This window comes from Panicum hallii, chromosome 6, assembly GCF_002211085.1.
Source record: "Panicum hallii strain FIL2 chromosome 6, PHallii_v3.1, whole genome shotgun sequence".
NCBI lineage: Eukaryota > Viridiplantae > Streptophyta > Magnoliopsida > Poales > Poaceae > Panicum > Panicum hallii.
In genome coordinates this window covers 38,302,447-38,404,711 of record NC_038047.1, presented here as the reverse complement: position 1 = coordinate 38,404,711, position 102,265 = coordinate 38,302,447, and the positions used below count along the sequence as shown (strand labels likewise).

At 47.4% G+C, this 102,265-nt stretch overlaps 7 protein-coding genes across 20 annotated transcripts; 3 read left to right on the top strand and 4 right to left on the bottom strand.

Annotated features, from left to right (window-relative positions):
• Positions 1-27,523: 27,523 nt before the first annotated feature.
• Positions 27,524-29,517, bottom strand: LOC112897357 (zinc finger A20 and AN1 domain-containing stress-associated protein 12-like). Its single transcript, XM_025965642.1, has one exon. It carries the CDS (start codon positions 28,399-28,401, stop codon positions 27,709-27,711), a length of 693 nt encoding a protein of 230 aa, XP_025821427.1. The 5' UTR covers positions 28,402-29,517; the 3' UTR covers positions 27,524-27,708.
• A 2,607-nt stretch (positions 29,518-32,124) lies between these two features.
• On the bottom strand, positions 32,125-36,975 carry LOC112897031 (probable apyrase 6). 5 transcript variants are annotated; one of them, XM_025965204.1, is made up of 9 exons: positions 36,250-36,975; positions 35,892-36,004; positions 35,694-35,801; positions 35,454-35,508; positions 34,358-34,552; positions 33,226-33,323; positions 32,843-33,039; positions 32,689-32,775; positions 32,125-32,596 (listed from the first exon to the last, which is right to left on the bottom strand). In XM_025965204.1, the coding sequence occupies exons 1-9, from the start codon at positions 36,815-36,817 to the stop codon at positions 32,428-32,430; spliced, it is 1,590 nt and encodes a 529-aa protein (XP_025820989.1). In that variant the 5' UTR covers positions 36,818-36,975; the 3' UTR covers positions 32,125-32,427. The 5 variants fall into 5 exon arrangements, with proteins under 5 accessions (XP_025820989.1, XP_025820987.1, XP_025820988.1 ...); XM_025965202.1 differs by having other exon boundaries at positions 32,125-32,775; XM_025965203.1 differs by having other exon boundaries at positions 32,438-32,775; positions 34,358-34,549.
• A 6,246-nt stretch (positions 36,976-43,221) lies between these two features.
• On the top strand, positions 43,222-47,935 carry LOC112896388 (pentatricopeptide repeat-containing protein At3g47530). Of its 7 annotated transcripts, none has more exons than XM_025964339.1 (5): positions 43,222-45,456; positions 46,449-46,498; positions 47,164-47,271; positions 47,353-47,442; positions 47,572-47,935. In XM_025964339.1, exon 1 carries the CDS (start codon positions 43,252-43,254, stop codon positions 45,067-45,069), a length of 1,818 nt encoding a protein of 605 aa, XP_025820124.1. In that variant the 5' UTR covers positions 43,222-43,251; the 3' UTR covers positions 45,070-45,456; positions 46,449-46,498; positions 47,164-47,271; positions 47,353-47,442; positions 47,572-47,935. The 7 variants fall into 7 exon arrangements, with proteins under 7 accessions (XP_025820124.1, XP_025820122.1, XP_025820123.1 ...); XM_025964337.1 differs by having other exon boundaries at positions 47,353-47,474; XM_025964338.1 differs by having other exon boundaries at positions 47,164-47,442.
• A 1,547-nt stretch (positions 47,936-49,482) lies between these two features.
• On the top strand, positions 49,483-51,023 carry LOC112896237 (ribonuclease 1-like). The gene is made up of 2 exons (XM_025964157.1): positions 49,483-49,989; positions 50,490-51,023. Exons 1-2 carry the CDS (start codon positions 49,735-49,737, stop codon positions 50,913-50,915), a joined length of 681 nt encoding a protein of 226 aa, XP_025819942.1. The 5' UTR covers positions 49,483-49,734; the 3' UTR covers positions 50,916-51,023.
• Positions 51,024-52,466: 1,443 nt separating this feature from the next.
• LOC112897230 (malate dehydrogenase, chloroplastic) lies at positions 52,467-55,028 on the bottom strand. 3 transcript variants are annotated; one of them, XM_025965484.1, is made up of 2 exons: positions 54,822-55,028; positions 52,467-54,004 (listed from the first exon to the last, which is right to left on the bottom strand). In XM_025965484.1, the coding sequence occupies exon 2, from the start codon at positions 54,000-54,002 to the stop codon at positions 52,806-52,808; it is 1,197 nt and encodes a 398-aa protein (XP_025821269.1). In that variant the 5' UTR covers positions 54,003-54,004; positions 54,822-55,028; the 3' UTR covers positions 52,467-52,805. The 3 variants fall into 3 exon arrangements, with proteins under 3 accessions (XP_025821269.1, XP_025821268.1, XP_025821270.1); XM_025965483.1 differs by having other exon boundaries at positions 52,467-54,008; positions 54,822-55,025; XM_025965485.1 differs by lacking the exon at positions 54,822-55,028 and adding an exon at positions 54,707-54,789 and having other exon boundaries at positions 52,467-54,008.
• Positions 55,029-72,283: 17,255 nt separating this feature from the next.
• LOC112897418 (probable glucomannan 4-beta-mannosyltransferase 11) lies at positions 72,284-79,929 on the top strand. Of its 2 annotated transcripts, XM_025965709.1 has the most exons (9): positions 72,284-73,254; positions 73,401-73,499; positions 76,979-77,231; positions 77,342-77,452; positions 77,564-77,700; positions 77,798-77,911; positions 77,993-78,192; positions 78,287-78,559; positions 78,962-79,929. In XM_025965709.1, exons 1-9 carry the CDS (start codon positions 72,871-72,873, stop codon positions 79,125-79,127), a joined length of 1,737 nt encoding a protein of 578 aa, XP_025821494.1. In that variant the 5' UTR covers positions 72,284-72,870; the 3' UTR covers positions 79,128-79,929. The 2 variants fall into 2 exon arrangements, with proteins under 2 accessions (XP_025821494.1, XP_025821495.1); XM_025965710.1 differs by lacking the exons at positions 72,284-73,254; positions 73,401-73,499 and adding an exon at positions 75,786-76,174.
• A 12,875-nt stretch (positions 79,930-92,804) lies between these two features.
• On the bottom strand, positions 92,805-94,910 carry LOC112898521 (myb family transcription factor PHL8-like). The gene is made up of 4 exons (XM_025966862.1): positions 94,304-94,910; positions 94,133-94,209; positions 93,798-94,046; positions 92,805-93,712 (listed from the first exon to the last, which is right to left on the bottom strand). The coding sequence occupies exons 1-4, from the start codon at positions 94,425-94,427 to the stop codon at positions 93,311-93,313; spliced, it is 852 nt and encodes a 283-aa protein (XP_025822647.1). The 5' UTR covers positions 94,428-94,910; the 3' UTR covers positions 92,805-93,310.
• Between the last annotated feature and the right edge of the window lie 7,355 nt (positions 94,911-102,265).

The window sequence follows — 102,265 nt, the reverse complement described above, 5'->3', positions numbered from 1 at the left end:
CACCAAACAGCGCATCCAAGAGGAGAAGAATCTCATCACGGGTTCCAAGCAGGAGGCAGAAATCCTAACCACTGAACTGAAGACGGACTTGGCCCAGCTGAACAGCTTGAACAAACAGGTGGTGCCGGGGGCAGACGAAGAGGACGAAGCAGTGCTTGATGAGGTTGACCGCATCCGTCTTGATGCTATCGCCGCTATCGACGCCTTCCTTCTGCAGCCCTGTCCGAAATAAACTTTGTGTTTGTGTGGTAGACCTGTGGTGTTTTTATGTAGCGAATCTAAAGTCGATGGTGGCACATCGGCTGTTTGGTAACCTGTGACGCCTGATTACCATAAGCACAATTCTAGAGCCGGTGGCACCGCATCGGCTGTTCTGATCTGATCGGGTCGATCAATACTTGTTGTTCTTTCTTCGTCTCCTATACTTGGCTTACTGGTCGCATCGGCTCGTGGCCTGATGGGTATCATCGGCTTCATTGTTCATTAGCCCACATACTTGGGAAGTACCTCTTAAGGTGTTGGCCATTGACTGCTACTGGGAACTTAACGCCATCCAATTCTTCAAGCATGTACGCATTCCCTGGTAGGACCTGGTCGACCTTGTACGGCCCATGCCAATTTGGAGACCATTTGCCATAAGCCGCGTCTTTAGTTCCTAATGGCAATACTGCTTCCCAAACCAAATCTCCCACCTGAAACTCCTTCGGCTTGACCTTTTTATTATATGCACGGGCCACTTTAGCCTTATTTTCCTTGATTTTCTCTAGGGACCATAGTCTGAGTTCCGTGAGATCTTCCACATTGTCGCTCATCAGGGTAGCATACTCTTCAGCGGATAAATCATTCTGGAATTCTACACGCCTTGATCCGGCCGTAACCTCCCACGGCAACACGGCCTCCTGCCCGTAGACCAAGTGGTAAGGAGAAGTTTTTGTCGCTCCGTGACATGATATGCGGTACGCCCAAAGTGCTTCTGATAGGACCTCGTGCCAACGTCTAGGGTACTCATCAATCTTCCTTTTGATCAACTTGATAAGACTCTGGTTGGACGCTTCGGCCTGTCCATTTGCCTGAGCATAATATGGAGATGATCTAATCAGCTTGATTCCCATATCAGCAGCAAACTTCTTGAATTCTTCTGAAATGAAAACCGAGCCACCATCCGTTGTAATAGTCTGTGGAATTCCGAATCTGTGAATGACGTGCTCCTTGACAAACTGAATAACGTCCCTGGACGTCACTGACTTCATCGGAACCGCTTCCACCCATTTGGTAAAATAATCTGTGACAGCTAGGATGAACTGATGACCCTTGCTAGATGGGGGATTAATTTTGCCGATCATGTCCATACCCCAGCCTCTGAACGGCCATGGTTTAATGATGGGGTTCATAACGGACGCTGGTACCATCTGGATTTTTCCAAACCTCTGACATGCCTGACACCCTTTATAGTATTTAAAACAATCTTCAAGCATGGTGGGCCAGTAATATCCTGATCGCCTAATTAGCCATTTCATTTTGTGTGCCGATTGATGGGTCCCACACGTTCCTTCATGAACTTCATGCAGGAGCCGATTGGACTCCACTGGCCCCAAACACTTAAGCAGTAACCCCTCTAGGGTCCTGTAGAACATATCATCCCCTATGAGAACATACTTCATGGCTTTGTATCGTATCCTCTTGGGTGCCCCCCGAGCCGAATCCTTCAAGTAATTGAAGATATCGGCTCTCCAATCTCCCTGGTCCAGAAAGTATACCTGATGAACTGACCCATCGGCTTTGTACCCTGAAGCCAACTGTGCTAGATCATTGGCTTCGGCATTCCGAGCCCTGGGTATCCAATAAAAATTAATGTACCTGAATTGGGCTATCAGCTCCTGGCATTGGACCCACATTGGGAACAGCAGCTCGCTTTCGCACCTGTATTCTTCTGTAAGCTGGGAAACTACCAATTTTGAATCCCCAAAAACTTCCACTGCTTCAGCTCCGGCCTCTAAAAGCAATTCCATACCTTTTCGTACCGCCTCATACTCTGCAAGATTGTTGGTACAGGCGACAGGTAATCTGATCGAAAAAGAATACGTTGCCCCCCGAGGCGATACCAGTAAGACGCCGATGCCGCATCCATCCCCACAAACTGACCCATCGAAGTACATGGCCCAGGCTCGTATAGACAGTGCTGCGATATTGGTGTTAACCCTCTCGGCGATAAGATCCGCTAACGCCTGCCCTTTAACTGCTTTTGCAGGTTGATATCGGATATCAAATTCTGATAACGCGAACATCCACTTCCCCAATCGGCCTTTCAAAACAGGAGCCGATAACATATGTTTTATGACATCCGATTTGCAGATGACGACCACTTCAGCCGATAGCAGGATATGGCGAAGCTTGGTGCATGTAAAGAATAAACATAAACAAAGTTTTTCCATGTCGGGGTACCTTGTTTCCGCATCCAACAATCTTCTGCTGAGATAAAAGACCACCTTTTCTTTGCCATCATACAATTGTACCACCACTGAAGCAATAGAAGTGTTGCCCATTGATAGATATATATAAAACGGTCTATCCTGTTGTGGTGGCACCAGCACAGGCGGATTCGACAAATATTCTTTGATTTCTTCAAATGCCCGCTGTTGGTCTGCCCCCCAGCGGAACTCGTCAGTCGTTCTAGTCTTGACTAACTCCATAAAAGGCTCGATCCGTCCAGACAAATTAGAAATAAATCTCCTGACAAAGTTAATCTTACCAATGAGCTGCTGGAGCTCTTTCTTGGTGGTGGGTGGCACCATGGTGCGTACGGCTTCCTGACTTTTTAGGCCAATCTCTATCCCTCTTTCATGAACTAGAAATCCCAGGAACTGCCCAGCCGACACACCAAAAGCGCACTTCTTTGGGTTCATCCGGAGCCCGAACTTTCTAGTTCGTTCCAGAACCCGCCGCAGGTCGTCTAAATGTCCCTCGACCGATGCTGACTTTACCACAACGTCGTCGATATAAATTTCTACTAGATTACCGATCAGATCATGGAAAATATGGTTCATAGCCCGCTGATATGTAGCACCAGCATTCTTCAAGCCGAAAGTCATAACCACGTACTCGAACAAGCCCACTGCTCCAGGCACTCTGAACGCAGTTTTGTGTATATCTTCAGAGGCCATGAAGATTTGATTATATCCTGCATTACCATCCATAAAACTCAAAATCTTGTGGCCGGCGGCAGCGTTGATTAGTGTCTCTGCGATGGGCATCGGGTATTCGTCTTTTGGAGTGGCCCTATTAAGATCCCTGAAGTCCACGCACACCCTCCATCGGCCATCTTTCTTCTGTACGGGCACGATGCTCGAAATCCATTCGGCGTACCTGCAAGTCCTGATAAATCCGGCTTCTAGCATCTTTTCTATTTCTTTCTTCACCTCGACCAGAACTTCGGCTTTCATCTGTCGTGCTCGTTGCTGGAACGGTCGAAACCCACTCTTGAGGGGAAGCCGGTGCTCTACTATTTTCCTATCTAGTCCAGGCATCTCTGTGTAATCCCATGCGAAGCAATCGGCATATCCCTTTAGCAATGCTATCATCGGCTCTCGTAGTGCTGGGTGTAACTTCCTACTTATGAATGTTGGTCGTGGCTTATCCCCCGGACCGATGTCTATCTCCTCAAGTTCATCAGCCGATGTGAAACCATATCCTAACTTCCCTTCTTCTTCCATTAGATCAACATTGCAAATGGAGAAAGGACACAGCATAAAAAAACTCGGCCGATCGTTAAGATCGGCCGTTCCACACATCCCCTTACTTTCCAAGTTTTTGTAAGAAGAACAGGGCCGGCTGTTTATGCTGGCCATTTTATAACGCCTACGAAACACATTTATATTTACAACTTCGTTCCTTCGGGGCCGATTGCAAGAACCGGCCTTTATGACTCCGCTACCACATGTTGCCTCCTGTTCCTTTACTCTGTGAGGCCGGTGGATAAGACCAGCCTTACTCCGTTTTTTGTAGCTTCGATGCGATCACATCCTTCCAGGCTCATTCCTGAAATCGGCTCTTGATCTTCCGCATCCCAAATGCTCATGGCCGCATGTGAAATTTCGATCGAGTCGTCTGCCTGGACTACTTCCACCTCGTCTCCGTCCCATTGGATCAAACATTGATGCATCGTGGAAGGGATGCAACAGTTGGTGTGGATCCAATCCCTGCCAAGTAAAACATTGTAGGTGCTCTTGCTGTTGACGACGAAGAACGAGGTCGGGACAGTTTTGTTTCCGACGGTGAGATCCACACTAAGGACACCTTGGGCTTCTGAAGTCTGGCCGTTAAAATCACTTAGGGTGACATTGGTCTTGATCAAGTCTGCGGTGGATCGCCCCAAACGGCGCAGGACTGAATATGGCATAATGTTGACCGCCGCTCCCGTATCCACCAACATCTTATTTACAGGCTGACCGTTAATAAACCCCTTGTAAGCATCTAGGCCCTTAAGGTATGTTCGGTGATTAATACAACCATTATTGTGACTAATGAGTTTGTGCAGATTTATAGATCATTATGCTCATTTGGTTATATGTCAAAAGAGGCCCCTAATTTTCATTATTCAAAAAGGCGATCTCGGCATTCAACTCAATAATGTCAAGACTAAGGATCTTTCTAGTCCTAAGTGTCATAAGGTTGAGAAGGACACTTAGGTTAGTATAGGTTTATATTTTTGTAGTGATCGCACTATTAAGAGGGTTTAGGCTTAGTAACTTGAGCATGGACATGGTCTGTTGAAAATGGATGCACACAATGGTCACTCAGGTTTCTAGAAGCTCAAATAAGTGGTTCTCAACTTATATCTCAAAAATATTTGGATTTCATTCAAGACTCAAGTCAGAAAAGACAAAACCAGAAAAATCCTTATCACCGGATTAACCGACGCCTCAAGTTTCTATACGTCGGTTAAACGAGGTCAGCTGGTCTGGACAAGTCAATACACCGGTTAAACCGACGTTATTTGAAATTGGACGTCGGTGCAGTTGTACAGAGACTCGGTTTTCAGTTGATCATTGGACAAATAGACTCACCGGTTAAACCGACGCTATTTGAAATTTGACGTCGGTGCAGTGTCCAGTGACTTTGTATTTCTGTTGATCAATGGGATGATTACACTCACCGGTTAAACCGATGCAACGACGGTTAATCTTCCCAAACAGTAACGGCTAGTTTTTCAAAAGGGGAGTTTTACATTCACCGGTTAAACCGACGATGACTATTGGAGGGACGTCGGATTAACCGCGCTACGCAGTTTTTCTGGCAGCTTTTCTTCAACGGCTCTATTCGTGTGAGCTGCCTATATATACCCCTCCAATGGGTCATTCTACTACTCTTGACACCAGGCAACATCCAAACACTTATACTATAGTCAAGAGCCACCTTGAGCTTCAACATTTCATACACTTGTTCATTCAATCATTCAAGAAGCAAGATTAAGGACTTGAGTAGAGAGAAGCTTGTGTGCATCCATTCTTGGTGATTGGGTTCTTGCTCAGTGAAGGCCTTAGCTTGTTACTCTTGGTGATTGGCATCACCTAGGCGATCTTGGTGATCGAGGTGATTCTCGCGGAGCTTGCCAAGGATTGTGGAAGCCCGGAGAAGAGATTTGTACGTGGCTTGATCTCCACCACACCGGGATGGTGAACGGAGACTCTTAGTGAGCGCCCTCGTCTTGGTGACTTGGGAGGTGACAATACTCTTTGTGAGTGTCACAACGTGGATTAGGGGTGTGTGCCAACACATCGATACCACGGGAAAAAATCCGGTTGTCCCTTGTCCACTTTACTTATTTCAAGCATTATCTTTCATGCAATTTGTTCATGTGCTTGATTTAGGGATCACTAGTTAGCTCTACCTTGCTAGGCTTTATCTCTTTTCATTTAACTAGCTTGTGTAGGTTGTTTAGCTATCCGGTTGGTGAATTGGTGCCTTTCTAGTTTTGCATAGGTTAAGGTTGTTTTATCTTGTTTTAGAAATTGAAAAAGGCCCAATTCACCCCCCTCTTGGTCCATCGATCCTTTCAATTGGTATCAGAGCCTTGTTGCTCATTTGGATCATTAGGCTTCACCGCCTAGAGCTATGGCCAAGATGGGTGGTTCGCCGCCTCACTTCGAGGGCAAGAACTTTGCCTATTGGAAAGTTCGCATGGCCGCATACCTTGATGCGATTGCCCCCGAAGTGTGGTTGGCAACTAAAGTCGGATTCACCGGAGAGCCCACCCCCGACCAATTAAAATGGAATGCTAGAGCTAGAAATGCAATTTTCGAAGCTATTAGTGAGGAGGTCTTTGCTAGATTAATGGCATGGACCTAGCAAGTGATATTTGGAAGGAGCTCATTGAAATACATGAAGGTTCCACCAAAGTTCGTGAACAAAAATATCACTTGTTTAGAGCTAAGTATGATTCCTTCAAAATGCTAGCTCATGAAAATTGCAATGATATGTATTCTCGCTTGAATGTCATTGTCAAGGACATTAATGCACTTGAAATATCCAAAATTGACAGTGCATCCATCAACCGCAAGATCCCATGCTACTCCCGAAGACCAAGTATAACATCATCAATGCTATGCTTCAAAAGGAGGATCTCGCCGCAATGGAAGTTGGAGAACTTGTGGGCGAAATTCGCGCTCATGAAATGAGCATTCTTGGTATGACCGAAGAGCCAACATCAAGCAAGTCAATTGCTCTAAAGACCAAGACAAACAAATCCCGCAAGCTCAAGATGGTCAAACAAGACTCAAGCTCAAGCAATGAAGAAGATGATCACCATGAGAGCTCATCCGATGTTGAAGATGATGGAGAACTTGCTCTCATGATGAGAAAGTTCACACGCTTGAATGAGAAGATCAATAAGAAGGGCTTCAACTTTGACTCCAAGAAGGGAATGTTCCGGCCAATGGATGTCAAGAACAAGATTTGCTACAATTGTGGCGAAAAAGGACACATCCGTCCAAATTGCCCCAAGCCGGACAAAAGAAGCAAGGATAACAAGGGTAAGCATCGCCATGATTCAAGCGATGATGAAGAAGAGGAGAGGAAGAACAAAAACAAGAGATTTGGGAAGAAGAAGACCCATGACAAGAAGACCAAGCTCTTCCCAAAGAAGAAAGGGCACACCAAGAAAAGTTTCTTGGTGGAGAAACAAGAGTGGGTGACCGATGTCTCGTCAAGCGAAGACTCAAGTGATGAAGAAGACATTGTCACCATCGCCCTCACCAATGAAGAACCTTCTCTACCTCCGCCTCCTATGTGCCTCATGGCAAAAGGTAACACCAAGGTATGTGAGGTAGATAGTGAAGATGACAGTGATGAAGAGCTTGATCCTAATGAATTTACTAACCTCATCAATGAGTATACATCCGTCATCAAGAGGGAAAAGGGCAAAGTTAAAGTTCTTGAGAGCACTCATGCTAAGTTAGAGCTTGCCCACTCCGACTTACTTAGTAAGTTCAATGACTTGCTCAAAAAGCATAATGAGTCACTTGTACTTGCTAAGCAAGTTGAAGAGAGCCACAAAAAGCTCAAACAAGAGTATAGGGAGTTGGCTCACAAGTATCAACAACTTGAACTTGCTTATGAAGTAATTGATCCAAGTCTTGAGAAAGTTGTTCTTGAAAAGGTCAATGCTTCTACCTCATGTGATGACCTACTCATTGATGCATATGCCACTAATGTTGTGCCCAAGCTTGCCTCTTCTAGGGAAAAGGAATTGATGGATCAAGTGGCAAGCCTCAAGAGTAGTGTGGAGAAACTCTCAAGGGGAGAATATATCCACAAGGAGATTCTCTTCAACAATGCCCGTGACTATGGTAAGAGAGGTCTTGGTTCATTTCCGGAGCCAAACATGGCTACAACTCCTTCTCCGGAGATCAAGACAAGCTTCATCAAGGAAGTTGGTTCATATTGCCAACATTGCCAAGTCACCGGGCACCACACTAGGGAGTGCACTTTACCATCACGTCCTCTTCCTAAATTACCCAAGAATTACTCATCAATGTTTCAAGATAATCATTTTCTCTTGAGTAAAGTGAAGGGCAAGGTGAAGGCCAAGTTCATTGGCAAAATTGCTAAGGAGTCGAAGAAGAAGCTCCCCAAGCAACTTTGGGTCCCAAAAGCTCTTGTCACACATGTGCAAGGCCCAAAGCTTGTTTGGGTTCCGAAAACTCAAAAATAAATTCTCATGTGTGTAGGTGAACTACAAAGCCGGTGGAAAACATTGGGTACTTGATAGCGGTTGCTCTCAACATATGACCGGCAATGATAGCATGTTCACCTCACTTGAAGACCCCGGCGATCATGAACATGTCACCTATGGTGATAACTCAAAGGGGAAAGTCTTAGGTTTGGGTAGAATTGCAATTTCAAAAGATTTATCCATTTCGAATGTTTTGTTTGTAGAAGCACTTAGTTTTAACCTCATTTCTATTGCACAATTGTGTGATCTTGGACTAACGTGTGCCTTTGACAAGAATGGTGTTGTAGTGACTCATGAAAAAGACAAGTCATTGGTATTCACGGGGTTTAGGCATGGCAATATCTATTTGGTGGATTTCTCTTCAAAGCAAACAAGCACCATGACTTGCCTCTTCACCAAGTCGTCTCTTGGGTGGCTTTGGCATAGAAGAATTGCTCATATTGGCATGAGCAACCTCAAGAAAGCCCACAAGAGAGGGATGATCACCGGCATAAAGGACGTCATTTTTGACAAGAACAAGCTATGCAAAGCATGTCAAGCCGGGAAGCAAGTTGCAACTCATCATCCTATCAAGACGATGTTGTCTACCTCCAAGCCGCTCGAGCTACTACACATGGATCTCTTTGGTCCAACTTCATACAAAAGCATTGGTGGTAACCTCTATTGCCTAGTAATTGTTGATGATTTTTCACGTTACACTTGGGTCATGTTTCTAGGCGATAAGGGTGAAACTCCGGAAATCTTCAAGACATTTGCAAGAAAAGCTCAAAGGGAATATAATTCCCCAATCGTGAAGATTCGGAGTGACAACGGCACCGAGTTCAAAAATATGAAGATTGAAGAATGGTGCGATGAAGAAGGTGTCAAACATGAGTTTTCCGCCACCTACACGCCCCAACAAAATGGTGTGGTGGAAAGAAAGAACAAGACACTCATCACCCTAGCAAGAGCAATGTTGGATGATTATGGCACGTCCGAGAAGTTTTGGGCGGAAGCAATCAACACGGCGTGTCATGCATCCAACCGTGTGTATCCTCACCGACTCCTCAAGAAAACTCCATATGAGCTCATCACCGGGAAGAAACCAAATGTATCATACTTTCGGGTCTTTGGTTGCAAATGCTTCATTTATAAGAAGAAAAGGCTCGGTAAGTTTGAAAGTAGATGTGATGAAGGTTTCTTTCTTGGTTATGCATCAAACTCCAAAGCATATAGAGTATTCAATCAAACCTCCGGGTTAGTTGAAGAAACATGTGATGTGGAGTTTGATGAATCTAATGGCTCCCAAGAGGAGGTTGTTGGCTATGAGAATGTAGGGGATGAAGAGATTGAAGAAGCCTTGAAAAAGATGTCCATTGGGGATATCAAGCCGGAAGAAATGCATGAAGGCAATGATCAAGGGGGAGGACCTTCCTCATCTACACCAAGCACCTCCACGGCACCCCTAGTGGATGAAGATCAAGATAAAATTGATCCACTACCTCAAGAAAATGTGTCAACGCCAACACCCCAAGTCCAAGAACAAGAAGAGCAAAATGTTCCACCACAAGCACAAGTCACTCATGATCCACCCCAACAAGCATCCACGCAAATACCGCTAGTGAAGCATGGTCGCATCTCCAAGGATCATCCAATTGGTCAAATCATTGGTAGTCCTTCCAAAGGAGTAAGAACTCGTTCTAAGCATGCTTCATTTTGCGAACATCACTCGTTTGTTTCTTGTATTGAACCCACTAGCATAGAGGAAGCACTTGAGGACTCGGATTGGGTGATGGCCATGCAAGAAGAGTTGAACAATTTCACCCGCAATGAAGTTTGGGTCCTCAAAGCTCCTCCGAAAGACAAGAACATCATCGGCACAAAGTGGGTCTTTCGAAACAAGCAAGATGAACATGGGGTGGTGGTACGCAACAAAGCAAGACTTGTGGCAAAAGGGTTTTCTCAAGTCGAAGGTTTGGATTTCGGTGAAACTTTTGCTCCGGTCGCAAGACTTGAAGCTATCCGCATCCTTCTTGCTTACTCTTCACATCATAATATTAAGTTATATCAAATGGATGTGAAAAGTGCGTTCTTAAATGGCTTTATTAACGAACTTGTTTATGTTGAGCAACCTCCCGGGTTTGAAGATCCGAGGAATCCTAATCATGTTTATAGGTTGCACAAGGCACTCTATGGGCTCAAACAAGCTCCAAGGGCTTGGTATGAGAGGCTTCGTGACTTTCTAATCATGCAAGGGTTCAAGATCGGGAGGGTGGACACCACCTTGTTCACAAAAGACGTCAACGGGGATCTTTTCATTTGTCAAATTTATGTTGACGATATTATCTTTGGCTCAACTAATGATTTACTAAGCCATGAGTTTGCTACCATGATGTCTAGGGAATTCGAGATGTCCATGATTGGCGAATTGACCTTCTTCCTTGGTTTTCAAGTCAAACAAATGAAGGAAGGGACATTCATTTATCAAGAAAAATATACTAAAGATATCTTGAAGAAGTTCAAGATGGATGAATGTAAGCCAATCAAGACACCCATGGCAACCAATGGGCATCTCGACTTGGATGTGGACGGTAAACCGGTTGACCAATCCCTCTATCGCTCTATGATAGGATCTTTGCTTTACCTTACCGCATCTAGGCCCGATATAATGTTTAGTGTGTGCTTGTGTGCCCGTTTTCAAGCTAACCCTAAGGAATCACATCTTTCTGCTGTGAATAGGATCCTTCAGTATCTCAAGCACACTCCTAGCATAGGCTTGTGGTACCCCAAAGGCGCCAGTTTAGATCTCTTGGGATACTCGGATTCGGATTTTGCCGGAAGCCGTGTGGATCGCAAGAGTACCTCCGGGGGTTGCCACTTGCTTGGGCGTTCTCTAGTTTCTTGGTCGAGTAAGAAGCAAAATTCCGTGGCTTTGTCCACCGCGGAAGCGGAATATATAGCTGCCGGTGCATGTTGTGCCCAAATTCTATATATGAAGCAAACCCTTTTGGACTTTGGTGTGAAACTAGGAAGAATTCCACTCCTTTGTGACAATGAAAGTGCCGTAAAAATTGCCAAGAATCCGGTTCAACACTCTCGCACAAAGCACATTGATATTCGCCATCACTTCTTGCGTGATCACGAAGCCAAGGGGGACATTTCCCTTCAAGGTGTGAGATCCGAGGAGCAATTGGCGGATATTTTCACAAAACCTTTAGACGAGAGTACCTTTGTTAAGCTAAGAAATGAGCTAAATGTGTTAGATGCGGCAAACGTCATGTAAGTTGCCATGTCATATAGAAAAATGCATACATATAGGACACTTGTCTAACCATGGTAAGATAGTGATGAGCAAGGGTTTAGCTAGAGGTGGTGGTCCACTTGTTTTCCTCTAGGCTTGTAGAAAGGCTCATCATGATGAAGCTTTCCATGGGATCAAATTTGACAAGTAGATCTTGAATTCTCGTTATGCATTTCTTGTCATATAGTTGTGCATCTCATGTTTATCTTTCTTTCGCATGTGTTTGTAATTTGCATTATCATTGCATGCGTAAAGGTCACAAAGGAGATCACTTGATGAAAATGAGACTTGTTTTACGTGCAAGATCTTAATTCATGAGAAGTGAAAAGAGTAAAGTGTTAGGTGCGTTATTGCCTAGTGAGCAAGGTCATTGTGAGTTTGAAGCTTTCCTCCTTCAATATTCCTATGACATGGCTCATACATTTTAAATTGACACTTTGTCTCTCTTGCGACTTACCCTTGATTTTGAAAAGAAAAACTATTTAAGTTATTAAGCTATCCTATTTTGAGGGGTAAAGTCGCCTATGCAAGTCCATTAACTTGAGTTTGGTTGAATCTTATAAGTTCATTGGACTTAGCATAGAAAAGTGAGCTGAGAGAGGGTTTTTGGGTTCACCGGTTAAACCGACGCTCAATGGATCTATACCCATCGGTTTAACCGGCGTTACTAAGTGTCAGCCACAGCTCAGTCATTTCAGGCGTTCAACCGGCGTATACAAAATTTGCAGCATCGGATCAACCGATGAACAGAACACAATTTTAACCTGAAAATCAACTGTTATTTGCATCGTTCAACCGACGAGTTCATTTGTCAGATCATCGGTTCAACCGGCGTACAGATACAGATTTGGCAGTGTTTCTGGTAAACTACACCGACGCAATCAACCGGTGCTCAAAACCTAAGCGTCGGATCAACCGGCGATAAGAATTTCTGCCGGGTCCACATGTCATATTTCTCTCTTGCCGGCTCACGACCCATTTGCTCGCGCTTTCGTTTCCACTCGACCCCTCGCCTTCGTGCCGTCCGTGCGCCGCCGCCACTCGCCGTCCGTGCGCCGCCGCCGCTCGCCGTCCGCGCGCCGCCGCCGCTCGCCGTCCGTGCGCCGCCGCCTTCCCGCGCCCGCGCCCGCTCGCGTCCACGCACTGCACCGCCGCCCTCGCGCCGCCGCCGCTTGCACCCGCGCCGCTGCCTGCAGCTCGCGTGCGCCCACGCCGCCGCTGTCCGTCCGTGCCCGTGCCTTCACGCGCGCCCCCGCGCCGCCACTTCCGCACCATCGCCGTTCGCGCCATCCCAGCCGCGCCCGTTGTGCCGCCTGCATTGCAACCATCTCCACCGTGCCGCAGCCCACGTGCCTTGCACACGCACATTGCTTCGCTCTCGCGCATTCACTCTTTCACGCCGCGCACGCCACGTGTTCTGCAGTTTGTCCGAGCGTGCAGCGCCGGTTTCTTGTTTCCTTCTGTTGTGGAGATGGGTCGTGACAAGAGGAAGGGGAAGGAGATAGTGGTTGAGGAGCCCGCGCGCAAGCGGACTCGCGCAGCGAGAGAGGCCGAGAGGGCCGAGATGGTGGCTAAGGCCGCCGAGGAGCAGGCGTCTGGCCGTGCTCGTCCGTTCGAGATCAGGGACATGCCAGCCAGAGGTAGAGCCAGAGGCAGAGGCAGAGGGATGGGCAGAGTCCGAGGTGCCAGGGCCACCCGAGCCGTGACAGCAGCAGCAGCAGAGTCTGAGTCAGAGCAGTCAGTCTCAGCGGCAGAGTCCGAGTCAGAGTCAGCGACAGACCAGTCTGAGCAGTCTCAGGGGCAGGCTACACCTCAGTCACCAGCTCTACGACGTTCTGGCCGCACCCGGCAGACGTCCCCCACAGAGGAGACCTCACCTGCGACCGAGCGTCGCACCGGACCTAGGACGCGAGGAGGCCACCAGCCACAGGAGCCTCGCAGGTCCACAGCAGCAGCAGCAGCAGCTCGACGAGCCGAGGCCCTAGCGGCCGAGCGCGCAGTGTTCCGCATGGACACTGTCGTGCGTCTGGAGCCAGGTGTACTGCTCCAGAACTTGACCAAGGCCAATGCGGCGAAGGTCAAGAGGCTCAGGTGGAGTGTTCAGGAGGAGGAGTGGTTTCCCGTGACACGAGACAGCCGGGTCGATCGCAGATTCTGGACACTTCTTCAGGCCAGTTTCTACGAGACTTACCAGAGACGGGGCCACAGGATTTTCCCTCACAGGGTTCTTGACTGGGTTTCACTGAGGACAGCTGCAGGGGGAGCCGATGTCCGTGAGCACTTTGAGCACTTCAGAGGTCTGCCCAGGTTGCTCTCGATTGAGAGGAACAGATACATTGAGGACTGGGTCAGAGTTTTCTATGCCACTGCTTGGATAGCCCCAGAGCGCAGAGCTGTTCACTTCATGTTTGGGGGCAGGTGCTTGGTTTGTCCAGAGCGACACTCGCAGGGATTCTTGGAGTTGACTTGGTTGACGTCTCCCTGCACGAGATGGTATATGGAGATGCAGATCCTCCGCGCAGAGCCATGATTGGCGGAATAGCACCTTCTCACGAGGCTATCTCACAGTGCTTCCGCCAGCCCTTCCCGGCTTCCTACGCCCGTGTACCGAGCCTGCTGACCCCAGAGGCCTACGCTGTTCACATGGCACTCCGGAGGACTTTGCTCCCGAGGAGTGGCTACCCAGAGGGGTTCACAGGTCTGCAGCAGCTGCTTCTACTGCACATCCTCACTCACGAGCCGTTCGATATTGTTGATTTCATACTGGCAGAGATTGAGGATGTCATCACTGATGGGATGGGAGTCGTGCGTCAGTTCCCATATGCTCACTGGATCAGTTTCATTTGCTCCATGATAGTGCCAGCTGAGTCACCAGTCAGTGCCGTATACAGACAGGACGAGGTTCCCTGGTTCCCTGTCTACAGACCGACAGCACCCTCAGACAGGAGGCGAGGGAGACAGGCAGATCGTGCTGCCATGGCACGTTTGTCACCAGAGGTACAGGCCCGAGTGGCCCAGGAGGACGAGGCATTACTTGCTGCCGAGGCACAGCTTCCCGGAGGAGATGATGAGATTCATTGGTCAGACCTAGAGTCAGACTCCTCCGAGGATGAGGAGTACTTCCCTGCACCAGCACCAGCTAGTCATGATCATGAGGCAGGAGGTTCAGGAGAGCCAGCTCCAGTGACAGCTGCTGCTACTACAGTTTCAGAGTCTCAGGTGTCTCAGCCGTCTGAGCTCACCGCTCTTCTACAGCAGCTGGTCACTCAGCAGAGGGAGGACCGCCGGGCACAGGAGGAGGCCAGGAGAGCCCATGAGGCCCAGCTTGCACAGATCCAGAGGGAGGCCGCCCGAGAGCGTGCTGCTACGGAGGAGCGTTTCGTCGGCCTTATTGACAGAGTCTCACAGAGGACGGACGCTCAGTTCCAGCAGATGCAGCAGGGCATGATGGCGATGTTCGGGATGATTTCACAGTTGTATTCTCACACCGGACTCGCCCCTCAGCAGCCAGCACAGTCAGGCCTTCAGGGCGCCGGAGCACCAGCACTTGCAGTTACACCTGCTCCGGCCTCCACTGCTCCAGCTTCCTCCGCGACTCCAGAGATTATGTTCTCATTGTCAGCACTTCTCGGGTCTGCGAGTCGTCCTATCTTCTCTCCACTGCCTGCGACCTCACTCTTCCAGGAGTCACCCACAGCGGTGCAGTCAGTTGGCCTCCCCGCAGTACCACAGCCACTACCTTCAGGGGGAGGCGGAGAGGTGTCCTTAGCCCAGCAGTCGTCACAGCCGGCAGCTTCAGCACTCACCACTTCAGATGTTGACACATCTTCTGCTGAGCCGGCTACCACTTCCACGGACCCTCTCCCAGGCAGTGCCAGCACCAGGGCCTCGACGACTGCCTCGACGACAGCCACACCTCCCGTCAGCTCAGCACCAGCCGGTCCTTCAGACCAGCAGCTACCGGCAGTCACAGAGGATCCTCCGTCTGACGACGACGACGATGATGATGACCCGGATCGCTTCCTCGCCGTCCCGCGGCACCCGGATCAGTAGCCATCCTTTTTGGGCTTTGATGCCAAAGGGGGAGAGGGAGTGAGAGTCAGGGGGAGGGTAGCACTAGAGAGAGCTCGATCAGGACTTTGTTGTCTCTTATTGTATCATATATTGTCTTATATTTGGTTTTAGTTCATGGATATGTACATTTGTCACTTGAGCATGCTGAGCTTTTGAGACATATCTATGGATTTCGTTTGAGCCTTTGAGCTCTTTGGTTTCTTTCTTTCGAGTTTGCCTGTGTTTATTCTTGCCATATCCTTCTCGCTCTCTCGGTATTTATGTCTGTGTTGTCATCAATCACCAAAAAGGGGGAGATTGTAAGCATCTAGGCCCTTAAGGTATGTTTCGGTGATTAATGACAACCATTATTGTGACTAATGAGTTTGTGCAGCTTTATAGATCATTATTGCTCATTTGGTTATATGTCAAAAGAGGCCCCTAATTTTCTTTATTCAAAAAGGCGATCTCGGCATTCATCTCTATAATGTGTCAAGACTAAGGATCTTTCTAGTCCTAAGTGTCATAAGGTTGAGAAGGACACTTAGGTTAGTATAGGTTTTATAGTTTTTGTAGTGATCGCACTATTAAGAGGGGTTTAGGCTTAGTAACTTGAGCATGGACATGGTCTGTTGAAAATGGATGCACACAATGGTCACTCAGGTTTCTAGAAGCTCAAATAAGTGGTTCTCAACTTATATCTCAAAAATATTTGGATTTCATTCAAGACTCAAGTCAGAAAAGACAAAACCAGAAAAATCCTTATCACCGGATTAACCGACGCCTCAAGTTTTCTATACGTCGGTTAAACGAGGTCAGCTGGTCTGGACAAGTCAATACACCGGTTAAACCGACGTTATTTGAAATTGGACGTCGGTGCAGTTGTACAGAGACTCGGTTTTCAGTTGATCATTGGACAAATAGACTCACCGGTTAAACCGACGCTATTTGAAATTTGACGTCGGTGCAGTTGTCCAGTGACTTTGTATTTCTGTTGATCAATGGATGATTACACTCACCGGTTAAACCGATGCAACGACGGTTAATCTTCCCAAACAGTAACGGCTAGTTTTTCAAAAGGGGAGTTTTACATTCACCGGTTAAACCGACGATGACTATTGGAGGGACGTCGGATTAACCGGCGCTACGCAGTTTTTCTGGCAGCTTTTTCTCCAACGGCTCTATTCGTGTGAGCTGCCTATATATACCCCTCCAATGGGTCATTCTACTACTCTTGACACCAGGCAACATCCAAACACTTATACTATAGTCAAGAGCCACCTTGAGCTTCAACATTTCATACACTTGTTCATTCAATCATTCAAGAAGCAAGATTAAGGACTTGAGTAGAGAGAAGCTTGTGTGCATCCATTCTTGGTGATTGGGTTCTTGCTCAAGTGAAGGCCTTAGCTTGTTACTCTTGGTGATTGGCATCACCTAGGCGATCTTGGTGATCGAGGTGATTCTCGCGGAGCTTGCCAAGGATTGTGGAAGCCCGGAGAAGAGATTTGTACGTGGCTTGATCTCCACCACACCGGGATGGTGAACGGAGACTCTTAGTGAGCGCCCTCGTCTTGGTGACTTGGGAGGTGACAATACTCTTTGTGAGTGTCACAACGTGGATTAGGGGTGTGTGCCAACACATCGATACCACGGGAAAAAATCCGGTTGTCCCTTGTCCACTTTACTTATTTCAAGCATTATCTTTCATGCAATTTGTTCATGTGCTTGATTTAGGGATCACTAGTTAGCTCTACCTTGCTAGGCTTTATCTCTTTTCATCTTAACTAGCTTGTGTAGGTTGTTTAGCTATCCGGTTGGTGAATTGGTGCCTTTCTAGTTTTGCATAGGTTAAGGTTGTTTTATCTTGTTTTAGAAATTGAAAAAGGCCCAATTCACCCCCCTCTTGGTCCATCGATCCTTTCACCCCTTAAGATATAAAGCTTTCAGGTGTTTGTAATTCTTAGCTTGCGGCTTCTCGAATATCACTGGCCGAGGTCCCAAATCAAGTTGGGCCACCGACAGCTCCTCCTGGGGCCTCGCATGGAACTCTGCAGGAAGCACAAAAACCATGTGTGCATCAGCCGATACCTTCTTGTCGGCTTTCGTTGACTTGGGTCGCCATTTCTTCCTGGGCGGGCGCGACTCTTTTTCCTGCACATAGTGAACTTGTTCTGCCAAATCTGGTCGTGCCTTCCTTAAAGTCTCGATATACTTAGCTTCGGCCTCCTCCAAGCTACGCAGCCGTTGAACCCTGCGCTTCTGGGAACGACTAAGTCCATCGGGACACCAACGAGGACGATGATACCTGTCCTCTTCTTCATCTTCCTTTTGTGATGACCGAACCCGCGCTTGCCGGAGTGGGGCAGGTCCTATCCGCTGAAAAACCGAATACCTTGCTTCTGGTCTCCTTGGTCCACACTTTGGGCAATCCTTGATTGTAGGCAATCGGCTCATACCTGAATCCCAACAGTACCTGAAGAACGGGCAGTGCCAATGATCGCGGGCTTCTTCGTGCTTCCTCAAACGCTTCCCGGTCCGGCGCTCATACTCCTCTTCCTCAGATTCCCGATGGAGGCGCTGCTGGTACTGGTACTCGTACTTCCTGAGAAGATCAGAAGAAGTTGGCCGTTGGTTCCTTACGTACCTTACTTGCCTTTCTGTAATATATTCACCCTTTTCATTTTGGGGCCGATTGCTCGAATCAGCCTCTCCATCTTCGATCTGGCGGCGTGATGCCACCCCCGCCATGTTGATGCCCAGTGCGAAATTGAGTTGTCGCCTTGCCGTCCGATCGTTGCTTTCCACCATATTGACACCAGGGAACGGCTGAGTGTCGACTTTCATAGCGGTCTGTCCCAAGATCAATCGGCCCTGCTCAATAGCCGATTGGATCTGCCGACGAAGCTCCTTACAATCGCTTGTGCTGTGGGTGAAGGAATCATGCCATTTGCAATATGATCTTCCTTTCAAATCTTGCGCCGTAGGGGGTTTGTAACCTTCTGGGAATTTCAACTGTTTTTCTTTCAGCAATAAATCAAAAATTTGTTCCACTTTACTTACATCGAAATCAAACCCCTTTGCCGGTCCTGTTTGCTTTACCCACTTGCATGATACGGGATTCGCACCACGAGCCCATTCCGCAACCGATACTTCCGCTTCTTCCTCGGAGTCATCGGCTTCTTCAGTGTCAGCTAGCGCTACTTGACGCTTGAACTTTTCCTGGTACAGCTCAGGGTGACGCTGCTCGTACATCGTCAACTTCTGGACCAGATGTGCCAGCGAAGTAAATTCCAATTGAAAAGCCAGATCTCGAATCGGCTTCAACAACCCTAGAGATGCCAGTTCCACAGCTTCCTTTTCTGGGATCCGTGTTGAATAACACCTATTTTTCATCTCCCTGAAGCGTCGAACGAATTCCGCCACAGTTTCTCCACGCTTCTGTCGCATTTGGGCCAGATCGGCAATCCCTGCGTCTGCGGCTTCTGAGTGATACTGAATATGAAATTGTTCTTCCAATTGTTTCCATGTACGGATGGAGTCAGGACCCAATGACGTATACCACCCGAAGGCCGATCCCGTAAGCGATTGTGAGAAGAACCTTACTCGTAGCGGATCCGACACAGAAATCATTCCTAACTGTGCCAAATATCGGCTCACGTGTTCGATGGAACTAGCACCTTCTGCCCCACTGAATTTGGTAAACTCGGGGAGCCGATATTTGGGTGGTAATGGAATTAGGTCATAATCACTCGGATACGGCTTTGTATAGCCGATCGCTCTCCTTTTCGGCAAAATGCCAAACTGATCCCTTAGGATGGCACCAATCTGCTCCGCTGTTTGTAATCTGGGGGCCGAGTGCACACTATCATGACTCGGCCCTGTGGCATAAGTTGCCAACCAAGCTTGCTTATCCGCGTCAGCTCCAGGAACCCTTCCAGCTACTTTCTGTGAGAGATGTATTGGGTTATTGCTATCCGGGATGTATGCGCACATGTAACCATGTGGGATTTCCTTGGGCGGCTCACTGAAGAACTGGTGGTCTGTAGGATCACCTCCCACTTTGTAAACCACGTAAGCTGGAGCACCATGTGATTCCGCTGCTGCAAGCGCATAAGGCAAAGGAGGTCTAGTCTGGAACGGCAATTCTCCCTTATGGCTCCCCAGAGCAGGCCCAGTCGGAGAATGTTGATGCTTCATTATTTCCTGGACCACCCGTAAAGCCACACGCTCAAAAGCATTAACCAGACTTTCAGAATGCCGATGCAACGAATGAGCCACCACATAATTCACCTCCTGCCGCAAAGCTCTGGTACGATCCTCGGACGGGGTAGACAGATCCACTCCATCAAGAGCACCTTCAGGTGAAAAACCTCTCCACCTGATACCATGGTTGCGAGTTCTCTCGAAAGAGCCGATGAGATCGGCTTCAAACTGAGCCTTGATTTCGTCGTACCTCTGCTTATGCTCAGCAGAGAGCTCCTCATAAGAGATCAGATCCTCCCTTGCCATCTTGTTGACCACCAGTGACGGAGTCGACGAAGATGACGGAGTCGATGAAGAAGATGCCGAAGATGATGACGAAGTCGATGAAGAAGGTCCCACCGGGCGTGCCAGAATGTGTTGTCGGTCAAAACCCGCCGGCGGGCAGCGACAGGCAACACGAGGAGCCGGGAGGCTTCCGGGACGGCTGGTGGGCCCCGGTCCCTCGGTCAACGGCCCAGTGATCTGGCGCACACCCTGGCCGAAAGTCGCTAGGCGTGCCACCTGATCCTACACCCGATCAGGAAGGTGTGACGTGTCGAACTCCTGCATATACAGATATATGTAAAAGTTAATCCGAGCCGTGATCGGCTCATTACCTCCTCCCCGGTATCGGCTATGAAGAGCCGATTGCGTCAATACCGGATCGGATCTTTGGAACAGGCAATATAGAAACTAGTACGTACATACATATTTAAATAAAACTTGCCTCATAAATAACAATCTAATCCAATCCACAACAACTAAGCCCTCACTACACGATCGGAACATCCTACACGTAATTGAGCCTAATAGATACACAAAAGCATCGACAAAACGATCTAAACAGAGAGCAAGAGAACAACTAAAAGCCGATTCCCGAACAACCTCTATTCAGGTAAAAAGCCGACACAGAGCATTCTATCGGATCATTCAACTCGTTTGCAAGGCCTAATCGTGCACATATTGAACCAAGCTTCTAAATACATAGAAACCAGCCATAACAGATTGGATCTACTGACAACTACGAAACAAGATAAAACCATCATACCCACGAACAGGTACGATGATCAAACATGCGAGAGTAACGCATAAAGCACAATGAAAGCACCAAAAGAAAAGATTACTCAACGCATGCCAGGATAAATAACGCTACTCGCCATCTACAAGGCTTCAGCACGAGCAACGTATAAGCGAACGAGCAAGGGTGACGCTACCCCCGATCACGCAAGACATGATCGGGGTCGCGTAGCACTTACCCGATGAAAAACCCTAAAACAGGGGAGGCGATACGCCGAGAGTTGATGATGATTGATTGATTCTGTTTCTTGTTTATTCATGGTATATATTTATAGTCCGTAGACTTGTTCTCTTTAACTAACCCTAACCTAACACGACACGAATCTTAACTGTTTATTCCTAATTTACACGGCCTTATAGCCTCCATCTTCCACACGGGCCCGATTCGCAAGCTTTGTCACGACCGCCTTCCAAGCCCATCTTGCTCCGTGGCCCACTTCTGACCTGGTCAAAATACGGTGATAACAATAATTTGTTTAAATAAAAAGTTATATACGCACAAAAATAATTCGTACCAATTTATTTGTACAAATATATTCAAATACAAAAGATATGTATAGAAAAATTATAAAACAAGAAACTTATATGATCAAATTTGTAAAAGGTAGAAAATAAAAAAGATAAATTTTGAAGGAAATATTGGTAAAGAAAATATTTGGCATAAAGTTTTGAAATAAAATTTTGAATTTTTTTGAAAATATAAGAGTTGAACAGAAAACTTTAAAAATAAAATTTGGATTCACATGTAATTTTTATATAAGCTGAACATTTTCACTTTATAATTTAAAAATAATGATTTGGACTTCACATGATACGTTAGCAAGTTTGAGAACCTAAACATGCATTTTCAAAGTTTGAAGACCGGGATGATACCTCGAGCCAAGTTCGAGGGCCGGCGATACATGACTAAATATCTCATACAAGAAAGTTTAACTAATACGAAATTTGCAGTCTCACGATGCAAAAAAAAACCCTACTAAATAAGACTAGCGTGCCTCAAAATACCATGCCAACTGTTTGTTGGTCGATCTGTTGAGTAACAAAAGTGAAAGAGGAACATCCATGATTTCAAAACTATTACAACCCAATTGGAAGAGACAAATACCATGACTACAAACAATGTGTAAATTCATATTTGGAGAACTTCACATGAAACATTTTCATAAAGTAAAGCCGAAGGAGCACCTTGTCATGAAGCTTTAGATACAAACATCTATCTTGTCCCACCTGCTCGTTTCCTTCTCTCCTCATCTACCAAAAAATAACACAAGTTTAGGGAATGAAATAATGCAAGTTTAGCTACCAGTTCACAGCCTGTGAACGAATAAGCAGAAGAATGATGTCACAAAATATAAATTTCACTACAGTGTAGTATCTCTATGCTGGAGCAACAAAAAACCTTTGAACAAAAACATTATGTGTGCTAGTACTATCCTTAAAAAATAATAGGGAATTAAGAAATCAACCAGACAACACTAACAACATCTTCTGGTTCAAATATTAGAAGTTGAGACAGACCACTGAGATAAAATAACAAATACCAAAGAAAGGATGCAAAACTTTCACGTACCACTAAGCATGTTTAGGATAAATTCCCTCCTTAGTGTTTCATCCAGTGTTAATAGCATGCTCGTCTGCTCTGGTATTTTCACAAACACACTAGCTAGCAACTTTCACAAACGGGTCAAATGGTATCACTTAACTCCCCCTAATCTGAGTATGTTATATTTTACCAAACCAAACACGATCATAGTGTACAATGTATATCTAGATACATAGCAAACTCTATATATTCTAGAAAAATTAAAATAACCTATAATTTGGAACGAAGTGGACAAAATGACCACATCAGAGAAGATGGATGAGAGGGAGACAATATCGCAAGATATTTAGCCATGTTTCAAATTTTGATCAAGGGAAAGTCCCTCTTTTTTACTCTATATAAGCAATACAAACTCATATCTACAGCAGCTACTGGTAGACTATGGCCGTCGAAGATTAGATCATTTCACATACTCCATATTCCTCCAGGCTAGCAATATCATAATTTCCGTGAGAAAGGTGCACGTAGACCTATCCAAAAGAGGGTAAAACTTGAAATATTGGTTGTCCCGATCGGGAAGTTGAAGCAACCATAGCCCAATGAGCTTTAGCAAAATTGCGGTGCATGAACAAGTGTATTGACATTTATCTATGTTGGGAGCTGGAAAATACACATTTATAGCAAAGCCATTCTATATTCTTCATTTGCAAGAGATCTCTTGCATTAAGCTTATTCCTGAGTAGAAGTCAAAAGAAAGACTTTGTGTTTTAGTTGATAAAATGATTTTTAAATCCATTTAAAAGTTGAAAATTTGACATCAGCAAATGTAATTTCATGTATCTTTGACGTTGTCCAATAGATCAATGAGTCAACTAAATCCTGAAGTTAAATTAATGGAAATTTACCTCAAACAGAGATGTTTGATTAGTTGATGACGAGCGGTTCAGCTGCTTGACCTACTTGAGAGTGTGTATTGGCTTTAAGATGAAAAAATGCAACTCATGCAATTAATGGACGAGTAGTCATGGTGCTACTAATCATTATTGTCCTTTGATGAGGTTTTTCCATCACCCATTTAAGCAAATATGGTTACTGATTAAATATTTTCTCAATAAAATACATTCTATGCAACGGTTTATGTGTCTATACACAATAAATCTAGCATAATTCAATTAAGTTATACTTTCGGTTCATTTAGATCATATATTTAAAGGATAAGTGTGTGAAGGTGTTATTGTTGGAGGAAACAAATCCAGCACCTATCCGGACAGAGGAAATGAAATAATGTCACATATGCACCCGATTGGTGAAGTTTTTGTACGCAAATCAAATTCACCGGAGGACTGCAACACTATCCATAAAAGGCAAAATCTTAAATTACAAGAGCACCAAACAAAAAGTATTGCAAACTACAAACACTCCAGCTATATATTATGAATGTTATATCGATGATGTATTGATTTGAGTTCTAGTTCGTGGCATATGTTACTCCCTCCATCCCGTAAAGGATGACGCCGTAGTTTATTTCTAAAAGTGTCTAAATATTTGACGTCGTGACTTACGGAAAAAAGCATTTACCATTTTTGCCCTTGTCACTCCAGCGCCGTCCCAGAGAGCTCGGCCTCCGCTGCTCCTCCCCGACCCACGCCGCGACAGTTTGTCCATCCCACCTGTGTCTCTTCTCTCTTCCGCTGCATTCATTTTTCCATCCGAAGCTCAGCCTCGATTCCATTCCCAATTCCCCACCCACCACCACCGTCTCCCCGTGATCGCTCCCCGCCCTACACAAGCCCCCATGGCCGGCTACCCGCCGCCCTACGGCTCCTCCCCAGCCCCCTCCGCCCCGCCCTACGGCGAGAAGCCCCCCAAGGAAGGCAAGACATCCTCCTCCTCCTCCGCGCTGCCCTACTACGGCGCCCCACCCTCCCCCAGCACTACGGCGCTGACGGCGGAGGCTACCGCCCAGCAGTACGGTGCGCCCTACGGCGCCCCGCCGCCCTCGTCCGCCCCTCCCTACGGCGCGCCGCCGCACTCGTCCGCTGCACGGGAGGTGGCGGCGCCGCCCGGGATCTCGGCAAGGACGGCGCCGCTCGGGGAGATCGGCAATGTCTGGCCGTGCTAGGGTAAAATCTGAAGAGCAAATTGGTCATTTCGCTGTTACCTTAATTTTTTCAAATCTGTCTGAAACGACATGCTTTAGGAAACGGAGAGAGTAAAATAGAATACGATCCACCTCCTAGTCGCAACCACCGGAGAGAGTGCCATGCATGCCCTCACCTCCATCAAATCTTGTTGATCTTGGGCGCCAAAATAAGCAGATTTTTCATGGCGATCTTCTCTCGATCCACCTTCTGAAGTCGAAGTCGCACGCGTCCATCTCCGCATACCGGTGGAGCGAGCAGAACATGCCGCCGCAGCGGTAGGTGAACCCGAGCAGCCCCACCTTCTTGTGGCACGAAGCGCATCTGTTCGGCATTGACTTCGTTGCCGGCTCCTCAGCCGCCGGAGGGCTAGTAGCAGTGGTAGCAGCAAAAATCTGAGCTATCGGCTGCACGGACGCGGCCTCGACCAAATCCACAGCGGCGAGGGCGGAATCTCCATGCAGCAAGCCGCGCTAAGAATATTGCAAGGCAACTCATCCTTCTGGGTTAGAAATGGATTTTCTGTTGTCATTGTGTACTGGGCATGCTAATGCTAGTGATATTGGTGAAGTAACCTGCAGAAAGGAAGAGTGAAATGCTTGACTAACTTCTTATCAGCATCCTTGAACTGTCTTCCAATAGTGGACCCGTAGTGATGGTAGATTCAGTACTTCACCGGTGCTGAAGCAACAAACCCACTTGCCATGCTCGCCGCCATCGAACCTCCAAGCGCTGTTGTCCTTCTGTACCACCATAGCAGGCCAGAACAGCCTGAGCGAATACATAAGACATCCAAGAGACACCCTTTACACGAGATAAGGGGTAAGAAAGTCTTTGCACGTGGTCAGATATAGGAAAAGAAAAAGGAAAGATTCAGAATGTCCAAAATAGCATGAAAAACAAAGTTGCAATGTTTAGCATGGTAATTTGTAGATGAGGATGGTAAAGTGGCGAAGCCACATGTTTGAAGTAGTAAATTGGCAAAAAGCTGGAAGTCTCAGGAGACCAAGATTGACATCATCTTCTACCTCAGGATGTCCCAAGCAATATGGATGAATTGTGTCACGACGTATTAAATCTTGATGTCTATCATTTATTGTTGTTTGTACTTTCAATATTGTGATGCCAATATAAATATGGCATGCTAATGGTATCATTGGCACGTGCAAGTCCGCTGTTAGGGATAGATCCCTAGGTACCTGCAAGGAAAAAGAAATCGGACTCCTACTAGAATTCCTCGTAATCCTATTAGAACTCAACCCTATAATCTTATTAGGACTTCTACCTTGTAACCGACTAGTAACCCTCCTCCTAAGATATATAAAGGAAGACAGAGGTACCTACATCAGCAGACTCAACAATTTAACACGATACCTATATACAATACCCAAACAGGATGTAGGTAATTATACTACTTTGACGGTCCGAACCTGTCTAAACCCATACCTTGTATCCTCGCTTTTACCATCAAGCTTCAGATTCGGCAATCCCCCACCAAACAATCTACTACCTTGGGGGTAGTCCTTCGGTGGCTTAGCGGATAAAACACCGACATCCGCCCCACCAAAAATTATGAGCTAGCTACGTTACTGTTAGCCAGGAAAGTTAGTGTATACCGCTGTAGGTTAATACTCTTATGTAATTATTTGTTTAACCTCATTCCCTAAGAGTGTTTAAACATCTACCGATTGTACATGCCATCTTCCGCAAAGAACCTACTCAAAACAATCAACATAAAATTAATATTAGAAAATACTACAGACCAAATATATTAATGTTAGAAGCAAAATCCACATTATCCCAATATGTTTATGAGTACATTATTACAAAATTTCTTTTAAGTCCTCAACCTAATAAATAATATAGATTATAACAGATAAAATATTTTTATAATAAAAAAAGAAGAACTGCAATAGCAGTCTTATAATACAAAGAACTATTACAGCTTGATAAAGTGCAGAGCGGCTGCTCAGAAAGAGAAATTTATTTCAAGTTGAGTGCATGCAAGAAAATACAAGTTGCTTATTATATAAATCATAATCAAGCATTCAAATTAAGGTTCGATTACACCATTATGTTTTGCATGACAAAATAAGAACACACTTAACTATGTTTATATGATAAAATTTAATACTAAGTTTTCACTCGGAATCTGCATAGTTGTCTTAGTTCACACACCTCTCTCTAATCTTGGATCCCACGCGTTTAAATGATCCTTGAGTAGCCTAAACAAATGACTCTTACAGGCAAATAATTTATTCCGTAGAGTAAATAAATAATTTGACATTACATACAAATTAGTCTATAGAGTAATTAGAATAGCCCCATGAGCGACCAAATTGTTAGAAAAAAATCCATCTACATGATGGACAAATTATTTTCATAGACGAAAATTTAGTCTACAAAGAGAACAATTAATTTAACATCTAGTATAAAAAATATAATGAATAAAATGACATCACATTATGATGAAATAATTGTTTGTATGTCGTATATGAAACAGCAAGCAGCAGTCCATTCCCACGTATTGCTTTAGCTTCCGCTGCACTGGCACACCTGAACAGAATTCGCCAGGCCGAGAACTGAATGACGCCATTACTATCCCTTGAAACAACTACAACTCCACCAACTTACCCGGTGCCTGATGTCCCTTACCTTACCTATTGTTGGACTTGCAAAAGTGACTCGAGGAGATTCAGAAGGAAGTACACAACACAGAATCAGTGATATATGCTCTTGTTGGTCCTGACTGATGGATCAGGTTTTCCACGACGTATGTGTAGCCAGATCTTACGATTTAGTTCTTGGATTCGTTTATAGTACTGTGATTATTTTCAAAGTAGTTTTTTCAATAATATAGTTACAAGCCAAAAGAATGGTTTCAAACATTATGTATCAATAGTTTCAAACATTATATTATATGCATTGCAATTTTGAACTTGCACAAACCAGGAACGACTTTACATCGATGATGTTTAATGGAAGAAATAATCGAGAACTAAACTTAATTGCCTACAAAGAATGGTTTTTAACTTCTAGAACATGGAAGCTAAGAGAAAACGACCTATCATCACTAGCTACTCAGCCTTACAAGTCGTCTCCATCTGACCCGGACTACTCTTCGTCGTCTCCGTCTGCATCAGATCTTGTTGATCTTGGGCGCCACGACGACGGGGTTCTTCTTGGCGATCTGCTCGCGGCCGGCCGTCTTGAAGTCGTAGCCGCAGGCGTGCTCGTCGGTGTAGCGGTGCAGCGAGCAGAACGTGCCGCCGCAGCGGCAGACGAACCCCAGCAGCCCGACCTTCTTGTTGCACGACGTGCACCTGCTCGGCGCCGGCTTCGCCGCCGGCGCCTCCGCAGCCGGCGCCGCGCTAGAGGAGGCCGCGGCGGAGGCCTCAGGCGCTGGATGTTCGGGCGCGGCCTCGATCTTCTCCGCCACGGCGGGGCCGGCGTCGGCGGCCTTGAGGAGGTCCCTGTAGCAGCTGGAGCACAGGTTCTTTGTCGCCGCGGAGCCGAAGAAGCTGCACCCGTTCGCGCACATGACGGGCGCCGCGGAGTCAGCGCTGGCGCCGGCAGCGGCAGCCGCCTCGTGCTCCTCCGTCGTTTCCGTGGATGAGCCGCTCTCCTCCACCGCCGGCGCCGGCGCTGGCGCCACGTCGTCGGCCTTCTTCTCGGCGACGGTGGCGGCGGCGGTGTCGGCGGTCTTCATCACGTGTTCCTTGTAGCACTTGGAGCACATGTTCTTGGTCGCGGCGCTCCCAAAAAAGCCGCAGCCGTTGGCGCACATCGGCGCCGCGCCGCCGCCGGAGACCTCCTGCCTCTCCGCCGCCATGGGTGTCGTCGTCGGTGGTCGCTGCTACGTACTGCTAGAGGGTCGATCGGGATCGGGATTGCGGCGCGAGCACGCGGCGGAACCGGGGCGATCGAGCACGAGGCGTTGCGTTCCGTGGATGATGAGTTCGAGAGAGGGAGGCCCCTCGCGTCTCCTTTTATTGTAGGGAAAGGCCGAGCCCAAGCGCGAGGCGAATTCCGAGCCTGCTCGCGGTCGAGTCGGATCCGTGGCGGGGGTGGAGTGGACTAGAAGTTCCCAGTCGCGCGCCTGGATGACTGGATCCTCGTGACCAGAAGACTCACGTGCGCACCAGAAGCCCCGCGCGATCTCTCCAACTTTTTGCTGGCGGTAACGAAGTTTCAAGTTGTAACACTGCGTCTAATTGGTTGGCTTAAAAATATGTGCAAGTTTATAAATTTTGGCACTTGTTTGGTTGAAGGCCAAAAATTCAGCCCACGTAATCAAATGATATTCTAAACTTACTAAGATTTTGGTAAAAAATTTAGCATGCCCACGTTTTGGCATACTCATATTTTAGCATGCCAATATTTTAGCACTCAACCAAGTAGGACCACAATTTCTAGCTACACTTTGCCAAAGTTTTTCATGGTAAAAGTTCAAACTACTCTTCCTAAGTATAGTTCAAACTACTCTTCTCAAATTATTATGTTTGTTCAATTTATTCCTACAACTATATTAATTGATCCAGTTTATCCATTAACAGGTTTTGTCTTTTTGTTCTTTGTACTTACGTGGAGTTTAAATTAAAATTTTATAAGTTGGTAGTAGACTCCATAAGTTATGTTTTAAAAATATAATATGGATGTTTCATCATTATTTTTTATGCAATTATTTACCCTAAGGATTAATTTATTATTACGTGTCCTAGCATTTTAAAATAATGATAGAATGATCTATACATACTTTTTCAACATATGTTACGATGTCTATATATTCTCCAAAATTCTAACTTAAAACTCAACTTGTGTGCAGAGAAACAACAAAGATAAATCTTATTAAGGGAATAAATAGGATCAATTGACATAGTTGTCGGAGTAATTGGGACCAAATAATAGTTTGAGGGATTATCCGCAAAATTTTATGTCAGATCCGGGATCATGGAACTGCGCATATAGCGTACATATTCTAGGATATGGGATGGGACGTGGTCTACTCGTACACGAGTAGGACTAGTTGGAATAGAAAGAAACTGCCCGAGTATTTCGGGTAGTATTCCTAAGCTAGTATCGGGCTAGGATTTCCATATAATCCAATCCCCCCAGCGGGAGTAGAGGGAGTTAGGGAAGCAGTCGTGGGGTCGCCTCACCCCCAGAAGTACTCGAAATAGAGCTCGAAGTACTTGGAGACATACCAGGAGGGGTCGTGGGGGTCGGAGAAGTACTCAAGAGGTTCGGATCACCCCCCAAACTTGGCGCAGACTCCTCCGTAGCCACCGCAGCTTCCACCGGGTACTCGACAACGAAGTCGGAGTTGCACCCGGTGTTTCCATCTTCCTCCTGCGACCAGCTCCAACCGCGATCTTCATAAAATACAACGTCGCGCGCTGTACGCACACGCTGTGTCACCGGGTCCAGCACCCGGTAGGTCTTGACTCCTTCCTTGTAGCCGATGAAGACGCCTGGAGTTGTAGCCGATGAAGACGCCTGGAGTCGACCGATGTTCAAGCTTGCCGTGGCGCTGTGATGTGACTATACGCCGCCTGCCCGTGCCTGCAGCGCGGCGATGCGATGCACCGCCTCGGTAACAGGCGGGCTTACCGTGGTGTCAGCATACTGCCTGACGTGTCAGTGGACAGCCCACGCCCTGACCCGGGCAGGCGCACCACACGCGCACGTGGAAGGAGAAGCGGCACATGCCCACGGGACTTGGAAGCGGATCGGTATAGGAAAAACATGAATCGGATGCAGCCAAGCATGGAAAGAGATGGAGCAATGCGGGGAAATGAATGGCGAGCGTGATTGACAGCAATCACGGTTAACACGGCGATAAATTGATTGGTGGGATATGCCGCGGGTACACAAGCGGGTAAACAAAGTCAGAGCATCTGCAATACGAGTTCTAAATTGGGTCCTATCTTGAAATATATAGGGCTTAAGAGAAAAAAATAGCCTCCAACAGAAGTTCTATTTTACAAAAAAACTGGCAAATCAATTTAGGATTCAGTCTCCCGGGTCCTAGATATAGGACTCAATTGGTTGGATACTATCTCTCTTTTGCTACGAAATCTAACTGACAGAGACTTCTTTCCCCAATACCTCGCTCCAATCTTTCCCCAAGTAGTTGTAAATGACATGATTTGAGATCCCGAGTATAAGCTTTTCTTTAGCCCTAAACACATCAAATATGTCCCTAATACAAATTATAGGACTCAAATATAGGACTCATGGTTGGAGTTGCTCTTAATAAGTGAAAAAAATAGAGGGAAAATGGCAGAAGTATTTTAGAAACATTGTTTTTTTCTTGTGCTCAAAACTTTCGCTCTCCCGTAGACCTGCCAGTTGGGTCCAACGTGAGAGGTATGAGAGAATATGTTTAGATGAGAAGTGTTTTTAATTGTTTTGGTTTTTTATGGTGTAGATTCAGATTCAAGCCATTCTGAGAGCCGTTCGGAAAGAAACAAAAGGAATTAAAGTAATTGATTTACACTACCAAGTTTTACATGTAAATAGATCTGCAAGGGTTCGGATCGACCCTCTTGCGAACTCGATCCGCTCCTCAAATTGGAGCACAGAGCGAAGCGGATCGACCCCGTACGGACAAGGGGCAGCAGGGTAGACCCAATGTAGCCATCGGCCCATATGCCTGAGCATCCTGCACTCTAATTCAGACCTCTCTGACCAACAAGTGAGGGAGCAGTCAGCCAAGAGCAAAACGAGGGGCGTATTACTTGTATGTTTTCCATTCATTGTATGACATGTGGGGCCCTTGGCCAGTGGGTATATTGGACACATGAGTGCCAAGACTTGTAAGAAACAGGATAAATTCAGACAATTGCAATACACAAACGCTCAAAGGCAGAGGCTGTCCTCGTCGCTGTTCCTCTCCGATTCCTGTATCCGCTCACGTCGACGGCTATCGCTGGCGACCAGGGGTGTTACAGTGGTACTCCGTATCTAAGAGGGCTTATCCTCGACCCGCTTCTCCAATTGGTGTCTTAAGCCTCGGATCATAAATAATCCTGAGGTCCCATAGGTTCGTGCTATGGTTGATCCGGCTCCACACAAGGTTGGGGGCAGCGTCGCTCTGGCGGGGCTGCAGGGCGACGAGATCCAGCTTCAAGATTCGCGAGTCCATTTCTCAGTCCTCGCGCGGTGCGTCTTCTTCGGCAAGCCTCTTCATCGACTTGGGGCTACATCGACCGACTAGGGTTCGGCAGCGTGAACGAACCACAATGAGCTCATCCCCTCTTGCTCACTTTATCCTTCTCTAGCACGCTTGAACGAACAATTGAGCTACAAACGATTAGCACATTCCTAAAATGGGTTCATTTGGTCACACGGTCAGGTTAGTCGGTAGAGAATTTCGCTGCGCCGGTTAATTACCTCAGCCTGACAGTGTAACTCACGGAGTAGGACCTGCAATTGGATGCATATGTTAGTGTGTAAGCCAAAAGAATATACATGGTCATACTTTGTAATGAATGGAACCTGAAACTCATAATTGGACTAGAAGCACGCATCGTTTCGTGGGAGGAAATGGGGATGCAATGCAACTGGTCTGCCATCCGCAGCAGAGAACTTCTGTTGGTCATAGGTATCTCAGGATTACATTACATCACAAGATAGAAAACCATTTTGCTGGGGCGCTATGTGTCATGACTGCTCATGCACAAAATTGTAATTACATCAACAACAGTTGGGGAACAACAGGGCACACAGAGAGCACAAATGCCACCGCAACCCATATTGTCCTATCATACATACACAAAGGCTGCAGCTTGAGCTCCGGCTAATTCTGTAAGGCGGCGCCAAGATGCGTGGTTGGCCACCGGGTAAAAAAATTAATTTACGAAAATCTACATACACGGTCACTGGTGCTCCGCTGCAGTAAGTTCACCCACTCCCAGCGCCGACGCGCAAAGCTCATCAGCTGACCCTGGTTATGATGTACCGGCCTTTCTCCATGTCGTAGATCGTCTTCAGCTGAGGCCTTCTCCACCTCAGGATGGAGAATGCTGTAAATACAACCACAGTTGTAATCAAGAAAATTGGTGCCAAGCCAGAAGAGTCATAGCTGTTTAGATATGAAACTGATGAGTCTGAGTACTCTGTCCGGTTCAACGTCGTTTGCACAATGAAAGCACCCAATGCCCAGTCAACAGGCACACCGTGGATTTGATTTACAACATCAATCCTGAAACAAAACTCATGTAAATATCTAGGTTTGAAACAGAGAATAAAATTGTGGAAAAAGGCTTCACCTCTTATGCTCCAGCGGCATCTTAAGAGTATCATGTAGTAAAGCGATGATATATGCTGATGAGAAACAAAATAGAAGCAGCTCTCCCTCATTGAAAGAGCTGTACTTCTTCTTTATCTTCGACCAATCCCCATGGCAAAATTTCTCCCCAGCCACCATCAGATCAGAAAGAAAGGACTTCGAATGCAGACCAAAGAACTGTTAAGCGATCAAATATCAGAATGAATTTTGTACGTTTGATGGCTTTAAATATATTAAACATGAAAGAAAAGGAAAATCATGACAGAAATGTTATTCCTGCTGTTTTTCCTGCATTAGTTCGAAATATAACTTTTAAGAGGACAAGTTTTTAAGAAGACTCCAACCAAAGAGAAAGGGTCACACCTTTGAAGTATGGTAAAAATTTTCTGTTGCTAAAAATTTCCCTTCCAGCTCTGGCACAAATGCCGCTCCAAGGCGGCAATCATGATATGCACATCCCTCTGCAAAAAGCACTCAGTCACTTCTATTATGCTATGAAATAAACTGAGAATGAGAGTGCACCAAACACTTATATGCATGAGACCATCCTTGGAGAGGCGCCACTATAACTTGGGACTTGGGAGTAACTGAAAGTTGGTTCCTCATGTACCAAATTTCAGTACTTCCCCAGTTACAATTTTAGTACCTGCCTTCCAAGGAGGGGTGTCAAAAATCTCTACATAGATTCAACTGTTTAGAGACAAATTGCAACTTATGCAAGTCGAGCTTACTAACATTACAAAATCAGATTAATTGAAAACTACTCATGACTTAGCCAGACACAGTAAGTATTCCTTAAATCAGAGATTGTCAATAATTCCACTATGATTGGAGTATCCAAAAAGGTTGTTAGTAGATGAAGCCATGTAAGTCACTGAAGCCATATTCCTTTCATCTCATACAACAATAATCTAATGTGTGGACAAAAATTCATGTTCAAGACAGACAGTATAGAAGTTTTAAAGTTTAATCCTTCAAACACCATGTGTTTGGTAATTTAGTTAACAGTTATGGAGTGTCCAAGTGGCTTAATTTGGCAAAGACTTTGTGGGGTATGGGAGTTCAACTGACCGGGTTAAAATCATTTTTGTCCCTTATATTTTGAACCAAATCCTTTGGAAAAGGCTAAAATCCATCAAGATTAACCATCCAGACTCCAGAGTTTTCTTCCCTCTACTGCTAGCCTGCCGAATCTAGCCAAATGATGGCCTAACTAGTTTACTGCCAAACACAATGGTAAGTTAATCTAATCTGAGTTAAGGCTAGCTAGCCAAGTTATTTTTAACCCCGAGATGAACACAGGCTAATTCTCATGAGTAATGCATGATTCCTTTTATCTATAGTAATCAGTTGTCTCTATAAATAGAGTCTACTCACATTGTTCCCCGCTGAATTCAGCAAACAAATATGAAGAAAAGGGGAGCACTGCTGAAGAAGGGGGAAAAAAAGAAAATAGAAATGTAAAACTGCAAGAGGTATAAGAACAGATGGCTACCTTTTCCTTTCTGCAATAGTGTTAGCGCGGCAGATCTACACTCAGAGAAGTTCCCCACAGCATGAGCAAAAGGTCTGTACTCAACCTTTGGCTCAAGAACACTAACAGGAAGTTTAGCTGTTCCAACCATACTTGTAAATCCCCTTGGAGTGCAAGGATCTTTGTACTTCGTTTGAGTAATTAAATGTGCGGCTACTGCATACTCAAATCAGACATGATGGCTGAAGACTTATGATGGAGTTATATATGGAATAGCTTTAGACAACATATGCATATATAGTAGGGCAAGTCATAGCACATGGACACATGAAGAATACAACAACAGCAGGCCTTTTATCCCAACTAAGTTTTCTGTTTTTTGAAAGACCATCGCAACCAAGTTGAGGTATACTGTAGATGAAAGACAACAAGGAACAAACAAAACAGAAAAAATAAACATGGTCAATTAGTCATACTAAAAGTTCTCAAATATAATAAAGTATATTTCTGCTGTGTGTGTGGTTCTTTGATGTCTTTCTCTGTCTGAGGGTGTGTTCGTTTCGTAGGGTCTAAAGTTTAGCCCCGTCACATCAAAGAGAATCTTGTCATTTAGAAGTATTAAATAAAGTCTAATTACAAAACTAATTGCAGAACCCCAGGGCTAATTCGCGAGACGAATCTAATGAGGTATATTAGTCCATGATTAGCGGATGATTACTGTAGCATCACTGTGGCAAATTATGGGTTAATTAGGCTCATTAAATTTGTCTCGCGAATTAGCACCCATCTGTGCAAAAAGTTTTATAAACAGATTTTATTTAATACTTCTAAATAGCAAGATTCTCGTTTGATGTGACGGGGCTAAACTTTAGACCCTAGGAAACGAACACACCCTGAGTGTATTTTAGTGATTATGTTGCGTTTGTGTCTGTGTTGCTCTTGTAAGCTGTGGTCTGGCACCCCTACCAATGAAAATTCAGGTGGGGATTCTCTCTCCCCTGGTTACCATATAAAAAAGGATTGTAACTGAACGGAGTCAAACAGCATACACATAATACATGTGTGGTACTGTTATTTCACATTGGACAGTAAACATGAATTAAACCAATCGACTTACTTGATTTAAGGCCAGGTGAGCTGAGCAAGTCATGGAGTGACTCATATGCTACATTCTGCAGATAGAATCAGAGAAAACGTTCAGAACTTACAAAATAATAGCAAAGGTACACTTAAAAGAGCATATAGTGTGTCGTGGGTAAGGTGCAGGTTGTTCTATGCTTCTGTGAAACTTTGCAATATGCAATTTAACAAAAGGATCATAACAGATAATGGACAGACATTTATGCACGCAACTCACCAGGCCAAGTTGCAAAAAGCTGTGGCTGTACAGATTATATGAGACATCGCCAAACTTAAGCACATGAGAGAACTCCGGAGGCAAAGGTTCACCTGTTACAAAAGTCACCTATTTAATCACAAACAGGAAACCAGTAAGACCTCACAAAATTTCAGTTTAGGAGGAGCCACTCAATAGTATGAAAGCAATACACGGAACCTGAACAGAAGCCCCACCAAGCTCAATTATCCCAGTGGTGTCGTGTGGATCGCCACCTAGAGTCCCCAATGCATAATTTGCTGCAACCCATGCATATATACCTTCCTCAGCCCCTGCACAGCATTTTGATGTACTTGCGTGATCACCTTAGTGAAGACAGAAAATTCAATTCAACAGAACGTGCACTACACCAATTCAACACAACTACATCCAATGTACTGAAATGCAAGCTCCCAAATTCAACGGATGTACTTCCTGCTAAACTGACCCATCGCATGCAAGAGCTCCAATTCAACACATTTCCATAAAATGGAACCAAAATTAGATAAAAGCTGAGAATTTACTGTGTATAACGTGCCTGAGATCACGGTGGCCCATTTGTCCTGGAACAGGAACCCCGATTGCCGAAGCACATCCCTGCATGACTCCAGAACGGACTCTGCCACCGCGGCGTCGAGAAGCCGGAGCCCCGCCGTGGCCATGAGCCGCACCTCGGTGTCCGCCCACCTCTCCCGCGGCACGCGGCGCCGCGCAAATTCCACAAGCGGGGCCAACGACAGCCCCGCGCCGCGGGGATCCGCCGCGAAGGACGACAGCCCCGGGTTCGCCTTCAGCGAGGCCGTGCGCGCCCAGTCCAGCTGCGGGGGCGCGCCCCGGCCCGGGCCGGCGCGGTAGGCGATGACGTGGACGCGGCTCCCCGTGCTGCCGGCGTCGATGATGACGCCGTACCTCGGGGGCGCCGAGCGGGACGCGAGGAGGAGGAGCAGGGCGAGCGCGGACGCGGCGAGGAGCGCCAGGGCGCAGGCGACGCGGCGGCGGGAGCTGGGCTGCCGCCGCGGGGCGCCCATCCTGATCCGGGCGGCGGGGGACGGGGCGGGAGCTAGGGTTTGTTCCTTCGGCTCGCCGCGGGCATTGGGGCGGCGCATCGGACGGGGGGTGCAGATCGGCCCCGGCGGCTCGTTCGGGGCGCTCGGGGGGCGGCGCGTCGGCGGGGAGGGGCGGGGGGTGCCGGCGCGCCGCGGCGAGGTGGTGGCGGGGATCCGGTGCGGGGAGCGAGCGTGGGGGCCCGGGTGTGGCGGCGGGCAGTGGAGGGGGCCAATTGACCGTCAGGGATGGTTACGGCTATAGTTTTCCATCCGTGGGCTGGCCCACGGTCCGGCTTGGCATGGACCCGGCCCGGCACGAGGTTAGTCGGGTCCGGGCCAGCCCGGCACGAGCCTCGTGCCGTGCCTGGGCCTGGCGTTTCTAGGATGAGGAGGGCATCCACCTTTAACTTCGATGAGATCTAAAGTAATCGACGGTAAGAAACGTTGAACTACTACTAAATGTAAGCATTGTAAAAAGGACTTTCAGAGTAGATCCACCCATGGTACTTGCCACTTGATTAGGCATATTCAATCTCAGCTTAGGTTTGACCCTGATGGCGATCTCCACTCTTGAGAGTACAGTCCTGATGTTGCTCGTACTCAATTGTGTAGATTAATTGCATGTTTTAACCTATTTTTAAGCTCTTGTGAATCTGATGCTTTTGAAGAATGTATTACTATTGCTTGCAATCCTAGATTCTGCAAGGTTTCTAGGCAAACAACCACTAAAATTTTTGTTAAATACTTTAATGATCGTCGTGAACAGCTTGTTGAGCGTTTCAAATCAGTATCCTCTGTAGCTCTTACTTCTAATATCTGGTTTGGCAATGCTAAGGAGGATTATCTTAGTGTAGTTGCTTACTATGTGAATGCTGATTGGAAATTAGAGAAGAGGGTTATAGGTTTGAGGTTGATTGATGTGTCTCACAATGCTGAGAATATTGCTGAACGTATTACTTCTGTTCTTGCTGATTATGAATTAACTGATAAAGTATTCTCTGCTACATTGGACAATGCTGCTACTAACACTAAGGCTATTGGTCAATTTAATCCTATTCTGTTTGGTTATGTTGATAGCTTATTTCAACATGAGAGGTGTGCTTGTCATATCATCCATCTTATTGTTAAGGCTGGTCTTGATGTGTTTAAGCCTATGCTATCTGCATTTAGAACTGTTATATCATTTTTAAATTCATCTAACCAACGTATTGCCGCATATAAATCATATTATATTGTTATTAATACAAAACCTCGCAAATTTGGCTTGGACATGGATGTGAGATGGAATTCCACTTATCTCATATTAAAACATCTCTTGCCCTATAAAAAATCATTCTCTATTTTTATCAGTACTAACTATTCTTTGATTGGTGGCAACTCATTCTTGATAGACCAACACTGATATGTTGCTGAAAAATATTTGAATTCCTCGAACAGTTATATGATTCCACTTATGTTCTATCTGGTATTTATTATTTCACATCTCCATTAGTATTGCATCATGTTCTTGAGATAGTTGGCCATCTAAATAGTTTTGAAAATGATAGAGAATTAAGAAATGTTGTTAGTCCCATAAAAGATAATTTTTTACAAAATTGGTGTAACATACCTATGCCTTTGCATTTATATTGGATCCAAGGACTAAGATGAAAAGTTTTAGCAATGTTCTTAGATTTTTATCTCAGCTTATTGATAATGACTACTCCTGCTATTTAATTAAGGTAAGAGCTGAATTATATGTTATTTTTGCTAAGTATGATGAAAAGTTTGGTTCCGTAAGGTTGCAAAGGGCTACACAATCAGGCCTGACCCTACGGGTAAGAAAAGAACTGCTTGGGGTAAGATTTTTGAGGGTGATGCTAATACTGCTGGTTCTAGTTCTGCTAGTGCTACTATTCTTAGTGCTGGTCTTGGTGGTTGTTCCTCCTTGCGTAGGAGATCATCTGCTAGTACTTTGCTGCGGGCTGCTATTTCTGGTGCTAGTCTAGTTGCTGCTTCTGAATTTTCTGTCTACCTGGACAGTGATACTGTTAACCAGTACGACGTTGAATTCAACATTTTGAACTGGTGGCATGAGCATAAACTATCATATCATGTTCATTCAATTTTCACTAGAGATATTATGACTGTGCTTGTTTCTACAATATCATCAGAATATGCTTTTAGTACGACCGGTAGTATCATCGAGGAGCGGTGATGGCGTCTGGGCACCGAGACGGTGGAGATGCTGACTCTGGTGAAGGATTAGAAGCTAGCAAATGCAAGACTTCAGCATTCCGTGGAGGATCAAGAACTCGAAGGTTCTTTTCAGAATTTGTTTCTTGATGATGAATCTTGTAGTGTGGTCTGTGGTGTACTGGTGTGGACATGTGGTCCAGAATTTAAACTAATATATTTGAATAATTTAGAGTTGGATGTACTCGTTTTTTCCTTTGTAGGGTGTTGTCCTCACGAGGTGTGAGGTTTTACCTACAAAAATGTTTAATGAGGCAGCAAATAAAACAACTCAAGTTAATATATGTTGTTCTTCTTAATGTGTATGTTTGAAAGTTTGGATGTGTAAGTTTCTATCTGTGTATGTATATGTGTATGACTCAAAATTTTACTTGTGCAATTAAAATAGAGGGTGAAATTTTGGGAAGATGAAGTGGTGGAGAGGATACCGGGCCGCCGGCATGGCATGCAGAGCCCGATGAGCCTGAATGGGTAATCGGGCTGGCCTAGTACGGTAAACAGCCTCCATGCCGTGCCTGGGCCGAGGGCTTCGGCTCGTGGGCCGGCCCGGCACAACCCGAATAACTAAACCGCGCCAATCGGACCGGGCCTAATCGGGCCCAGATTGTGCCGTGCTGGGCGGTCTGAATGGCCAACTATAGTTACAGCGGACAAGTGGCAGCACAGAAGAGCTTCTCACGTTACACCGTCCTCTCCGGTTGGAGTGCCCGTGGCGAGGGAAAAGCTTATCTTGACGACCATCCACATCTCTTCCTAGCACTTTCGGTTTTGTTGGAAGAATTCCTTCTAGGCTAAGAAAATAAATGATTGGATCGGTTAGCTTCAGCACTTTGTAGAATGAGAAAATGAGAGAACCGAGAGAATGATGAAAAACTGAAAATATAACATGTTACACTTTAAAGGCAACCGTATCTCCACATCTACAATTTGAAATGTTCCAGATAATAAAAATCACACTAATAGAAAAAAATAGCGCCATTACGTAAAGATTCAAAATTTAAACTGACATACACCATTGCAACGGTCACCCACTATATAAACACACATAACACCCCTGTCAGTCGCAATCTTGCCCGCAGCCACTACATTAAAGCCATCCTTTGCAATATCGTTGGCCCCAACCATGATGGCTCGGCCATTTGGACACCATCCGCGGTGCTCAAGGCGTCCGCAAAACCGTCCACCTTCACGCCGCCCGTCTCCACTTTCATGCCGGACTCTTCATCCTCTGAAATAGAGATGTATATGTGTATATGTCGTCATTGGCGTCCACTCTCATACGACCCATCAATTTGATGTGGTGCCTGTGGACGCCGATTCCCTCACCGCAGCTGCGGCTGGCCGGCTTCACGATGATGTCGCTGTTTCCTTTACCGCGGGCACTTAGCGTTTTGAGCCAGCTCAACGCTGGCAGATCCGGCTGCGATGCCGTGGTCCCCTACCGCCATCAGCCATGAAAGCAAGGTGGAGGAGCACTTGACAGTGAAGGGGGCAAGGGGCACAGGGAGCATGCATGGATGGAGGGGTACCGAGGGGTGAGGAGATCTGGAAGGTATGCAGCAGAGGGGATGGGACACTGGGGATTTGCTGAGGGGTGAGGAGATGTGGAAGGCACGCAGCAGAAGGGAGCGCTAGATGTGAAGCAGCAAAAGCGAGGTGGTGCCGTGGCGATGGGAACCAAGCGTGCGGGAGAGGTCGGGGTGCGCAAGAAACCACAAAACCTGCGGGAGAGTGTGCGGTGCCTTTTTTTTTATAAGAGGGTATGGTGCCTCAATTTTCCAAAACAAATGAGGCCCACGTATACCATTAGCTGCAATATCGAGAGTTCTGAGACTGACGGGCTAATGAGCTGCACTCCATATCATGCATTTAATTTGGGATATTTTTTAATCTTACAAGTGCAGTTAAATTGGAACGGAGGGAGGACATGATAGCCCTCTGGTAATTAAGAAAAAAGAAATATATATTCTTAGAGTATCTCTAACAGATTACTCATCTCTTCCTCTATTAAAAAAACTATTCTTTTTGTAAGAGAAGGTGTTTCAGCAAATTACCAATTTCATTCTAATACCAAAATATTTTTGGTGATTATCAAAACATACCTCCCTCTTACTCAAATGTAGGAGAATTCTTTCCTCTACCCTATTCTTTAAGTAATCTGATACAACACTAGTTACCAAATACGCAAAAAGTATTATTGGTGATGGAGAGAGAAAATATATAGGGTATGAGATAAATAATCTGCTGATGATCTCTAGGGCTCCGTTTGGATGTCGATATTGGAGGGCTTAACATTAAATTGGGTTCAACACGAAATCAGTTATGGTATTGAAATGGACCACAATTCCAATTCTACTGTTTGGATTACATCAAATTAGCCTTTTAGAATCTTATGACCGTCCCAATTCAATTTCTATTTGGAAGACAAATGGCGGAATTGAAATTTGTCCGGTGAGAGACGAGATGGGGATGCAGGCTGGGAGGAAGAAAGACGAGATGGGGACGCCAGCGCTGTGACGGGGCCGGACCCACGCAGCCGCCGCCGCGAGGGTGGCGGACCTGTGATGTTGCCACGGTCGCCATGAGAGGGGGCCGGACCCGTGTCGCCGCCGCGAGAGGGGGTGGACCTGTACCGTTGCCGTGAGGGGAGCGGATCCGCATCGCCGTGAGGGGGGCATTCACACGTGCCGTCGCTGGGGAAGGGAACGAGGGAGGAAGGGGCCGGCGGGTGGGGTGATGCAGCTTGAGGGAGGGATGGAGGGAGGAGACCGGTGTGTGGGGAGAAGGTCGGAGAGCTCCTGTAACCAATCAGGCACAAAACCGAGGGGTAAGCCTCGGTATTGTTGGCGAGGGGACGCGGGTGCGGGGAATACCACTTGGTACTGGGGTAAGATTTCAATTTAAAATTCCAAACCATTCAATTGTAATTGAAGTTAGCAAATACCAATTCCGAATTCTAAGACTGAATATCTTCATCCAAAAGGAGTGTAAGTAATATAAAAAATGTAACATGTTAGAGAACTGCTGCAATGAAGACCAATATTTCTGGTTGCATTTACATTGGCGTACTAATATTATTTTCTATTAATACTAAAATTGCTCTTCAAATTCTAAAATTGCAATTAGACTGGAACGTAGTGAGTAGAAGGAGGTGAGGTATCCGTGCCAACCGCTCGAACGCGGGTGGGCTGCCCGAGCTCGGTCCCCGGAACACATATTTCTAGATGGTAATTACATTAATCTTCCGATATCCAAATATTTAAGGAGATACTATAAATTTACATCCTAGGTACATGTAGTCGCAATATTAAAATAGCAATACTTTTATAATATATACTAAAATACCAGTTTATAACAATCAAAGGAAACAACTGGAGTATGTTCATAGATTGATGTATTTTACTGTGAATTAAGCATTCATTTATTTCTTAAATCTAGTGGGCAGAAACAGAAACTGAGAATCTATATTAAAACATCAATAGTTGATGTACAACTTAAGAATTTTCTAACCCTTCTTATTATCATGATTGAGAGGGTGTTTGGTTTTAAAGGATTAAATTTTAGTTCCGTCATATCGGATGTTTGGACATCAATTAGAAGTATAAAATATAGTCTAATTATAAAATCCATTGCATAAATGGAGGCTAATTCACGAGATAAATTTATTAAAATTAATTAGTCCATGATTTGATAATATTATGGTACAGTAAACATGTGCTAATGATGAATTAATTAGATTTAATAGATTCATCTTTTGAATTAGCTCCGACTTATGCAATTAGCTCATATTTAGGCCTCTAATTGTCATCCAAATATTCGATGTGACCCGGACTAAAAATTAATCTCTGGATCCAAACACCCTAAGATCCTCTAGTACTCCCTCTGTCCAAATGATATTTCTAGGTGCATAACGAATGTGCACTTTGATATATCTTATATCTAGATATACAGTAAATGCTATGCACCTAGAAATGCTAAACCGATCTATAATTCGGAGCGGGGAAGTAGCATTAATAATAATAAGAAGAAATAAGAAAAATGTTGCACGAAGAGAAGACCTAATTCCTATTCAATTTACTTACCTTCGAGGAGTAGACAGATGGTTCAGATTGCGATTGAAATGGAAGGAAAACCTCATAGCCGTTGTCAGTGGGTTTGTTTCCACCTTCCGTCAGCGGCTAAGATCGCGTAGGTCATGATCTGGCGGTGAGCACCAGTATCACGCCACCAAATTCAAAGGAGAATCTGGGCATCTGGGCATGCCGTCCCTCGCGCCCGAGCCGCGGGCCATGGCATCGCCATCGCGTCTCGCGCGCGCTCCCCGTCCCAGCCCCACCCCGGCGTCCTCCTCCGTCGCCGCCGCGCTCCTCGCCTCCGCCTCGGCCCTCCCCGCGCGCCGCTTCCTCCAGCTGCACGCGCACCTCCTCCGCACGGGCCTGCTCGCGCTCTCCCCCAGCGCCCCCGCCTTCCTCTCCCTCGCGGCCGCCTCCCTCCCGTCCCACCGCGCGCTCGCGGTCCTCGACCACCACCTCACTGCCCCGCCCTCTCTCCCCTCAACCTTCAAGTGCAACTCCATCCTCCGCGCCCTCTCCGACCCCGCCGACGCGCTCCGCTTCCTCCGCCGCATGCGCGCGCTCGGCCGCCGCGGGAACGCCTTCACGCTCGCCATCCTCCTCACGCCCCGTTGCGGCCCGGCCCACGCGCGCCAGCTCCACGCCAACGCCGTCGCCGAGGGCCACCTCCGCGACGCCCTCCTGGCCACCTCGCTGATGAGGTGCTACGCGAACGGCGGCGACGGGGACGGCGCGCGGAAGCTGTTTGACGAAATGCCGGTGCGGGACACGGTCGCGTGGAACGTCCTGATTGCCAGCTGCGCGAGGAACCGGCGGACGAAGGACACGCTGAAGCTGTTTGAGGAGATGAGGGCAAGGGAGGGCGAGGTGCAGCCGGACGACGTCACCTGCATCCTGCTCCTCCAGGCGTGCACGACGCTGGGTGCGCTCGACTTCGGGGAGTGGGTGTGGGCGTACGCGGAGGAGCGTGGCTACGGGGGCGAGCAGAAGGTGCGCAACTCGTTGATCGCGATGTACTCGAGGTGCGGGTGTGTGGAGAAGGCGTACTGGGTGTTCCGCAAGACTCCTCAAAAGAGCGTGGTCTCGTGGAGCGCGATGATCTCGGGTTTGGCAGCGAATGGATTTGGGGAGGATGCTATCTCGTCGTTTGAGGAGATGATTAGGTCAGATGTTGCTCCTGATGAACAGACTTTTACCGGCGTGCTTTCCGCGTGTAGCCATAGTGGGCTGGTTGATGAAGGTTTCAGGTTTTTTGATATGATGCGCTGTGAGTACCGATTGAAGCCAAATGTTCGCCACTACGGGTGCATTATTGACCTGATGGGCCGTGCTGGCTTGCTTGATGAGGCTTATGAGCTTGTAACAAAGGAGATGAGGGTTGCACCAGATGCGACGATTTGGCGAACACTTCTTGGTGCCTGCCGAATCCATGGCCATGTTGATCTTGGGGAGCGTGTGATCAGTCATCTGATTGAACTGAAGGCACAGCAAGCTGGGGACTATGTTCTATTGCTGAACACATATGCAGCAGTTGGGGATTGGAACAAGGTAGCAGAAGTCAGGAAGTTGATGAAGGAAAAAGGAATACAAACTACACCTGGCTGCACAACTGTAGAGCATAATGGTGAGGTTCATGAGTTTATTGCTGATGATGATGCGCATCCAAGAAAGGTGGAGATTTATGATAAACTCAATGAGATAAACAGGCATTTAAGGATTGCCGGTTATGTTCCAAATGTGTCATCGGAGTTGCATGATTTGGATTCAGAAGGGAAGGAAAGTGCCCTCACCTATCACAGTGAAAAGCTGGCAATTGCTTTTGCTCTCCTTGTGACGCCGCAGCACAGACCAATACGGCTTGCGAAGAATCTTCGTGTCTGTGTAGATTGCCACAATTTCACAAAGGTGTTTTCTGGTATTTATAAACGATTAGTTATTGTCAGGGACAGAACACGATTCCATCATTTTGAGGGAGGAAAGTGTTCGTGCAATGATTACTGGTAGTCCATTCTTGCTTGTATGTTGCATTTGCAGCGCATCACAGGAATATGAAGTTTACCACACACATACATTGGATACCAGTGCAACACTGAATGCTGCAATTGGCAGCCTTGAGGTCATAAGCACTTAATGGGCTCTAATATGATGATAGGTATGTTTTCACACAAGTGACAAGTGGGTTATGGCCTGTCTGCTGTCATCAGTAGTTAAAGTACTACTATCAACACCTAAGAATAAGGCCCAAGAAAATATATCAACATACCAGGCCTTCACAATAGGACTGCAGATGCAGCCATATCACTATATCAGTATTCAGATCTTGCCAACAACTGCAATATCCAAGAGAACCAAGACACAGATATTGACTAATTAGAAGGGTCATTTATACTGGTAATAAAACCACAAACTCAGCTCATAACATAATAATTATATGTTGTCATGCCTTATTACATCCTTCTGTAAAAGCAAAAATGGAACTGATGACAAATCATGTGATTTTCTTGTTAGTCTGTCAAGACTCGGGTGTCTCATCAGGTTTCACTGACAATCTCAAGTGGATTGGCTTCAAACATAGGAAATATGTCGGTGTTTGTGATAGCTTATCATTTTGTAAATGTGCAATAGCTAATCAAATGTACAAGTTGAGAAATTTGATGAAGATGGCTGTGCACCAGTTTGGCAGCCTAGATTATATATAGAATACAAGGAGAGATTCTCATGTCAACTGATGATGGACCGGAACCAGTGAAATAATATGCAACAGGAACAAAAAATGGTCTAATTCACAGCCGTGTGCAACCAAAACAACTAAAATAAGATTATATGGAAACCTTGTGGTTTGACTGCATTTGATGGTAGTAGTACAAGTATAGCTGGCATTGCAAAATTCTAAACTTCTCATGAAACAATTTACTCTTTTCCCTTGTATATTGACCTGTCATAAATTCTATCAAACACCAAGTCAGTGTCCATTCTCCACTGCATCTGGCATGTAGAGACTTGTCAGAAATGAATATATTTTAAGGGGGGGAAGGCATCGCCTGTATTATTTTTGCTTCCTGAATAGATGGGTATTTTTTTCTGCAGAGATTTATTTTATGAGCATTTTCTTTCTCTTATTTGTTTGTTGTCACTACTTGTTTTCGCAAATCAAATTTGCCTGCTACTCATGCAGCATCTTGTAAGTATTGGTACTGCAATTTCTTGGGATTTGAAGTTCCAACATGGAAAATGTTCTCTTGCAATGAAATAGAACCAGGTTTACTCTATCAGCAGATCCTGGAGATGATTTTATCTTTATACTACGAGTTCTTTTCTGGACTGCACCCCCAACGCCAACATCCACATCATTGATAAGTTGATGATTGTTGATGTGATGGCAGATTGACCCGTGGCCGAAGGCTTTGGAATCAAATTGCAGGAGGTCAATTCGGTTAGCATATTTTATTTTCCATATATCTTCTTAATTTCATATTAGGAATGATGGGTTCATACCAAGAAGCATGGGTAATGTCCAGTGATCCCAGCTGATAAGAATGTTTTCACACAAGTGACAAGTGGGTTATGGCCTGTCTGGTGTCATCAGTAGTTGAAGTAGTACTATCAACACCTAAGAATAAGGCCCAAGAAATTATATCAACATACCAGGCCTTCACAATAGGACTGCAGATGCAGCATATCACTATGTCAGTATTCAGATCGAGCCAACAACTGCAATATCCAAGACACGGATATTGACTAATTAGAAGGGTCATTTATACTGGTAATAAAACCACAAACTCGGTTCATAACATGAAAATCTTACTCTTTTCTCTTGTATATTGGCCTGTCATAAATTCTTTCAACACCAAGTCAGGTGTCCATTCTGGCATTCTCCACTGCATCTGTCATGTAGAGATTTGTCAGAAATGAATATATTTTTTTTTTGGGGGGGGGGGGGGGAATGAATCACTGCTTGCACCTTTTTTTCCTGAAACTGAGTCTGAATTAGCACAGCATAGCATTCTTCCTCACGATCCAACCTTTGTTCTTCTTCCTATCTTTCGTCGAATGCGTTGTCGTTTACCGGCTAATAATGTGATCTTTTCTGGACTGCAGCTGACCCCAGCGCCAACATCCACATCTTTGAAAGTTGATGAGTGTTGATGTGATGGCAGATGGCCCGTGTCCGACGGCTTTGGAATCAAATTGCGGGGGGTCAATTTGGTTAGCATATTTTATTTCCCATATATCTTAACTTCATATTAGGAATGATGGGTTCATGCTAGACTAGGAAACATGGGTCAGGTCCGGTGATCCCAGCTGCTCGCAAAGCCGATGGATGTTTAGTTCTCCTTCTCCTTGGACGTCTGAAGTCTGAACACCATTGGCTCCCAGGTCTGAACAGGGAAACAAACAGCGACCTCAGCGTATGCCCAATGATTTGAAGCCTGCTTAGTCTACTTGCGTTGATGTGACCCTGTGACACGTATCTGTTGTTGACTTGTTTCCTCTCCTCCCTGACAGGGATATCCGGAGCACAGTGGAATATCCTCGTGAAGAAGGTTCCTGTTTGATGTCTCCCGGTTCGGCTGCCATCAATCCTCGATCCTCGATTCAGGCATGTATCCATCCATTGGCTGTTGATCAGAGTTAGCCTTGCTTCGGCAAGCCTATCATGGATCGTACTGTGATTGACGAAATGCACATGCTCTTTGACCAAAATCTCTGATAGAGTCTAGTTAGGTCATTAGGTGCCCTTAACTAAGGTAGGGAGATGCTTTCGTTGCCACGCAAATGCTGGCGCATATCTGCACGCAAACTGCATCGCATCTTCGGTGTACTTTTAGACCTTATCTTTTTTCAGAGAGATTATAAGGCTTTTAATGAATTCCTTTTTGAGTGGATGGCGTTTATCTTGTGAGGCAGACTTGAAGCAGGGGCAAGCAGGAGCACGAAGCAACAATGTCACGTCCAACGTTGAACGTTTCTTCAACCAACCATTGAAGAAAAAAGATGGTGGTGTCAAGCAATTTCAGACTTGGCGTCTCAGATGAGAGATCAGCGAGACGAAGCAACATCTTTTGTGTTGGATGACAAGCATCGCTGCTGCGTGTTAATCCTTGTTGGATCACGGACGGCAGCCGACCACGATCCTCGCCGGCGACGTGCTCGGTCGATCTCCGGCGAAATTAAATCCAGCCGCCTCCGTTCCGCTAATCCTGCCACCGTCACTTGCATTTATCCTATCCTAGGTCGCATAATCCAATCCTACTATCAAGCCAGGTGCAGTTTCACCCTCTCCATGGTAGAAAATTGCTGCTAAATCAAAACAGCTACCGCCGAAATTTAACTGCAATAAAATACACCCTCTTCATTTCAAATTGCAAGTCGTTTTGTTTTCCTAGATTCATAATTTTACTTTTTAATTTTACTTTTTCATGTATCTAGACATAGCGTACGTCTAAATTCACAATAAATATAATGTATTTATAAAAATCTAAAGCGAATTATAATTCTGAACGGAGGAAGTAGTAGCCTTGTACCGTGCTATTTTAATTTCCGGTGAAATGCCAAAATGCCAGCCATGGTGCCGCCCCATGTCCTGTGTCTCTGTCTCTCTCGGACATGCTGTCATGGCTTGCGCTCCTTGGCACGTCCCAGTCGTTGACGGGCGAGTGAGATGGCCTCCGTGCTCCGGCCGCCACGTACATGGGCGTGAGGCCGCCGCGCCCCGCTGGCTCCCGTTTTCCCACCGTGACAGCGAGGGCTCACCGTACGCCGTTGCCGGCAAGACGTATGGACGCACCCTAAACGGCAGCACGGCCTTGTACCTCCATGGATCGATCACACGGGTACATGCCTGCACCACGGAAAAAAAAAAGAAAAAAGAAACTTACACAAGTGTTCCATCTTTTTTGAAAAAAAAAAAGATGTGCAAGGAACTCAGACCTTACTGGACACCCATGTTTGGCTCCGAGCAAAAACAAACGCGGTGCTCGACAACACTCTCTACCAAGTAATAGTTCTGCCCTCTCATGCTAAGAAAGTACTAAACGTTGACAACAAAAGAAACCATTGCATTTTTCTACCCGTTCATCAATTTCAATGCAGTGATCTGTGGAAATGTACTCCGAGGAAATGGAGTAAAACCTTCTGAAAGCACTGCAAGTCTTGCTTATTCAGAGTTTCAGATTGAACCGTGCCGACCACCCACCCGTGCATCTCTGGGCGTTTTGGGCTCGATCGACCTCCTCCAACCTGTCACCCTCCAACTGGACGGCTCCAGGGACTCTACTTGCCTTCCACACCTATCATCCCCTGCCGGCCAACGCTGCCCGCCTTCCATGCATGCCTTGCGGGCTGCAGCAAGCAAGCCATAAATCCCTCCTTGAATTGCAAGATTATATTTCCTCTTTTTTCTGCTTGCCACATTCGAATATGCTATCATGGTACACTTCCATAGCCATCGCCATTGACATGTACGCGTGCGCACCATTGCTGTGGAGTCCACACCTTTCCTCCCCCCTGATCCTCCTCCCCAAAGGATTCCTATAAATCCGCACCCCCAGGTCCTCGCAACCTTCATCCATCCATCCATCCATCGTCGTCTAGCTCCGCTTCCATCCCTGCAACCACACAGCCCGGAACAGGAATCCCTAGCGCAGATCGATCGAGCTCGACCCGGCCATGGCGGCACGCCTGCCCCTGGCGATCCTGTTGGCCCTGGCCGCCGTCGCCGGGCGCGCGGCGGCGCAGGACTACGACTTCTTCTACCTCGTGCTGCAGTGGCCCGGGTCCTACTGCGACACCAAGCAGAGCTGCTGCTACCCCAAGTCCGGCAAGCCGACGGCGGACTTCGGCATCCACGGCCTCTGGCCCAACCGCGACGACGGCTCCTACCCGCAGAACTGCAACCCCGACGCCGCGTTCAACCCGTCCAAGGTGCGACGCCGCCCTACCTCAATTCCTTTCCTCCCCCTTCGTGTTGTTCTTCGCCGGTTGCCATGCCGCTGCTGCTCTGCATGCGTTTGATCCCGGCGTGTTCTTAGATCTCGCTTCAGTTATGGTTTGTGTTCTTGGCGCTTTGATGTATGCTACGTTGACGATGATCTTGCATCTCAAAATCATCTTTTTGGTGTGGATTGAAAGTTTGAAACTCAAAGGAGGACAGGAGTTGTTCCTTTGGCTTCACTCCGAAAGACCCTGCTTACTGTTGCCGCTCTGTTCTTCCAATGTGAAAAAAAAAAATTGGATCAGTGATCTTCTTCTTTAATGTTAAGTTGAATTTTAAAAAATTGCCTTAAATTTGCAAAAGAATAATCATATTCCTGCATGCCCCAAGCAAGCAAGCACTATTCGAATATTCGTTGCAGTTGGCACGGTCGTCCACGGAGATGTTGGCACGCTGACACGGTGCGTGACGCTTTGCCAATGCATTGCAGGTGAGCGACCTGCTGAGCAGCCTGCGCGCCAAGTGGCCGACGCTGGCGTGCCCGACCAACGACGGGCTCCGCTTCTGGGGCCACGAGTGGGAGAAGCACGGCACCTGCGCCGCCGACGTCTTCGACGAGCACGGCTACTTCCAGGCGGCGCTCCGCCTCCGCGACCGGCTTGGCGTCCTCGCCGCCCTCACCTCCGCCGGCGTCAACCCCGACGGCGGCTACTACACGCTGGACCAGATCAAGGGCGCCATCCGGGAGGGCACCGGGTTCGAGCCCTACGTGGAGTGCAACCGCGACGAGGCCGGCAACAGCCAGCTCTACCAGCTCTACTTCTGCGTCAGCGCCGCCGGCGACAGCTTCGTCGAGTGCCCCGTCCTCCCCCGCGGCAGGCCCTGCGGCAGCAGGATCGAGTTCCCGGCGTTCTAGTAGTCCGGCCGGCTGTTCAGTTCCCAGGACCTCCTCGATCTTGCCTGTTCCCCAATTCATGGTTAGTTTTGATTGAATAAAAGAAGTGCTCATGTGCCAATTCATGTATTTGATTTGAACTGATGCAATCAGCAATCAGTATGATTGCTTATCGCATTCAGAGATCAATTGATAAGTCCAAGAAAAGAATTTTTTTTCTTGTTACACGTCATTTTACCTGCTTTTCAGCAGCTGCAAACAACACTGATCTCTCTCTACAAGATCTCGCGTGTGCCTGGCTCAACCGGCAGCTTCACAGGTGATGCGGTATAGTTGACACCCGTGAAGTGTGCTTGTGTTCACAGATGCCTCCCGTTGATCACACGACACGCCATGCAATTGTGGCCATGAACACGGAACCATGGCGTGCACGGGCAGGAGTTTCCATTTTAGGGTGTCAAAAATCCAAATTTCTTCTAAATGATGGTCGAAAATTAGAACAGACGGGGAGGGGAAACGCTCGACTCCAAAGGGGGAAAAGAAAAGGGAAAAAAATCTTCATGACCTTTCTATTCTATTCCAGTTCTGGTGTTTCTGTTCCCAATGCAAGCTTCCGGCCGGAATCTACCGGGGGACACATGCAAAGCTTCCAGCCGTTCCCTGTCGCGTGTGGCCAGATCAGACACATGAAAAAAAGAGATAATAACTTTGGAAGCCAATGAAGCAGGGCTTCTTTCTCTTTTGTTAAATAGCAGGCAAAACGACAGTATAAACATGCAAAAGATCAACTTCGGGGGAAAAAACTTCATTAGCTCTTTGGTAAGTTTGTAAATTGTTAGAACGTCCTTCTGCTTGCATTCTCTGGATAAGGACGATGGTGTAATGTGTCCATTCTCCATTCATGGTTAGTTTTGCTAATAAAAGAAGTGCCCATGTGCTGCTAAGCAATGGAGCCAATTCGTGTATATTTTGCTGAATCGATGTAAACATGTCAAGCCGAATATTTTCACATTCAGAAAATGATGGATAACTTGAAAGGGAAAACTGTTTCCATGTGATAAGTTAGAGGCTTATGTACGGCAATGCTTGGTAGATTAAGACGAATAAGAATGCATCGATTGTGGTTTCCCTGTCCTAACCTCGGCACCAACTTTCAGTAGCTGAAAGGAACATTTTTCTTTTTTTGATAAGAACTGAAACATTGATCTTTCGGTATCAGTAGTTTGAATCAAGCTAAGCTCACAAAGTAGAAGCACGCAATTGTGGCTGTCGATGAAACCATGGCGTGCACGGGCAGGCATTCCATTTCTAGGTTTCCCGTCGCAGCTACAAGATGGTTCGACAGAAGAACAGACGAAAACGCCCGACTCCCAAGCAGAAAAACAAGGCAGAGACATATGCCAATTTCCAGCCGTCCCTGTTGCCACCTTGCCATAGAGAACTTAAGGAATTCCACACGTAATTGTCAATCAATTGGACAATTACACAACGAAAAAAGTAATAGCATAAGTAGGCAAGGAAACATTATTATTAAACAACAGGCAACACGACAGTACAAGCACAACCACAATATGTCTTCGGTACAAATCTCTTTCGTAAAAATGCTTTATTAGCTGCCTGGTAGTTTGTAAACTCCAACAAGCTACAGACATCACACAACCACAATAGAAAAGGAGCAAAATTTATGGGTTGTGTTAAACAAGCCCTGGTTCGGAAACAGATAGCTTGGGGGGCATCCGGCCCCCATCTACATATAATCATTAGAAGCTAACGACAGCCACAATTGTAGCTCATCTGGAGCATCTTCCTACTGTCGACACAAAAAATTCTAGGCTGCAAAACTAAAAGCCATTATGGATTCAGGATCATTATCCCTTTATTCTCTTCTTGTGGATTTTTATTTCACCCACTTCAAACAGATGCGGCAGCTTCCTGCTGTTTGTTCGCAAACGCAATGCCCTTCTCAATGCTTCCCTTCAGCTCAGCCTTCAGCGCCTCAAGCGCCTTGGCCTCGTACTCAGTCACTCCCTCGAGGTCAGCAGAAACAACAGATTCAACACCATTCTTCCCGAGCTTGACTCTTGATGCAAAGAATGGCAGATCATTAACCTCGGACTGGATGAATGTGCACTCATAGACATCTGGATCACCAGCCAGTGCACGGAGAGACGACTCGACAAATCTGGCAGCAGCGTAGGCCATGGACAGGGTAGCAGACCCTGTACCAGCCTTGGCCTCCACCACCTCTGTCCCAGCATTCTGTATCCTCTTTGTCAGCTCCACAGTTTCCTCGTCTGTGAAGGTGACAGATGGCCTGGTCTTCGACAATAATGGAAGAATTGTGATTCCAGCATGGCCACCGACAACTGGGACATCAACATCAATGAGCTTGAGATTCTTCTTCTGCGCCACAAATGTGTTGGCCCTGACAACATCCAGGGTGGTAACTCCAAAAAGCTTCTTGGGGTTGTAGACACCCTTCTGCTTCAGAACCTCAGCAGCGATTGGCACTGTGGAGTTCACCGGGTTGCTGATGATATGGATGAACGCATCTGGGCAATTGTCTGCAACAGCCTCAACAAGTGACTTCACTATGCTTGCATTGATGTTAAAGAGGTCATCACGAGTCATGCCCGGCTTCCTTGGAACTCCGGCAGGGATGACAACAACATCCACACCTTTCAAGCAGTTTGCCAATTCCGAGGGGCCAGTGAAGTCCAGAACCTGAGCAGGTGTGTTGCAATGGCTAAGATCCGCAGCAACACCCTTAACATTTGCAATATCATACAGATGCAGCTCTGACACGAGAGGAGACATCTTGATCAAAAGGCCTAGGGGTTGCCCAATCCCACCGGCAGCACCAAGTACGGCCACTTTGTAAGATGCCTGGGGAGATATCTGAGATCCAGATGCCGCTTTCGGCACAATCCTTGGAGCGACAGATGCCCGGAGGGATGCATTCCTGCCCAGGAATGACGACTCCGATCCAAAGCTAACAGATGATGGTGATGCCTTTAAACCAGAGTAGCTAGTGACACTGGTGTTCCTTGGCTTTTGGATCAGCCCTGCCTGGGTGCTAACTGAGGTGAAGGTAACAGTTGATGCCATGTCTGACTGCAGAAACAAAATTCTGTTAGATTTATATACATAGAAGATATAGCAGATAGTAATAGACGGAGCAGTAACTTTTAGAATTAGATGTTAAGTTTTCCAGCTATAGCAATAGATCTACCACAGCAAAAAAGCGGTCACAATGAAGAATTGAAGCTTCCGGATGGCACAGTGAAATTTAATCTCCCAACCATCAATAGTAACTGAGAACACGCTCTATCTGGACCTCAAGTAGCGTTACATCGGCACACAGAAAATGTTCACAAGATGTCTGACGTCCATTTACTACGTGAATCGACAAACAGAAGGAATCATGCAAGGAGGCATCTATGGCCAGATTCCAGTGCGAACAACATCCTACGCCTGACCTGTCGCTATTGAAATCAAACTAAATTTATCGTCTTACATCACTAAAAATCCGAGCTAGAACGCTAGATCAAATAGCCCTTGAAACCATATTCTGCTATCGAACAAGCAAGCTATCAAGCAGTCTCTACCCGGAATTCGACACATATGGGCGAAATCGAGCAGGTCTCCTCAGAGCATGTCATGGCGGCACCCATCCGGCCGACTCGAACAGATCGTGACGACCACCCCCCGCTGCGTGTAGGCACGCAGCAGGAACGCCTAGATCTACACGCGCCCCACGACGAGCGAACGAACAAGCAGACAGAAATCAGGGGGGAGGAGGGAGATCCGACCTGCGGCGCAGCGAGACGGGCGCGGCCGGGATCCACCAACCTCAGGGGAGAAGTAACCGGGGGGGGGGGGGGGGGGGGGGGCGGCGGGGAATGGTCGGGTCGCTGCTATTCTTACCTCCGCGCGCTCTCCTCGGCTGGCCGGGGGTGGTGCTTTTGAAGGCTCCTTTCCCTGGCTCGCCTCGCGCTCGTTGGGGCGGGGGCGCTCGGGAGCCTCGTGAGCAGCTGCGATGGCCAGAGGCGGCGGCGCGCGGCGGCAAAGGGGGAAAAAAAGCGCTCTGGCCTGTGGGCTCCTGGGTCGCAGGAGGGCCGCCCGCGGCGGCGCTTTTTAATTCGTGGCTCGACGGAGACGGCGATGGCGACGTTGCGGCCTAGGAAACAACGGCGGGGGATCCGCCAAACGGAGGAGAGAAGCGGAAGCGCACCGGAAAGCTCCGGAATATTATTCATAGCACGTGATATCAATTGTTCTATCATCACATATGTCTGCTGGAAATGATAATATTTCAAAATAAAATAAAATAATCTAAAATAAAATATAAAATAAGATAAAAATATTTTAAAATATTATTATCTCTATCCTTTTGTTTTATTATCTCTAACACGCATCTGGTCCGCGTACGAGGGGATACCCTCGCAACCCAACCCCCCCCCCCCCCAGCGGACCCGGCGCACGGCGCCGAAGGGTGGGCCGCGGGCGCGAGAGGCCCGGATCTTTCGCGCGTGCGCTGCGGTGGCCGTGGCCTTGGTGCACCGGGTGTTTGGGGCTTTGGAGGGGGGTAGGTGGAGGTGGAGCCAGCCACGAGGAACGGAACGGAAATCCCCGCGACCGTGGCGGCGCCGTGCACGGGTGGAACGCACGCACGCAGGGCGCCGTTGCTTTTCCGGCACAATTTTTTTTTTTTGGTTGGTGCGGCCGGCGGGAGCCGAGATCCCGTCGATATTTCCCAGGCCGCGGTGCGCCCGCCGCCCCGCGTCCCTCCACGCCGCGGAACGGGCGGCTCCGATGGGCTTTCCGCTTACGTGCGGCCCGGAAAATAGTAAAGGCTTTCCGTGCAGAAGCTTCCGAGAGCACCACCACCAAGCCCACCAACGCGGAATATTTCCCGTTTGGAGGCCGAGGACGTCAGTGTGGGCCTGGGCCAGGCTTGCAGCCTGTGTTGTCCTGCCTGTAGGAAACCTGGCCTTGCGGCCCAGAAGTGTGTAAACAGTAAAGTGAACCATGGGCTGCTTTTTTTTGTTGGTGCGTATGTTGGAGGAGTTTGGGGAAATGGGCCGTAACACATAAGCAGCCCAGCCGTTGTGCTCGCTTGTCCTCTAGAAAAAAGAGCCGTCGGGGAAATCTATTTATCGCATATATGCGAGCAGACGAGCTCGTCCAGCGGGCGGCTTGACATCCGATAGGTTAGGAATCGGTGGAGAAGATCGGGTCGGAGGTGGTTAGCACCGGCGGCGGTGGAGGGCGGCACCGGAGCCGGCACCGGAGCCGGAAGAGGTGGGGAAGGAGGGGACGTCGGCACCGGAGCTAGGAGAGGTGGGGAAGGCGGGAACGTCGGCGCCTGCGATTGGACGAGTTTCGATCACATATGATACCTCCGGAGAACTCGGTGGAATATATATTTGCCATGGCCCGTGGCAGATGGGCTCGTCCCGTGCAACGCAGGGAATGCATTTTTTATCGTTAGAACTCGCTCTTCACATTTCGATATCTGAATATTGCAAACCTGCAGAGATTTCCATGTATCAACAATGGCTTGAACACTGAGACTCAGGGTGTGTTCGTTTCCGGGTACCTAAACTTTAGAGGGTTAAATCAAAGAAAATCTTATCATTTAGAAGTATTAAATAAAGTTTAATTACAAAACTAATTGCAGAACCCTAGTGCTAATTCGCGAGACGAATCTAATGAGGTATATTAGTCCATGATTAGCGAATAATTACTGTAGCATCACTGTGGCAAATTATGGATTAATTAGGCTCATTAAATTTGTCTCGCGAATTAGCATCTAGCTGTGCAAAAAAATTTATAAACAGATTTTATTTAATACTTCTAAATAGCAAGATTCTCTTTAATGTGATGGGTCTAAAGTTTAGATAGCAGAAAACGAACATGCCCTCAGAGAGAGAGAGATTTCCCTTTTTGGTTCACTTTTCAAGACGCAGAACTTCCAGATTTCCAGACGCGACAGCAGCGGCAGCGTATGTGAGGCATCGGGGGTCGCCTGTTGGTGCTTGTTGGGGCCTTACTGCTTTGACAAATTAAATCCCGTGCCACATGGAAAAAGGCATGCGGGATAGATTGAGGATAAGATGGAGCCTTCTCGATCGCTCGATCGTCCCAACTTTTCAGAAGAAGCTTATTATACATGTAGCTGGAATGATATGATATGATCCAGAAAGTTAGAGGTTAATCCCAAAGGGTTATTGTGCTTGTGCAGCTCAAGGAAAAGGAATGATTTTGTAGTGATCATCATACGTCATGCTATCATCATACACAGTTGTAAGTATGAGCGAAGTCAAGGCACTATGTTTTCTAGTGTCACATATCTGTGGGCCAATGCCAGGCAGTTATCTTGTGACCGAGGACACTCAAGCCTGCAACGTGGAGTCGTCGTTGTCGTTGTTATATAATAAAACCCATATATGGAGGGATAATTATTTACCATTGTTCCGTAGGGAAGCAAATCCAATAAGGCTCTCAACTTTTTGTTGCAATACGTGAGCCTTTAGGTCAATATTTATAATTAAAGAATTTAAAGCTCACCATTAAATGCTAGAGAGTTATTGTGTAATTCTGTAATGAAAGTGAAAGAGAACTTTTACTTTTACGTGAAGTGCTGCGATGCGGAGTGGACGTTTTGAACCAACTAATGGTCATTATCACCACGATTCATTCATAGCGATTCATTCTTGTGGTTGACTCTGCGCGAACTAATCGCTATTACTTTGTTTGATGGTATTGATGACGAAAGTTCATGGTCCCATCCCAAACTCTCATCTATATTACCAGATGTCTTATCCTCTTTCTGGTTATGCGCATACACCTCTCTTTCCCCCTCTGCTGTTTTTCTACATTCTCATCGTCGATGCTACGCGCACATCTTCGGCAGGAGCAGTTGCCTTCGGAACCATTGCCCGCTGAAGGTCCTGCACAGGATAGCGGAGCAATCAGGTTTTTTGGGAGCATCTTCACGCGACTACTTGCCCAGAACCGTGACGTCTTCACCGGTGTACTGTTCACCATCCGTCCCTACACACCAACTCCGTCCGTCGACATCGCCGCCTGTACCTCCTCGTACGACTATTGCCTAAAGCTCTGGATGACTACTTCATCAACGGTACTACTACTTTCTAAAGCTCTCAACGACTACTTCCCAACAAGTACGACTACTTCATCAACAAGTACAACCACTCGGTGCCTTGATCAACTACTTCATGAAGTTGTGCGACTACTTGAACAACTGTGTATCTACTTCCTCGACAAGTATGACCACTCGGTGTCTCGATCGACTACTTCAACAACTCGTACGACTACTTCCTGAAGGCAATCTGCACTGCATCAAATTCGTTCCACTACTTCAAGCAGGCCAGTCGAGCATGTCTGCTCCAGGTGGTAACGGTGCCTCCGACACTGGATCCACCTCGGGGTATAGTCTAACTCTTTTTTGATTAAATTCATGTTAACTTCAAATATGTGCACATGTCTTGTTTCACGCATCATAGTTATAAAATTATTAATAAGTTGCACGTATAATTTTGAAATTAAAATATACCGAAAATACCTATTTATCTAACACTTTTGGGTCGCTGATGTCTCTACGCGGGTCCATGTCACGGACCATGCAACACATTAGATGACTCTCGTCAGTTCCATTATAATCGTGGCGCTTTATCGATCATGTTGCTGCTGGAAATTGTTATCGCTACACACCAAGTCCTAAGTCGAATCATCACACAAAATATGGGGCTCATATCCTATAGTACAGACCCCCCCCCCCCCTATCTTCCTCTCTATTTCTTTCCTCTTCTTTTTTTCCTCCCTTTCCATCTTCAAGCTCTTTAAAGTAGGGGGGCTTGCGTGCCCCTTTCCTACTCCATAAATACTGTGATCTTCTAAGCAGATACACATACTGTGCTGGATTTTTAAGCTGCAACCGCAGCACGGACTTGCAAATCATTGGAATTACGCCCTATGTGCATAGGAATTTGAGATAGTGCATCATGTTCTATGAGACTAAGAGTCCGTTTGTTGAGCTTTCAACCTATTATGGCTTCTTAAAAAGCTAAAAACCAACCAAAGGGATTAGCTTCCACCTAAAGTCATGGTCAAAAGCAGATTTCAGCTAGTTCAATTCTCACAGCTCATCTTCCCCTGCTTACACCGACTGTGAAGTGATTTTTATCCTCAAAATTACCCACATGCCATTGGCTACGGGGCATACCTCTTGGTTTTCTTTTTTTCGTCGGATTCCTCCTCGCTCTGCTCCTTTTCTCCACGACGTGCGCGGCACACAGGACCCGCGCAAGGGTTCCTGCAGCGGCGGCGGCGCACTCCGGCTACGCCCCGCCTCTTCTCCGCCGCTCGTGCTCCTCTCCGCCCCGCCACCCTACACCCCGATTCCGCTCCGCCCGTGCAGGTGCCCCGGCTTCCCTCCGTTGGAGATAGTGGCTGGGAAGCTCGATAGCGGGCAGAGCTCCTCTCCAGTCTCTAGTAGGACACGCCTTGTGACGGCGGCCCTCCCCGCCCGCGCGCTATTCCGGCCAATTCCTGCCTCCTCTCCGCCGTCCCCTGTCTAGGCCGTGCGCCCATGTACGCGCGTGCCCCGCCTTCTCTCCATCGTTCCCTGTCCATGCCCGCGCCCATCCCTCTCCAAAATCAGTCGGCTTCCTAGTAGTTGTGATCCAAAATTCCGTATCAAATGGATGCCATGGCATAGGAATTCGATTCCCCTTGCTTCCCAGCCACTATCTCCCCTTCTTCCCGTGCCGATTTGAGTTTCAAATGTTGCCCATGGTGGCGGGAGGGAAGGGGAATGACGTTGAAGGAAGCTTTTGCAAAAAGGTTCTCATAAAAACTTGTAATAGTCATAGTATCTTTATATCTTGATATTTTTATAGAAAACCCCAGAAGTTAAGAGAATTTACAAAATCTTTTTAAAATTTAAATCATATGCTAAGGGTGGATGTAAAATTAAAAAAATCATTTGTAAGATAGTTATTTACATATAAATGTGTGAATAAGATATTGTTTTACGATCGATTTGTATATAAATTGTCTATCAAGGGCATTGCAAATATTTATTACCAAACCTACAGTTTCACTGCTATTTCCAATCAAATAGATTTCAATTTTCTTACAGCTGACAGTTAACCTCACGGCAGCTTTTTCACTGCTGACCCATAACAGCTTTATTTATAACCACAGCTCAACCAAATACACCATAAGCTCACATACAACTATTTTGTTGATTGTATTGGATTTAAATAGGCTTCACCCATTTTATTTCTGATTAAATAAATTAATTTTCTAAGATCGACAATTAATGCTAGAGAATTAGCAAACGGTAATCCCAATGTAATTATTAGGTGCACCACCTATGGATGAAGTAGTAAAAAGGAACCGGCTTGCCACACGCGTGTGTGCATGCTTGCCGCACCGTAGCGAGGTGAGGTGAGCCGCGCGTCCTACACCACTTCATGTGTGATGTAGCAGTGGCGGAGCTAAGAGATTCTTCACCCCGGGCTAAACCAGTAAATAAGCATTGAGTTGACTAAATTTACACTAAATATTACTACTTTAGGTCTAAACACTGAATAGATTTATAGATGTGAACTGGAGTGGACCCGTGTTGCAGCACACCTAGCACGGATCTTTGCTCCGCCCCCGATGTACTAAGTTCATCCCCTCTTATCTCCATGCACGTCTATGTACGGGAAGCCTCTCCGGCCCGCTGCATGAAACTAGAGACAGACCTCACAATTTTGTAACGTTCTTTTGCTACTGCTGCAGTTCTGCATGCATCTCCGTCTCGCCACTCTGCGCATGCAGATTGCTTTGAGAGCAGGCCTCCGGAACCGCCCTAGCTGCGATTTTGCGAGAGATCCTGCTCGAGATCAAGTTTTTGGGAGCGATCACACATGACTACTCGTTGAACGACTATTTCGTCTACGTACACGGTAGGGCAGAACCAAGTGGTTACGACTATTGCACTGGGCATGGTTGATTTTGAACAGGCGGTAGTGAGAGTGACGACCATGCGAAGCCCAAATTGCCGCTTGGAAGCTATGTGTAGCCCTCGATCGGACCAGCTTACAGTAGTAATCATGCATGCATTGCACTCACCTAGCTATTACTATTGTGAATTTAGAGAAATAAGCGATATGCTTCTACCAGTAAATAAATTTATCAAAGCGATTCCATAAACAACAAGCATGCTACTCAGATTACAGCCATGTGTAAAGATTACATACATGAACAGGAGCATTTCTAAGGTTGTAGACAGAGAATAAAGTTACTCATGATCATATGTCCATTAAACATAGCAAGTAGATGAAGCAGGCAGATTAAAAACAGAAACATGATTATTTTTCTATATTTGCTCTCAGATTAGCGGGTCACTGCTCTAGGCAGCCTTCCAGCGCCCAGAGGTGATGACAAATCCTTGACCAACGTGACAGTCCTACTTTAATAGGGTTCAGAACATTTCTTTTGAACCAGGAACAAGCTAAATTAACAACGACAGGGTGCTTCAAAACTGAACATTAAAGAGCAGAAGTAGCAGAAATAATATGCTCAGAAAATAACACTAGAGTTCTAGGCAAAAGAAACATCAAAGCTGTAACAGATAAAAATTTAGAATATTAAACCCTGAGACTGTCAAGTTCATGTCTCACTACACCGCTTATCATCACTGAGCAAATTAATCCGCCAAAACGTGCAACCACACCCAAGTAAAATACTAGCAGATTGCACAAATGTATACTAGCACTACTAAAAAAAGATTTTTAGGTCGGATAAAAACGTATTTTTAGGGACGGGTGTGGTACATGTCCCTACTTCTCGTAGCTACAAATACGATTTTTAGGCGCAGGTAACGCGTCCGTCCCTAAAAATAATATCCAGGACGGGTGACCCGCCCCTAGAAATCGATTTGTAGGGGGCTCGTACAAATCTATTTCCAAAATATAAAAAAAAATCAAAAATAGCAAAATCAAAAAGAAAAAGTATTGCAGCCAATTACCCACCACCACAAGCCCCTTACAATTTTCTTGACGAAATATACACACTTGCATCACCCGGAGTTCGAACCGCACACCTCAAGCCTCGCGTGTACCTTTCTCTCTACCGTACTAAATCCTAAATACCTTTCTCTCCACCATACTATACAGTCACTCGCCAATATATTAATTGGTAGGGGCAGGTGACGCCATCACTCGTCCATATAAATCGTTTCTAGGGGTGGGTGACGCCACCACCCGCTCCTAAAAATACTTTTTAATTTTATTCTGAAAATTCATTTAAATCTTTACATATAGCAAAATAAATAAAAAAATAAAACTTATACACTATGGTTATTGTGAACTATAGATAAAAAATATGCTAAATATATTTCACTGTATATAAAGGCTAAGATTGTTGAACCTCAAAGTATGACTTGAGTTGTATGAGATTATATAGTCATAGCCATATGTAGGTTCATAATAATTTTTTAGAATATTAAATGACATTAAATGAAAAAGTTATCAACTACAAAATTTTAGATCTAGCCATTCTCTACAATTTTGATATAAAGTTTAACTTCATCCGAGATTATATGAAAAAGTTATGAATTTTTTTCATCAAACCATTTTAGGGGCGGATCATGCTATCATCCGCTCCTAAAAATGGTGACGCCATCACCCGTCTCTAGAAATACCACCATTTTCAGAGAGGGGTGGTGGTGTCATCCGCCCCTAAAAATACTATTTTTAGGCTACGTTACTCCCGCTCCATTCGTAGAAACGGGATAGCTTTTGACCCGCCCGTAGAAAAAATGAAGCCTTTACGAATTGTTTTTACAGTAGCGTGTAAATCGAGAGGGGCAACAGCTAACTCACAGCACACGTAGATTATCTACGTGGGAAGACAAGCTCAGCGAACACAAAGTTCTGTCCCAGAAAACTGAGCGCTCACGTCTGAGCCTGAACCAGCGGGAGGTTGACGGAGATACTGGAACCGATGTCGATGCCGAGGGGAACGTCCACAGCAACAACATGAGAAGTAGAGGAGCACTGCGCAGCAAGGGGCCCAAGAACCAGCCCACGGTCGATAGCAATCAGAACAAGGCTGCACTGCACCATGCAGCGCAAGAACAGCAGTAGCAAGAACACAGGAGCACCCTCCAACAGCGCACGCTCGTGCGTGCGTCGCGCAATCACCACCACCAGGCACCGGCGAACTACGCCGCCCAGCAGCCCAATGAGACGGCGTACGCCTGCAACCCCCCGAGATCCACTAGCGAGCACCAGCTACGAGAGCTGGCACCACAGCGCAACGATAAGGAGAGGCCTAGCGGCACGCGCCAAACCAGACCGGAATCGGGCGGAACTTCGACCGGAGGTGTGGACAACGAGTCGTATGTGTTTCTAGGTAGTGGCGGAGCCACCAGCCAGCCGAAGACCCCCCCCCCCCCCCCACCCCACAAACACCCCGGCGAGTTCCCTGCCGCCCTGCGCTATGCATGGATGTCTGGAGACTGGAGGTCTGTCCGTCGTCTGTCTGGTCTGGAGGAAGAAGAAGATAACGTTTAGATTTTTTGGGCCTTTAGACAATTGGACCGTCACGTGTCAGCCCATCACAGACCGCACAAGCCCATAATGAACCGTCAAACCCAACTACTGACGGACGGAGTCGCCCTCGCCCCTCGGCCTTCTGCCTCCGCGGTTTCGTCGCGGTTCGTCGCCTCGTCGGCTTGTCGCCAGACGCGTGATGGCGGTGGACGGAGAGCAGGACCAGCAGCCTCGGTTATGGCGCTTTAGGCGCTGCTAACCATTGGCGACACCCAATTTTAGATACCAGAAGGATTGGGAAAAATTAAAAGATGAGAGTTAGATTATGGAATCGGACAATCTATTAATTCAAGCCTAGTTGCACATGTTGCTATACCATATTTACAAATTTTGATATATGTTTCATTCAATATTTTCAGTCGTAAGCATAAAGAGATTTTTTTAGCGTTGTCTCTGGGCAAGAACAGACTAATGCTACTGCAGAAGGGGAGATGACAATAAAATTGAAGAGCGTGTACAAGAAGCGCAAACTGAAAATGCACCGTAAACACAAAGTATACAAATTACGACCCATGAGCTGATATATATAGTAAATTTATGCGTATTCGGTTATTATATATATTTTATTGAATTGTGACGTTTCATTATATTATGTTCACCATAAGTAGATTTTAAATTCTAGCTCCGCATCTATTTCTAGTTCTAGAAATAGATAGAGTGTGGAATTTCAATCCTATTTGTAGGCCGAGAGAGGGAGTTGGGGGCGCCGTGAGATGCGCGCGTCCAACGGCCGGACATGCCGCCTAGGGCGGGCGCGTGGTTGGCCGCGCGCCGCCGCCGGGAGCTCCGTTCGTTGCCCCTCTCTTCTTTTCTTCGAAGAAATTTGCAGGAGCACTGCACTGTCATTTAAGGAGAAAGAAGCAAGCCGAAAGTCTTACATGGTTGATCTTACATAAGAGTTCTGAAACTCGAACACTGAAACAAACAAAAGATTAACAAAGTTAAACATTAAGGAGACTATGGTAACTCTGGCCTTCCACAGGCCATTCTTCTTGCTTCCACCTCCATCTTGGTCTCATGTAGCACATTTGTTGGCGTCCCTTGCTTGTTCTAAAAAATCCGTCTGTTTCTTTCTTTCCATATGTTCCATGCGCTGTACATCATGAGCGCAGCTTTTATTCTTCTCGTATTCGTCGGTAAATGTGCTAGCTCTTTCTGGCACCAATCGATGATTTCTAGTCGTGCTTGCGGTGGATGGATCAACCCTCCTGTCCAGTCTCCTGTCTTCTCCCAGACGTGCTGTGCGAAAGGGCAGTGCAGTATGAGGTGTCCCGCTGTCTCTTGCTCTTGGTTGCAAAAAACACAAACCGGGTTGCAGGGCCATTGCCTGGCCATCAGTTTGTCAGCTGTTAGCAACTTGCACTGCACCAGAAGCCATGCAAAAAATTTATGCTTCCCTTCTGAGTCCGCCTTCCAAATTGAAGTCCCACTGAACTCGCTGAACGACCCCAAGAACTGGGCATTGTAGGCCGATTTTGCAGTATACTCTCCATCTGCAGTCCAGCTCCAGGTAATCTTGTCTGGCTCGTCGCTGAGTTGCACTGCCTGCACAAGATCCCACAGCTTCACGAAACATGCCATTTCTTCTATTGTTTGCATCTTCCACAGGCCTCTAGTCCAGTTGAGATTGACCAATTCGTCACGAACTGTTTTATTTTTGCGCCATGCTAGTTTGAACAGATCAGGAAAGAGGTCCATTGGTGCCTGCCCTTGTAACCATGAAGATTGCCAGAAGCTGGTCTTTGCTCCATCTCCCAGTGTTACAACCGTACTTGTTCGAAATAACTGTCTATCAACAGCAGTCACTGGCGGTTCAGTGCCAACCCAAGGCCTATCCGGTGCATTCCATTCATACCATAGCCATCTCAATCGTAAACCTCTACTGAACAAGTCGGACTCGGTGGTGGCAGCACGTAGCCGGCCGGGTGGTTGGTGCTCTGTTGGAGCTCTCCGGGTGCCTCTCTTGTTGCTTTGACAAAAATTCCTGTGTGCGCCGCATGGGAAAAAGGCATGCAGCAGGATGGATACATCTATGATTACACCCCTGGCCCGGAGGGAGGATAAGATGGAGGCTTCACGATCGATCGCTCTCGCCACAACTTTCCCGGGCAGGGCGTGCAGTGCGCTGTAGCTGGAACCCGAAGAAAAGGTTAGGAAAGATCTAGCACATGCCGTGTAACACGAGCAGTACGCGACGAGAGTGGAGGAGTCACCTGTCGTGAACTTTTACTGCTGGTTTTTCCTTTTCGTCTCCTGAATCGGCAGCGACATGTGTTCCACGTACGTCTCCATGATGCATCGCATGCATACGCAGTACGTGTGACGTACGTCTTGCGCACTGATCGATCGTGAGATGGGGGCGTATCACAAGGTAAAAGACGACGTCGCAGGCCTCCAAAAACCGACGCCATCAAAGGTGGTAGCACGCTCCTGGCACTGTAACTATGAGCGGTAAATATCCAATGGCCACTTTCTTTCAAGAAAAAAGAATGCAGTGGCCACGGCCCACGGCAGGCCAGACTGACAGCTTGGAAAGCCATCCCTCGATCTCCTGCGCATACATCTGGCAGCTGCCTCTTCCTGCTGCATGTGCTTTCTCACCGTCAGGCACTCAGGCTTGTTCAGATGTTCAGGTTTCTTCCTCTCCTTTTCTTTTACTTTTTGAGAGGTGGATAAGCATTGCTCAGATTTCCATCACCCAGCGCAAAGGTACGTCAGGAGAAATCGCAATGATCGCCAGTGGATCCACGTGTCCGTGACGTCCGTGGTAGCAGCAGAACATTTGTGGCCCTATCTATACTATACCTGCATGCAAACGGCACTGCCAAGCAGTGAGTAGTCAACGACCTACCCCTTTATTTTTGGCACTCCACCCTGTCTGCCGCCACTGGATTTGATCGATCGATCGGTGGTCGCCTGGTTGGTGCAGATGCTGCTCGATCTCGATGAGGCCTGCCTTCGTCAAAATGCCGTGCCACGTGGAGAAAAGCAGGATAAGATGGAGCCTTCTCGATCGCTTCAACTTTTCCCGAACGAGCTAGGCCCTGGAAGCAGTATTACTAGGTGCGATCCAAAAAAGGAAAAAGGTAGAAAGGGTTCACGTACTCTGTACTCGCATGTCGTGGAACACGAGTGAGCTGAGGAGTGCCAACGTGTCGCTAGCTTGTCGGAAGCGGCCCGGGCCCCAAGCTCTGGTGGGAACTCTCCTTTCACGATCGATCGCTACATGCTGTGCTCCGCGATGTGGCATGCTTACGGACTGGTGGTGACGACGTACGTCTCTCGACCGTACGCTTGATTGTAGAACCTTACAAGTAGGGACACGCACGTCTCGACGAATTAAAGTATCGGTGCCATTGGTTAAGCTAAAGATAATTCCACTATGTAACAAGAGAGACAAGGGTACTGAATTCGAAAGGGACCAGCGATATAAAGTGGTAGCCAAAGGAGTGACCCGGGCATTCCAAGAAAACGTGATGGTTTCTTTTTCGCTCGTTTTAGGTTGCTAAAGGCAATATGCCTTATTCCAGCTTTGGAAGGCATATAGACGTAGTGGTGAAAAGAGAAGAGGTCCCTAGATGCTGTGCAAAAGCTTTACTATGCTTTAGCGATAAGTAGATAATCTTCGATGACTCTAATGAAACAGTTCTGTTTTTAGCAAATATACCCGTACGTTGCTACGGATAAAATCGATATAAGTATCGGATACATATAGTCGTTCGTACGTTAATTTGTAGACATCTACGTATATGATCGAGTCGTGGACGGAAGGCTGATCCGACTCGCATACAGAATAAACTAAGTTCCACCTGTCAATAACACAAGTTCCGCCAGGGATTCAAGGTCCATCCCTCGCTCCCTTGCCTGGCGAAGTGCCCGCCTGGGGGGATCGATCGAGTCAGAAGCCCCGACGACACGCGAGACACGCCGGCGTTCGAACAGCTAGCGCAGCCGCAGAAGCACGGCCGGCCGGGTAGCTTTCGATCCTCTTGCACACATGCGGATTCGCTTGAAGACATCGCAGCAGCTAGCGGTTGATGCCGATGGAGAGGCGGCTACCACGGGCCAGTACTGCATGCTGGTCTAGCCACACGTTTTGCTTTATTCCGATCCTTTTTCTTTTTCTCTGCTGCGTCCTCCGCTTCATATAATTCAGTCCCTTTCACTTTCAGGATTCAGGTAGTCCATCGTGTTGTGTTTAATTTACACATCCTGTCATGTAACATTGGGGGTTTGATCAGTAGCCCTTCGCAGGTCATCTTTTCAGTGAAATCAATCCTATGCCGAGAATGCCATAGTATCCCGTGACCAAGCATCAACAGTACGACGTACAGCTCCTGATTTTAAAGATCAGACAGCAAGATGAGATGTGGATTGAAGCTGGAGCTGCTAACTCAGGTTGCCTTGTTCATGGGCAATCATAGACCGTAGTAGCTATATACATGTGTTAGCCTCGCGGTCACTTGAGCACATGCATGCTTTGGCATAGTGCTTTGTGTATGAACGTATTTAAGAATATGCAGCTCCAGCGTATTTAAGAAATAAATAAAAGAAAAATCCAGTTTACACCCTCGACTTACCACAAAAGTTCGATTTTCAACCTTCAACTACAAAAACCGGATAATGGAGGCCATCCAACTGCTAAAACAAATTTAGCCCTTTCTATGGTTTCAAAGGTTGTTTTTCATGTTGTGAAAATTAAAACTATTCAAGTTTAAACTAAAAAATTCACAAGTGATTCATTTTAAATAAAAAATACGAAACGGCTGCCAATATTTTTCTAAAAATATAATCTATCTATTGGCACTCTACTTAGTTATTCAGATCTAAATTGTTTTATGTTCCTATTATTTCTTTCCTTGTAGTTATATATATTGTGTTTAAACAAATAAGATTGAAATAGAGCAACAATAGATAGATTATATTTTAATTGGTACTAGTTTCATATTTTTCTAATTTAAAATAAATTAGTTTTATTTTTTTAATCTAACCAGAATTTTTTAATTCTTTTGAAAAATAAAAAATCACATTTGAAACCACCTAAAGGGCCAAACTTGTCCGGTTTCAATAGTTGAATGGTCCTCGTTATCCGATTTTATAATTGAAGATTGAAAATCGGTATTTTACAATAGTTCAACGGTGTAACTGGACTTTTTCTTAAATAAAATCCTCTGATGAGAAAGTGAGCTTGCACATTTCGGACGAGGAGATCCTGTCGGCCTGTTCAGGTTGCAGTGTTAGACCCCACGAGGTACGCCGTTCGGCGCCTGGTGCGACGGTACGGTGGCTGTGCGTGCCACCGTGGACTAGAGAGGTCATGGCTCCATGCATGGTACACTAGCTTTTAATCTGAAAGCTACGCCGCACTCTACAACTGCTGCGTCTATGCATGCGTACGCACTGTGATGTAGGCCTTGTTTAGATCACTTCAAAATTCCAACTTTTTACACTCTCTCTCCATCACATCAATTTTGGAACACATGCATGGAGTAGTAAATGTATGTAAAAAAAATAACTAATTGCACAGTTTAATTGTACATCACGAGACGAATCTTTTAAGCCTAGTTAGTCCATGATTAGATAAATTTTATCAAATACGAACGAAAACGCTACGGTACCGAAAAGTACCGAAAGTTATAAAAATTTGGAATCTAAATAGACCCCTAGATAGAGACACTGCGGCTCACCATTGATGCTACTAGTTCTGATGTAAGTACCTCGGAACCTAGCTAGGTCGGCCTCCTGGTTCTACTCGCCATCAGCAGGTCAATGGAACAACCGTGCACATGCTGCCAATATAATGAGACGCGTCTTTAACTCCGTCCGGAGAAGTTCAGTCACCAGAGAATGCCGTTTTACCATCGTCGGTCTTCCTCCAGCGAGCGTTCTAGTTTCCGAGGGGGGCATCGACAATGGAAAGCAGCTTCGCAGCGACCACCTTCGGCTGCACGCGGCTGCCACACCCACGGGCCACAGACGACGAGGACTCGCTCCTGGCTCTTGTACACATTTGGGAGTGAAAGTCTCTGGACGGACTCCAAGTCTCAGCGGCCTAAACTGTACGTACGCCTCTCGTGACTCTGCAGCTGCCTCCCGGCGGTATACCAGTGCCTCCCCTTGCTCGTTTTACTGGAGAGTGCTCCATGGGCTGCTTCATTCCGGATTCGGACAAGTTGCCAACTAGGCGCGGCGCTAGCTTCGTTTTTCTTGTGTCCTTGCCGCTGGTCGTGTCCTCGCCGGATCTCGGGACGACCACTACTTCGTCTTCCTCGAGCTGCGCCCTCGTGGCCTCCTCCGTCCACGTCTGTTCAGATCCCGTCTCGGGCTTCTATCTGAAACCTCAGATGCTGGAGTGTCCAGCGCCATGAATGAAGAAGTGAAAAAAGGGAGAGCAGAGCAGAGTAGCAGATGCGGACACGCACGGCCTGACGGCCGCACACGCGCGTTGGGGGAGAGGAATCAAGGAACGCTGAGGCTGGCTGGCGAAAGGTCACATGCCGCCAGTGACAGGGGTCTCCTGTCCCCCCACGTGAAATCCCGAATCAGCATCGGCTTGCCGCCGGCGGAGAGCGATCGATCGGTGTGCTTGGGTTACTGTTACTGCGTCCTCAGGCAGGATCCGATCGAGGACCGAAGCCTCTGAAGATTTGACAGGGAGCAACACGGAGGTCTGCACTCCGGAGTCTGATCTGTCTGCGGGATATTTGCATCCGACTAATTTAAAAATTAGTCCGGATCGCATGAGTGTTTGAGAGCCAAAGAGAGGATTAAACATGAGCAAGCTACATAAGCTGGTGCTAATTTATGAAACGAAATTATTAAGTCTAATGAATCCATCATTAGCAAATATTTACTGTAGCACAACATGATCAAATCATGGACTAATTAGGTTTAATAGATTCGTCTCGCGAATTAGCCTCCATTTATACAATTTTTTTTAATTAGACTATACTTCTAATCGATATTCAAATATCCGAACTGACAGGACTAAATTTACCCACGAGAAATCAAAGGCGTCTAGGGTGTGCCATGCACAAGGCACAAAGCTGCAGACCCCGCCGTTGCTGTTGCCTGCTTTGCCTTGGCAGGAAACGATCTATCTTCGTGGATGCCAGATGACCAAAAGAAAAAAAGAAGCACGCTGGTCATGCTTAGCTTGCGTCGATCTGTGGGTGGCGTAGTTGCTTGACTTCTTACACTCGAATTGCTGCTGGTGGAGTACATTTTTTTTCTTTTCTATGAATTACTTTGTTCGTTCTAAATTTTAGATTATTTTAATTTTTCTAGTTAAAACTATATATTAAAAAAACTAAAACGACTTATAATTTGAAATGAATGGAGTAATCCGTATTACCCTTATCAGGATGTATCTGCAACACATTACTACTCCGTACTGCTCCGTTTACAAGGAGCTCCTAGACATCCAGCACGTTTTCTAAATAAAAGTTCTTGCTCATGTTGATCTGGCATATAATTTCTTTTCGTCAAGCGCGGTATGTCAGGGATACATCCCCTGGGTACCGTAAGAAAGCTACCCGAGAGGTAAAAGAAGTCTGATTCCTACTAGAATTCCGCTGTAATCCTATTAGGACTCATATACTGTAATCCAATTAGGACTCCTACCTTATAATCCTACTAGCAATCCCGCCCCCTGGGATATATAAAGGAGGGCAGGGGTACCTAGATAGGCAGAGCAACTAGAAGAGCAACTAGAGCCACCAAGAGGGAGAGATCCAACAGAGAGCCGCCTACTGGCAGCTCAACACCCAAGCGCAGGGCGCAATATTCAACACTCCCAAGCAGGACGTAGGGTATTACGCAACTCTAAGCGGCCCGAACCTGTCTAAATCTGTCTTGTGTCCTTGCGTTCACCTTCAAGTTCCAGATCTGGCGATCCCTCACCAAATAAACACCTACCTTAGGGTATCCCTAGGTAGGCCGACGGTAAAAACACCGACACGGTATGATCTGGCACAATTCTTCATAGACACGTTCTCGAAAAACATACCGAGATAACCTAATTAATACAAGTATATCGTCATATTTCGTAGGTTGGAAACGTGAAATAAAAGATACACTCCTGTGTGCCTCCCTCCCTCCTCGTCTCGGTCGTCATCAAGTTCAGGTCCGATATGCTAATTAAAAAAAGAAAGGGTCCGATGTTGTGAGTAGGTCCTCAATAATTCAACGCCAAATGCCACATTTTGTATTTCGAACCTCGATATCTACAAACAAAATAGACAAGCGATTGACATCATTTGTTCGTCCTGTCTGGCAATGCCACATTTTGCATTTCGAACCTCGACGCGAGAAATAAAACTGGCATAGGATTTTTCTACGGTCTAATTTGCTCCACATTACCGCCAGCACGTTTTATTTTTTTCTTTTCTGAAAACACGACAAGAGCTTTTGTCGTGATACGTTATTAGACGGAGAAAGAACCGAGAAGGTAAAAAAACGAAAGTCAAATGCAGAAACAAAAACTAGGCGAGTTAACCCCAGCACGCCTTTTAAGCTCGCTCGAAATATTTCAACACGTTGGATTAACCGCGACAAATCCCTGGCCGGCTGGCCCTCAAATAAACCAGTTGCTACGCCCCCGATCAAATGAACAGGGGCACGCGGCCAACCGCGCGGCTGCTAGCCGGGCAAGCCCCCGATCCGGCGAGTCGCACGCCCCGCTGGCCATTGGCCGCTGCCATCTCGGCCGGACAGTCACCACCTCTTCCTCCTCCTCCTCCGTTCCCTTCACTTTTTTCTAGGCCAATGATAGAGAGCACTACCAAGTGGCCCCAAAAACCTCTCGGCAGTCACCAGACACCACCCCCTGTCATCAACCACTCCACTTCGAGTCTTCGATCCATCCACGCCCTCACCTCGCACAGCCCACAGGTTGGCTCCCATGGCCATGCCGCCATGGCCATGCATGATTTACACTGACCCGCCCAGCAGCTCGCCAACCACCAGGTGACCGGGGGATTAAACCTGCCCACCTGTATCTCTATGCGGCAAGATCCTGTCCATCTTTCTCGGCGGGGTAAAAAAAAACACGGCCGAGATGAGCATGTGCGCCGCGCGGAGCCACAGCCGTGTGTGAGCAGCGCCGATTCGTCGTCCTCGGCGCGCCTGTCCCCATCACGGCTCGGGAGCCACCACCACCACCGTTCCGTTCCATACGCCTCCGTCCAAGCTAGTATATAGCCCCCGCGCCACCGTACGCCTCCTCCCCCATCTGCTAGCTGGCCGGCCGGCTATCTAGTGGAACCACCGCCAAGATCCAGCTGCGCGCAGCGCGCGTCCGTCCGGTCCGTTCCGTCCGTCCTCGATCGACGGGGTCCATGGACGCCCGCGGCTACGGAGACGTCGCCGCCATGAGCGTCGGCGAGGAGGCTGCGCGGCTGTGGGCGGAGCTGCCCGTGCGCGTGGACTGGGCGGCCGTGGCGGCGCAATGCGCTTGGGCGGCGGCGCGCGCGCGGGCGCTGCTGGTGGTGCCGGCGGTGCGGCTGCTGGTGTACCTGTCGCTGGCCATGACGGTGATGATCCTCGTCGAGAAGCTCTTCGTCTGCGCCGTGTGCCTCGCCGTGCGCGCGCTCCGGCTGGGCCCCGACCGGCGGTACCGCTGGGAGCCCATCGCCGCCGCCCGCGGGGCCGACGTGGAGTCCGGCGCCGCCGCCAAGTACCCCATGGTGCTGGTGCAGATCCCCATGTACAACGAGCGGGAGGTGAGTGAATGATCGATCGATCGGCGTGCTGCCGGCGAGCGGGCGCATTGCCGCCGACCTGCCGCCGTAGTGGGCGCGACGAGCTGGTAGCAGAGTGAATTTGTTCCGGTCAATTTCTTTCGTGACCTTTTGGTGTGCCTGGCTAGGTTTACAAGCTGTCGATCGGCGCGGCGTGCGCGCTGGAGTGGCCGGCGGAGCGCTTCGTCATCCAGGTGCTGGACGACTCCACGGACCCCGTTGTAAAGGTACGCCGGCGACATGGCCATTTTCCTCATGCACGCACGCGCACACACTCTGTTTCTCTCCTCCTCGCTGTGCCCCGTGCCCGTGCCCAATTGGTCATGCATCCTTGACCTTTTTTTTCTTCTGCATCCTGCAACGACCAACCATGCACATGCACGGGATAAGTTGCGACATGAGTCTCCGCACCCCCTTTTTTTTTCTCCCTGCCATGTGCGAGTCCTTTTGTGAAAAAAAAATTCGGCAAGTGCACACCGGTGGTGCGGAGCGGTTGAGAGTTTGGGACGAGAGCGAGACGATCAGTCAGTTCAGGGAGGAAATTCCTAGCAGCACACACCACACGTCGCCATGGCGCTCAGCATCCGTCGCCGTCGCCGGCCGCCGTGTAAAGAAGAAATCCTCTGGGCTCTGGACAGTCGAGAGTTACCGAACCGGCGGGCCGTTTCCCTTTGGCCTGGCGCGCCTGCGGACACGTCGGCGGCGTACGTCATTGCCATGTAGGCGCACTGGCTCGGTCTAGTCAGTCTACTCCCAGTCTCAGGCCGCTAGCTAGCTTTACCACGTGGGCCAACCGCACCCACGCGCGGAGAGGCCGCAACGAGACGCCCGGCGGGCAGGGCAGGGCCGCAGGGCACGTCCAGGGCGCGGCCCCCCCCCCCCCCCCCCCCCCCCAAGGTACGGAGCGCGCACGGCGCGAGCTCGGGTGGCATGGCGCCCCTGTCACGGCTGGCTCAAGTGGCTGAGCGAGCGGTGAGCCGGTGCGATGCGACCGATGGATGCCACCGCCAGTAATTTACTCGCGCCGTGAGCAGTAGCTAGTGGCGCGTGTGTTTCTTTGTTCTTTCTTCTTTTTTGGCTCGTCGGCGCTCCTTCCCTGCCGGCGCCAGCAGGGACGCGCCAGGCCAGAACATGCCGGCTGAGTGGTGGCACATACTGCTAGGCCGCGGACCCTCGCCGGTGTTCCGGGAGTAAAAAATAGCGCCCACTAACACCGCGGCCGCCGCCGGCCGTCGAGCGAGCAGGCCGCGCCCGCGACGTGCGCAGGCGGAGCACGACAGGGTGATCTATCTGAAGGAGAACTCCTGCGGATCGGATCTACCAGACGGGTCTGCTGCAGCCACTCGATCGGTCGATCTGACCGTCTGTCCTCCGCGCCACCGCGAGCAAGTCCGTGCGGCGAGCCGGCCGGTGGTCCAGCCATGCCATGCACCGATCGGTCCACGGAAAGCCTCAATCATCAGCGTCGGATGCTCGCCACCAATGGCGATCGGCGCGTCACTACCGGTCGTGACTCGTGACACACAGGCGCCTTGGCGTGTTGCCAGGAGCAGTAGTTGTCGCCCAAGCTGGAACCGTAGGGTACACGCCTTTTTCCTTGTGACGGCGGGTTAGGTGGCGCGCGGGATCTCGCGGCGATTTCCGTACGGCCGGTTGCGGCTCACAAGGGATGCTACCGTTTTTTTCTCTCCTCGCAGCACCGGGGCTAGGTCGATCGTGACGAGCCATGCACGTCCCCTTTCCGTCGCACCAGAGCCGTTCGTTGCCGGCTTGTAAGTTGGCCATCAGCCACAGCCGTTGCTATCGCCACAGGCCACGCACAGCTCGATCGCATCAAGCGCACGTGCTCCCATCTCCGGTGGTAAAACAACTTAAAATTAGTCTAGATAATTTATAGGTTGGATCCCAAAAGATCGTATTATAATCTTATACAATTTTAAGTTAAAAATATATAAAAATTAAGTTGGATTGTAAAGAGACCACTGCGACCATAATCCGCTACCACTCTATCTCCCATCTGCCGCATGCAACGAGTGCACGAGATTCTTCAGAAAAATCAAAACGGTGAACAGAAAAAAGAAATGGAAAACAGAGCCCGGCGAATTCTGGCCGGCCGGAAACTGAACGTATGGGCGTGGTGCCGGACCGCCGGACCGGCTTTGTTCGCATCCTCCCCACTTAACTCGCGTGCTCCAAGCCGTCCATGTCGGGCGCGATGAGTGGGTGGTGGGAAGCTATGGCGCCCGTCGTGTAGTCCAGGATGCGGCCGGCCAGCCAGTGAGCCGCAACCGGCCGCCCTCGCATGCAGCACGCACCAGCGACACGGCCGCCGGCCGGCCGGAACCATACGACAGTATAGACGGCATGGCAATTGGCATCGATGGAAAGGGACGCGCCTGTACACGCGCGCGCATCACGCCGAGACGTGCTCGGCGGCCGGCGGGCGACAGCTCGCGCTAGCCGCTAGCTAACCATCAGCAGCGTCCACGTCGAGCGCCGGCCGACGTGTGGTGGCTGGAGAGCGGCTACATAGCCGATGCCGGCCGGAGAATTCGGACGCAGTCATGGCGGGAACACACAAGCTCGCCGTTAGATCCGATCCGGCCGCTGGCTTCCACTTGCGCCTGCCGTGCGGCGGCATCTCGGCCACCCCGTCACGCACCGTCTTGGTTGGAATCGGCGGCATCTCAGCCGTGCGTGCAGGCCAGGGCGCGCATGGTCGCGGTCGTGGACTCGTGCTCCTGTGCCCCGCCGGTGGCCACTAGCCACGATTCGCTGCGAGGCCTCACATGGAGTGCAGGGAGGCTGTCTGCCCGCGAAGAACACTGTTCTTGGACTGGCGCCTCCATTAAAATCGAGCACTGTTCTTGGAACTTGTCTCCTCACTTCAATGCTGGAAGAGGTTATTTGGCAGACGTGATGCATCTATTTCCTATCTTAATGAAGGGCAGAGCTCCTGCCAATTTGGTTAAGAAAACCTAGATCAAGTTCATTTTGTTTTGGAGAATTCGAATGTACGTTTAGAGTAGTGTACAAGTCGTCGGCAGACATCCTGCCAAGAATTTTCACTCTGGTTCTAAAAAAACAGAGAGTTTTTCGTACTGGGCTGCAAGTTGCTCCATGCTTGCTGAAAAGATATGGGCTTTCTATCTCGCAAGCCGCGAGCAGGCCCATGTGGGTTGCACCGCAACGTCACGGGCTTACTGCGAAAGCGAAAGAGTTGGTCGCCCTAGGCGAAACTCCGGCCGGCGAGTGCCCGCCGCCGACGCCGGATGCGCGGCGTGCGCGGGAGATGACGCCGAGGGTTGGTTCAGGGAGGCGTCGGAGTAGGATACCCGATGCGTGCCCAGGGCGTCTCGTGCCTCGCCGTCAGAGGTGTGGCGCATTTGGATTTGGTTCACGGGATTACTAGCTGCCTTGTCTTGCTGCTGGAGATTGTGGACGGCTCCGTAGCATGTGGATTCCATTCCTGGAATTTGGGCTCGTTCTTAGCATTTTTGTAGGTTAAAATATCGAACCCTTTGTTCTGCACTCTATGCGTAGTTTTTCCTCGACTTATTCTGAATTTTCTGACACCATTGAACACTGACCAGCAGTATTGTGAGCACCATACCGTTAATTCACTCTTTGGACTCTCATGTCACCAAACCTTATAGATACATCCAGCGATGAGCATATCCTTCAACTTTTCTGTTTCTATTTTTAGGATTTGGTGGAGATGGAGTGCCACAGATGGATGAGCAAAGGCGTGAACATAAAGTACGAGGTCAGGGGTAACCGGAAGGGGTACAAGGCTGGCGCGCTCAAGGAAGGATTGAAGCATGACTATGTCCAAGACTGCCAGTACATTGCCATGTTTGATGCCGACTTCCAACCTGAGTCCGATTTTCTCCTCAGGACTATTCCGTTCCTCGTGCACAACCCGGAGATCGCCCTCGTCCAGGCCCGCTGGAAATTTGGTTAGTACACATGCCATCTCTTCATGTAAAATGTTTTGTTTTGAGAACTGGCAGGAATGGTACTGCAATAAGCTTCACTTGCTCTAAGCTTAGTTGAACCGTATGCGCAGTCAATTCTGATGAGTGTCTGCTGACAAGATTCCAAGAAATGTCGTTGGATTACCATTTCAAGTATGAGCAAGAGGCGGGGTCATCAGTGTACTCATTCTTTGGCTTTAATGGTACATCATGTTCCCTAATATAGTAATAATATGAATAATTCTACTTTCAAACTCAGAAAATTAAACAATCTGTTGACTGCTGGCGTTACAAGAGCAATGTTCATCTTTCAGGGACAGCTGGTGTCTGGAGGATTTCAGCAATCAATGATGCCGGGGGCTGGAAGGACCGGACAACAGTGGAGGATATGGACCTGGCTGTCCGCGCGATGCTTCGGGGTTGGAAATTCATTTACGTCGGTAACATAAAAGTATGAACCAGCTCCTTTGCTTGCTTGTAGGAAATTCAAGAACATAATGAGAAACGAACCTAACAGTCCACAGAATACTGCATATGTATGTGCTTAGGTCAAGAGTGAGCTACCTAGCACATTCAAGGCATACAGGTTTCAGCAGCACAGGTGGTCATGTGGACCAGCAAACCTGTTCAAGAAAATGATGGTAGAGATTTTAGAAAACAAGGTTTGTGTTTCTTCAGGCTGCCTCTACAAGCGCAAAGTATCACAGCATTGGCTGACAGGTATAGCTTTTTGTCTTGTGTAGAAAGTGTCATTGTGGAGCAAAATTCACCTATGGTACGATTTCTTCTTCGTCGGGAAGGTTGCTGCTCATACAGTGACATTCATCTACTACTGCTTCGCCATCCCTGTGTCGGTTTTGCTCCCTGAGATTCAAATCCCGCTCTGGGGGGTTGTCTATATCCCAACAGTTATCACCCTCTTGAAGGCTCTTGGCACACCAAGGTAACACACGCGCCAAGATTCAAGTTTTCGTATGACAGTACATATGTCACATTAATATAACACCTGATGACATGAACGCTTCTCACTGTTACAGTTCATTTCACCTGGTGATCCTCTGGGTCCTGTTTGAGAATGTCATGTCGTTGCACCGGATTAAAGCTGCAGTAAGTGGTCTTCTGGACGCTGGAGGAAGAGTCAATGAGTGGGTTGTCACCGAGAAATTGGGTGATGCCAACAAGGCAAAGCCTAGCATCAATGGATCAGATTCTATAAAGGTGATAGATGTAAAGCTAACAGAGCCTCATGTGAAGCTAACAGAGCCCCTTGTACCGAAGATCGTAAAGAGGCGGACAAGATTTTGGGAGAGGTAAGTTTATCTATTATCACTGAGATTTTCTTGAAGCTTACATGCTGCCCTCCATTCAAAATATAAGATGTTTAATTTTTTTCCTAAGTTAAACCTCTAACATTGACGAAGTTTGTAGAAAAAATGTATAAATATCTACAACATCAAATTAGTTTTATTGAATCCACCATGAAATATGTCTTGATAGCGCATATATTAGGTGATGTTAATATAATATTCTATAAACTTGGTCAATGTTATTGAAGTTTTTCTTAGGACAGAACAAAAACCTCTTACATTTTTGAGCGGTGGGAGTAGGTACTTTCAAAACACTAATATAGGTTTCTACATACCTATGAGAATGAGGATAGTTTTAATGGCTTTCCAGTGTTTTCAAATGCTTATAAACAATCTCTATATCAGGTACCACTGCTCAGAACTTTTCGTTGGAATCTGCATAATTCTGTGTGGTTGCTATGATGTGTTTTACGCTAAGAAGGGATACTACATTTTCCTCTTCCTTCAAGGCACAGCTTTCCTTGTTGTCGGCTTTGGGTATGTCGGCACACGACCTCCTTCCACTGCATAAGCTGTCTTGGACAAAACTGATAACTGCTTACAAAAAATTGAGTGCAAGCAAAGCCCCTCTCTCCTGCACATATTGACTATAGAATACAATGGTAACTGAACATTCTTCCCATCAATCTCGGCCAGATATGATCCAACCATTCTTTTACTGCCAAGAAGGTCACAGATATAGCATCAGCATTCTTCCCATCAGTCATGGCCAGATTTGATCCAGCCATTCTTTAGTGCCAAGATTCAGATAGCGCTGTCATCCTTCAATTCCCTCCAGACTCTCGTCTTGTTCAGATTTGATTCAAATATTCTTTACTGCCAAGAAGGCCATTCAGATAGTGTCGTCATTCTAAATGTATAATAACAGTGCTTACTGAAGCACCCTGACAAAATAAAAATGATTGGTGCAGCAGCATTTGGTTCAGATCCTGTAGAGGCGCATTTCACAGTTGAAGAATTGCAATAGTTGTAAATGTAATAGCACCAGCTGGCAATTTCTGTAGATCTCTTAAGTTGTAGCTTTTTTTTTGGGCAATTTAGTGATATAGCTTTGTCAGAGTTCAGATTCATAAGGGAAGATCGTTGGCTTCCTCGGTTCATAACCCATGTAGGCTTAATACTTAATTGTACATCATTTCCTAATGCTATAATTCTGTCGAACTCTGGCAGATCTTGAAATGCATTGTAAGTGTAGCATGTAAATTTTGTTCTGTAAGAAGCCAAAGTCGACGCCTTCTGAACAGACATTTTACTTGCTGTGGCACATGGACTGGTGGATCTATTTACTCTCGAGCAGCAGCCATTTGTTTATACTGATCACCCTCAAGTTGTGCTATTTCTGTTTTTTTCCTGTTCTCGTGTAACAAGTGGTGCATAGACAAGTTAAGAATTGAATTCAACAAGGTTGAAGTATAACCGCCAAGCCGAGGTGTAACAAGTGGTCATAGACAAGTTCAGAATTGAATTCAACAAGGCTCAGGTGTAACTGCCAAGCTGTGAACCTTCAGGGCATTGGTAGTTGGTAGAGTGATAAACTGGGAGAATCTGAGCGTATTCACAACTCGGGGCACCGAATTCAATAAGAATTTGTTGAGTAACATTTTTGTTTTACTACCCTGTTGTATTGGTAATGGTTTCGTGGATGGATTTAGGTCATCCATTTGCATTGGCCTAACCCATATGCTTGGTCTTGTTTGAATCCATTATCTTTAATTGTTAGCTAGCTAATGACATAACTTTTTATTAGGCTCTATTTGGATGGGCTAAAACTAAACTTAAGGTAGGCATACACTTTTAGCTGGCTAAACTTTAGCCGGCTTAAATTAGACCATTCCGATTTGGATACATGACTAATGGTAAAGCTAATTTCTTGCAAATCTCACCTTTTCCACAAAGAGGAGAGATTAGCTACCTCAACTAGCTAATAGGCTGGGGTAAAAAAAAAACTTTCTAATGGGCTAACAACTACTTAGGGGTATGGCTAAAGTTTACCCATACCCAATCTAGTTGTTATTCCATTAACTAGTTTTTCTTTACACAGCCCATTAGCTAATTGATGGGAGCTAATTTGGGATAATCTCTACTCTCTAGGGCAAAGATGATATTTCCAAGAAATTAGCTCTACCATCTCAATAGTCATGTATCCAAATCGGAATGGGCTAATTTTAGCATGCTAAAGTTTAGACAGTTAAATTTTATCCCTACCTGAAATAAAGCTTTAGGCCATCCAAACATGGCCTAATAACAAGTTATGCCATTAGTCAATAACAATTAAAGTTAATTATTCAAAGAGGACCATATGGTGTGTTAGACCAATGCAAATACGATGGCATAACTCCATCCACGAAGCCATTACCAATAGAATAGGTCACATGTATGGACATGTCCCTACAACTACAAAGAAATAGATCCACAATGCTAAAACATACATCAATATCAAGACGGGAAGATACTAGAATCAGAATGCGAAGAGTCGCCTAGTTTGTTGTGAAAATGGTCATACCACTTTAGAATAATACTTTCCCTTATCCTCAAACTTCTGGATTCCTTCACAAGGGGTAATAAGATTTTAGAGCTGCTCTAGCAATAAGTACTAAATTAGATCCTCCAAATGTTAAATAGGGGCTGCCTCTATTTTGTAGGGGTCTTTAAATTTGCTCCAATTCCAACAATAGCTCTCAATTCTAAAATGCAATAAAGGGTTCCCTAGAGACCCTACAAGAATAGAATGTGAAGATCTATAAAAAAAATAGAGGGTGCAGGAGAGGATTTGATGACCACTCCAAAATAGAGGGTCTAGTAGAGGGTCTGATTAAGTGCATCTTTTTGCTTTAACTCTCTAAACTAAAGATATGGATCTATTTAGAGAGTCTGCTGGAGTTGCTCATAGAGCAAGAGAAACTTCCGCAGAGCCTCTAAATAGCCCCCATCTCAAGTTTAGAGGGTTAAGCTAAAAAGATGCACTCCAGCAGACCTTCTACTGGATCCTCTATTTTGAGGAAGCCTCCAAATCCTCTCCTTCATCCTATATTCCTAGGAGGTCTCTAGGTAGGAAGTACTCTATTATAATAGTTAGAATTGAGGGCTATTGCCAACAGACAGAATGCTTACAATCAATATGCAATGAAGCTATCAGGACAGCAGCACGGTGAAAACCTAGATTGTGGTCTACAGTGTCACGCACAATAATCATGCTTGGCCCTCCCAAACATGCGATAATTTTCTCTCAAGATTGTACACCGATCAAGCATACAAGCTATTGTATAGACGAGTCTGGTGTTCTTACTGTACGATGGAGACGTTACACGCAAGCGACGCCCTTGTGCTCGCTGTCCAAGATAACAGATACACCCTCTCCACGCCGAAGTCGCCGAGGGTGAACGCTGGTCCTGGTAGAGGTCCAAAGCCCCAAACGCCGGGGCGGGAAGTCACCGAACAGCAGAACATGCTGCGTCCAGAACACGCACGGACTGCGCCTACCACCTGCAGATCGCACACGAAGGTGTGAATGGAACACCACCACAAGCTCCGCGAGCCACGAACGGTCACCACTCACCACGACCGCCGCCGTGTGCACAACGAATGCAGCGCACACGCGGCCGAGTATTGCAGCACAGATCCGTTCACGCGCGGCCACGCGCGCGCGGCGCGGGACAGCCAGGTCAGCCAGAGCCGAGTCGCCGTGGACGTTCAGGGCGCCCGCGCACTCGCCTCCGCGCACACCACCAACGTGAGCACAGCCGCAGCACGGCGGGGCAGCAACTCACCTGATGGCGCAAGCGAACGGTCTACGACGGGGCACGGTAGGCGCGCCGGCGGCCTCACGAGTCACGACCACCGCCGCGCCGAAGAGGCCGAAACGATGCGCGGGGAAGGAGAGGTAGGTCAAGCTGGAGCTTGTTCAGATGATAACTGGAGGAGCCCTGCTCGGCCGTTTTAACGAGCTGGGCTGGTCTAGTGTCGGGCGAGCGCGCCCGCCGCCCCTCCGCACCTGCCGCACGCGTACGACCGCGTCGTGCCCGGCTACGGCGGAGCGGGCAGGCGAGCGCCGCCGCTGATCGCGTCGCCCCCCGTTCCCGGATAAAGGGCAGTGCCCTTGGGCCACCTGGGCTGCTCAGCCGCAGGCCTTGTAGAGTTGTAGTGGCCCAGCAGAGCCTTTCCTCTTTTCAATTTAATTCCTGGAAAATTTCATTTGATTCAGATCTGACTTCATACTCGGATTCCGATTTTAAAGGGACCCAGGGGAGCGACGCGCGAGGCAGGCGAGAGAAGCGTCAATACTCCACGTCACGCGCGGGAGCGCCGCCGGCCGCCCGGGGCTGGATTTCCGACGAGCGGTGGCCGGCGGCGAGGCAAGAAGAAAGTTGGGGCGAGGAAACGTACTGGATTAGCGTCGGCGGCGAGCGCCGGCGGGCCGCAGCGGAGGCGTGGGAGCACGGTCGGCCCACGACGACCTATGGTGGTGGAGCTTCTGCGAGGATTCGGCTCCCAGCAGCAGGTGCGACTAGGAATAAGAGCCTGAGCTGAATTTGACTGAAGTCCAGCGGTAACTGATAGGTGACAAAACACAAAATTTCAGTAGAAAATCACCAATTGCGAAGCACGATATGAAAGGGCTAACAATTAACTGATGGCGACAGGAAAATTACTCGGGCAACGGTTACGAATTCTGAATCCGAAACAGATGCTTCGTCTGCGGGAGGTTCATCTGGGCCCAATTGGATTGCTCCTAGACTCTTTTTTTTTCCTTGCAGCAGATAGGCTTTCCTCCGGGCCTGATTGTATTTAGACCGTATGTACGTGCCCGCAGAAGCCCAACGAATCTTCAACCCGCATCTGGCCGGCCCATTTAAATTCGGACCCAATACCACCTGCGAACCACGTCGCTCCGCCGCCGCCCGCACTGCCGCGGGACCTGGTCGGCGGCGCGTGAAGGCAAGCAAGAACGTCGAGTTCGAACGCCGGAGCACCCGCGACGGCTGCAACCGGGCCGCCGACTCCCGCGCGCCGCTGCGCCCCCTTCCCACGCGATGCGGTCGTCTTCCGCCCACTCCAGTGGTCAGGCACTCCGCCGCCCCGCATCGCCTTCCGCCGGTCCTCGCTTCACACTCACCAGGTCGATATCATCCCACCTAATAAGGCTGACTCCAACCGGCGCGAGGCATATCGGCCATGCATTTCACCGTTTGCATGGTTGGGCCATTTTGCCGGACCGCTTTGCACCGCCAGTGCTCCAATCGTGAGAGGCAAAAAAGCGTTGTCGAAGCTGTTGGCGGCAAAGCACGGAAATTTCGCGCGCAGGTAGGCAACGCGGAGGTGGCAGAGCGCAGCGCCGCACGCGCTCTCCGCAGCGCGGCGCCCTCCGCCCCCCGCGCCGGCTGCCTCCGCCCCCGCGCCCTCCGCCCCCAGCGCCGGCCCCCGGCGCCCCGCGACCTCCGCCCGCGGCGGCCTTCGCCCCGGGCGCCGGCCCCCGCTCCCTGCCTCCGCCCCCCGCCCCCTGCCTCCGGCCACGCCGGCCTTCGCCCCCGGTGCCGGCCCCCGCCCCCTGCCCCCTGGCTCCGGCCCCTCGCGCCCTCCGCCGGCGCCGGCCTCCGCCCCAAATCAACGCGCGCAGGTCCTCAACGCGTAGGTGGCAGAGCGCAGCGCCGCCCGCTCCGCGTGGGCTCTCCGCGCGCGCTCTCCATACTTCCTTCTTTCTGTGCTGTCATCGAGTTGCAAACCAGCCCAAAACTTCACTCCGGTGTGATTGTATTGCACTAGTTTAGTCGCATTTCGGTTTGCATCGTCAGGTTCTTCCCCAATCCCCCACCATGTCGGCGTCCTGCAGAGTTTCAGATATTTTCTCAAGTTCGCGCAAGAGGAAGCTCTGCCTGCAAGCCGCAGCTACTCATGTTGCTGTCTTGGCGATGACGCGCCGACATCGGAAATGGGGTGGTTCGGTCCCAGAGCACAAGGTTCGTCGGAGAGACAGGGAAGGCGCTTGGGCTGAGCTTGTTCGATGTTACTTCGCGTCGGAGCCGCTGTTCGATGACACCCTGTTCCGGCGCCGGTAAAACAGCAGCGACATGTCCTTCTTTCTGTTGAATTGAAGCTCAAGTAGTGTAGCTATTGTTTTCATAATTAGGTTGTTTGCTTGATGCAGATTCCGAATGAAAAGAAGCTTGTTCGATATGATCTACCAAATGCTTGCTGCGAACAATGAGTATTTTCGACAGAAACCTGATGGTCTTGGCCGAATGGGATTTCATGGAAAGCATAAGTGTGTTGTCGCTATGCGAATGCTTGCGTATGGAAGTATAGCCGACGCACTTGATGACGGTTATGCCATGGCCGAGAGCACTGTTTTGGAGTGCGTTAAGGAGTTTGCAAGAACTGTCATTGCCGTGTTCGAGGAAGAGTACCTACGACCACCTAAAGAGGCTGAGTTGAAGCGGATTCTTGAAGAAAATAAAGTTAGAGGTTTTCCCGGGATGATTGGAAGTATCGATTGCATGCATTGGGAGTGGGGATCTTGTCCGGTAGGCTGGCATGGCCAATACATTGGAAGGAAGGGCCGACCGACTGTTGTTCTTGAGGCTATTGCAACCAAGGACTTGCGAGTTTGGCATGCATTTTTCGGAATGCCCGGGTCTTGCAACGATCTCAATGTTTTGGACCGCTCCCCTGTATTTGATGATCTTGCCAATGGAAGAACCGACAAAGTTGAATTTTCAGTGAACAACCATAATTACGACATGGGGTATTACCTTGCAGACAAGATATATCCTGATTGGGTGACCTTTGTGAAAACCAAGAGTGAAGCTATCAGTCCCAAGGACAAGACATTTGCCGAGGCACAAGAAGCTGCAAGAAAGGATGTTGAACGCTGTTTCGGTGTCCTCCGCTCGAAGTTTCGGATAATTCAACAAGCTGGCCGACTGTGGAGTGCTCAGGACATGAACACGATTATGCGAGCATGTATCATTCTTCACAACATGATCATCGAGTCCGAGCGAGACAGGGAGCTGGATGAGGACGAGTTTGCTGAACCCAATGATTCACCAATTCGAAGGGACAGGAATGGTGCCGAGCTAAACGCCTTCATGTCCGCATACCGCAAGATCCAGGACCGCCCTACATCCCACCGCCTACAACAAGATCTAATTGAGCATCATTGGATGTTAAAAGGCAATGAATTAGGGCCATATGCACGCCGATCTCGACACTAGTATGCACCTGTTGGTATTTGTTTCTGTATGCATGAGGAGGATGCCTTTTGTTGCTGGGAGAACCAAGATGTAATGGTTCCCTGCAAGTAGTGTAGATGGTACAATACATGCATCTAGAAATATTGTATCCGGTGCAGACAGAGAATGGCTAATGATTTCTTTTGGATACATTTTCCTTTGTACTTTTTGCGCTGTAGTCTTAATCCAATATGCACAATTCTATGCACAGTTTTATATATCTTATAAATTTTACAAGATATACCTTCATTAGTCTGAGGATATAATTTCGTTGAAAGGTAACCTGTTCCAGAAAATAATGAGGTCAGAGGAAGTATTAATGCTTACTAAGCAGGGTTGGCATAATTAACTTGCAAATTTTTTTCGATTTAGATGCCAATCCAGCCAAATACTGTTGTAAATACGATCCTTTCAAATTCATAGACAGTGAGTTCTTTATTTTTTCAGTACAAGTTGATCTTTTATAAAATCAGACTTTTCTTAGGGCTTTTGATTATTAACTGATAATGCAATTTGTGTTGCTAGTCGATCTGATTGCTTATTGCTTCGAGTGTGTTTTTTCTATTCTAAAGTGGGTGTTCGAATATGATGCAGGAAGTCCCACCACTGGATCTGACTGCAATTCTGGCATATCTAGTCCGGCAATCTGGACCATTTTTAGATCAACTTGGCATACGAAGAGGTATAATACATTATTGTTGGTCTGCATTCTGTGGAGTCGTGGTTCCTGGCGCTGACCATTTAGTCTTACAATGTTGTGGTGCAGATCTATGTGACAAACTGGTACAGATGTTATATAGTAAATGAAATGGCCGGCTCATGTATCATCCCCTTTCAGAGGATACAACTTTAGCTGAGAACATAACCGATGAGCTTGATCTAAGAATAGCTAGGGTGTTAGAAAGTACTGGCTATCACACAGATCAAGGTTTTTGGAATGACCCTGCAAAATACAAGATCTCAGACAACAGACGGCATGTTGCTATTGTCACCACAGCAAGTCTTCCATGGATGACAGGGACAGCAATCAATCCATTGTTTCGTGCTGCATAAGTGACGTTGGTGGTTCCTTGGCTGTCTAAGTCAGACCAAGATGTAATAAATCCCTGCAACTAGTGTATTCCAGTAGCATGTATTTGTGAACCAAGATCTAATGAAGAAAGTACACAAATATGTGTCCAGATCAAGCAAAAAGTTTCATACATTACAACATTTGTCAAAGCAAACAAATAGGTGTCCAAATCAAACAAATAATTTTATACAGTACAACAGTTTTAACATAAGCTAAGAATTAACAGACGCTACTTGTCCCCTGATGGCTGTTGCTGTTGGGTACTAGCACCAGAAGCGGACTCAACTTCATCTGGGTTTATACCTTCCTTGATCAAAATATCCCTCTGCTTCTTCGTAATCCAGAAACGAACTGCAGGCTGCCATGAATTCAGATCAGTGAACATGATTTGGGCTTCTGTCTGGAACCTAGTTGTCTCCATAATGTCCCTTTGAAGTTTGATCTGTTCCCGAGAAATCTCCTTCTTGTCACGAGAAATCTCCCTCTGGAGCTCGAGTTTCTTGTTGCCGTGCTCAATCTTAGCGAACAATGCTTTCTGCTGCAGATCAAACTTGGCTCGTTCGATATCAATCAACTCCTCCTTCTGTTTTGCTTCCAATTCATCCATCTGCTGACCTCTCACATGTATCTTCTCTAACATCTCTACGGCAACACTAGATGAGGACTCTTCTACTGATGTTCGACGTTTCTTCACGCTGTCACGCCCTTCTGGTCGTTCAATAGGTGCACCACCAGTAGGTATTGGTGCAGGGGGAGTGTTCAAGGGTTGAGTTGCCTGGTTATCCTTGTCTGTTTGCTTAGGCTTGCTACACTCGAACATATAATCATTCCATTTCGGTTCATCCCGCAAAATCTCCCAACAATGCGCGAAATGCCAAGGTTTTTTCTGCTCATAAGCTTTGATAGCATCTTTTATCTGCACCCAAAGCAGAAATAAATTGTTCATGAACAAGTAGATAGAATTCAGGAACATGCAGCATATAGTTATCGGAACATACCTTATCATAGTCGTTCTTGCCACTTTCATTCCTTCTAACAATAGCCGAGTGGATAGCTTGGAATTTGCTGACTTCCTTTCGTATAGTTGTCCATCGGTTCTGAATAGACAGTTGGGTTCTACTGCTACCCGTCTCACAATTTTGAACGAAATAACGATGCAGCCTTGCATAGAAGGCATTGCTCGTCTGAGATGAACCTGCAACGAGAAAGCAACAATTAAATAGTTGTCCATCCACAAACTGCTTGTCAATAGAAGTGTATTCCAGATGATACCTATGGCTGCATCCGTAGAAATGTTCAGCCAACCAGACACTATAACTCTGTCCTCTGGAGGCAGGAATGCTTTTCCTCGTTGTGAGACACCTCTCTTGTTGTCAGTGCCGTTGGCAAACTGGTCGCCATCAATTTCCTGAATATCTTCACAATTTGGAGGTTCAATTTGATCACCTGACCTCATAGGCACATGTGGTGGGGTACTAAAGCTCTGTTCATGAATTTGCTCACAAAACTGCCCAAAATAAAATGAAAACCTGTTTATACAAGAGAGCATACAAAGAATGAACAAACAATGCATAGAAGGGTACCATGGGAGAAACATCTAGGTCCAATTGAAATTCACTGTCCATGCCCACTTGGGAGGCCTGGCCATTACCACTACATGCGCTCAATCGACGATCCATTCTGCCATAAGAGAGTAGGAAACAAAAAAGTGTCATAGATTACAGAAAGAGTTCACTGTCCATACAAATAATTCACACAGTATAATGACATTCTTTATGAAACACTAGTAAGTTGCATCAGGTGCAGCGTAGGACGGCCGAGCCAAGGCAAGCAGATGGTTTACTAACAATCATTTTACTTCACAGGTCCTGAAGGAGAGGATATGTTCCATTGGCAGGCAACAATCATGGTCAGACACAAGTATAAAGCTTAGTGTTGCAATGCTGGCATCACTCAATTAAGCAAGCACTCTTTTGAAATGGTCAGACACAAGTATAAAGCTTGGGAGACTTTTTTATTGTGCAAGCGAAATGACTGCAAAAAAATTAACTATAGCCTGGCAGCATGGAGCAAAACACCTGTATCCACTATCTATTTTTGGAGTGTGTAGATTGGGGTCCGAAAGTGGATACTTATAGTCAAGGTACAAAAACAAGGCATAGCTTCATACCTAAAAATAATTATATATGCTTCAACTATAAAGTGTTTTTGTATGTTATAGATGTACAAAAGGATCTGTAATACGCTTGCCATGACTTACTTAAAGTTATGTAGGGATATTATGTGTGAATTTGAATATTTCTATAAGCAATCAAACTTCAATGCATCACCAATTTGATGAAAAAATTATTTAGTCTTATCACAACAGAATGGAAACAAATAGGAATTTGGTTTTTTTTACAAGTTGTTGTCGTTTAGTTCAATATTGGCAAGGGAATATGTTTAGAAAATGGTGGTCAAAGAGCATGCACATTTGGGTATCGTACCACAAACAATAAGTAAGTTCGAATACAAAAAATATGCAATAAGATAACTCATTAAGGGAGTAAAACATCTAACCCCCTCAGTTATATCATTCATAGCAAGAAACTAGAATTTTAGTTGGCTGATGCAAAATGTAGAGGAGACTGTTCAGTTTGTACCGCTTGTGCGAACACTTATTAAGCCTGCAAATGTACAAAACCAGAAACTATTTGCAGGTGACGTGTTTTTTTTCACTGATGTGGTACCAGTAAGCTAGTAGACTGCAAATGGTAGAAAAATCTAACCTTACCTGGTATAAATTCCTACCTGCTGCTGATGACAAAAGTTCATGTGTTTCATAGTAACATGTAAGTTTTTCTCCACATTAATTAGTGCATAGTTACTTGGTGCACAACTGAAATGAGCCTGCAAAAAAAAAGGAGGGATGACGTATTGTTGTAATGGCTTACAGCGCGGTTCTAAGCCATCCTGTGTTCTATTTACTTGCACACCTCCTCCTTTGTTTTGGATTATTTTTGTGCTGATTGAATCATATTTGCTATTTACCATGCGTGGTGCATAGATAGCTCAGCTCCTATTGAACCGAAAAGTACACCGATTGTTCATGGATCGAGAAACAAGAGAGATATACCAATCCATGACTTATTCTAACATTGAAAGTATATATTACCAGAAGCATTACCCGGACCTCATCCGACGAAAGTAGAAAACAAAAGAGAAAACCCTCTCTGAAATAAAATGTGTCAGACATTTCAGTAGAACACGAATTGCATTGCCAAATGCCAACCAGTCCATCCAGGTGAGTTTCTCATCATAGAAACGCGGTGGCTCGTGAAGCTGAAGTTATCTGGCCCATTGTGAGCTACACATGAATCTATTATAAATAGTTTTAGGTTGTGGAAATGGCTTCCTGCTAGATTTTAGTCAGAAATGCAAACGAATCCACAGAACAGGGACACTTGTCATACACGAGCTGATTTCCTTGCACACCTCCTCCTTTGTTTTGGATTACTTTTGTGCTAAATGAATCTTCTCTGCATCTCTAAAATCGACCAAATCCGACCCCAATCAGTTCGAAGCACTACGAATCGAGACAGGTTGGTTCCAATCCCATGGATCTGCACCCCTAAACCAAAATCTCCCTACACCCTAGCGCCGGAAGAACGAATCGAGGTGGGGAATGGCGGAGCTCACCTTGCAAACCGCCTTGCCTCCGCCGCTTCCTTCGTCGTCGGTCGCCTGGAGCTCCGCCACGCGCTTCGTCGTCGCCGGCCTGGAGTCCCGCCGCGTGGAGGCCGAAATCCCGAACGCACTCGCCTGGAGCTCCGCCACGCGCTTCGTCGTCGCCGGCCTGGAGTCCCGCCGCGCGTGGAGGCCCAAGTCCCGAACGCACTCGCCTGGAGCTCCGCCACGCGCTTCGTCGTCGCCGGCCTGGAGTCCCGCCGCGCGTGGAGGAGTCCCGAACGCACTCGCCTCGAGCTCCGCCACGCACCCGCCTGTTCTTCTCTCCTGGGTCGACGGTTGGAGGCCAGTGCTTTGCCTCGCGGCCGAGCGAGTGCTATTTTGCACTTTCTCTCACCTCGGATTCATTTTGCACGCCCGGTATGCACGCTCGATTGGAGACGATGCCTCACGCTACAGTGCACCCGACCCAGGCATTTTGCCTTTGCATGGCAGGTTGCAGCGCCGGTTGGAGTCAGCCTAATATAGACTATATAGTATTGTCACTTCTTATTTTTTGATGAAATATCATATGGAATCTGATATCGTGCATACGTTCTTTGTTTATCTGATCCATGGCACTACACTATTGTTTCAGACATTGGGCCGCCATATTAGATGTTTGTTCAGTGGGTTTCCTTTCTGGCGCGACATATCGCGCGATTTCCTCTGACATATCGAAAGAATTCTGAATATTGTTGCTCTGCTCATTGTCCACCTTGTAGGTCCTCCCATTTGATTATCTTTAGGGAGTATTACTCGGCAATGCCATGCCCCTGCACCTTTCTAATCTCTAAACCTGTCTCCGTTGGCCTCTTCGAATCAGGAAGGGTCAACGACCGGAGAAACAAGGAAACATGTTCTGGAGTCAGAGCCTGATATTGCCATTGCCATTCCTAAAAGTTCCAGTTCAGAGCTTGGAAGAGGTAATCAATCATGTATAATCAGTTCTACTGCTACCCTCTAGAAACTACTACTTTTCATGGATCTAGTGAAGTGAAGCCTGTTACAGAGGGTATCAGTCTATCAGACCATCAGTACAGAGCATCAAGCGGATGGGCATCAGCTTACCAGCAGCATACTAGATCTGGAAGATAAGACAAGTAATTAGCCAACAAAAAGTTCTCGTCACTGGACGGCCACTCGTTGATGGAGTACGACACTGATCGGGTGGGTCGCGGTCATCTGAAAGCAAAAGCCTGAAAATGCCATCTGACGGGTGTCTAAGGGTTTCCGAGGCATCGACAGAATCACAGGGCCGGGTTTACTGGCAGGCGTTTCTCTCTTTCTTTCATGAACTCATGAGGACCCGCCACCGAATTCACCGAAATACTGAAACGGCACCGAATGATAGAGTAGCAGATCATCAATATCTCCTTTCTGGAGGGAAGAACAGAAAGTCTTATCTTTCGGCCATTAGCCAAGGTTCAGCACCTTGGAAACTGTCTTTGTACTTTGCTTATACGCTTTTGCTATGATTATGAGCACAGAAAGATTGTTATTATTTGACTTGTTTCTTCCCTTAGTCTATTGCGTTCCTGGTCATGGGTTTTGGTCACTGGGGATAGGAACAGCCATTCGTAGCAACTAGCCAGGGAATCCAGCCTAGGCCGGCTCTTATGTCTCTATATGATCCGCTCATATTCTTTGATTCCTTTTTCCATCAGGGGTACGCAAGCTTGAACAATGCGCATGGAATAAAAAGTCGCTGGAAGCAAGTGTCCGAGCTTGTAGGATTAGTGAACTGGAAGAATATTTCAGGAGTGGGGTTACTGGATGGATCTGAGCCACTTGGCTCCAAATTGGAGTGGACTTGGGCACCAAGTGGAGGAGGCGCCACTGATGAACTGGCGAAAACAGAAGTGTTCTTCGAAAACTTTAGGCTGGGCGTCATGACCATGGGTTCAGCCTTTTCTCATGCTAACTGTGTAAGATTCTTTGGTTTGTCTGTTTTCTTTTTTATTAGCATCTAAGTTAGGTGAAGGAAATATTGCTAAATCCTCTCAAATGCAATTAATTAATATATCCATTGCGTAGCATTTCAAGTTTCAATCTTCGGTTGTGTATGCAAATCCATGATAATTTGCTCACCATTTTTACTTTAAGAAAACTGCACTTGTGCCTGCTTTTTTACTGCCTTACTAATCATCCGTTACCGATGTGAGGGCTTAACTTGTCCTCTAACTTCTGTAACTGAACTTGTTATTGTGCACTGAACCCAGGTTTGAACTTTTAATCTTAGCTTACATTCCAAACCATTTCCAGCTCCCATCCCATTGCCCTGTTAAGGCATCAATCTTACTGATGGCATATGATGGAGTACTAGCTACCACAGTTCTATAACTATACATGCATCCTTGCATTGCACCTCAAGCATGCTGCATGTGCCTCACCTGCAGCTGGGCCTGCCTCTAGTTCCAGTCGGAGGTTTTTCTTTTTTTTACAGAGGTACATGAAACACAAGAACCATATGCATAAATGAAAAATATAGATGTATCATATTATGGAATGAAGAGCAGTGTGGTTGCTGCAGGCTTGCAGTGTAGCATCACCAGCCGTTGCAGCAGCATCAGACATTGCTGAAAAGCCTGGTCCCAACCTTGGAGGCCGCACCACCAATCATCCCCTGTTCCCGATGCTCCGCACATGCAGCAGAGATGCTTATGATCGCGATCGTCTTCTGTTCTTCCCCTACCTGTTGAGATCGATCTCTGGTGAGCTGCCGTCCTCTGCTTCTGCGTCTGCGTCTGCTTCCCCTGCCTCGTGGCTCTGCAGGAAGGTCCTCTTGCCCTGCACCGGCTGCTCGGCGGCGCACGTGCACGGCCTCTTGGACCCCGTGCCGGCCTGGCTCTCGGCCTCCGAGGAGGAGGACGTGATGCAGCTGTCGGCGGAGCGGCGGCGCGGCGGGGACGGCGAGGGCGAGGAGGAGGAGGACAGGCACCCGGACTCCACCGCTGAGGCCAGCTCCGAGAGCTCCGCCATGGCTGCCGGCGAGCCGAGGCTGTGGTCGGCGAGGACTTCCTCCGCCCGGCGCAGCACCGACTGCAGGTACCTCCCCTGCGCCTCGATCCTCAGCTGCAGGTGCCGCTGGACCTGCCAAGCCAAGCACGCATGGAACCCATAAGCTTGCTTGATCGGCATGCCAGGAACTCGGAATGGTGATCGATCGATCGTTTACCTCGACCTGCTCCTGGAGCTTCCTCTGCACCTCCCTCTGCATCCGCGCCATGCTCCTGGGAGAATCGCAGGGAGCTTCTTTAGTGCCGGCGGCGCCACCGTCGGCGGCGGCAAATGCACCACGCCACTCGGCGGCCGCGTCCTCGTCGTACTCGTCCGGCTGGCCCTCCGAGGAGGATGACCACGGGTCGTTGGAGCCTTCGCCGGGGGGCGTGGTGATGAAGCCTCGGCTCACCGCCAGCCGGTACTTCTGCAGCAGAAGGAGCCAGAATACAGTTCGAGTGGAGCTCGCAATCAAGAGAAATGAATTTTGCCGGCGGCCGGCGAGGTGGGGACCTGGAGGTGGCTCTTGAGGTGGTAGAGCGTGAGCCCCGGCACGGCCATGGCCCTCAGGACGGACTTGGGCGTCGCCCCTGCAATGCCAACGAGAGATCGAAGGTCGTGATCAGAGATCAAAGCAAGTCGGAGGGCCAGCGAATGAGCGAGCGAGCAGCGACGACGACTTACTGTCGGCGCCGCCGAGCTGGGCCACGGCGAGCACGAAGCGGTCGTGCAGCTGGCGCGTCCACCTGAGCCGCGCCCTGGCCTCGCCGCCCTGCTGCTGCTGGCCGCCACCACACGACGATGCCATTTCCAGCGTGCCCACCACCGCGGCGCTTCGTATCGCAGTCGCAGCGTCGGCGGCGGCGTGGCCAGCATGAGAAGCCGCGGCGGCCGGAGTCGCAGGAGACGACGGCGGCTGCTTCTACCGCGGCGACAGCAACGGCGGCAAGCGATCGGTTCCGCTGCGGGCCGGTTCTTATAGGCGGCTGGGCGGGCGGCCGGCCGGGTGGTGGGTTCCTTTCCTTGGACTCCACCGCCTGGGGAGATATTCCGGCTCCGTCTCCACCTCCGGCGGTATATGTATGGATACGCCCGGGCGCGAATCGGCGGCAGGGGAATATGGTGCGTGAGGCAGCTGGGGGCCAGGCCATGGCAGCATCTCCTTTTGCATCCTCCATGTCACCACCTCAATTGTTTGCTGCTTTTGCTTTCACTTCTTTGACCTGAAAGAGGGAGAATCTTTCAGCAGTAGGCGGGGCAAAAGCGAAACAGTTCAACTACACCCTCCCCCCTCCTCTCAAAAGGATAGAACTGTTAGTGAGATAGATAGTAGAAAGGAAAACAAAAAAAAAAACTTACCAAAAAAAAGTTGAGAAAAGGTGGGAGAGGGAAAAAAAAAGATGAGAGAGAGAGAAGCAAAGTGGCATCGTTCGATTTCTCCCCCGTGCATTCCATTCCTGTTGTTCTCTTGCTGCTTCCTCACACCTCTCGCCTGCCTGCTTGTTTCTTGGACTGGACTCTCCCAGCCCCACCACCACCACCGGCACCACCGCCTCCTCCTCCTCCCTCCACCAAGGCAACAATGCCTCTGCCCTGCAGCGCCAACGCTTTCCCGGCACACGAAATCTTGCTTTGAAGTGAAGACAGGCACGGCGCAAGATGCATACGCATCGCAGATGGGCTCTTTGTCTGTCAACCTTGCTTTGATCTCACTGCCTGCCTGCCTGCTCGCTGTAAAAATAAAAATAAAATCCGGTGCCAAAAAGGCCCCGGGCGCGCGTGCGCGATCCGTCAGCAAAAGGCGAGAGGGAAATCGCTCATGGACTGGGCAGGTAAATGCATGCCAGGGAGAATATTATCTGAATATGTTCCCTCACCTGAGAGAGGCCCAAGAGAGTATCATCTGATGAGCTCCGCCGAGTTCCATTTTCAGGTTCTCTCGGAGGGCGGCACCGCAAAGCAGCCGCGTCCTGATCGGAGTCCCTGAATGCAATTGGCAAACAGCCCTTGGCTTTTGGCGGTGACAGGGGAATCAAGGAATCTAATCCAGATCTCGGCGCACGCAAGCGAGCGGGGGCGCGTAGCTATCGGCATGGATCAAAAGGAAGCTTCTGTCGAAAGGCGGCGTGCGCCGCGCCGGGACGACGACGCCGCCGGTGGTGGCCGAGACCGGTCACCGGTGCAGTGCGGTGACACGGCCGTATTCTCCGTTTCTGCTACGGAATATGCCATGCTTCAACGGAATGCGTGTCATGTTTCCAACGGAAATCTGGCAAGTTGTAGGGGTTCGTTACGGGGTCAGCAGGTATCTTTCTGCAAGTTTGCCAGCAATAGAATGAATGGATGATGAGGTCATTACCACCAATGATACATCCATACCTATATCAGTATCTACTTCTCCAACACTATATGGTCCTAAGCTCACTTTTAACCTCAGATATATCATATTTAGATAATGGAGATACATGCACTCTTATTTTACTCAGTAACAATGGATTGGATCAAAAGTAAAGATGCATCGCACAGGCTGGATTCGGACTGCAGGACAGACGCGACTTGTGACGGCAGCCACAACTTTTTCCGGACTCCATTTTGGACATTCAGGTAATTCTTGAAAAGTTATCAAATCTACTTTCCAATGGATCCAGAATCACCTCCATGTCTGTTCGGAGTCAACCGCAATCGTCGATTTACTAGAGACTCCTTTTCAGCCAACCGTGCTGCGTCACCCTATTTTGACCCAATGGGCTGTGTATCAAGTGGAGTCCAATTCGGACGCGTCCTAGGGTTAGGATACGAACCCAGCACCCTTGTGGTCGTTTTTCCACTTCCTTATAACCCTTAGCCGCCGTCAAGAACACTTGGATTTTGTTACATGCAAGTTTAACTTTTGCTACTTTCTTATAGACATGCGTGCTGATCCAGCCGCCCGTCTACTTATTTTTGGAACCTCACTATATTTGAGATTCAGTTTGAGATCTTTAAATGCATCCCGTATTTTCAGTACTCATTCTGCTTGTTCTGCCTAGTTCTTCAATTGCTTGCAGGACGAGCGCCCTAATGACCGGGTGTGGTGCTCCACAAGATCGCGATAACCATACGAGGTGGTGTATCGATTGCTAAGTCGCAGCATGCTTGGAATGCTGTAGTCGGACCGTGAACATCGTCTCCTCCATCAATCGAGTAATCCCACGCCTCTCATCGAAAGATTAGGAACGAATCCTAGCGGGTTCACATCAGTTGTTAATCAGAGCAAAGTTGTTCGGTGGGAGACTTCCAATCCTTCGTTTTTTAATTTTTTACAGTTTAGAAAAATCCAAAAATAGTAGAAATCCCCCACCGCAATCCTATAAACCCTTTTAAGCCTTTACTACTGCTTAGTAGGATTTGTTGAGTTTTCGGTTGCATCGGTTGTGTCGAGTTGCTGGTCTTAGTTGTAGTACTTTAGCGTTTCAAGTTTTTATCACGTTTGGTCACGTATGCTATCTTCTTTTAATCTCTATTTTGGTCGAATCAGAATACACTTTGGCTGTTAAGTTCGACTTAGAATTGGTTAAGCGTGTGTTGGCCAAGACCGACTTGTTTTCAGTTAGCCTTTTCATCTTTCGTTTGGCTGAATCTGAGTGTCTCTTGGTCATCAAGTTCGAATTGGAATCGGTTCAGGCTGAGTCCAAACTGTGCAATAGAGACAATAACACTTCATATATATATATTTAGCTGTTCGGCCTACTCTAGAGAGAGAGTGTGTGGTGACTTGCTCACTTGTATTCCTTTATTCATAGAATCTGTTTTTAGATTTAAAAAACAAAAAAGAAGAAAAACGAAAAAAAAGAGAAAAGAAAGGTTCTAATTCATTGCGTTTGTTTTCCCCTAATGTTCGGGGTGGTGCTTTATAACTTTCTTTGTGTCTAGGCTCGCGTTTCTGGCACGCTCTAGACTAGGACCAGCACAGTATGACCGTTGAACGATTATCCAGTTTACTTTTGTGATTGACGTGGTTCTAATACTTCCTTGTTTCTGCCCACCTAGAGCTCCACATATTCGACTACAGTCTTGTTGCTGCTGCACCGATACACTTTATTCCATGGTTGCGGACTTGTTGGTTGCCGTTCTCTTCTGGCAGCACGTTAAGAATTGGTAAGAATTTGTGCAACAGATTTAAAGTGAGCGTATTGCAGTAGCTACATTCTATTAGCTGTAGCGATTTTACTACTATTTTTTTATTGTCCTTATTTTTCTCACAATAGTAGGCTTCGAAGAGGAGGATCATAGCTTGCAGCAGTCTCCACGTATCAAGGGCATCATACAATATTTTGAAAGGTAAGTGAAGCTGCACACAGAGGTACTTGATAATGATTTTGGTCACGAATAACAAGATTGGACAATTAGAGGCGACGCAGATTGCCCCCAACACCAAGCTTACGGGACTTGAGACAACGGTCGGTAATATTGATAAGAGTCTCGCTGCTCTTTTTCGGCGTTTTCATGAGCTCCATACGAAGACCAACGAGCTGCGTGATGATTGGAAGGATAAATATATTGCTGATACTAAACAAGATGAACGAGATGCTCGCCATCGCCGACGGCTACGTACTAATCATAGAGATATGGGTAGTTTTCGCTGACGTGAGGTACACAACAATGATGATGCATTCAGCAAGACTAAATTTAATATACCTCCTTTTGATGATACATATAATCCTGATGCATAAATTACTTGAGAAATTGCTGTTAATAAAAAATTTGCATGCCATAATTTTCCTCAGAATGCACCTGCTAGGGTTGCTATTGGTGAGTTCAATGATTTTGCTTCTATTTAGTGGATAGAACATGGAAAGAAAAATACTGATGACATGCCACAAACTTGGGATGCTTTGAAACAGATCATGCGGGCTATATTTGTTCCTTATTACTATGCACGTGATCTGTTACATAAGTTACAATAATTGAGACAGGTCACTAAAAATGTAGAAAAATATTATCAGGAATTGCAAATGGGTATGCTACATTGTAATCTAGTAGAGGGTGAGGAACCTGCTATGGTTAGATTTTTGGAAGGGTTAAATCGAGAAATTAAGGATATTCTTTTTTATAAAGATTATACTAACGTAACCCGTTTATTCCATCTTTCTTGTAAAGCTGAAAGGGAAGTGTAGCAATGACGTGCTAATAGCAGATCTAATATTTCTGCAGGTAAATCTATATCATGGCAGCCACGCATGAATACTTCTATTATGGACGGACGTAAACCTGTACCAACTTTTTCACCGAGTCGTGCAGCAACACCTTCTTCATCCAGCGACAAGCCACATGCTCATCCCACCACTTCAGCAACTAAGACTCTCTAGAAGCCAGCCGCTAGTGCTTACTCGGTTGCATCCACGGGTAGAACAAGAGATGTCCAGTGTCATCGTTGCAAGGGATTTGGACACGTGCAGCGTGACTGTTCTAGCAAGCGCATTTTGGTGGTTAAAGATGATGATGCGTATTCCTCCGCTAGTGATTTTGATTAAAATACACTTGCTTTGTTTAATACTGACCATGCAGGTAACGAGGGAACAATAGAAGAGCATATTGATGTAGGTGACGCTGAACACTACAAGAGTCTAATTGTGCAGCGTGTGCTTAGTGCACAAATGGAGAAGACGGAGCAAAATCAGCGACACGCGCTGTTCCAAATCAAGTGTGTCGTTAAAGAGTATTACTGTCGTATGATTATTGACGGAGGTAGCTGCAATAATTTGACTATTAGCGATATGGTGAAGAAGTTTGCACTCAGCACCAAATCACACCCACATCCGTATCACATTCAATGGCTAAACAACAGTGGTAAGGCTAAGGCTAAGGTAACGAGACTAGTGCGTATTAATTTTGCAATCGGATCATATCATGATGTTGTTGAGTGCGATATTGTGCCTATGCAAACTTGTCATATTCTGCTCGGTAGATCTTGACATTTTGATATGAATTGTGTACATTATGGTAGATCAAATTAGTTTTCGCTCATGCACCATGACAAGAAAATTGTGGTGCTTCCTATATCTCCTGAAGCTATTGTACGTGATGATATTTCTAGAACTGCCAAAGCTAAAAGTGAGAATAATAAAATTATCAAATCGGTTGCTAATAAGAAAGATGGGATATGATTGAAAGGAACTTGCTTGCGTGCTACTAAGTATGTAATTAATGAATTGATTGATACCACTTCTGGTGCCTATGCTTTGGTGCCTATGAATCGATTTACTACAGAGTCCTTTTGAGCCCACGGTGCTGCATCACCCTATTTTAGCCCAATGGAGCGTATATCAAATTGAATCCAATCGGACGTATCCTAGGGTTGGGATACGACCCCAGCACCCTTATGGTCGTTCTTCCAATTTCTTATAACCCTTAGCCGCCGCCAAGAACACTTGGGTTTTGTTACATACAAGTTTAGTTTTTTCTACTTCCTTATAGGCACGCGTATTGATCCAGCCACCCGTCTACTTATTTTCGGAACCCCACCATATTTGAGATTCGGTGTGAGACCTTCAATTGCATCTCGTATTTTCAATACTTGTTTTACTTGTTCTTACTAGTTCTTCGATTGCTTGCAGGACGAGTGCTCTAGTGGCTCGGTGTCGCGCTCCACAAGATCGCGACAACTATAGGAGGTGGTGTGTCGGTACATACAGACAGGGGTGCCTTCTGCTAGTATGTCCAACCCGAGGGGCGCGATGTTATCCGTAACCTCGCACTAAGCCTTTGGGTGACGGGGCGTACGGCCCGGGCCTGACAGCTGGGGTCACGGTCTCCGGACCTCACCACCTGCTCTGACAGGTCCGGCGCCTCCACGTGCCCATGAGGATAAGGTGCTCAGGAACGGCTACCGTGGGCCCGGACAACCGCAGCCCCTACGTGTGGAAGTCGGACCCCCAGGGGGCTTGTGCGCCTGGGCCGGCTTGGGGGCCCGGACCTCCCTTCCCACCCGGGAGGAGGTTCGGTGCCGCCACCTGCCCCTGTGGAAGCGGCTGTTAAGTCAGCTCTACCATGTGTCCGGTGGCAGCCAGCCTTCAGCGGGAGGCCAGCCCAACTACCACATTAAATGCGGGTAGGTGGGGTGCGCGTGCCCGAGACAGGACATGGGCTGCCCACTGACACGTTGGCTAGGTATGCTGATACCACGGTAAGCCCGCCTATTACCGAAGCGGTACGTCGCATCACCGCACCGCGTGCGCGGGCGAGGGGCGTGTAGTCACATTACAGCACCGCACGCGTGAGTGAAGGGTAATTATAACCTGCTGCAGGAGGGCTGCGGCGTGCGCTGCCACAGTACGCGGGGGCTACTGCACGGCAGGTCAACATAGCCCCTCGCCTGTCAGCGGGAATTGACCCTTCAGTGACGGCACGTCTCTCACAGCGCATGTCACTGACAGCAGACACTGTGCTAGCGAGACGGCACATGACCATACCCTGGTAGAGGATACGCACGGGAGCCGAAGTGGAAGATTTGCAAATCTGTAGCATTTAAGACTCCAATGTGTACATTATTTAATATATCGCCGAGTCCACCTGTCGGGACCCCGCTCAGTGTATGCGCCTCACTTGAGTCTATAAAAGGGAGGGCGCGCACGTTAGAACGGAAGCTTTCTGAAGTCCCAGAGACACTTAGGCTCTCGCAAGCTTTCCACAGACTCACAAGCAATACAACACACAGTGGACGTAGAGTTTTACGCTCCGGCGGTCTGAACCACAATAAACCTTTGTGTGCTTCTCTTATTCATGCGCCTCTTGATCTAGCCTTCCTTGACTCCCCCAAACTCATCATAAACTAGGATTAGGCGGGTGCACTCCGCCACCCGGCTGGAGAAATCCTCCGACATGGTATATTGGTTGCTAAGGCGTAGCATCTTTGAAAGGCTGTAGTCGGGCTGTGAACATCGTCTCCTCCATCAGTCGAGTTATTCCACACCTCTTATCGAAAGATCAGGAACAAAGCGGGTTCACATCTTCACATCAATAGAGGTGGCACCTGCTACTGTCATGAACCACGGATCGGCCAATGATAAGCAGAGGGTGCACAGGGTGCAGTGAAAAGACACGACGACTTTTTACAGTTTCAAGGGGTGATTGGTTGCACGGATTAAGCTTTAATCTTTGTTACATTGAATGTTTGTTACTGATTAGAAGTATTAAATATAGACTAATTATAAAACTAATTGCATAGATGGAGACTAATTTGAGAGATGAATCTATTAAACATAATTAGTTCATAATTTAACAATGTGGTGCTACAGTAAACATATGCTAACGCTGGATTAATTAGGGTTTATAGATTTATCTCGCGAATTAGCGTCCATCTATGTAATAGTAATTACCTCATATTCAGTTCTCCTAATTACCATCCGAAGATCTGTAAGAGCTGCTTTGCTGCTAAGCTTTGTCCAAAAGGTGGAGAAATCGGCAGGCCCAGGCATCAAAATCAGGGAGAATTTGGGAGGAATATGCCTGTCCGGAGGAACAGGTCAGACAGAGTAGGGAGTGGCAGCCCTGCCCGGGCATATTCACGCTGTACTTGCGCGTTGGCGGCGGGCTCCCTTTGCTGCGCCTGGAAACAGTGGCCTTTCAGACACTACAGTGGCTGACGCCGTTCTCGTATTCCGTCGC

Coding starts and splice junctions, on each gene's coding strand:
- LOC112897031 (XM_025965202.1), bottom strand. CDS start 36,817: ATGCGCCGCCCCAATGCCCGCGGCGAGCCGAAGGAACAAACCCTAGCT. Junction 35,509..35,693: donor GCTTTTTGCAACTTGGCCTG/GTGAGTTGCGTG, acceptor TTCTATCTGCAG/AATGTAGCATATGAGTCACT. Junction 32,776..32,842: donor ATGCCGCTGGAGCATAAGAG/GTGAAGCCTTTT, acceptor GTTTTGTTTCAG/GATTGATGTTGTAAATCAAA.
- LOC112897357 (XM_025965642.1), bottom strand. CDS start 28,401: ATGGCGGCGGAGAGGCAGGAGGTCTCCGGCGGCGGCGCGGCGCCGATG.
- LOC112897418 (XM_025965709.1), top strand. CDS start 72,871: ATGGACGCCCGCGGCTACGGAGACGTCGCCGCCATGAGCGTCGGCGAG. Junction 77,701..77,797: donor TTTACGTCGGTAACATAAAA/GTATGAACCAGC, acceptor GTATGTGCTTAG/GTCAAGAGTGAGCTACCTAG. Junction 78,193..78,286: donor AAGGCTCTTGGCACACCAAG/GTAACACACGCG, acceptor TCACTGTTACAG/TTCATTTCACCTGGTGATCC.
- LOC112896388 (XM_025964335.1), top strand. CDS start 43,252: ATGCCGTCCCTCGCGCCCGAGCCGCGGGCCATGGCATCGCCATCGCGT.
- LOC112898521 (XM_025966862.1), bottom strand. CDS start 94,427: ATGGCATCGTCGTGTGGTGGCGGCCAGCAGCAGCAGGGCGGCGAGGCC. Junction 94,047..94,132: donor ACCTCAAGAGCCACCTCCAG/GTCCCCACCTCG, acceptor CTTCTGCTGCAG/AAGTACCGGCTGGCGGTGAG. Junction 93,713..93,797: donor AGCTCCAGGAGCAGGTCGAG/GTAAACGATCGA, acceptor TTGGCTTGGCAG/GTCCAGCGGCACCTGCAGCT.
- LOC112896237 (XM_025964157.1), top strand. CDS start 49,735: ATGGCGGCACGCCTGCCCCTGGCGATCCTGTTGGCCCTGGCCGCCGTC. Junction 49,990..50,489: donor CCGCGTTCAACCCGTCCAAG/GTGCGACGCCGC, acceptor AATGCATTGCAG/GTGAGCGACCTGCTGAGCAG.
- LOC112897230 (XM_025965484.1), bottom strand. CDS start 54,002: ATGGCATCAACTGTTACCTTCACCTCAGTTAGCACCCAGGCAGGGCTG.